Here is a 144,179-nt window from a genome sequence, read left to right as displayed (position 1 = left end):
GAGGCGGGCAATACAATAAAAACGACTCGATAATGTCTCAATTCAATATCGTGCCGTTTGTGCACGAGAAGTTAACTTGGCAAATATGGGTGAAGCGGTTTGCTGGTGCTACGAAAGTGTTCAAGGTGGAGAAAGTGGACATGCAGCAGAGGAGCCTGCTTTACATGGGTACGACCAGATCGTCAGCGCGTTGGACGATCATTTTGACCGATTTTGGAAGTTCCGACAACGTACAAAAAAGGAAGGAGAAAGCATGAAGATGCGGCAGTTCATCGCACTTAGCGAATAAGTGCGAACATAAAATGAAATGTGTGGGTCATGTAAGAATGTCGGTCACTTACAATGTGTGTGTTTCAAAATGAGGAAAGCAGGATGAATAATAAGAAACGAGTGCGCAGGACAGCAAATCTCGTGGAGCTATGTGAGGACAGTGACACTCAGGACACAGAAGATGATGAAATTCATAAAATAAATATTCTCCAACTAGAAAATGTGAAAGATGTTGGATGTTGGATTTTGAGATAGGCAGAACACACCCGCAAGTTAGGCAATGAATTAACAACGCCTATGCATAGGCAACACGCATTACATGTATTTTCCCATTACAAGAATTCCCATTTAAACCAGTTCAAAAAGAAACCAGTTGGAATAGTGCCAACGCAACAAGAATTTAGCAAGAAAGTGTATGTATCGCTAACGGAGCACGTAAGCTCCTGATAAGAACACCTCAGAAATTGTCAATAAATCGAGTTAGAATTCCAATTGTAATTAACTAGTTCTTCCTCCAAGGTTTTGTGAGCATTGCTCTTCTTGGGAAATTTGACTCTCATTAAGAGTGGCAAGATCCCTATGGTAATTTCCGTTGTTCGATAGGCGGAAGTTTGCATCGGGGTGCCAGCCTTTTTCAAGGCTTTTGCCTGGGAGTACTGCTCCCCTTTCTTAATACAGTCCACGAGACGGAGTAGGCCGTAGAAACCAACAATAGCAATTTTTTTTTTTGAGAATGTACAGATTGGAAAGTCACTTATTAAGTTTGAGGTAGACAGTAGTTCGCCAGTTGCGCTAATGAACGAAAATGATAAAGAGACATATCTTATAATATCATATAATATTTAGCTCGTACAAATGGCCAAATCTATAAGCCTACGTAGTCCCTATACCCACTGTGGTACCAGTTTTCGGCAGGGTAGGGTAACTGTACCAGTTTTCGGCAGTGAACCAATTTTCGGCTGGGTAGCTAAAAACATAAAATTCTGAACAAATGCGGTAAAAAACTTCACAAAACAAAATTTTGTAGTGAAAGTGTACTTATTTGTTATTCACGTACGAAGTTTCACACCATTCCATTACGTATTTTTCAAAATTTCAAATAAATTGTGCTTTTTAGGGAGATTTGCTGTCAGCTAATAGTTCGGCAGGTTTTATGATTAAGAGAATCAGAACAGTAAAACACTAAAAAAATGATGTATAATAAATGTTTTAAGCTTATTTAATTTATTTTTACTTGATCGGAATTTGAAAATCACGATAAACAAGTTGTTTTTCACTTTAAATGCTGCCAAAAATATGTACCCAAGTACTGGCATGATTTTTGACAGAGCAAAGATGTGGGATCCTTCCGAAACCCAGAACAATAACACACCTTGGATTTGACTGAGAATTTCCTTTTAAACTTGATCAGAACACTACAATGCGTATGTCGACACATAATGTGACCTTTCTTGTACCAAATACAGTAGAACGTCGATTATCCGGGGACGGATTAACCGGCGGGCGGCTTAACCGTGCGCATAAATCTGACAGCTGTTCATACGTACGGCGAATGTTTGCAGCGATAGTCAATTGGGTAACCAGTTTCTTGGGCAGCTCTTTAGTGTCTAGGGGTATTTTAGAAATTCATTTTTGTTCATGAACAGTTGTAACACCAACAGTTATTGATTAAAATAATATTCTACTAACGATTAATCGATTGATTATGGGTGAATTAATAATAAAACTAGTGAATTTAACATGTTTTATATGCGTTTGACATTTCTTGGACCATTATCCGTGCAAATCGATTAACCGGCAACCGTCCGGTCCCGAGCTGCCCGGATAATCGACGCTCTACTGTATCACCAATTTCAGGACAAACAATGCACTAACTTAAGAGAAAAATAAATATATGTAAGCCAGTTCGCGCCGTATCCTACAACCATCAAACTGTCAAATTTCTTCAATGGCTGCTCTGTTTAAATGTCGTTTCAAAATGGCTGTCAAAACGGGCCAAAATAAGCAACATAAAATAAATAATTAAAGTGCTTTTTAACACCAATCTTAGGAAAGTAAGAGTGTTCAATTGCTTTAAACATTTTTTTGTACATATGTGAAGCTAGCTGAAAATATGGGGAGTAAATAAGGACACCGGAAAATAAATTTCTACACGATTTATTTCCACTCGTTTTGTAGTTCACATTTATCCGCTCCCGTATCGGTCCCCAAACTAACTCCTCGTCCCCAAAGCGCGCACCGCTTTTATAGGTTCTGCCCATCTTCCCTCTCGCTCCGCGTTACCCGCCGTAACCGCGTTCTCCTTCCTTCGCTGACGATCGCCCGTTTTTATTCCTTTCTTCTCGCGCACATACCGTCGCTCGTGCACGCTTCTTTTCTCTTCCCCATTTCACACGGCCTTTCCTCGACAGATCCATCCGCCCCGGAGGATCTCCACTGCAACGCAACCACTGATAAGTTTAGTTTAGTTTAGTTTATTAATCGATGGACTATGAAGCCCTCTCGAGTCAAAATTGGTTTACAATACACATTAGATAACGAACAGAACATTTATATATTGTTATTGTTGAACGCATTCCGAACACTTAAAAGCGAAGTCAGTTCCGTTATCGTCATTTCAGGCTCGTAAATATCGTCAGCTGAATTTAAAAGACGGCACATACAAAGAAGGGGGTTGCGAGAGCCAAATGTTGTTCGGGTTTCAGCGACTGCCAGCATTGGTCGGCGACGAAGTATTCTGGCAGGAACATAGAGGTGGATCCTTGAAAGTAGCTCGGCGCAGTCGATGGTTCCGTTTAAGATTCCCGGCGTGCTCAACACGTTCGGCGAGAGGCGGGATCCCAAGCAGCAAACACCTAGTTCTGTAGTCGAAACGACGCGGCCAATCACGAAGGGCGAAGCGCGTTGCCTTCCGTTGGATGGACTCTAGCCGCGCAAGTGCCCGAGTAGATGCTGGCCACCAAACAATGCTAGCATATTCCAGCAGTGGTCTGATAAGTGCGCAGTACAGTGTCTTGAAACACATAGGATCACGAAGCTCGCGCGTCATGTTTATGACCAAGCCAAGTAGACGATTGGCACTAGCGACTACTTGGTCTATCTGTTCTTCGAAGGAGAGTTTAGCATCTAGGAGGACTCCTAGATCCTTTACACAGTTCACTCTTTCGAGGTTCTGACCATCAAGCGTATAATTAAACAGCGCTGGAGCTCTTGAACGGTTGAATGAGAGTATGGCACATTTATCGATACAGACGCTTAGTGCGTTACGCTTGCACCAGGAGACAAATTCAGTCAAAGTGGCTTGAAGTTGAAGATGGTCCTCGGGCTCACGGATTTCACGATAGATTTTAGAATCATCTGCGTAGAGTAGGCAACTATTATCCGGGAGTGCCGTGCACAAGTCGTTTATGTAGAGCAGAAACAACAGAGGCCCCAGGTTGCTGCCCTGGGGTACGCCGGAAGAGGCACCGATAGATCTAGATTGGTGGGAGCCCATTCTAACTGCATGTGAACGACCACATAAATACGATTTCATCCACTTTACCAGGGGTGGTGATAAACCAAGTCTATCAAGTTTTGCCAGAGGAATGTTGTGGGACACACTGTCAAAAGCCGCCTTAATGTCCGTGTAAATGGCATCAACCTGCATACCATCATCAATGGACTTATAACAGCCGCTAACGAATTGCATCAGATTGGTCGTAGTTGATCTCTTAGGCATGAATCCATGTTGGTTGGTGCTGATGTATTTGCCGGCAGATGCTATTAATGGTTCATAGATGAGGAGCTCGAACACTTTGGCGCAGGCAGCTAAAGAGGTAATACCTCGATAGTTCACTGCTTCGTTTTTGCTGCCCTTTTGTGGATGGGTGTTAGCCATGAGACCTTCCACAGTGATGGAAAGGTTCCTGTGCGCAGAGATTCGTTAAAAATCTTAGTTAAAACAGGAGCTACCGATACGGCACAACGCTTGAGAATTGTCGCTGGGATACCATCTGGCCCCTCGGAGTATGACGACTTGAGACGCTCGATTTTTTGGGTAACCAGGGTCTCGGTGACGATAGGTAGCGTGACATGAATTGCATCTGCCGGAGTGTTCACGAGTGCGGAAGCAACAGCCTCCGGATTTGTGATGTTAGAGATGAAGCTATCCTCGAAACGCGTGGCGAACAGTTCACAAATATCTGATGGCGAGTGTGCACAATTATCCTTATACCGAATAGTCCCGGGGAGGCCAGTTGACTTGCGCATGGTGTCGGCAAAGCTCCAAAAGCGGCGAGGGTACTTTCGCAAGCTTCGTTCAGTGTGGCGTATATATCGACGATAGCAGACTCTATTATAACGTTGATAAAGTGCATGAACACCATTGTAGTAGAGCCGACACGGTGTGGATCGACTAGCACGAAAATAGTCATAAGCGGCTCGCTTTGCTGTTTTTAGGGCATGTAATGTGTGGTCACCCCACGGCGGTCCGCGATGGGGCTTTTTAATAGGAGCACATTCAAGCAATGCGGCCCGCATAAACTCTGAGAAATCGTTCGTGGCATGGTCAATGGACGTATAGTTTGAGCATTCAAAGGATTGGTTGAAGGAGCAGATCAGTCTCTTGAGTTTAGTAAGGTCAGCACGTGCGTAATTGAGCTTTATTTCCGTAACAGTGGTAGCGTGATTCATAGACGATGCTGTGATTTCCAAATCAAATTCGAGCGGTGGGTGATAGCAGTCTATTGGCAGCAGCGGGTGCTCGCTGACGCGTATGAGCGAAGAAGTTGTTGCACTTGACCAATTTCCGTATGCAAGGTCTAAAATGCGCCCCATGGAGTTAGTGTTGTTATTAAGTTGGTAAAGCGCATTCTGGTGCAGTCCATCGACGAATTGGGCGCTACGAACTGAACTAGTATGAGGTTCAAAAAACACAAAAGGGGTTTCATGATTCGATTGCGCAGGCGACCAGGAAAGAGCGGGTTGGTTAAAGTCTCCCACGAGCACGAATCTGTCGTTTGGACCTAGTGTGTCGCTAATGCTGTTGACGGTGTCCAGAAATGCATTTTTTTTTCCTTCGTCCGTGCTATGGTTGGAAGGAAGGTAGGCAGCAGCAATGTATAATCGGTACGTCGAGAGCTGAATGCAGATGCGAGCAAATTCAAGTGTTTGCGCAAGCACTGGAAGCGCATGAGAGCGGAGAGCGGAACTCACCGCAATTAGTACTCCACCGCCTCGAGATAGAGAGCTGTTTGCGGCATTTCTATCGCATCGATAGACACAGTACGCATCGTCAAATAGGAGAACTGTGGGAAGGCTAGGATCGAGCCAAGTCTCAGTGAGTACCACAACATCATAGTTTGCTTCTAATACAGTTAAACGGAATTCATCAGCTTTGGATCGTAAACCTCGCACGTTCTGATAGTATACAGTTATAGACGTGGAACGGACATTGAGTGGTATGCGTGTGTAATTTGGTGCAAGGTCATCGATGAGAGATCGTGTCGTTGACGTGTTGTTATTTCGTGTAAACAAGTGACTAGTCATGTAAACAAATAAGGCTGCACATGCGATGCTGCCGTCGATGTCCCTTTTGGCCCATCGCCATCAATTTTCACTTAGTCGTACCGATCGTGTGGCCGCACCCTCATCACCTTGTTTGGCCCAAGAAATTAAGCCGCATTCTTCCGTTTACGCCCAAACTGCACCTGCTCGATCTTCACCAGTTCTCCTTCCCGGTAAATCGCGTTTGCAGCTTGCTGGATTCTCGTAGCACCGCTTGCGCCCTCTCAGTAGAATCCCCGTCGTCTGCTTGCATTCGTCCACAATGCTCACTCGTCACTAACATAATAGAACTCGCGAAAACACTCTCACTTCCTATTATTACGTTCGCTGCTAACTGTTCATCGATCGTTCTCTCGAACACTTGTTGCTCTACTAGCAAAGCACGCACTGATTTTTCATCGTGTGAGTTGATCTCTTTGCCTACTTGACCCCCACGCGCTTCGTTGTTTTGTTCTCTAAAGCCAACGTCTTTACCTCGCTCGCAAATTGGGAGGGAACATCGAGTTCTTCCTCCTTTTCACACACAATTGTAAGCACTTCGATCGCTGGACCACACGGATTGATTTTGACGCCCGCCGTTGTCATCGTCACTCCGAAATAATTCAAAGAATCCCTGCCCAAAACCACCCCGCCATGCAATTGACAGCGATTTGCGAGGGCGCGCGAGGGCTCGCACGCCATACAAGTTCACCGCCCCAGAGCCCTCGCATTAAAGAGCTTGCGAGCCTTGGTAGTTTTTTCACACCTAGTTTTAGCAGTTATAATTATAGCACCTCGAGAGCAAGTACAACAGTGCGATTTTTAGCATACTAAACACCTGAATTTTGACATTTTAGTTTTCAAAAATCCACAAAAATTTAAATAGTGATCTTTTCGCCAAATACTACCGCACAAAATATAATTCTTGAATAAAAATCAACGATTTTTTAAAATACCACAAGATTTCGAGTACATGAAATCTTTCGCAACCCTCGCATTGTTTGACGGGACCTCATACGACCTCGCTGCGCAAAGTGATTGAAAACTTCTCAAACTCAAACTGCAAAGATATTTCACAGCCCATGGCTGTGAAATATTTCGCATTCAAAATTGCTGCAAATTTATAAATGAAATATTTCGAATGTTTCAGTGCTGAAATTTTAGGATTGATATATTTCTTCGATCGGAATCCAAGCGTTTTCCCTGACATTTCTGCTCGCTTTTTCGATCGCTTTTGGCGGAAAGCGATCGAAAATCCGAGCTACAAAACTGCTTGATTTTGTCGTGTGGGACACGCCGACAAACGCCGACATCCTGCAGTGCAAAGCGATCGAAAAATTCACTGGATCCCGCACGACAAAATCAAGCAGTTTTGTAGCTCGGATTTTCGATCGCTTTCTGCCAAAAGCGATCGAAAAAGCGAGCAGAAATGTCAGAGAAAACGCTTGGATTCCGATCGAAGAAATATATCAATCCAAAAATTTCAGCGCTGAAAATTTCAAAATATTTCATTTATAAATATGCAACGATTTTGAATGCGAAATATTTCACAGCCATGCGCTGTGAAATATGTTTGCAGTTTGAGTTTGAGAAGTTTTCGATCGCTTTGCGCGGCGGCCGCTAGGTGGCCTTTGTTCCCACAAATGTAGCATCGCTGCTCCGCTCTTTTGTCTCCATTGCTAGGCAAACTCGCTCGCTTAACCTCCCCATTGTGCGTCACTCTATTTTTACGAGCCTTTATAACTTTCTCGTAATTCTGCAGCTTGTTTTTCAAATCGCAAATCGTCTGAGCCTCGTACAATAACGATTTGTAAAAATCGTCATCGGTCACACCGTTCACAATATATTCACACAAACTTGGCTCATCGAGATCGATTTGGAAAGCAATTCTTTGCATCTCATAAATGTATTCCCTCATGGTCTCGGCCGTTCCTTTTTTCCGAGTTGCCAGAATACGGTGTACATCGCTCGAACGCACAAATGGTGCAAATTCAGCGATCAATTCTCGCTTTAACTTCGCGTAACTTCCTACATGGCGCAAACAATTTATAAATTTTCGTGCCGTACCCGTCATCTTTTTGCGACACATAATGAGCATTTGCTCATCATCCCACCCTGCGGATCGCGAAACTGATTCTAGATTCGATAGCCAATTCTTCACGTCGTGGCCATCTTCCGCGCCAAACGTTTCGATACTGTCCTCCACGTCTCGAAACGTATATACTCGCTGTGGCCGTTTGGGCGTCGATGCCCTTACAGCCGTTTGAAAAAAATCAGAATCGTCGTGAACGTCCGCATCCACGACTACTTCTTCTTCTTCATCTTCCAAATCGGCTTGCGCCGCTCCGTCCTCGTCTACTTCATCACAAACGCGAACATCATCCGGTGATGTGCCAGCATCCACGCGATTTTGGACACCGTTTACCGTTTCAACACTTTGTCCGCTCCTAGACATTCCGACTATAAGCCTTATTATGAAACGCAAACATCTTTTCAAACGTCAGACAAAGTTGCCTTTGGTATTATGATATTCCGTTTGTCTTTCCGCTTGGCTCAGAAAGACGTTTAAAAATCGATGTAGGCTTGTCGTGAAACGGAATGTCCAAAATTTGCATTACCTAAGCCAAACGGAAGCAAAAATAACTCAAGCGACTTTCCGTCATTTGATTGCTACGGAAATTACTAACACCAGTAGAAAATCGCATAAAATGTAAGTATAGAACGAAATAATTAAATAGGAGTGTGTTCATAACAGACAGAATACCTTTTTAAGCAATATTTAATAATCGATTTTCAGGGAAAATGCTGAAGGACGTACTACTAGAGTACAATATGAAAAAATGGTTGATATGATGGAAACTGCTCCAGACATCGCCAGAGCATTGTTTAAAGGCGATCAAACCAGGACTGACTTGGCGGAAAATCTAAATGCCCTAGGACCGCCAATCAGACCCTCTGCCACATGGAAACGTGTTTGGTTTGATTACAAGTGCGCTGTAAAGAAAAAAATGCGACTTAACAACAATTCAATTCATGCAACTGGTGGTGGGCCGTGCCGCCTTAAGCCTCTGAATGAGTTGGAAGAAAGAGTTTCAAACCTTACCAACTTAAAATTAACAATAGTGGGCAATACGGGCAAATCACATGGCTATCATCCACCGCCAGCAGAGATTAATAATAACCAGAGCACCGCCAATCATAACAACAGCACAACAAGCAATAATGAGCAAACAAATAGCGATGGGGAGAATCAAGAGCCGATTCCCTCACGGATCGGTGAAAGTGCTACTCAGCCAAAAACATTCAGAAGAGGTCGAAAGCGAAAGAATACCGAAGAAGTCCTCAAAACAAACAAAGAAATGCTTCAGATGATGGAAAGAAGCATTCAAGTTCAAGAAAGGGCTATAAAAGCTCAAGAAATGGCTACAAAAGCTCAAGAAGAGTCTAACGAGCAATTGAAAAATGTGTCTATCGTATTAACAGAAATAGCTAAATTGCTAGCTAATAAAAATTAAATTGATGTAAAGAAATTAACTCATATAATAGATTTAAATAGTTGTAGATCATTTAATAAGAACTGAAATAAAGGGTGCTGTGAATTTTTACTAATTTAATGTTCAAATTTATTTTCCATTGATCTATGCATAACCGTGTCGCATTTTCACACACATACATAAGTTCTAAAGTTTTAAATAGGAAATAAATTAGAAAAATAACAAGACGGTTAAGCAGGTACCATTAATTTATATCAACTAACTTAAATTAACTGAAATAACATAGATAATTAATAACAAATTGGCATGTAGTGCACTCGATGTGTGTATTCTCGGGCCGCAGCAGAAGATGGTAGGGAGTTCAAGGCTATTTTCATATACTGCTATAAGTTTACGGTCTAGGCAAAATTGGTCATTGAACTAGACATATCGCAGAAGCTTTCATTCATCTCACAATGAATGCTCAGGTACCATGCGTGATTGTACATGTTACGACAGTGCAGAACTCTTTCACTCTACTATGGTGCAGAACTCACATCCAATGGACATTCTGCTATTTTATATGCAATGCACATATTGTGCAAAGCACAGCACACATTAATGATTTGAGTTGCTTTCTCCGGAGTATAATGTAACTGCCTAGCTCCCAATAGACATCGAAATCGGTTCTTTAGGACACCAAACGTACGTTCAATAATCTCACGACCTTTTGCATGGTTTGTATTAAACGTTGCTTCCGGTGAATCTGGAACAGCGTTACGTTTTGGTGTCACCAACCAGGGTTTTGCTGGATATGCTGAGTCACCTATAAGAAGATAAAAATTAAGTTTTGTTTACACTATACGGCGGGTTAGTAACGACCTAATACTCTGTAGCTAGGCTGCCCAACTTCGTTTTTTTGTGCAAAAAAATTGTCAAGGCCGGTAACGTCCCAAACATGCATCGTGATTTGCCCCGCTGTATTTTGCGTTTACATACCGTATGCGCATCAAATGATCGCATACCTAAAAATATATTTATTTATTTATTTATTTTTATTTTATTAATTGCTCGGCCACGTTGGGTTACAGCAATAGTGCTTACTGACTATAGTATACAATTATTCACGAAGGAGTAGGAAGGAGTTTATGGTACGGTAAAGGAGCGAAGACGGGATCGGTAGACAGGATAGGAGAGGACAGCAGGAAGGGAAGGCGGAAGTGATTACATTAGTAAACGCTGCTACAGCTCACAGTCAGCTTATTTATGTCACAGTCAGCATCAGTAAAGGACCAATCGGTACCGGCTAAAATATGATGAAGCTTTTGGTAGTCCAGTTTCCTAAAATTGAACATACGAGCCGTAGGTATTCGTTGAGAGGATGCAGGGCGAGAGTGCGTAAGGAGCACACTTGTCTCATGAGCAGGATGATGATTGTCTAGCGCGACGAGTGGAACAGGTGAAGCTATGACGGGGGAGCAGCGCTCCAAGAAAGCATAGCATTGGCAGCATTGACCTTCTGTCCAATTGACTTTCGCGTATATTTTTTATGCCAGATAATTGCAGCAAACCGTTTACCGACATTCCATCAAGCAGAGAAACATTTTCACGAGATACACCAGTAGGAATGAAGTGATTAACGCACGATGCCGACGGTTGCCAGGAGAGTGATGGTGAATTAAAATCACCAAGTAACACCATAAGATCATTTGATTTAAGTTTGCCAGCAACGAAACTAACACTCTCATGCAAATCGTCAAGGACTTCTTCGGAAGAACGCAGATCGGGTGGAATGTAAACGGCGCCGATATAGATTGCAAGGTTTTGAAGCTTAACAATTGTCCAAACAGACTCCAGCGAGTCGAACGGCAGTGATAAAGTTGACGTGTTCAGCACGGAAGAGCAGGCAATGAGTACACCACCACCACAGCAACTGTTACTGCTGAGAGAATTTCGGTCGCAGCGATAGATGACATACGCATCCTCCGAGATAAGAGAGGACGAAATTGAGCCATCGAGCCATGTTTCAGTTAACACCAACACATCCATATCAAGTTCAGATAGACAGAGAGGCGTAACTCGTCTAGTTTTGTGCGCAATCCTCATACGTTTTGATAGTAGATGTTTAGTAGATCGATCGAAGGGATGAGAGAGCGAGATGCGCCGGGAGTGCTCTCGCTGCAAGTTATTAACGGCGAAAGAGAGTCGGACGGATTATGTGTATTAGATGCAGGGTTAGCTTCCATCAATTCGGGTAAAGTCGGTAGTTCATGAGAATCTTCAGCCGGATCAGCCGGTTTACGCTTGCTGAAAGTACTGCGTATAAGGCAAGCTCATAGGGCCATGATCTGGCGAAATAGTGAAATCAGCGTTTCGCAGTTGTGTCGTGTGGTTGATAGAAGATGGCGATGAAGGATGATCCGATTCACGAATAATAGGCGCAGAAGGTGCAAGGGATGCTGCAGTAGTGGGTCGCCAAACATTGACGGAGCGGGGATTAAGGTCGATGAACTCCTTAAAAGAGATCCCGCGAGGCCAGGTTGAAGCAGCCAAAGCAATAGCCCGGTGCGAATCCGGTACACCAATTTTAAAAGATACGTAGGAGAGCGTAGAAAGATCCCGGTCGCGCCGTACAAGGCTATATACCAAGATGTCGTCTGTCCCTATGTTAGAACAGGCCATTTCACGGATCGCTTCAATCGGAGTATCAGGAGCAATACGGGAGATAAAGACCCAAGTACGGGGTGGGCGTTCAGGAACGGTCGTAATATTATTGCAGGACAACCCTGTACCCGATGAAAGCATAGCGCGTGTAACGGTATTGGTAGGCGATGGGTCGGGAGAGCGATCCAACAATCGACGTTTAGAAGGATTCTCACCAACAGCTTGATGGGTGAGCTTAGAGGCCGCAACTGGAATCGTGGTCGTTGAGTGCGTAGCAGGAATCGCAGAATGGTGAGCACTCGATGTAGTGGTATGCGTGGCAAGATGAGAGTTGAGCTTGTTCATTAGTGAGTTGAAGGAAGTGAGAAGCTCACGGTGCATGAGATCAAGCTCCTTGATGCCATGCTTAACTTCATCAAGCGTTGTGAGTAGTGGAGCCTGTGAGTAGTTGCGTTCCATTGAGTGAGAAGCAGTAAGTGAGTCGATGAAATCTTTCACGGAACGAATTGACGATGCTGATTCCTGTTTCATCAAAGCTATCTCGTTTCTAAAACAATCCAGTGAAGAGGAAAGTTCAAGTCGCAAGCCAGCTGATGCCGCCTGCACAGAACGTGAGGAATCGCGGAAATCGGACTGCAACGATTCCAACAGGTAGGCAGCGTCACGAGAAAGGCCGTGCGAGAAGCGTAAAGTGTCAACGGCCCGCAAACGCTGAGCACAATCCGCGCAAGCCCAGAATAAATTTTGTGACTTTTTAAAATCACGCAGGAGCGGGGTTGAAAGTCCAATGCACTTATCGTGGTAATAGTGTTCACAAATACCGAAGCACGGAATTGGATCGTTGCTTATAGCACCTTCACATTTCTTACAGATCACAGACGCCATCGCAAAATAGCGCAAAGTTCGACTGAACAGTGAGTGGTCACAACAACCGCAGGCGGATTGCAATGTTTATATGTTGAACCGTACAATTCACAGGTGCCTCACAAATTTTGTGATACGTGAACGCGCGAGTGCAAATGAACCGAACTAAAACAATTCAAGCCTTAATCAACAAGAAAATCGCGGTAAAAAATCAACTTGGAAATAGGAGAGTGAGAGAGCACAACCAGCCGCTTTGAGTGACAAGTGACGACTATTAAACATGAATGGTGTCAGAAAGTGTATGCAATTTGTAATGTTAGCATGTTTGTAATTCATTTTAGTGGTTATCTTACCATTAACGCATTTAAGCTGTAGAAGCCCTTTCTGTTGTAGTGTTGATCCCTATCATGGGTTGGTGCAATTATTTTTATGTGTGTACCATCCACACACATCACTGCTCCGGGAATACCACTTCTGGATAAGAAGTATCTACGCGCCTCCTGCTGCTCCTCATTACTCATTTCTACGCTTATCCATTTATGGCACAAAGTGTCTTCTAATATTTTTAAAGTTTTTGCAAAAACGACTGAAAATGTCGGTTGGGCAATTGCCACGTTGAAGCTCTGTCCTGCACCATGTTTATAGCTTCCTTCGGCTAAGAACCGCAACGTTGCCGCAAACATTTCCCTATGATTCAAGCCTTTTCCTTTTATTAGAGGAAATTTGGGAGCAATCTCAGCAAGATTGTCCTTAAACATCTCCTTAGAAATGCGGAAATCTTTCGTAAAACTAGAATGAAAAAAAAAAGAGTAAGGGTTATCTTATCCCATTCCAATAAACTCATAGTACTTACGCATGGTTCGGAAGTTCCAAGGGATCAGCCATGCTGCGTAGGAATCGTCGCAGCGCGACAAGATTTTCCACTCTTTCGCTATCACTGCTATCACTATCACTATCACTAACGTAATACGTCGAAATCATGATTATGCGCAAAGTCTTTGAAAGAGAACAGGTCGAAGCATTTAGAGTAAATTGACAGAAAGCCATGGGAAAATTTTGACAGTTAAATTGAACATTGTTTATGTTTAGCGAAGGACGTTGCTATGGAGTGAATAAGAGTTTTGTTCAACATTTAGCATTCATTTCATATTAGAATATTACAATAATTAGAATCCAGTTAGCATATTACATGGCTGATACAATCCAAGGATCTCTTCTATCATTCGTCGCCGGGTTATAAGCAGAAGACGGTATGCATATTGTACTTGTGTGTGCCGATTCGATGTTTCATTTTACTCTTAGTGTTTAACGGAAAGTAAATAGGACTTCTTTTAACCCAGTTGCAACATATAAAGTGCTGTTTTATGCCTATTAAACTTTTTGTTCTTCCAGCAGGACCGTTGCAAACGGTAGTGATTCGTGGTCATGGAATGGCAAGCAATGAGATTATCTGTATACAGAGTAGACTGCAATTCTACTTACTTCTGATGCTTTCTGTAGTCAGTTGTTCCATGAGACTGGGTGACTGGCCCTGCGCCCACGTGGCCGTTTTATTTAGCCCGGGATACCCACCCCCCTCCTGGTTCGCCATATGCCACCATCCGCCCAAGGGGTTGGATCTAGCCCGTGTACCCAAGCTAGGATATATGGAGGCACATGTTACCACTCTGCACGACGAGGACGTGTCGGAATAGGAGTTGGATGGGAGAGCCTATGTTATCCCTCGGAGGGCTTCGGATCCCATCCCATTACAGAGCAATGGGAGCAGAGACTGCAATTACTTCTCCTTTATTCTTCAGCAGTGATTGACCGCAAGAAATTTAACCAATATAATCTTCCTAATAGTAAATTCGTCCACTTTTCCACGTTAACTATTAGCCGTTTTTTTGTAAACACTTTTTCATGAAACTGTCAAAAGCGAGCTGAAAATGGCAACCTAGCAACGGGCTTTGCATCGACCTGTTGTCCTTAATAGATCTTGATTATGCGTCTAAATAATGTATTTTGATCAATCCAAATTTGTGACCAAAACTACGCGAACACCAGTGTTTACTTTACAACGGTATAATTTTTTTCATCAGCATGCTTTGATATGTTAAAATAAAATCGATGAAACTTTCGTCGACTCCAACGAGCAACCATAATGCGAATTTGCTTTCCGTTTGAATTGTGACTTTCCGCTTGTGAAAATTCCGTTTGAGTTTCATAATAAGGCTTTATGTTTCCTGACGGATTCATCGCGCGATAGATGACTATTCTAATAGCCATATCTGCCTTTCCTCCCGTAGTGGCCAAACCAAGCCTTTCATACTCGCGTGTAAGGCCAACCTTAGTGAAGATCTCACACAGTTCCTCTATGGTTGCCATACTTTCAGTCACGCACACACTCACAGGTTTGCTACAATTAGCCTCACAATTATCTCACACTAGCTTCGGCAGGAGCCTCACCGTTTCCCCGCTGTTGCTCACACTCACAGGTTTGCTACAATTAGCCTCACAATTATCTCACACTTGCTTCGGAAGAAGCCTCACATTTGCCTCGCTGTTGCTCCTGAAAAGCCTCACAATCTCACTGGTTTGCTTTAGAAAAGCCTCACAAGTTTCTCACAAATTTGCTTACAATAAGCCTCACAGTTTTGCATCACTAACAAGCCTCACAATAATCACAATCGTCACAAATGTCTTTGGGATGCATCCCGGTTGAGCCCCCATGTGAAGTTAGCTGAAAATATGGGGAGTAAATAAGGACACCGGAAAATAGATTTCTACACGATTTATTTCCACTCGTTTTGTAGTTCACATTTATCCGCTCCCGTATCGGTCCCCAAATTAACTCCTCGTCCCCAAAGCGCGCACCGCTTTTATAGGTTCTGCCCATCTTCCCTCTCGCTCCGCGTTACCCGCCGTAACCGCGTTCTCCTTCCTGCGCACATGATCGCTCGTTCTTTTTATTCCTTTCTTCTCGCGCAACATTCTCATACCGTCGCTAGCGCACGCTTCTTTTCTTTTCCCCATTTCACACATATTTACATATATATATGAATTTTACATTTTACATATTTACATATATATATGAATAAAAACATTTTCTCACCCGTATTCGCGCTGCCGCAAATAGGAAAAAACTGCCGAAAATAGGAACAAATTACCGAAAATAGGAGCAAAATCAATGTTAGCATTTTCATGAATATTTGTGAAAAAGGGCTTTGAAACGGCAAATAAAAAATAGCGTAACATACTATGATAAATTATCAGCCAGAATAACATCACTTTCATGAAAAATAGTAAAAATGTTTATGTGTGAGCAGTTTATGTGAAACTGAAAGCATGCCGAAAACTGGTACAGTTACCCTATGAATAAACGATGCGCAATCTCAGAAATAAACTATCTATCCAGGAGCCTCAGAATAGCGGAGAAACGCAGGGAAAATAACAAAAAAACGTGAAATAGTGGTTTGTAATAAAATTTTTGAATGATACGGATTGAAGAGTACGCATGTTTTGTTTTGGACCGGTAGCTTGTGCACAACGAGATGACAATTCTCAAAATGGCACCAGAAAACAACGCTTCACAATGACGTTTCAACTGTTATAATAAGCTTAAACTCTGCAATATCGCTTGCTCTTTAAGTCAATTTAGCCTACTCTTTAAGCTCCCAGCAACTCGAAAAACGCTATTTTTATCGCTTCTGCTTCTGAATGAAGATTGTAAGAGTGTTTTGAGTGTTCGTAAAGCCTCCAGAAAGCTCGTTTGAGCAAAAGTTTTCACTCGTTCTGTTAAAAAGTGATGCTCAAAATCTATCTATCTATATATATATATAAATCTCGTGTCACAGTGTTTGTCGCGAGCAAACTCTGAAACGGCTGGATCATTTTCAACGAAACTTTGCACACACCTTATGGTGGTATGAGAATAGGTTTTCAGACTTAAAAATCGTTCAGATGTTACACTAAACTTAATTTAAATAAGATTTTCTAACTTCCATACAAAGAGAAGGATTGTTGTTGTGTTGTATACAGCACTTTGACACTTGGTGTGAGGTTTCCTGGCGGTTTACACTCGATGATCGGATCCTGAGGGGATACGGGCACGATACAACAATCCCAAGTAACAAAACAATAATGGAATATATGTTTTTTTTTTTTTAGAATAACTAAGTTTGTCGGGCCAGCTAGTTGGTTATAAAAAAATGCTATGAGACCACCTGGACTACATACACTTTGATTCTATATTGCATTACCTGATCTCTTTTTAATGCACCTTGGGATAAATGTAAACAAACCCGTGTTTTCAAGCAGGTACTGGAATCTAATTCTTGCTTTTAGGCTAAAATTTTCTAGATTGAAAATCGCAGGCTAGTTTTTTGTGTGGTTTTGTATGGATTGTTTACATGATTTCAGCCTCCAACTGTCAAACTCCATACAAAAAACTAACTAGAATCGTGAAGGCCCCCAATGGCAGTATGGTTTTTTACCTAAAAATTGTTCCATTATTATTGGGCTGACATAAGTCAAATATGATCAAAATTCTGAAGCCTTCCAATAGCGTAGCACATTCAATCTTCTGAGCTTACGATGGATTTCAAAAGAAAATTGTACTTTTAGAAAAAAAAAATAGATGTGGCCGCTTTATCGGTGAGAGACAGGTTTGGAATTGTCTTTAACTTACCCCCAACTAAACAACAAAGATGTCGTCGAGTCACCCCCAGGTTGTTTACATGCATACGCTCAGTTGGTACGTTATTAACCATATCAAATTTGTTAAAATCCTCCAAAAGCGACCGCCAAAGTTGATGATGGTCAGGACACTCTCTTCGTCGAAATCCTTCATCCGTTCTTAGAGGTGCTCCAACAGCATCAAATGTGATTTTTTTTCCCTGCTCGATGCCATTCTCCAACACAAGTACATCTCATGCAACCATGATATCCATTAAAATTGGCAGTAGCTGAAAATGTAGGTATCTTTTCAGCTATTTTAATATGATTATCTACCTTTTACAAAAGGGCGTGCCGGTAAATCAGCAATTATAGCTTTGACTTTAAACCCCAGTGTTTTATCTCCGATCTGTAATCCTGCACTTATCAATTCATTTGCTTCTTCTACTAACTGCCTCAGATAAGACTCTAGACAGGATGGTTTTGAGGAACCACAGAATACAGCGATCATCATGATCGGAGCTAGAGGTAGTTCTACTACTATCATAAGAATGGGCCAAAGTTGGGTTAGTCCTCATTTATGAAGAGGGATGTCATCCATGAAGAGATGAATTGAAATTTCATCTACTATTTAGTAGGAGTATTTGATAGAAGACATATAGAAGAAAGACTTTGTCGCCTAATATCATATAAGAAACGAAGATGCGAGTTGTTTGGTACAATGGCGTAGGGCCTGGTATTTCCAGTTCGTTTCTTTCAAGCTTTTTGTATAGCATTGAGTTTTTAAAAAAATCCCTCCATCAGATATACGACCTTTTGCGCTAATGTTTGCATACATAAAATTACAGTTGGCATCAACTACACCCAGCATAACGATGCTAAAATGCCTTCTATAATTGAAATAGTCGGTTCCACTATGTGTAGGATACTTTATCATAACGTCAATAAAATATATAAACTAAACCATCTTTTGATTTAGCTTTGTCATTTGAAAATAGAGGTGTTGGGAGAGGTCCTCACGTCTTCTCCCGGACCATCGTGTGTGCCGTCACCGCAACCTGGAACGTTGCGTGTACCTTCTCTGCGACCTGGGCCGTCGCGTGTGCCGTCACCTCGACCTGAACCGTCGCGTGTGCCGTAACTGCAACGTGGGCGGTCACATTATGCCACACTGCCTCGTCCATCTACTCCGCCAAATGTAGCGTCAAAGCGGTATAAAAGGCGTTGGTGAGAGGCTAATCTTTCATACAACAAGGAGGTGGTTGCAGCTTTGCGGACGGTGGGTGATGCCTAATGCGAATACGCATGGTCTAAGAGGAGGAGGAGGAGTATTTCGAGGAAAGTTTCGGATACCCGGAGAGGCGATAGAATAGGTAAGAGTAGAGTAGTTGTGTTTTTTAGATCTTCAATCCCTTCTTTTAGTTAGCAAGTGTTATTTGTACATACAGTGGCCGGCAAAATAAAGTGCCTACTACTTACATGTTTACATTTGTCTCATATTTTTCGTTAAAAATGAAGCTGTCTTGGTGCTATATTTTTTTGAAAAATCTTCATTCTTTGCTCTTAAATGTGCAATGAAAAATTTCTGAAAGAATCAAAGGTTTACCAACACCAACAGGTTAACCAACAAAATATTTTTAAAAAAATTAGTCAAAATTATACTGACAGAAAAAAGTGCCCACATTAATTATTTTCAACAAAATGATTTATTAAACACAAACAACAACTATTTAATATTTTATGTGCCCCCTTTGGATCTTTGGCATGCTCTTCACTAGATTTTCTAAATGATTTGTTTCAAGATTTTCCCAGGCGTTCTCTAGGGCTTCAAAATATTTGTCTTTATTGTTTACGCCACTTTTTTTACTCCATCATCGAGAATGGCCCACAAATTCTCAATGGGATTTAGATCAGGACTTTATGGAGGCCATTCAAGCAGTTTTATGCGACATGAGTTGAAAAAAGTTTTTGTTTTCTTCGCGGTTTGTTTGAGGTCGTCTCCCTACCCCTCCCCAAGTAAAACACCCACAAATCATAACATTGCCCCCTCCATGTTTCACCGTTCGTTGGATGTTGCGCTCTTGAAGCTCCCCACCTGATTTACACCACACATGGGACCGCCGTTTTCGGTTAAACAGTTCAAATCTAGACTCATCTGTCCAAAGAACAGTTTTCCAAAACTCGAGCGACTTATCCGCATGCTCTTGAGCAAATTTGAGCCGTTTTGCTTTATTAGCCTTACTGATGCATTACATTAACTTAGGCGTGGGTCTATGAACATGTTGCGGCAACATTTGTGCAACAATTATGGATTTTCCTATTTATTTCAAAAACTGTGCACAAATCTGTTCACAAAAACATTTTAAAATAAAATTGAAATTATTTTTATCTGTTTTGGTGAGCAAACAAGTCCGAAAATGTTCCTGCAACATATAAACATGAAACAAATCGATTTGTTTCACTTGCAACAAAAATGTTCCCGCAACATGAGTTTGACAATTCGTCCATACGATCTGGCAACAAATGTTCCCGCAACATTTTTATAGACCCGGGCCTTACAAGTAACTCATATACGGAGCTTACACACTCACATACGGAGCAGTTTGCTCATGTACGGAGTTCCCTTTCTTTGCGCTGACCTTGGCTACCGCTTACTGCATCCATCTTTCAAGCCGCCACTATAGCTAGAGGCCAACCAGCATTTTCGTTTGCGTTCCTAGTTCCTAATCAGCGTTCTCCTACACAAACACTTTAACAATTCCAAAATATTAACTTATATTCGTTATAATCACTGTATTCATTATCTTTCTATCGACTCATGGCAACGTCTTCAAGATCTACCCATCTCACTGTTAGTTTCGCTGCAGAAATATACTTGTAAAACAACAGATCAACATGAAGATATTTCTTTGGGTCTTACCTTTACCTGCTCTCGAAAGACTTCCATAAGACAATCACACACTTGCGGTACAAATTGACTGATTGCCTGAGCTGAAATCTAAAACCAATATGAATTAAATAAAAAAACAAAGATAAGTCTATTTAGGAATAAAAAAACTCCGACTTACCTGGAAGGCGTATTCAAGGGTTTTGTACGAGTCTCCTGTAGCCAAATACCGCAAGGTAATTATAAGATTGTCTTTGGCTGACAAACTTAAACATATATTCGTATCCATTCTTTGAATCTTTGGTCCGATTTGCTTAAGAAGGTACTCATAATCGTTTCAATCTTCACGGTTTCAATCTACCGGACAATCTCATAAAATTCATTATGGTATTATCCAATTCTTCTTGTAAAATAGACGCTAGCAACCGACCAGCTTGTTCATTCCTTTCGCGAAGCATGGGGCGCATCCATTATCTAGCTGGCGGAGCTTGCTGAAGCGAAATTGTATCCAAACGAATGAAATTTGCCCACGCACTTGTCCATCATAATGCGGCTGCTCTTTTTACACGAAACGTTGTCAGCTTATAATAATACGGAAGTGAGTTGAGAGTAAATTAGATCCGACTCGAGTAACAAGCGTTTCTCAATGTTTATAAACAAACGTCCTGGTCGGGTCAATTGTCTGTAGGTTATTGATTGTCAAATTGCAGTTATTTACATAACTGTCCTACATGAATTCCGCGGCCGCGAAATTCCGCTCCATGTATTTTTGGCCTTACACTTTGTACATTGAACTGAATACACGTGTTTTTGACTTAAACAAAAATCCCCGTTGTCGTTCATTACTTGTTCGAATCAACTCCACTTTACTCGTCAGGTAATGGGCTCAGGAGCCTTATTTGTCGAAAATGATTGATTGGGTGTATCTGTGATTGTTGATTGTGAAAAGATGACAGAATGGCAGACGGAGCTTGTGCAGATTCCTATGTTCGACGGCACAAACATTCCTTTCCACAAACAGGAAGTTCCTCATGGTGACTGTGCTAGAGGAGGCGTGCCGCAGGAAGCCGATGAGAAGCGGAAAAAGAAAGATCGCCGGTGCAAGTCGATTATCATCTTTCGGATCTGTGACAGCCAATTAGAATATGTACTAGATCATCAAACACCGAAGGCTATGTGGCTAGCTTTGCATAATGTGTTTGAGCGCAAAAAAATCGCTAGTCGATTGCACTTTAAGAAGAAGTTGCTCAGTTTGCGGCATGAAAGTGGAACGAATTTGTAGGATCATTTCCTGATTTGCGATCGGATCCAAATGGAATGTACTGTGGCGTACACACCGGAGCAAAATGAAATCAGAGAGCGCATGAATCGCAAGCTTGTAGAGAAAGCAAGAGCGATGCTATTTAGCACAAAGACGGACAAGCAATACTGGTGTGAAGCTAACAAGACGGTGGCATATCTCGTGAACCGAAATCCAGCATGTGCTCTCCAAGATGGCAAAACTCATGCGGAGCTATGGGAAGGTCGCGTAAATCTGCGCGTATGGGGCAGTCCAGCATACTATCAGATGCCGAAGGAACAGCGCAGGAAGTTGGACAGTAAGGGGTGGAAGGGTATTTTTCTTGGATTCCACTGCAATTAATATCGCATTTGGGATCCAGTTGGTGAAAAGGTGGTAGTGTTGCGTGATGTCATCGTTAATAAGACTGGAACGCGTACCTACAGCTGCTCGTCCTATTTGATGAGAATTAGATGGAATGAAACACATACCAACCCGGTGGACGAGGCGATCAACGAAACCATTAACGAAGCTGATGATGCAGAGAATCATTCAAATGTTCTCTAGGATTCATTAGTACAATATGGAGATTGTGTTGAAGCATCAGAAAGTTCTAATTCAGAAGGGGTTTCGGATGAACAGTCCTATTCTGATCATGTGCTCGAAGCTAACGATGACGATGAAGGTGTACGCAGTGTTCGAAAGCGCGTACGATCAGCTTGGCACATCGACTGCGATATGAGTTGCGCTTACGCTTTCAGTGCAATGAATTTTGTAGAGAGCTTTCCAGACACACTAGACTAGGAGAACATGAATATGTAAATTATGCTGCTTTATTTCAATGCTTTTTTTACAGTATTCAACATAAACAACATACAGGCAGTAAGGCGGGTGCTTTAAGTGACGATTTTTGTATTATTTAATATAAAAAATATGTGTGGTTTTTTGGCAAGATTGTGGTTAGCGATTGTGTCTAAAGTCTTGTAGCGATTGTGTGATTGTGAACTGTGTCTAAAGTTTCAATAAAGTGTTAAAATATCAAACGAGTTTGATGTGTTTAAGTTTTATTTCGATGCATGCGATTTTATTACGCTGCAAATCAAAATGAACGAAAGCGCACAGCGCACAACGCGCAACGAAAGAACCGAGGGGGAGGGGGTGTCCAGCGCAACGCGCAAAGTGCGGCAACAGCGCAGCGCAAACCGAAAAGAACACGCGGGAGGGGGTGTTCAGCGCAACGCGCAAAGTGTGGCAACAGCGCAGCGCAAACCGAAAGAAACGCGAGAGAGGGGGGAACAGCTGATCCGCGCATCCAGCGCAGCGCAAGAGGAAAGAAACGGTAGGGAGGGGGTATCAGCTGATCAGCTGTTTTGTATCGCGAGAGCGCCCCGTGTAATTTGAAGGCATGCGAGAGAGCGCTGCGCTCGCTCACTCTCAATTCGGAAAAAATCGCTTCCGCTCGACTATGGACAATACAAATTCGACCGAACCCCTTTTCCCTGTTTCTACATGCCTTTCGCCTGTAAATTTCGCTCTCTTTGCCTGTCGGGTAGAATTAAGCGGAGAATCGGTGTGAAATACACGGAGGCGAGAGCGCGTTTTGGTTTCGACACAGTTTTGGCACTAACACAGTTACACATGTGGAAATGTGTGCGTTCATTTTCGGCCAGCTCGCTCAGTTTGATCTGCTCGCAGCGGCATGCTCGTTTTCCCGTCTTGCTTTTACAAGTTATAATCAAAGCACCCTGAGCTTTCTCACTCTGGCTACCGTAATAATTTTTCAACGACACTAACAAGTTGACACATGGCGAAGTTTCAGGCGGTTGCGTCTGCGCCTGTAATTTTTAATTTAGTTTATTTTAGTGTTGAAAAGTTCAGTTTTCCTAGTTCTAATGTTTTATGAAATGATAAAAGTGTGTGCTTCAGCAATCCTAGTTCGGGAGGTTTGTGAAATTGATTAAGTGTGTGCTTTTGTTCGTGTGCAGCAGCGTTTTACGAGTCTCCTGTGATGCAATCTGTTTTGTGAACTTACGTAGGTAAGAAATATGAATATCCTAAGTGTTTGTTTATTTTATTGTACAGTCAGTCCAAAAGTATTCGTCTAGCTGAACATTTTGCATAAAAAGGCAATAGGCATGGGGTGGTAAAAGTAATCATGGGGTTTGATAAAGGGACTATCAACACACACTTACTGCTAAAAAAAGCATTAAAATAGTGCAATAACAACTAAATTATTTAAAAAACTAAAAAAAGTCATTTGATTGGTGTGCAAAAAGTATTTATACATCAGACTTGTTCGAGCAGCTACGCGAATCGTGCAGATTTGAACTGCGGATCGGATCACATCCGTGCCCGTTCATGTACACATCTCTATCGATCTTCAATTAATAAATAGAGAGCGAAAAGGCTTTTTCCCTCTCTTCATCACCAGCAATTTCTTACAACGGCTTCGGTAATTATTAGCAGCAAAAACCAAAGAAAGAAAAGGAAACTTTATCCGAAAATTATTCGCGACGAAACATTGGTGCCGTGACCAGGATTGTGCCGATAGCCTGAATATTCGCAATTTTTTCGATAAAGTGCTAAACACCTTTGCCTTTCACTGCCCGACCGTTACACTGCACTTTACACTACACTCGCGTACACGATAATCGCAGTTTTAGTAAGATGCCAGCTCAACCGCTTATTTTGTCGTCGAGACGAACGATTTTGATTGCCATTTTGGCCCGTTACGAAGAGTTTCTTCAAAACTACCAGCCCGATAGGGATTCTATCGAGGTGGAAACTCGTATGGCCAAATTTGACCAAATATGCAAGGATTTGGAGAACCTTCAACAGCAGCTGGAGGACAGTGCAACCACTGCTGAAGAGATGACACACAATGCCGCCCTTAGGGAGGATTTTGAACGGCGCTTGATTCGCGTTCAATCGGCATTGAAAGCGAAATATAGAGAAATTCCGCGCAGCGAAGTGTCGCAGCAAGGAGCCGGTAGGAACCCGCTACAAGGCATAAAACTGCCCACCATCGCTCTGCCGGAGTTTGACGGCGATTATATGCAATGGCTGACCTTTAGGGATACCTTTGAGTGTTTGATTCACGATAATGTTGATTTGCCGCCAATACAAAAATTCCATTATCTACGCGCAGCCCTAAAAGGTGAAGCAGCGCAAGTGATCGAGGCCATTACAATAAGCGCCTCCAGCTATGAATTAGCTTGGAAAACACTCGCTGAGCGATATTCGAATGAATATCTGCTGAAAAAACGCCACTTGCAAGCGATGTTCGGCATCACACCAGCGAAGAGGGAAAGTGCGACAACCCTGCACCAGTTAGTGGACGAGTTCGAGCGTCACAAAAAAACCCTAAATCACTTGGGAGAGAAAACTGACGGCTGGAGCAGCATATTAGAGCATTTACTTTGCACAAAATTGCCCTCTAACACATTGCGCGATTGGGAAGAATTTGCTTCGACCAATGACAATCCGAGCTACGATTCGTTGATTGCCTTTTTACACCGCCGTATGCGCGTACTCGAGACGCTATTAGTAAACAAACCCGAACCATCACCTATAGAAACACCGATACCACCAAGACGCACCATTTTTCCGCGCACTGCTAGTTTTGCTACCACTGACCGCGATGTTAATAAATGCCCGTTGTGCAATATGCCGCACACCATCACAAAATGCCAGCGATTTAATGCCATGAATCCTGCCCAGCGGTACCGTAAGGTACTTGATGCCCGCTTGTGTTTGAATTGTCTGCGAGACAATCACCGTGCCCGCGATTGCTCGTCACAGTACAAGTGTCGTCATTGCAACTTGGCGCATCACACAATGATTCACACTGAAAGCACTCCCAGCACATCTTCCACTACATTTCCAATGCTAGCTGCGCAAGATGAACCTTCACACACAACACACGCCACTGATGATCACACGGCTAGCATACAACGCAGCTACGCAGCTGCAATAAAACAATCACCTTCACAAATATTATTACAAACTGCACTTCTAAATGTAACCGATGCACACGGCATCCTGCATCCTGTGCGTGCACTCTTAGACAGCGCATCACAGCCCAATTTGATGAGCAATCGCCTTGCTCAGAGGTTGGCTTTGAAAGGTAGCACGGTTAACATAACCCTCAAAGGAGCAGGACTATCCACCAGAACGGTGAGGAGGTCGGTTCGAGCTCAAATTGCTTCACGTGTTGAACATTTTGACTTGGATGTCGATTTTCTGGTAGTAGACAGGGTGATCGCTGATCTGCCGACGCATGATGTTTCCACTCGCGGCTGGAACATTCCTTCGGAATTTGTTTTGGCTGACCCGCAGTTCGATAAATCAGCCCCGATTGATCTCATCCTTGGTGCCCGTCATTACGCTTCCTTCTTTACGAGCGTAAAATCGCACGAGCTTGCTCCGAACCTTCCAACTATGCTGAACAGCGTGTTTGGGTGGGTCATGATTGGTCCCACCTCTCCTCAGAATCCTGCATCTCCGACCGATTGCACCGCCGCGTCCACAATCGTCTGCATGGCATCCCTGGAGGAGTCTCTCGAACGCTTTTGGAAGCTGGAAGAGTTAAGCGTCAATGATTCGTACTCACCTGATGAGCGGCGATGCGAAACATTGTATAAAGAAACCACTCAGCGCGACGAGTCGGGTCGCTATATTGTACGATTGCCCAAACAGACCGACTTCACGGAAAAGCTTGGCCTGTCTAAAACTACCGCTTTGAGACGCTTCGAGCTGCTGGAGAGGAGGCTAGAACGCAACCCACAGCTCAAGGAAGACTATCATGCCTTCATGAAGGAGTATTTGGAGCTGGGGCACATGTCGCTCATGAACAAAGATAGTGGGGATGAACGGGCGTACTACCTACCGCACCATCCCGTATTTAAAGCCTCCAGTACCACCACGAAAGTAAGGGTCGTGTTCGACGGATCTGCAAAAACAAGCACCGGTTATTCCTTGAATGACATTCTATGTGTTGGTCCAATCGTGCAGGACGAGCTGCTTGATATTGTGTTGCGATTCCGCACCTACCAAATAGCACTTGTGGGAGATATAGCTAAAATGTACCGACAAATATTGCTGCATTCTGATGATCGTCGATTGGTGCGCATATTCTTTCGATTTTCGCCGCAAGCTCCGATCCAAGTATATGAGCTCAACACCGTTACATACGGACTAGCACCTTCCTCGTTTCTGGCTACACGCACACTTATCCAACTAGCAGATGATGAAGGGACTGAGTATGCGCTTGCACCTGCAGCCCTGAAACGAAACTTTTACGTGGACGACTTCATTGGTGGTGCCAATAACGTTCGTGAAGCTGTTCAGCTGCGTAAGGAGTTATCAGCGTTACTTGCCAAAGGTGGGTTTGAGTTGCGCAAGTGGTCCTCAAACAATCTGAGCGTACTCTCCGGCTTAAGCACCGAGTATATCGGCACACACTCATCGCTGCATTTTATACCCAACGAGACGGTCAAAGCACTCGGCATCTCGTGGAAGCCTGAATCGGATGAGCTGTGTTTTGAATCCAACACTGAGGCTGATGAAGCCACGTCGACCAAGCGATCTATTTTGTCGAGCATTGCCAAAATGTACGATCCGCTCGGATTGATAGCACCGGTGATCGTGCGTGCTAAGATGCTGATGCAGGAGCTATGGCTACTCAAATCCGGCTGGGATGAACCTGTTCCTAATCACATCTGTAAAAAATGGAAGGCAATTCAGAGCGACTGGAAAATGTTATCCGAGTACAGGACTAACCGTTACGCTCTCTTACCAGATGCAACAGTAGAATTCCACACATTTACCGATGCTTCGGAGGCCGCCTACGGAGCATGTGTCTACGCTCGTTGTGAAAACGCGGCGGGAGAAGTCCGCATCAGCCTATTAGCTTCGAAGTCTCGAGTGGCACCACTGAAGCGCGTCACGTTGCCGAGGCTTGAACTAAGCGCAGCTGTCCTGGGCGCCCATCTGCATCATCGCGTCAAGGAGGCAATGCAGATCGTGTGCGCCGAATCGTTTTTCTGGTCCGACTCAACAGTGACGCTAAAATGGATTGCGTCACCTCCCAACTCCTGGAAGACGTTCGTGGCAAATCGAGTAGCTGAGGTGCAACACTACTCTCATCCAAGGCAATGGAGGCACGTTCCTGGCACATCCAATCCTGCTGACTTGGTTTCCCGAGGCATGTCGGCAGCACACTTCACGCAGAATCAGCTTTGGAATAGCGGTCCAGATTGGCTTGTGCAACCTTCGTCCCATTGGCCCAGCTCAGATCCAGAACCAAGCGATGAGGCGGACCTAGAAACACGCCAGGTGAGTGCCGCTTTAGTTTGTACACCAACTCATCCATGGTTTGGCATTTCTTCATCCTTCACCAGAATGGTACGCATCATTGCATACTGCATACGGTTTGTGCGCAACACCAAGCAGAAGGCGCGATCCCAGCGACCGATACCGCACACCAACGCATCCAAGACGATCACGCCCAAGTACGTGGATGCTGCAAAAACTGTGCTTTGCAGACTAGCCCAGCAAGATGCATTTTCCGCGGAAATCAAGCAGCTAAAAAAGGGAGAAGCATTGATGAAACAATCACCTTTACGAAAACTTACCCCATTCCTGGATACAGAAGAAGTAATACGGGTGGGAGGACGATTGAACTTGTCGCAACTACCGTATCAGTCCAAGCATCCAGCTGTTCTACCGAAGAACCACAAATTCACTCGTCTACTTGCGGAAGATTATCATGAAGAGATGAAACATGCTAGTGGAAGGCTATTGCTATCCCGCATTAGAGAGCTGTATTGGCCACTGGACGGACGTCGCTTGGTAAAAAGCATTGCAAGGAACTGCTTCCGCTGTGTTCGGCAAGATCCCGCACTCGCACGGCAGCCGGTTGGCCAGCTTCCACCATCCCGCATCACACCGAGCCGACCGTTTTCTGTAACCGGAGTGGACTACGCCGGTCCATTCTATTTGAAGCCAGCGCACCGGAAGGCAGCAGCTACTAAGAGCTATCTGTGCGTTTTCGTGTGTTTCGCTACGAAAGCTGTGCATTTGGAACTCGTAGGAGACCTCACAACGGCGGGATTCTTAGCAGCGCTACGCCGATTCACATCACGACGCGGATTGCCAGCCCACATCCATTCTGATAATGGGAAAAACTTCGAAGGCGCAGAACGTGAACTGAAGGAGCTTTTTGAGCTGTTCAACGACGAACAACACCGCAACACCGTGGCTACCAGATGCGCTGACCGGGGAATCACTTGGCATTTCAACCCACCAAAGGCTCCACACTTCGGCGGATTATGGGAAGCCGCAGTAAAGACAGCGAAGCGACACCTCTATCGTCACCTGGGCAATACTCGGCTGTCGTACGAAGGCTACTGCACTGTGCTCCACCAAATCGAGGCAGCGATGAATTCCCGTCCGCTGTTGCCTTTGTCCGACGATCCCAACGAGCTAGCTGCACTCACACCGGCACACTTCCTTATTGGCACATCGATGTTCGCCGTGCCTGAACCGGACTACACCCAGCTGAAATCCTGCACGCTAGATGATCTTCAGAAGTGGCAGCTTTTGGTTCAGCGTTTTTGGAAGCATTGGGCCACTGAGTATCTACAAGAAATGCAAAAAAGTTATGCAAGTGGTGGCAGCAACAACAGCAACATACTTCCCGGCAGGTTAGTGATCCTCATGGACGAATCGTTACCCACCACTCGTTGGCCTCTCGCGCGTATTGTTGAAATCCATCCCGGTGAAGACAAGATAGTACGCGTCGTTACGCTCAAGACAGCTAAGGGAATAATTACGCGACCGATCACGAAAATATGCGTTTTACCGCTCAGCACTGATAGCGAAAACCCCGTGTAATGTAGGAAACAACTTTTTGTTGACATTCGTCAAGGTGGGGAGGATGTTCGAGCAGCTACGCGAATCGTGCAGATTTGAACTGCGGATCGGATCACATCCGTGCCCGTTCATGTACACATCTCTATCGATCTTCAATTAATAAATAGAGAGCGAAAAGGCTTTTTCCCTCTCTTCATCACCAGCAATTTCTTACAACGGCTTCGGTAATTATTAGCAGCAAAAACCAAAGAAAGAAAAGGAAACTTTATCCGAAAATTATTCGCGACGAAACAAGACTTTTGGCGTAATATGCGTAAGAAAACAAAAGTTATGGAACCAGAAAATGTCCTGATCTTGTTTCTTATTGCATTTGTGACTATTGATGACTACTTGCACAACGCAAGAACTCATTTTAACCTTTAAAAAGGCGTATTTTTGATCCACTCATCCTACAAGACTTGTTTCAATTATTCTCTGCTAGAATTATTGCATTTCTGGACTACGTGGCCAAGTTCCATTGAAAAAATGGCAACTGATATCATATTGAGAGTCTACTAAATCATTTTCATCAGTTTGGTTTCCGCTGGCTTGGTGTTTTGGGCAAATGACAATGCTCTGTATGTTCTCGAGCTCGACTGTTTTTGAAACATGTGGTACTTCTTAAGTAAAATTTCTCAGAACTGGCACTCAAAGTACTTAAAAACTGCTTGAATATGTTACTCCCTCTCGTCTCCTATCAATTTGAATCATTTTTCTAGCTCACCTTTCCTCTACCTCACCTAGAGTCCTAGTATCATAACATCATGGTGCTACCGTTACACGAGATTTTGCTGCTGCATCTTAGTAGACTGTTTTCGCTATTGTAGACGTCGGCCGTATGACCTTGGCGATTTAAACATGTTTTAATATGTTAGTAGAGTTTAATTTGAAATAAATTCCTGAATTATTTGATGCACCTTAACAGATTTGACCACTTTCTGTGTATCGTATTATTCAAACAAAACATGTTTGTAACAACTCACTCATTCAAGCTATTACATGACCAGCTACGATGAAATATAGCATAACCCATCAAACAAATGTGACCCATTTCTTTTCCTGATCTTATTGGCCATCACAAAATGCACTGATTCCTTGTTAAAATTTGATTTGTTGGAAATTAAACCGCTTCTTTCGTTAGATTAACCGTCAAGGATGGCTGCTTACATGGCAGCTTGTCACACAATTAGTGTCAGAAAAATGGCCAAACTCTGATCAAATGCAGGGACGAGGCCTCCCACAAATTTTGTAGCCTTTAGAAATGGATAGGATTGGTTAAGCACGGGATTAAGATACGATTTTCGGCATCATGCTCCATTCCTTTAAGTCCCCCGCCCTTAGTGCCTCACCGACCGCTCGAAGTGCAATTGAAACAGCAGAAATGCATTAATTAAGAAAGAAGTCACTAGCAGATTTATAGTAATAAAATTAATCTATGTCTACATAGTGTTTGGCCAGCGTAAATGAGTAAAAAGCGGCATAGACGAATACTTTTTGCACATCCTTCAAACGACTTTTTTTAGTTTTTTATGTATTATGGTTGCTATTGCACTATTTAAATGCTTATTTTTTAGCAAAACATGTGTATTGATGGTCCCTTTATCAAACCTCATCATTACTTTTATCGCCCCACACGTATTGCGTCCATAATTCGCCTTTTTCTGTAAAATATTCAGCTAGACGAATACTTTTTGGACTGACTGTATGTGCTTTGAAATTTAAATGTATACCTGTAAGATTTCACTTGTTTATATTATGGTATAGTTAAGAAAGTAATTATTTTTGCTTACTTCTGGTGGTCGTGGTATAATTTCGTGCGTGTGGCATTTTTGTTTAAAATGCGTGCTTGTACCCCGGTGGTATTGTCGTGCATATGTGGTATAAATTTCGTGCGTGTTGTGTTTTTTAAATTGCGAAAATTCTTGTACCCTGTGGTACCTGTTTTAAATTGTGTTTGCTAGCTCTGTTTTGAAAATAATCTACCTATTCTAAAATCATCCTTACCTTGTGAAAAAGTGCATGTTAATTTAACTTTACCTATTGTTCAGATATAAAAAAATACCTGTTACGATGTATCGCAATATCGTTTTGTTTACCGCTTACCGCGCTTTTAAAAGAAAACAAATAAAGTTCGTATGTCAATTACATTCGGGCAGTCACTACATGCGGACTAAAACAGTTTAACTTCACATCTTTAAGGAATATGACTGTGATCAATGTGAAACAAATGATTTGTGGTGCATTAACGAGGATTGTGTGTTGTTACAATGGCAGCAAAAAGGAAGCGTGAAACCCTTGAGGTTAATGGTGACAAGTGCAGTCCTGTGAATGTGTAGCTCCTGTTTGTGAACTGTGAAAACTTGTGAAATAGAGAGCTAAGTTTTATTTTGTTTTGTTCTACTTGTTACTTAATGTTAGTGCTACCTGCGGTATCATTGTTTAGTATTTGTATTATTGTTTTGTGATTGTAAAACACGGGTGAAGTATCTCGGTCGACAGCGTCACTGCGTTGTCGAAAGTGATTAATCTTTGCTCGGTATGTATTTGTGTTCGTGCTAGACATACGTATCCGTATTAATAGACGATGCGCAATCTCAGATTGCGCATATATTTATCTGTCAAAAAGATATATCGTTTCCGCGAAGCCAATCCTGACCTATAAACATCATTTGCATGCGTTGAGTTGTTTTGTTTTGGCTTCCGCCACAATTGAGCGAGTTAATTCGTGAGCAGCTTCATTTTCCAGCCATGAGTGATGATTTATCAAACAACGATCATTATTACAACCGGCGTCTTCGGCGAAACCGTCGGTGGTGGATGCGACCAGTTTTCTTCCGCAGAAGACAGGATGGAAATCGTCTGTTGGACGACATCAAGGCTGTTGCAATCTAGCAATCGTTGTCAATCTTATATGTAGATCACAGTAGTCTATGAACGCATAACGGATTAGTTACTTACTTATCCGGCGCTACAACCGCTTTGCGGTCTTGGCCTGCCTCAGGAGTGTCCGAAACCGCTCACGGTCTCGCGCCTTCGTCTTCCTGTCCGTTATCCCGGCCTTAATGGCGGACGCCTCCACGCCATCTTGCCACCTCAACTTGGGCCTACCACGCCTCCTCTGTCCTTGTGGACGGCCTAAAAAGACTTTACGGGCTGGGTCGTCCGTTTCCATACGCGAGCTTAATACGCTGTACGACAGTGAGGTCGCCGTACATCTCGTATAGCTCGTCATTATAGCGGCTCCTCCATTGTCCTTCCACACATACGGGGCCAAGTATCCTTCTGAGCATCTTCCTCTCGAACTCGGTTAAGAGGGTTTCGTCAGATTTGGACAGTGTCCATGTCTCAGAGGCGTATGTGAGTACTGGGACTATATAGGTACTATATAGTCTCAGCTTCGTCCGTCGCGATAGGTTCTTTGAGGTGAACTGATTTTTCAGGCTGTAGATTGACCGGTTGGCAGCCAGCATCCTTGCGCGCAACTCAGCTTCCATGCTATTGTTGTTGCTGACCTTCGACCCAAGATAGATGAACTGTGGAACGATTACAAAAGTGCGTTCACCTATCTGCACGTCACGCCTACGTAAATTCTGATAATTTACTGGTAGTCCCGCTGATGTTGCCACCATCAGTTTGGTCTTTGCCTCGTTTATCTGCAATCCGAGGTTCTCTGCCGCCTGCTCAATCCCTTGGTAGGCTTCTGCTACATAGGAGAGCCGCAGACCAATGATGTCTATATCATCAGCGTATGCCAGGATCTGGGTTGACTTATAGAAGATGGTTCCCGTAGTCTCCACCCTCGAGTCGCGGATGGCCCTCTCTAGCGCCAAGTTGATTAGGAGACATGCAAGCCCGTCCCCCTGGCGCAGGTGGTAGCAAAAGGTCCTGAAAGTTTTTCATCCACCCTCACCTGGCATGTGACGTTGGTCATAGTCATTCTAACTAGCCTTATCAGTTTGGCCGGGATTCCTAAAGAGCTCATAGCGTCGTACAGTTTAACCTTGGCTATGCTATCGTATGCGGCTTTAAAGTCTATGAAGAGATGGTATGCGTTGTTTCTGTATTCAGCCATCTTCTCCAAGATCTGCCGCATGGTGAAGATCTGATCAATGGTTGATTTTCCGTTTCGAAGTCCTCTTTGATAGTTTCCTACTATCTCTTCGACGTGCGGGACAAGGCGATCCGGATTAGTTAGTTGTAATAAAACCTTTAGTAAGAACAGACGTCTTTAGGTTATGGGCGACAAGCACAAAGAAGTGGCGGTTCACGGAATACCGCAGTTTTCCGGAAAAGGCTATGACACCTGGAAGTTTCGGGTCGAAATGTTTTTGAAAGCGTCGAAGGTATGGGACGCAGTGGTAAAGGACGTTCCATCATTGGCCAATGAAGTGGCCAAGTTTGAGGAAATGGACGCGAAGGCAATGTCTCTACTGGTGAGCTTTATTTCTGACGAATACTTGGGATGTATGCGAGAAAAATCCACTTCGAAAAATCCACTTCCTGCTGGAATTGAAGCTTCCTCAGGAGCTAGTGACCACATGGTAAATTCGAAAAAGTTTTTTACAACAGTGAAAAACTTGAAACAGCCACTTTTCATCGATGTAGCGAAGAATGGGGAATCTCTCGTGGCCAAAGAAAGCGGCGTTATTAACGGAATGAGCAACCATGGCGTTCTGATGAGCGCTGAAAACGTTCTGTATGTGCCGACTTTAAGAGAAAACCTCATGTCTGTGAAAAAGCTAACGAAGGCTGGTGTGGAGGTAATATTTCAAGAAACGCAAGTGATGATGAAAATCAATGGAAAAATAATTGCAACTGGAAAACAGCGAGGAAATCTGTACGCTATCGAATTGAAGTTCAACCGAACTTTTATCGAAAAGGTACGTACTATGTTAATTGGATCGAATGCGCCCAAGTCATTGTGGAGTGAAGCTGTGTTCATCTTAAATCGAAGTCCAACGTCTACGATATCAAAGAACGTCTGCTGAACTATGGTATGAAAGAAAGCAAAGTCTGGAAAAGGCTCGTGTCTTTGGATGTCAAGCATTTGCATGCGTGCCGAATCAACAAAGAAAGCAGCTTGATGCAAAAAGTCGACAGTTATTTATGGTCGGATATGCACCAAACGGCTATCGGCTATGGGACAAGGATTCTAAACAAATCGTTATTGCTCGTGATGTGAAGTTTAACGAAACATATTTTCCATGGACGAATGATACACAAAATAACGGAAAATTAATTGTACCGCTAACCTACGAGCAAGAGAGGGAAGAAGTAATCAAGGAAGAAGTGATCGAGGACGCCGTTAATGTACATCCGGAAGAAGAAGATCCAGACGAACAATATGGGGAAAACTTTTCAACTGAATCACTTGACTGCGATGGTGTCCAATCGTGTAATAATGATGAAGATGCAGCGGAAGCAGACGATAGCGCGCTCCCTTCGCATCTAGATCTGGACTTTTCTTCCGGCCCTAGTGGCGAACAGTCTAGGAGGCGCAGCGAACGGGAGCGCCGATTTCTCGGTAAGTTCCTTGACTATATTACCGGATTCAGTGCTTGTGCTGTTGGCCCTCCGTTCTCTTCAGACGTTCCAGAAATGTATAACGACATTAATGCTCGTGAGGATCGTGACCAATGGTACCAAGCGGTACAAGATGAACTAAACTCCATGAAGGTCAACGATGTGTGGAAGCTGACGGTGTGTCCAGCCGGTGTGAAACCGCTAAAAACAAAGTGGGTGTTCCGGATGAAGGAGGATGAAACCGGACAACAGGTCCGGTACAAGGCGCGACTTGTAGTCAAAGGGTTTCTACAACGGCCCGGGATTGACTTTGAAGACATATTTGCACCCGTTGCTAGGCTGTCGACAGTTAGAGTAGTACTAGCTGTTGCCGTCCATCGTGGCTTACACGTACACCAAATGGACGTCAGAACGGCTTTCTTACACGGAGTGTTAAAGGAGGACCTGTACATGGAAGTGCCCCAAGGCGTGAGGGCTAGAACAGGATCGTGTGCAAACTTAGAAAATCGCTTTATGGTCTAAAACAAGCTCCACGATGCTGGAATGACCGCTTCAACTCGTCATTGTTGAAGTTTGGGTTCCGTAGATCAAACCGAGACTACTGTCTGTACGTTTCAACTGAAAAAGGTGATGAAATTTATCTGGTGCTTTATGCCGACGATCTTCTGATTGTTGGACGAAATATTCGAACGATGGAGAGACTGAAACGGCGGCTCACAGATGAATTTGAAATGACCGATTGTGGGCAAACGAAGTTTTTCCTGGGAATGCGAATGGAGTACAACCGTAATCGTGGCGAACTGAAGCTGTCACAGGAGGCAGCTGCAAACAAAATTTTAGAAAAATTTGGAATGTCGGAATGTAATCCAGCGAAGACCCCGATGGAGAAAGGACTTCAGTTGAGTCGAAAAGGAAATCATACTGCACAGCCATATCGAAAGTCGCTAGGCAGTTTGATGTATCAAATGCTATGTGTGCGACCTGATTTGTGCTATCCCGGCTAGCACATGGCAGTAGCTTACATGGGACGATTTTAACAATCACCAACGGAAGATCATTGGCAAACTCTTAAGCGTATCATGAGATACTTTAAAGGAACCGCTACTATGGGACTTCACTATAAGAAAAATCCGGGAAGTAGATCACTCGAAGGATATGTCGATGCTGACTGAGCGTCCGATGCAGAAGATCGCAAGTCCGTAACTGGTTTCTTGTTTAAGGTATATGGTTCAACAGTATCTTGGGCAAGCCGGAAGCAGTCGACAGTCTCCTTGTCATCAAGTGAGTCTGAATATGTAGCGCTAAGTGCTGCTGTTTCCGAAGGAATCTGGTTGGCTGGTATTTTGGAAGATTTGCAATGCAAAACACCATCGGATCCAGTTATTATATACGAAGACAACCGTGGCTATATTGGTCTGGCTAAGAATGCTGAATCCAAAAGGATAAGCACTTGGATATTAAACATCATTTCATTAAAGACCATGTTGCTGTTGGTAATGTTAAGATTGAACCGACAAGTACTACTGAACAGCAAGCGGATATATTAACGAAAGCTTTGAATGCAAACCTATTTGAATATCTCAGAAGCAAGATTGGAGTCAGCGATTGAGAGGGGGTGTTGTAATCTAGCCATCGCTGTCAAACTTATATGTAGATCACAGTAGTCTATGAACTCATAACGGATTAGTTAGTTGTAATAAAACCTTTAGTAAGAACAGACGTCTTTAAAGGCCGAAATCGTAAACGATACGATAAACAATTTTATGCGGATGAAACACGAAGATTTCGATCGTCTTTATGCCTTGGTCGGTCCAGAAATAAGCCGCATGGATACAAATATGCGAGAAGCGATCACAGCCCAAGAAAGGCTTTTAATAACATTGCGGCATTTGGCAACGGGGGAGACATTTGCAAGTTTGCAATACTTGTTTCGGGTAAGTATGTTTTGTTTTTTTTTCTTGTTTCGGCGGTCCGATTGGAGACGGTAGCTGCGTCGGTCTTTTCCATGGCAGCACCGTGACAGCATCGAATCTCATTCAAACCGTCTCCCCGTACGCAGGACTGATAAAACTTTTTCGGACAAAAGCAAGTGAAGAGAAGTCAGCAATCGAAAACCTTGCAAGAGCCGAATGTTGAACAACTTAAAATGACATGTTCGGATTATAATGAGTATTGTATAATTTTTGGTTTCTAAATCGTCGATTGCCAAAATTGTGAAGGATGTGTGTGCTTGTTTAAATAAACATTTGAGGAGCTATGTAAAGGTATGTTTTTGTAAATATTTTTATTATTTTTTTATTATATTGGAGATCCCACTCCAGCATCGTCTGCCGCAAACGATTTGTGGCATCATTCTGTTCCTCGGGTGGTAAATGGTTTAACCATGCCCCCACCCACTGGCCAAACATGGAGAAATAATTTTTCATCGCTGGGGTGGGTGCTGGGCTTGGTGCTGGGGTAGGTGCTGGGGTCGGTGCTGGGGTTTGTGCTGGCGTTGGCGCTGTGGTTGGTGCTGTGGTTGGTGCTGGATTTGGTGCTGGAGTTGTTGGTTGCGGCGGAATTGAGGAATAGGAACAAGAAGGGATTGGGTGGGCTTGGGTGGAGGTATGTTGTTCTAGGTCGTCATCGAACTGAAAAGAGCGATAAAAAATAATGAGATAACATAATCAAAAAGTTACAAAATAAATAAGGTTGCATTGATATCCAACGACGAGCAATACATATGAGTTAAATTTATGAAATATATAATTAATTTATCTTTGTATGTGTTATTATCATTTCTGATGCCGTCCACAGCACAAGAATGGAAGGAGAAATCAAAAAAGTTTGAACAAAGGTGGAATTTTCCGCATGCAATTGGATCCGTTGATGGCAAACACGTACAAGTGGAAAAGCCTAGTAAAAGTGGATCAGAGTATTACAACTATCAACATTATTTCAGCATTGTATTACTTGCGGTAGTAGATGCCGATTACAACTTTTTACATGCAGATATTGGAGGAAAAGGTGGAATATCTGACGGAGGTGTGTTTAAAAACACACGCTTGTACCAGAGGCTGGAAAACAACAGTTTGAACGTTCCGGAACTTGAACCACTGCGAGTTCCATATGCAATGGGTGAACCTTACTTTGCTTTTACCAGGTACTGCATTCGACCATTTGGAGGCATGCATGCGGAAAGGACAATTGAAAGAGTTTTCAACAAACGTCACTCTCGTGCTCGAATGATCGTTGAAAATGTGTTCGGAATTTTAGCCAACCGTTTCCGCATTTTTAAAAGCCCGATTCTGCTAAGAGCCAAAAGATGCTAAAACGGTTATTATGACAGCAATATATCTCCGTAATTTTCTTCGACAGAGTGCTTCACGCAATACATACATACGCCCTTCATCTTTCGACAGGGTCGTCAATGGGCGTTTTGTAGAAGGCGAGAGAGCTCCAGCTACAATGAGCGGACTACAAGGCATACCCTGTCGCACGCCAAACGACTTGTTGAATATACGTTTACACATTGCGCATGATCTTAAGTATAATAACCAACTTAATCATTAATGCAATACAACTCTTTGTATGTGCCATTTATTAAGCTGATTAGTAGTTATTAAATCATAGAATGTGCGTAGATTATATTATTATTATTATTATTATTATTTATTTCATATTGTCAGCCGCCTAGGGTTTCACAATAATATGTCTTACAAACTAAGGAAGAAGGAAGTGTTAAGGATGGGAGGTTGATGATAGAGACAAGGACTCAGAAAGACGAGAGCGAAAACTGGACAAGGGGACGTGGTAGTCGAACAAATCATGAGCTTCATTAAATGCTGCGCAAGCTCTCAAAAATGGATCTCTCTGACCAAAAACAGAACGGCGGGAGGGGATAAAAATGGGAGGTCTGTCGCGGAGACAACGAGAAGGGACGTAAATAGGAATGGAGCTGAGGAGCGAAGGAGCATCGATATTGGAAGTCAGGAGGCTGGCAATGAAGTAAGACTGCGCGTGTGAATGCCGGGATTTGATTTCCATCAAGCCCAACATACGACAGCGGAGAGAATAAGAGGGCACAGGTGCATTATGTCCGTGCAGAAATCTACGAATAGCGATACGCGTAAACTTCCTCTGCACTCTCTCTAGTCTCTGCATAGCGACACCTTCAGCCGGGGTCCACACAACACTAGCGTAATTCAACATAGATCGAACCCAGCAACAGTAAAGCGCCTTCAGGCATAGCGGATCTCTCAACTCATAGGCGAGACGAATTATTAGTCCCAACGCTTTGTTCGCTTTAGCAACGACATGATTGATCTGATCCTTGAATGTGAGGGAGTCATCGAGCCAAACACCAAGGTCCTTAATAGAAGACTCTCTAAAGATCTGAGTTTGACCAAAAAAGTAATTCCATGTAATTTTCCTGTTAGGACGACCAAAAGAGACAACACAGCATTTAGGGGGACAAAGCACTAACCCATTAGACGAGCACCAAGATGAAAAATTATTTAAAAAACTCTGAAGCGTTTGACAATCAACAATAGAGGACACAGGAAGAAATATCTTCAAGTCGTCAGCAAATAGAAGGTGTCCATCAGCAGGTAGAACATTAATACAATCTTTTATGTATAAGATAAACAGTAAAGGGCTAAGCGCACTTCCCTGGGGTACACCCGACTGGCCTATGAATGTAGAAGAAAGGAAATTCTCTATTTTGACTGTGTAGCTACGGTTTGCTATAAATGAATTTAGCCAAGTTATTAAAGGATAGCCTATTCCTAATTTCTTTAGCTTAGCTATTAGCAGGTCATGTGGTAGACTGTCAAAAGCGGCTTTAAAATCAGTATATATTGCATCCACTTGACGATTACATGCAATATTCGACATTAATGAAGACACAAAGTGCATTAGGTTGCTCGTGGTGGATCGTTTAGGCATAAATCCGTGTTGATGTTGCGTTATATAATTCGTTACGCATGGAAGAATGGCAGTATGAACGAGTGACTCAAACACCTTAGCCATAGCACATAGAATGGACACACCACGATAATTTGAATTTGACTGAACGGTCACCTTTTTTAAAAATAGGACATATCCAAGCAATTTTCCAAACAGCTGGAAAGGTTCCCTCTTGAAAGGATCTCACATACAGGCGTTTAAGTATGGGAACAAACAAAGTGCTGAATTTTTTCAATATGCATGCGGGTATGCCATCTGGACCCGGCGAAAAGCAATTTTTTAATTTTTTCAATGCTGAGTAAATGACCTCATCATCGATAGCCACTGTGTTGCAGGAAATTATATCACTTGGTACATATGCTAAGCCATCAGATAAGGATACTGGACTGGAGTCGGGGTCCACAAATACGCTAGAAAAATGTCTAGCAAATAACTCGCTGCAGCTGGAGGGCGTATCAGCCACTTCATCGCCAAGGGAAATTATGGAAGGGATGCCGATAGAGTTGCGACGATTATTAGCAAATCGCCAGAAAGATCGAGGGTCAGAGATAAATCTTAATTGGAGACACATGATGTATAGTTTATAGCACGCTCTGTTGTAAATACGATATGCTGTGGAAGCATATTTGTATACCCGTTGGGCATGTTGAGAGCGAGTATGCATATATGCACGCTGTTTACGCTTCTTATCCGTTCGTAAAGCTTTTAAGGATCTGTTCGACCACGCAGGCTTAGGAGGAGGATTTAGGATGGGACAGCAAAGAGGGAAGGATGAAAGGATAACATGATTAAGTTGATTCACGGCATCGTCGATAGAAGGGGCTGATTCAATAAAATTAAGGTCCGAATTCAACAGAAATTGCTCAAAAGCACCAAAGTTCATTTTACGAAAATCAAAACGTTTTACTCTAGGGTTAGAACGAGCGAACGGAACAGAAACAGAAGTTTGAATTGATATTGCTAATTCTAATGCTGGATGGTAATTGTCAAGATTAAGAAGCGGTGTGTTGGATTCAGAAATCTCTGAGCTGGCCGATTTAGCATTCTGGTTTACGAAAATAAGGTCCAGTTGGCGATCAAAAGCATTTTTCACTCCCGATATCTGTGACAATCCATTAAGCACCATTCCATCCGTTAGCGATCCATCATTGTCGGTCATCGAAGGGATAAAACAGTTGACGTCACATGGTGAAGCGATCCAGGAGAGAGATGGTTTGTTAAAGTCTCCCAATAGCAGCAACAAATCAGTCGGTTTCATTCTCTCCACAATTACACTGACACTATCATGCAGAGCGTTTAACGTATCGTCACACTTACTCCGGTCCGGTGGAATGTAAACTACTCCGATGTAAATCGACACATGATTAAGCTTGATGCACGACCAGACCAGCTCCAGATTTGCATATGTATGAGTTATCTGTGTACTAGAGAGCTTAGAAGAGCATGCGATCAGCACTCCTCCGCCGCGAGAGCGAGAACTGTTCTCACCATTACGATCACATCGGTAAATTGAATAGGAATCATCAGAGATGAGAGAGGATGGTATTGACTCGTCGAGCCACGTTTCTGTCAGTGCAATTATGTCGTAATCAGATTCTCCCAGAGCTAGACGTAGATTATTAAGTTTGGTACGAATTCCTCTAACGTTCTGATAAAACACGTGCAGATGTAAGTTAGAAGAGACATTCAGGTGAGTATGAGCCGAACTATCATCGAGGCCCACAGCAGTGATTGGTGCTACGCCAAGGTATGGTGAGGAGCGGGGTGCCAGCTGATTATTATTACTGTTATCAACTATTGCTGGATTGTTACTTGCTGTCTGTCTGTTGTTGTTTCGGTGCGTATAGCTTCGGTGGACGGTACTATTGTGCAATGTGTGTTCGGTTGCGGTGATGAGCAATGAGCGGGGCGAGGACCCGGGGTAGGATGTGGCATTGATGCGTGGTGTGTGATGGTATGGTGAGGGGCGAGGTGCCAGGTAATTATTTATACTGTTACTATCTAATGCTGGATTGTTACTTGCTGTCTGTCTGTTGTTTCGGTGCATGTGGCTTCGGTGGACGGCTCTATCGTGCAATGTGCGATCGGTTTCGGTGATGGGCAATGAGCAAGGTGAGGACCCGTGGTGGGATGTGGCATTGATGCGTGGTGTGTTGTTATAGATTTCCGAAGGTTTGTGGGGAAGGTTTCGAGAAGCAGGACACCAAAAATTTTGAACAGGCGATCGACGGTCAGTGAATTCACGGAAAATCAATCCCGCAGGCCAGGTAGTCGGAGCGAGAGCCTTGCTTTTAAGCGAGAGCATTAATCCCACCTTAAACGAAACAAAAGTGAGAGTGCTCGTATCGCGATCCCGTGGCAGCAGCCTAATAACGGTGACGTCATCAGTGCCTTTGGTAATCAGTTGGTGAGTAACCATTGCTTTCACATCTTGGTCTGATACCGAGGGGGCTATTCGCGTCAAATACAGCCAGAACTTTTGTTCCATCGGAACCGTAGCTAAGACCCGAGACGGTGTTGTAATTGCTGTGCCAAAAAGTAGAGGAGCGGCATTATCGGTGGTTTTTGTGATTGGTGGTGAATAATCGACAAGTCTACGTTTAGGCGCATTGCGCTTCGGTGCATTTTGAGAAGTGCGGATGGATTCACTATTGCGTGCACTGAGTGGTGTGAATGTGTTGGTGAGAGATGGTTGCATTTCCAGGCGGTCCACTATGGAGCGAACAGAGTGTGAGGTTGTGTGCGTATTAACGTCTTTCTTAGTAAGTGTCGACAACATCTCATTACGCATGGCGACAAGTGCATGATTAAAACGGCGATCAAACTCCTTCAGAAGCTCCTCCTTGAAACCATCCAGGACGGCCGTAAATTCGTCCAATAATACAGATTTGCAACGCCGGATGTTCTTGCAGCCAGCACAGGACCAGGAAGTAAGCGACTCGGGGATGAGAATCTCATTCAGCACTGCATCAGAGACTCCCAGACAGGCATGGTGAAACGATTCATTACACCATCCAGCACACACATATACATTCTCGTCCGTTACAGGCTTAAGGCATGAAGGGCAGGGAGCAGCCATGTCGACGATCAGCAAAAGTCGTGATCCAGATGAGCAGCACACTTCAGCGCCAAACACTGATGAAAAACTCGCCCGGAATCGACTGATGAATACAGCAACGATGAACTCGATCAGTAATCTCACTCAATCAGGCCCGGAACAACCACAGCACGAAAAACACGTACAAAAAACGGAAAAATAATCAGAGCGCAAACCAGAACACAACCGTTGAGACCAAGTGTCAAGTGTCAAGTGTCAAATTACACATTATATGAATAATATGCTAACCCACATCGTCGCTAATACACTTGTACCTATGCATTGTCCACCCACCATTATTTAGATGAAAGAATGGTTCAATATGAATCACGCTTGGCAAGTTATTCAGATAAAACGATTTATTTGCGATCGTTTTAGAAACACCACATCAACACATGTGTATTGTAGTTTCCTACGCGTATGATTCAGGCTCCTGTATTAAGAATTGTTTGTTTTGAACGCTCGATCAGTGGTTCTATGCTTGTTGGTTTTTTTTCAAAAATGATTTGCTTTGTGAGTATAATGAAACATGAACTAGCAACAGAAGTAATAATACAACTTTTTTGTTATACTCATTCCACAAAAGCTTCACGTGTTGAGCAAAACAAAAAACCGTATGAAATAAAATTTGATAGTAACGCGCTACGGAGCTTATCAAATTTAAAAACATTGGCGTAAATGTCCTACGCGAACATGCCGACAGACTTTCAATGCTTAATTCAGTACAACGCAGCTGGGAGTCCTTGCTATTCGAGAACGGTCCATATGAGGCTTCAACCCATGACGGGCATGTTGTTGCCGTGCCACAGGACCGCCTTTAACTCGCAGTGAAATATAAAATTTACAGATAAATAAAAAAACAACTTACCGTATCGAGATGCGTGCCGTCCTTCATGGTATCATCGAGGAACCTCATCGCGTCGAAGGCAAACCATCTTGGCTGGAAAACGTCCTCAGCCGCTACGAATGATAAAATTATGTCATTTAACACTTTTATATTATTTTAAATTTGATTAGTACCTGCTCCGCTTTGCTGACTTTTACGCAGCTTGGACTTATACGTCCGGTAGCTGGTCAGCAGCTTCCTCCACTGGTAGCTCGCCTCTTCGACGGTGAGGTCCAAGAGTCCACCAATCTCAGTCCACGCATCCCTTCGCCGAATACCGTTTTTATAAAATTCACACCGCTTTTGCTATAAAGCAGGCCGTCTTTCCACCTCGGCAATAAGCCGAAGGCTTTGCTCAACGTTCTGGAAGCAAATCAATAATAAAAAACTATTAATCTCGACTCAATTACTTATCATTCACCATCCCCATGACCCCGTTATTATGTTGATGGCCCGGAAGATGCAGCAGTTTTCTTCCATTATCAGTCCTCTAACTCGAAAGAGCTGTAATATAAAATATCAAAATACACATAAACGTTCCTGTAAAATAAGAAACTTTTTTTTATCGCAGCGGCAACAGCAATAGCTTCCATTGTAGCAGTTGGGGTAGAGGTTGCAGCAAAAATGGTGCAGGAAAACAGGGCCAGAAGGAATAGTTGATTTTCCGGATTAGATGAAATATTTCCTGTTGGAAGAAGACCAAAACCGCATAACCTAGATTCCAGGATTCCAAATCATTATTAGTGTATGCGGACTAATAAGAAACATAACATCCCGTGGTGCAGCCAGGTCAGTTCTCAAAGAGCTGCAATGTACAAATAAAACATTTCAGTTCAATGGTTTATTCCTGTGAAAATAAAGACTAGCTAGGTACATTAAATTAGTATAATTTTTACAATTAACAATTGTTACAATTTACTATTTTTACTTTTAATTTATAATTTATTATGTGTTGTATTTAATTTTTTTACAATTTTTGCAATCTACAATTTTATAATTTGACTTTTTTACAATCCACAATTTTTACAACTTTTTTCAACAAACTGCAAAACAGCTGTCGTTTAAAAAAATCGCCGGTAGCTGGAGAAGCAGCAGAGGTGATGTTTTTTTTTTCCAAGCCGGAAAATAATCGAAATTGAATAATAATTCAGGCGTTGCCCATATTTCTAAATTTTCTGAGTAAAACCGCATACACAAATCACAAACACTGAACATATATCATTTAAGGAAAAATAAAGCTACAAAAAAACCCAAGCATTGCTTCCACTACAAAAACACCGGTATAAAAAACAGAATGATTATATATTTACCAATTTTACATAGTTCCGACCAGTGTTGTTAACTGTTGACATTTTTCATGACAGTCACCGTAAACAGCCGGTCAAAATAATTTTTGGCTGATGACATTCAATGCTTCCACGACACGACTGTCATTAAACGAAATTCATTCGTGTCGCTACCGTCAGGGCTGATCCAATGACATGAAATGTAAACAATGTAGTCTGAATGTCATTTGACATTTTTTGAACAACACAAATCGATACGATCCGAGGATTATGAAGTATATCGTCGCTGAATATGGGGATTCTAGTGAAATAGCAAAAACTAGTGAAACGAAAGCCTTTGCACCGCACGCTCTGTTGTAGTTTGACATGAATACGGCCGTTTGCAATACGACACAGTTCACGATTCATACAGGTTGGCGAATGTCAAATGAATGTATCTTGAAAATGTCTTCATGTCAAATGACATTTTTTGACGGGAATGTCAAATGACAGAGAGAGATGGGAATGGGAAGCTTCAAATCGAATGAATGTTTACAATTTTATGTCGATGAACGTCACCGTTCGCAACACTGGTTCCGACGATTCGGCACGTTCGGCAATTCGTTCTCCATGGCTGAAGATTGCGCTAAGATTGCGCATAAATTTTCGAGATTTATATGTCCGAGATACAGTGGAACGTCGATTATCCGGGCAGCTCGGAACCGGGCGGTTGCCGGTTAATCGATTTGCACGGATAATAGGTCTAGAGAAACTCTACGGCTCGCTCAACCCCGTTCCAGTGCTGGTCGGTCAGACCCTATGTTCCGCATGTCGGCTGTCTTCAACACTGTCTCGGATTGCTTCGACTTCGACATCTCAACTCAGTGCTTCAAGGAACGTCTCCGGCTTTTGCCGTGGCCGCAGTGAATAGCGATGCAAATCTTGTTTTTGCTATGTTTTTTTTTATTGAACTGTTACATCTTAATTAGGCCATACGGCCCGTTGAAGATTAATAAATAATAATAATAATAATAATAATAATGGTCCAAGAAATGTCAAATTCATATAAAAATTAAAAAATCCACTAATTTTATGATTAATTCACCTTGAATCAATCAATAAATCGTTAGTAAAATATTATTTTAATCAATAACTATAGGTTTAACCACTGTTCATGAACCAAAATAAAATTCGAAAACACCACTAGACACTACAGAGCTGCACAAAAAACTGGTTGCCCACTTGACTATCGCAGCAAATGTTCGCTGTACGTTTGAACAGCTGTCACATTTATGCGCACGGTTAAGCCGCCCGCCGCTTAATCCGCCCCCGGATAATCGACGTTCTACTGTATATACATATTTTTTGACAGATAAATATATCAAATCCGTTTGACAGATAAATATATGCACAATCTGAGATTGCGCATCGTCTATTGCTACGGTATCGTTGTCCGTTTGTCTAGACGCGTACACGATTGTAAGTATTTGATATCGCAGACTGTAGTAGAGTAGTGTTTGTGTGCATTTGTTGTTATCTTTTATTCGTGTATGTGTGATAAATTTTTTAATTCTAAAACAGCTCGCCCGAATTTTGTTTTTACGGCATGGAATGCTTAAAATGCTCCGCCGTAGTTTTAATAAACGATGACCCAATTTAGTGTGCGGGGAAATGTGGTGGCAACTTTCATCGTCGCTGCGTTACCCCCTCGCTCTCGAAAACAACGGCCAAAATAATTACAGGCGTCCCCCGAGTTACGACCTCCTCCAGTTACGACGATTCGCAGATACGACGATTTTGATTTTGACAGTTAAAAGTTGTCATTGAGAAGAAATTGATGTATTTTTTGAATTTCTAGGCTGATAACCGTTATACACACATTTCCAAAGATTCCACAACTCCCCGGTCTTGAATATCTATATTATGTAAACGGCTTTTGGAGGAAAATTAATACATTATCGTACATTACTTTAAATAAAGTACACAATTTCATAGATTCCGACTCTTCAATTTCAGTTATAAACTTTATATGCACAGATATTCGACATACGACTATTTCGACTTACGCCTTCCTTTGGGACATATTTTCGGTCCCAAATACAGTCGTGTCTCGGGGGACACCTGTAATGAAAATAAGAATGTGCTGTATATGTGTGATAGATGATTAGAACGCAAATCGGGCTTGGCGGGTATGGATGTAGATGTGAGTGGATCGTACGATTTACTCACACAATCCATAAAAAATTTGGAGTCGAATGTGAGTACTGATGAGTCAAGTACCACTTTTCACTGTGTGGTGTAGTGATGTGCGTTGCGTTCCGAACCTGCCAGGTGCGATCCGTTCCAGCATGCAATCATCCGGACCGCGATCCTTATTTTTAACCCAAGCAGGTTCAAACTGAACCTGTTGCTCCCAACGTTCTTTGCGATCCGACCTGAACCGACTGTTATCAACGATCTTATCGATCCGATTTGAACCGGCTGCTCTCAGCGTTCTCGGCGATCTGTGCTCGGCCGGTTGCTCTCTGTGCTCTTTGCGATCCGGCCTAGAACGCACGACATTCTACTCTCTTTGTATTGATGAGCCGGTTTGCCGGTTCAATTTATACCTGTTTTCTCAGCGTTCTTTTCGATCCAGTCTGGAACGCACGATCATCTGCTCTCTTTCATACGATTTGGTACGTACAAAGGAAGCAGGTAAAATCTGAACCTGTTTCTCTCAGCGTTCTTTTCGTTCCGGTAAAGAACGGCGTTCTCTTCTCTTTTGCTTCTTTCTAGTATGGACACACACACACATTCTGTCTATGTGAGTGATAACAGCGCAAGCCATACTCTCTCAGCCAAAGAGATAACGGTACAACACCTGAGCCGTGAAGCCAGAGAAGGATAGAGATTTGTGGGTGGGAAGCTAATCGCCAAAATTTAAAGAGACAATCCTGCACTAGCGGTAAGCGCAATGAATGAAATGTTTCTCTTCTGCCATATGGATGTTATCAGTATAGGTGCGTTATTTGGACTGCATTGTGGTAGTCAATGAATTGCTGTGTGTTTGGTGTTAAGCTGCTACGTTGCGCATGCATCTCCAATGAATTCGTTTCAATTTTTACCTGAGATCTTCTATTTGCAACTCAATATTGAGGGTCCATGACACGTTTAGCCTTCCGCAATAATTTCTTTAACGCTGTTTATCGCCCCGTGAAACAGCGCTATTCTTATGGACAATTTAAGTGCTCTACCGGACACTTTCACACGGGTAGTTCACCGTACAGTATAATGTCAACTCTACAGAAACAACTTAACAGTCTATGTATTTTATATAAACCAATGTTATTCGATGCTATCTGCTTCTATTAAGAAATATTAATTCAATCAGTGTAGTGTAATTTAGACCATACGAAATTTAAAAAGCCGATGAAACTTGAAAGCTTTTTGATTTTGCATCAAAATTTCATATGCATTGCAACAAATTTCTGATTTACTTCTTTATTTAGAAGTATGAAAAGGGAATAATGATTAATGTAAGTAAAAACAAAAACAACAAAATGCCTTAACCTTTTAATGAAAAAGGAACTGTATAGCGGGCTACTTAAGTTAAGCGTTTCTATTTTAGTAGAAGAATAGTTTTACACATTCAGTAAACTATTATTTAGCTTTGTTTTAATTGAAACTGTGTGATTACTGCACAAAAAAATATAATACACAATATTCAATGAATACTTTCAAGTTAACCATATATAAAGTGAGCAACTGAAAAAAGCGTAACCATGGCAGATCATCCTGCGTTCCCTTGAACCTGCGTTCCGCGTTCCGTTCTTTTTCTCCAGATTGGCAGGTTCGTTCCGTTCCTCAATTTACGGAACTATTCTCATCACTAGTACGTTACTAGTAACGTTCATAAATTGCTACATGTTACAGTAGAGGTTGAGAAATTTGGTCCACTCTATACATTATCTGCTTATATTTTTGAAAATGCCCTTCAATTACTTAAGAACATGTTAAGAAGTGGTTGGAAAAATTTGGAACAAGTTGTTTATCATCAGTGGCTGTCCGAGTTAGATAATTTGATTGTTCCAGAACCATTCAAGTTTTTTTTTTGTCGCGTCGAATACCACGAAATTAACATCACCCTCCGTATGAAGCCATTAAGCAATTATGTGTTGAAGAAAAGTAATGGCTTCTTACCACAGAAAGAGAAGTTATTCAATTTTTGTCGGCATCGATGATATCTTCTACAGTGCGCATTACTGGCTGTTCTAGAAGCAAAGTTCTTTCTTCAACTCAAACTTAAAACGTGATATTTTAACTCGTAGTTTACTGCACTACTTTATTGCTCTAAATCTTACAACGTAGCAAAGTAAATTTCGCGGCGGATCGGAATAAAAATTTCACGTACGCTTTCTTACGCTTTCTGACTTGATCTCATGGCGCTCGCGCGATGGCCGTTTTTCGATTCACGCGGCGATGTTTTTTCTGCTCCCTCTGGTAACGGCAAATCGGCGACGTTTCGGTTCGGCTGTCAACGGCTTATCAATAAACACAAATTGTAAACAACAATTTGTCACTTTTCGCCGACCTCGTTGTTTTCTACAACACTGGCAAAAAGCTGAATTGCAAAAAAAGAGAATCCTACAGGTTTCCACTTTCTTCAACACACCTATTCACGTTCGAGTGTAACGTTAATAACGCATCAACTACCATTGTCGAGTTAAGCCCTTCGAATGTTTTCTGTAAACTTGTGGCGATTCCTCTGGGTGTTACAGAGGAAATGTATTTTACCCCTTTGATACACACTCTCCCTAGTGAAGACAACACGCAATGAAAGTTATATAAAATTAATAACAAAACGGTTGTTGGCGTTTATCAGTAGTTTACATTTATTTGTGTTTATTACTTTTTCCAGCAAAACAGTCTTAAATAGTCTTAAATAAAAAAACCTTTCTTTCCCTTCCTTCTAACCATTCCTTATTTGCTCACCGTCAATTACCACTACATGTTTTTTTCCTATTCTAGAACGGGGTGCAGTCTTTCTAGCTCCGCTCAATGTTTTTCTTCGCTTAGCATGTTGATTTTTTTTTGCTGAAAAAGCTTTGAAGCTCTTCGTCTTCAAGATGCCCTAGTTCTTTAAAAAGCGTTAAAACATTTTCGAATTTCTTAATGGGTTTTTTTTACATCGCCACCCGCTACCGCTCCAAGTACACTTTGCAAACAAATCTCTTGAAAAAATTATGTCGATTACGCGATTATCACCGGCTTTACGCAACACAAAGGTCAAAATATTTTTCCGAAACTCGTCATCGATTCCTAACAGTGCATCAAACTCTTCCAATTCTATACCGGTGTTCAGGGGACTGAAATGGAACAGACGTTCACGATTTTCGGTAGCAGGGCCGATGTTCTTCGATTGGATAGAATTTTCAACAATTTCTCTTAGGTTTTTATTTCACGAAGCAACATTCTATTATGTACAGGAGTACGCGTTTTCGCTGGAGAGGAGGGCTTCACAGATAATGGAAGCTCTGATATTTATCGTTCATTTTCGTCCTGTACATTATCAAAAATATCAGGACTTGTGGTTGGTATTAAATTGGGATCGGCTCTGCTATTTACAGTAGCGTTATGTAATGTTGAAGGCGTTAACGAATCGTTTGTAAACGATGTAGACGAAAGAGTATCTGACGATTTCTTATCCATTTCAGATTTGTCACACACCAACGGAGACATCTCAAAGAATGGTGCAGCTTTTTTCTTACCAACAGAAATTGATGTAAACTGCTTCATATCAAATGGTTGTACATTGTTCATTAAAGGTAAACCGATATCTAAACCCGGAAGCGGATTCAAGGAAGAATACACCTCGGATACAGATAATGGTTTGACGGCGCTTGGCCCTATCTTAGCAGTAATCTTTTTGGATCGTTTATCAACTTTTAACGTGTCTTTCTTTTGTTCTTGTTTTCGCACTAGTTTGTTTGATGCTGATGATGATCGAGAAAGCACGACGGAAGATGATATCTCGAAAGCACCGGGCACATTTTGTTTTATCGGCAGCGCTGCTGCCCCGAACGATAACGGAGCCAGCGGAGGAGGGAGCGATTGTCTGATTGATCCATTCTCGCTTGCTGGTACCTTACGTGCGCGAGAAAACTGCGCGGACGGTTTTGCTGGGAGTCTTCCTGCTCCGGATGATGAAGGTAAGGACAACGATGATGCCGTCGCTGCCGAAACAACATGAGGTGTAGGACGCAATTCAGTATTTGGCACATTTTGCTTTATCATCCGTTGCTGCGCTGCTGCCCCGGATGATAACGGAGCCAGGGGAGGGAGCGCGGTTTGTTTTGCCGGCAATTTCGCCGCTCCGCATGATGAAAAGGTGGACGGAGTACATTTCACTGATTCCACACAAGGCGATTCAATATTTGGCACATTTTATTTTATCATCCGTTGCTGCGCTGCTGCCCCGGATGATAACGGAGCCAGGGGAGAGAGCGCGGTTTGTTTTGCCGGCAATTTCGCCGCTCCGCTTGATAAAAAAGCTGACGGAGAACGCTTTACTGGCCCCAAACTGCTTGCCGGCGATGATGCTGGCATTTGTAGGTTAGTTGTTGTAGACTCCTTCTATCGAAAAAAAACAGTATTTGATATAAGCCCGAAAAAAGCTTTTTTATCACTTACGTTGCAATCGCGAATATTCATTTAGACGTTAAATATTAATTTGTCAAAACACTTGGGATAGCAAAAAATGAAGTACTGCTTTGGAACAAGTGTAACTGCAGCGGTAGAAAAGAAGGCACGATGCATCAATGTGAAAAGAAAGTAAAAGATAACCCTATCTGATGGATAATTGTAATTGATATGATGTATCAACGGATTTTTTTAGCAAGTTTCGCGATGTTTCTATCGTCTCTCTTCGTAGTTTTTCGTTGTCTTCCTCTTGTCTCAGGTTTTGCTTCCCATTTTAAAGCATTACTTATCATTTTTGCTGAACATTGTAACGTATCCTGAATATCTTTATATGTTTTACCATTTGCTCTCATTCTTTTTATCAAATCTCTTTTCTCATCAGAGCAATGTTTACCTCGTCCCATTTCCTGTTGATTATTGAAATTTTTGTTGAACTAAGCGAACCATTGAATGATAATATTGAACTTACTATACGTTTTAAACACGTCTCAGCACGTAACACAGCAAAATAGCTACTTTTCTAGGCAACGAAACGATACTAACCGATCAAATGATAAGCACTGCTATTATAATGATCAACTGCAAACCTGTTTCAATAAGCCAACACGAGCCCCAGCCAATAGAAAGAGACGGGAATATAAATGATAGTACTTCTTTGAAACGTGAGATGACACTACTACATTCTCAGGTGATAAGAGATCAAATCGTAGATCATATATATACAAAAACCGGTGTCAGTATTCTAATGTGTGGCATACTGCTATTTTAATGAACACAATTGTATATATATATATATATATATATATATATATATATATATATATATATATATATATATATATATATATATATATATATATATATATATATATCATTATAGGATCAAACCCACAATCCTAAACAACACGGATAAACCGCCTTCTGCGCATTTATCCTATAATGATAAAGTAGAAGACCGCCAGCGACCTGCAGTAAGAGGATCGTCCTCTTTTATTTCCGGACCTTTGTGACGAATAAACGTAACGAATTCTAATCCACGACTTATAATTGGCGCAGCCGTGCGGAGTTAAACTGTGTGCTAGTAAATGGTGTTAGGTTATAAACAGTGGCAGTAGCTGATTAAAAAAGGCTACGTTCGGAATCCGCTTGCAGCATCCACGACAAGTAGGTTTATCCGTTGTGTGATTCGAGGTTCCCCCGCCTATCGCCTTAGCACCCGCTCCCGTAAACGACGAATCTCCGTAAGTAACGGAAGAGAACGTTTTTGCAATAACGTCTCATCTACTATTGTTTTATTATCATTTCAATTTAAAAAAAGAGAAGCATTATAAGTGGAAAAGTAATTTTGTTGCGTTTTTTTGCTTTAATGTGGCAAATTCGAGCCAACGACTCAAGCACTGAAAGTGATTCTTTCCCTTCCCTCGAATCAAACCACGAGTTAGCCTATATTCCTACCGCTAATACAAGAGAACTGACCCTCAGTGACCTATCAATACAAGGCGACGGTATGGACCAAATTGCCGAGCAGCTATCACGTATAGCAAACGAAATCACGGCACTAACACAAAGGCAGATCTCGCTTGAGACAGCGTTCTCGACGATACACGTGGAGGGGCAACAAAGCGATAGAACACACGATCAGGTGCATGTGAATACGAACACTCCTAGCCAACGGAGCGATTTTTTCGTAATTCCGGATTTAATAAAAGAGCTACCATCATTTGATGGTAATAAAAAACAACTATTGGCTTGGATTTCCAAAGTTGAAACCACTCTGAATATTTTCAGACCTATGGTATCTGTCGATATATTTAAAATGTACGAAATTGTCGTAAGTGGAAAATTAATAGGAAAGGCAAATGATGTCGTCTGCCAAGAGGGTAACCCTCATAAATTCGATGAGATTAAAGCAATATTAATAAATGCTTTCGGCGACCGCCAAGAAATTTCCACTTACAAATGCCAATTATGGCAGTGGAAATTGACTAAAAATATGACAATACACAAGTATTATCATGGTCACAAAGAAATAGTCGAAAAAATAAAAATATTGCTAAACAAAATCCATTATACAGCAACAATTGGGAAGCAATAAGTCATTTTATAGAAGAGGATTCGTTGGCCGCATTTATGGCAGGCCTGCAAGACGATTATTTTGGCTATGTTCATGCTACTCGACCTAAAGACGTAAATGACGCCTACACATTTTTATGTAAGCTTAAAAATAAACGTGATTATGATGCAAATGTGCAGACAGGTTCTAAAACATTTTTCAATGATAAAAAAGATAACCGACCATTAAATTTACAACACAATTCGCGTTATCCAAATGCAAATCGTACACACACTAACACGGTAAACAACCATTACACTCCTATGGAAACGAACACAACTCGCTCAAAGCTAACCCTTAATAGATCAACAAATAATCATGAAATTTTGGAAAACAATAATGAACAAAACAGTGATGAAAATTTTTGCTTTGCTTCAGAACCGAAATTTCCGGAATAGCCCTGAACAAGCATAACTTTCTTCCTTATATTAAAATATTAGATAAATATCATCAAAGAACATTAAATATTCTTATTAATTCTGGCGCGAATAAAAATCTATTGCGACTAGGAATATTAAAAGGATCAAAAGAATGTCATCATACATCCGTAAAGAACATGTATGGTAACTTTACAGTTTCCTCAAAAGGTGAAACATTTTTCCTGGGACCAAAGTTGCCCCCTATCGAACTTTACGAAAAAAAGTTTCACGATTTTTTCGATGGTTTAATTGGTACGGAAACATTATCAACCCTCGAATCTATTCTTAACTATAAAAACGAAACTATAACTTTACTGAATCAAACAATAGAATTTCATAAACACCCTATAGAACCATTATCAAAAGAATTCTTCATGTTGAACTGTTTACCTCACATAGAAGAAAATAAACTAGAAGATCAAATAAAAACAGACCATCTTAATGAATTTGAAAAAATAAAATTGATCCAAACAATTAAAAAATACACACAAATTATTCCCAAAGAAAACGAAAAGCTGTCCGCTGCAATTAAAATAAAACATCATATTAAAACTACAACAGATAAACCTATCTACACAAAGTCATATAGATATCCACACGCTCATAAAAATATAGTTAAAACGCAAATTCAGGAAATGCTCACCAGTGGGGTTATTAAACACTCGAATTCTCCTTGGAACGCACCTATTTGGGTCGTCCCAAAAAAGAGCGACGCTACAGGAGCAGAAAATTTTCGCGTGGTTATTGACTATAGGAAACTTAACGACGTTACAATTGACGACAAGTATCCGATTCCCCAAATCGACGATATTTTCGACAATCTGGGACGGTCAGAATATTTTTCTACCCTCGACCTAAAGAGTGGTTTTCACCAAATAGAACTGGAACCTTCTTCACAAGAAAAAACAGCTTTTAGCACAGAATGTGGCCATTACGAATTTTTGCGAATGCCATTTGGCCTTAAGAACGCTCCATCGACTTTCCAAAGGGCAATGAACAACATTCTAGGAGAACTCATAGGCGAAAAATGCTATGTGTATCTAGACGATGTGATAGTATTCGGAAGAAATTTAGAAATCCATCTTTCAAATCTCAATCTAGTATTAGAAAAGCTACAGAAAGCAAATCTAAAAGTCCAAATAAAGAAATGCGAGTTTTTGAAGAAAAATTGTGAATTTCTCGGCCACATCGTTACAAAAGATGGCATTAAGCCCAACCCAGATAAAATTAAAGAAATAATCAATTGGCAACTGCCATCAAACGAAAAAGAGATTAAACAATATTTGGGTCTTTTAGGATACTACAGAAAGTTCATAAAAGATTTTGCTAAAATAACTAGGCCAATGACCAAATATTTAAAAAAAGACCAGGTACTCAATTTAATGGATCCCGAATACATCGAAGCTTTCGAAAAGACAAAGAAAATGCTAATAATGGATCCCATTTTGGCATACCCGGATTTTTCTAAATCATTTATATTGACCACCGATGCCTCTAACTACGCATTAGGCGCAGTCCTTTCCCAGCTATTCGACTGTAAAGACCACCCAATTGCGTTCGCTTCTAGAACCCTAAACCACGCTGAGGTAAACTATTCTACAACAGAAAAAGAGGCCTTAGCCATCATTTGGGCGGTCGAAAAATTCAAGCCTTATCTTTTTGGTCATAAATTTACCTTAGTAACAGACCACAAACCTCTAATTTTTATTAAAAATTCTTCTAAAAATTCAAAAATCATTCGGTGGAGATTAGAATTAGAAAATTATGATTATGATGTGACCTATAAGGAAGGTAAAGCAAACGTAGTCGCCGATGCCCTTAGTAGGAAACTAGAAATGAACAACAATGAGACCAACTCAGATAATTTATTGCAAACAACACATTCAGATACGAACACACGCCATTCCGCAGAGACTTCAGAAGACTTCTTTGTACACTTTACCGAAAGACCAGTGAATTCTTATAGAAACCAAATATTCTTCAAACTAGCGGAACAAGAACAAATTTACGAAGAATCTCCTTTTCCCAGACACCATAGAACAACCATTTGTAAAAATTCATTTAATTCCGAGGAGATTGAATCGTATCTGATGAAATTCCACGATGGAAAACAAAGCGCAATATACGCCCCTGAAAGCCTGTTACAACTAATCCAAGAAGCATGTAGGACGTATTCTACAGATGTACTTTCTCATTTGGTAATAGCTCCGAATCTTGTCGAGGACGTCGTGTTAGACGACGATAAATACGAAATCGTACAGCAAGCTCATAATCGTGCGCATAGAGGCATCCAAGAGATCGAGCAGCAACTGAAAAGATCGTATTATTTTCCTAAAATGGTTCAGCATATACGAGAATATGTTAATTCCTGTAAAATATGTGCCCAACACAAATACGAACGCCGGCCATATAATATAAAAATTTCGCCAAGACCAATAACAAAAGCTCCGTTAGAAAGAATCCACATGGATATTTTTGGCATAGACAAGAACTATTTCTTATCGTTTGTGTGTGCATTCTCTAAACATTTGCAGCTCATCAAGATTGAATCAAGAAATACGATAGACATACAATCTGGCCTTACACGTTATATCTCTACCTTCGGAACCCCACGAAAGATAGTATGCGACCACGAATGTTCATTCAGAAGCATTCAGCTACGAGGATTCTTAGACAGTCTTCAAATCGAATTAGAATTTGCCTCTAGCTCGGAATCCAACGGCCAGGTAGAGAAAACGCACAGTACAATTATCGAAATTTTCAACTCAAATAAGCAAAAATTTACATCACTCAATACAGCCGATATCATTCAGCTTACTGTATCTTTGTACAACAATAGTGTACATTCGGCAACAAATTTCACACCTAACGAAATTGTGTTTAATCAAACCAACACAATAGACCCTAGGATAATTATGACTCACTCAAAAGAGATATTTGATAAGGTAATATGCAATCTAGAAAAAGCAAAAAAGAAAATGGAAAAGAATAACGAACAGAAAGAAGAACCTCCTACAATAAAGGAAGGAAATGGCGTTTTGATTAAAAAAGGAGTTAGAAAAAAGTTAGACCCACGATTTCAAATGACAACCTGTCTACAAAATAATATTAAAACTATAAAAATCGGCAGAAACGTAAAACGAAATAAGAGTAAACTAAAGAGAATAAGAAAAAACTGCAATCAATCAAATTAAAGCCATTATGGTTGTTTCTCAATATTTTTCTCCTTGGTCACACATCGGTCTTTAGTTTTAAGAATAGGTTATGTTACGATTTTTTGTTAGTAGCTAGGATCTAGGTGCCCAAAATGTATAACCACTAAGTAACGGAAACACCAATGCAATTGCTACTCTCTACCAAGAGCGTCCTTCATTCTACGGACGAATACAATTACGGACGAGGACGTCCTTTTTCTTCCCCCGGAGGAATTATAGGATCAAACCCACAATCCTAAACAACACGGATAAACCGCCTTCTGCGCATTTATCCTATAATGATAAAGTAGAAGACCGCCAGCGACCTGCAGTAAGAGGATCGTCCTCTTTTATTTCCGGACCTTTGTGACGAATAAACGTAACGAATTCTAATCCACGACTTATAATTATATATATATATATAGATTATATATATATATATATATATATATATATATATATATATATATATATATATATATATATATATATATCTATATCTATATATATATATTCACATATTGAATCGCCCTGTGTGGAATCAGTGAAATGTACTCCGTCCACCTTTTCATCATGCGGAGCGGCGAAATTGCCGGCAAAACAAACCGCGCTCTCTCCCCTGGCTCCGTTATCATCCGGGGCAGCAGCGCAGCAACGGATGATAAAACAAAATGTGCCAAATACTGAATTATATATATATATATATATATATATATATATATATATATATATATATATATATATATATATATATATATATATATATATATATATATATATATATATATATATATATATATATATATATATATATATATATATATATATATATATATATATATATATATATATATCATCTTTACGCCATGGAACATCGAATATTTTATTTTTCGGTACAGTGCTGTCCTTCAAAATGAAATCATGGAATGACGGAGACACATAAAAGAAGTAAAGACAAATTGTGTGGAAATTATTAGCGGGACAGTAGACCTTTCTGAAGTTTTTAACGGAGAGGTTTTTTAAATAATAAATAATAAACTGATAAATTAAATAATATCGGTTTATATAACGTTGATGCCAGTTACTTATCAACCGCTATGATTGTTTGGGCTAATGCGTAAGTGTCTAAAAGTATTTACGATATCGCGCCATCGTCCCCAAGTCGTTTTGTTGTCGTTGTACATCAGTAAAATTTTATCAAAGTTAAACAACAATACATATTAAATTTCAAAATTATTCTTTAATTAACTTTTTTTTTTTTTCATTTTTTTAGCTGCTATGTTCTTTTGACCCCTTTCGCTTGGATCTCAATAGCTTTTCATTTGCGGCTTTAAGATTCGTGTGTTTAATTCTTAATTTCACACGTAGCATCATAAAGCATTTAATCATGTCTACGGGTAAACTCGGTATTTTTTTTAATTGTATTTACACCCGTTTTTACTATCCCTGGCTTTTTGTCCAGAGTACCATCGGGATGCAGCTTTTGGAAGATTTTTTCCATTTTGGATCCCAATTTCAAAAAAGAATGAGATGGAACAAACAATCCTCCCGTGGATAATTGCTTCGCAAATGATGGTGGTTTGCTGTAGTTATGATCGCTGGTTATTTTAAATGAATATGTTCCTTGATCAATGTGCGGGTGTTTTTTGTGAATTTTTTTTCCTAAGTACCCCATAATATATTCAAATCTATCACTATCTTGTTCTGGTAGATCTGGAATGGTGGAACTGATGGTACTAAGGATTTCACTTTCATCATCCATTTCATGTGCATTAATGCATTGTCTGGTAAATCTGGAATTACGCCTGCTTCAGTAAATAGAGTTACAGACATAAATTACATTCCATAACCTTTGTTTTCTTACGCTAATTATGCCAAAAGTCTGATGGACGAATACTTCTTGCGCGCCCCTCAAACGACTTTTTTTAGTTTTTTATGTATTTTGGTTGCTATTGCACTATTTAAATACTTTTTTTTAGCAAAACGTGTGTATTGATGGTTGGTGGTGAAATGGGTTTGTTCTCTCTTTATCAAACCTCATCATTACTTTTACCACCCCATGTCTATTGCGGCCATAATTCGCCTTTTTCTGCAAAATATTCAGCTAGACGAATACTTTTTGGACTGACTGTATATTTTATTTTGCGTATGGCTTTGAATGTATTTGGCAAGCTTCAAACTTACGTATTTAACGCGCTTTCAATTCAATTTCATTTATTAACGGCAGTGAAATACATAGAAAAAACACCAGTGACAATAATGATAAATCACACAAACAAAGTAAATAATTATTGCAATTGATAAGATTTTTTATCGGCTTGGTTCACAAAATTTACATTCAAAAGTTCACAAAATAATAGCATTGGCGATATGACCACAGCCTACTTTGAATTTTATTCCTAACAATCCGTAAAGTTTCCATGGATATGTTTTCACCCGTCCTGTCAAAACCAATTTTTTTTCGATTTCGTTTTTAGTTGTAAATTTGTATGGGACGAGACACCCTGATCTTCATACACTTTGGTGTTATCGCACAGTTAGTGTGCTTTGCACACTTTTTGTGCTCCGCACAGCTACCACACAGTGTGCACAGTTTGTGTGCTCTGCACAGTTTGTGTGCTCCGCACAGTTACAGGGTTTTCCATTCCAATTAACAATTGTCCACAGCCTACTAGCAATCCTCGATTTGAAAAACACAATTGTCTACCACTTACAAACAAGCCCGAGCCGCAATGATGGGTGATTTTTGACAGCTCTACGGTGACATCCCCCGAAATGCTATTTCGCGGGGGAACTCAGTGGTACTCAAGTTGAAGCCATCTTGGGCACTCAATTTCCATCATGGCTGCCGCTAGTTCAAAAAACGACAGTTGGTATAAAAAAATGCTCTAGTGCAAAAAAACATAGTCCTACCTACCCCCCATCTTTTTGCACTTTTGCTTTTATACGTTGCATATGTGCTTTATCTCTTTCACACAAGTAGGCACACATAGGCCCCACCGTGACGTCATATTCACCCCATCAAGCATGACCTGTCTATATGTGCCGACTGTTAATTCTGCATTGTTCTGTTCTACCGCATTTGAATTCTGTGAATAGAGGAAATTTTGTTAAGGTATTTTTTTATCAAGAGGCATACTTACGAAAACTCCACTCCGTACCGGCTCTGTGACTGTCCAGAAGCTTATACGCTCAGGTAAGTTGATGAGATGCTTTCAATCATGTTAGAATCTAATATTAATCAAACGCCAACTTAACAATTATCTTTTTAGGAAAATGCAAAACATTTATCATGATCATCGATATGCAACATTCGCATCACAGCCGATTCTGGAAACCGAAATGATGGAAATTAGCACCTCCAATCCATCGGTGATCCATGCTCCACCGTCTGTTCCTTCGGTCGTCCCCGCTGTTATTCTTGATTCGACATTCTTGGCTGTCTCATCGTCACCACCACCTATATTCGTTTCGTCAGATATGTTGACCATCCCATCGTCACCGCCACCCATCACTGATGTTTCCGGTACAGTTCTTTTCGGTGGATCTATGCCCAGTTCGTCAGGTGGATCCATGCCGGGACAGCGATCCTCCTCCGGACCGTCATTGTTGACCATCTCATCGTCACCGCCACCCATCTGTGATGTTTCCGGTAAGTTTCTTTTCGATGGATCTATGCCCGGTTCGTCAGCCATACCGGGACAGAAATCCTCTTCCGGACCGTCATTGTTGACCATCCCATCGTCACCGCCACCCATCACTGATGTTCTCGTTACATTTCTGTTCAAAGGATCTCTGCCCAGTTCGTCAGCCATGCCGGGACAGCGATCCTCTTCCGGACCGTCATCCTCGCCCAGTCTGACGTCTGTACCTGGTTCATCTTCATCATCCGGCGCGTATAATAATTCACTTGATAAAAAAGTGGACATTCTTATAAAACTATCGAAGCAGACTGCGGCTGAGGTCAAAATTATGTTTAATGCAATGAATCCGAGAGCTGGGACAACCTCACGCAATACAGCCATCACAGCCATTGAAACAAAAGAAGAGTTAGAAGCCTTTAATGCTAACTTAGAGGTTAATACGTATATGGCTGAGATGCTATGCTCGCTTTTGTATGCAATTGACCATATAAAATATGTTAAAGAAAGACTTGACAAAATAATAGATCTATTGTTTTCTAGGGAATTTCTTTCAAAATGTAGTTGGTCAGGGATTGGTCGTCCCAATCAAAAAGTCGCATTTGCTGCGTTTGAAAATGTATTCGTTTTAATCAAATTTGCTGGAGGAAACAAATTTCTTCAATTGAATGACGACTACGTGAAGAAGATTTTAGTGAGTAAAATGGATCATGGGAAGGGAAGAAATGAAACAAAAACGTTGCAGGAAATCGTTTCACTTAGAAGCTTAGAATATTATAAGTAAATTTGTAAAGATTCACAGAAATATAAAAAATGTAAACAATTATTAATCAATGAAATCAAGTAATACATTTATTTATGAACCAAATTTAGTAACATATAAAAAGTTCCTCCATCCCTATTAGTTTATAATTGTGAAGCAATACATCTGCATTCTTCAATTATAATCCAGCTAGCACCACGAGGAGGTTGGGATAGGAGTTAAAGATACGCATGAAGTATCTTAGCATTTGCTAGCCAGCTGAAAAAGAAAAATAATACAAACAAAATTTTTAATATTGAAAAAGCTCCTCTTTGCCTATTTTTATTGCACTATCTAACTAGCTAGCTACTCTTGAAACGTGTGCGTTAAAGGACTAAAATGAAAAGATACTCCTCCATCTAACGATATCGCTACAAACTTACATTTAACATCCCTAACATTTATCCTAACTATTTCAGATGATAAATCATCTACGCTAGCTATGTAATTAAATATTACTTCTGAACTACATGGATACGTGAAAGCTGCCCTTTTCTTTAAAATCTGGTGCCCCTCAATAACGAACGTTCCTGATAATTCGGTTGCCCTGATGTAACGAACTATTTCATTATTTCTTGTTAAAAACCATGCGTTTCTATTTCCCTGTCTTAAAACAAAATCTGACCTCACGTGTAAAATTGCCTCTTCCTGTCTTAATTTTATATATGGATAAGTTAATTTTGTTTTCTGTGTACTTGTTTCAATTCTACTAAGTTCGCCTATCCTACCTACGACTTGGCTCAAGCAATTATTCCCTGTCCTGACAAATCTTTTAATTTGCTGATATTTGTTTTCGGCTGGGAACGTTGAAATTGTTGGAAGGGGTCCGATATTTTCTACATCTTCTTGTACATGCAATAGAGTATGAACATTGTAAGTCATAAACTTACGGTCATAAATTGAACTAAATTCTGAAACAAATTGATCTAATAATGACCCTGCGTACTTCCAATAGTCTTGATAAATTTTAGAGGAAAACATTGTAATACCTACAACCAACAGTTTAAAATGGTGATATGCCCTGTCACTTATTCTGCCTTTTAGAAGAGGAACGCTGATGTGATGTAGGAAGGTTCGGTATTCGGACGCCTTCCAAAATTTTAAACATTTAAGGGACCTTACTGCTCTCTGAAATTCTGCCGGTAATTTAATTTGAACTAGAAGCCCTGAAATTTCATCCTGCTCATCTAAATTCCATTTCTCGTTTATAAAACATCCTGTCGTAAAACCTATCACTAATTTCCTCAACACTCCATAATATACTAAATGTAAATCGTCCGAAGTAGGTAGTCTTAATACTATGTTTAAGTGTTTAATATCTAACAACGGCGATGGGCGTATCTGATGTCCTATGGAGTAATCTCCATTTCTAAATTCTTCGTTCGTTCGTGCTTCTGCTGTTCCCTCGAAGATCATCCTTCCCATGTAGCTTCTACCCAAAATTTTGCATTTATGGCATCCTTGTATGCCATTGTGGTTTTTAACACCTAAAATCGATGGAATACAATGTTAATGTGTTAGATATCTTTCCTTTTCATGAAATCGTACAATCGTGAATACTTACATTTGATGAACGCTCTAGCAGGGGCGTCTGCAAGTATCGCTCTTAGTGAGATGGAAATACGTTTTCCATTTATAACTACTCCGTTGTCCTGGACATCATTTATTTCTGTTACCAGACGGCGCAGATAATCCTCTGCATTATCCGGTTTAGAAGTTCCACAAAATATTCCAATAGTCATTATTGGAACGTCAGGAATACCATGCAGCTGCATCAAAATGGGCCAGAACTGGGTAGTTCCGCTATTATGCAGAGGAATACCATCCATAGAAATATTCAATTCAAATGAATCTACAGGAGGCGGAGTAGTGCTGAAATAAACAAATACATTAATGGCTAGTAAAATAAGGTAACAGTTGAATTGATGTTACTACCGAAACTGTTCTTTCAGAGATTTATCTATTCCTTTGTACCACATTTGTCCACCAGCCAAATTTTCAATTTCTTTTCCCACGCCAACAGGAGTCTTCAGAAATGTCCTGGAATCTTTAGGAACATAAAAATCAGTTGTTTTTAGTATTGCTTCTAAGAAATCATTAATAGCGGCATGCGTGATTTGATGTTTCAGAGCCCACAATCGCATCGTTTCAACAAATACTTGATTTTTGTGGGCTCTATCAAATTCACTATACTCATCCTGATCTTCAATGTCGCTTTCGTCCGACATTTGGTGGCAGCTGTGACCGTCCTCTTCTTCTTCCAACCATTCAACAAATTGTTCCTCATCATGGGAGTCATTCAACACATCAGGTTGAGATATGCAAAGGCGGTAGATACGGACGTCCTCATCATCTTCCAACCATTCAATTGATGGATCTTCATCAAAGTATACGTTTGATATATCCGGTTGACCTGTGTAAAGTAAACGCAATAAAATAAATATAATAAAATTTGATATATTAATTAAGTCAAGATTTAAAAAAAATATCCGAAAATTCACCCTTATATTAAGAAATTCTACTTGAATGGCTCTAATCAGACCTTCTAATTATCTGGCGAATTTTAAATTTCAGTCATGTAACAACTAAGTAAGAGAAAAGCAGGGAGGATGCTCATTTTGGTTACTTGTTTGTGCCTCTTTTATGTCAGCGGTGGGGGAAGGGTCTGAGAGGCTAAATTAATTCAAGAGGATATCATCACGCATAGGGTGCCTCTTTGATGACGGCAGCAGCTAACACTAAAATAAATTAACATACTTTCTCCGAGGTCTCCTTATTCTATTTGGCGAAACGTCCTACGCGGACATACCGGGCTTTTCAGGTTCTCGAGACTTACAGGGTTTTCAATGATATTATTGACATGTTCAGCGAGTTGTTGATTCGTTCGGGCATATAATTGACTCTTTCAGCGAGATATTGAATTGTTCGTAAGCAGGCGTTGACAAGTTCGGCGATACTATAGAGCTGTCACTTTCGTACCCCTTGGACTGCAGCTTGGATCATTCTCATACATGTATTCACTACCAAGCAAACGGATTGTCATTCCGTGGGATGGGGGGTCAAATGAGGCTTAAAATCACGACGGGCATGCTGTTAAGTTGTGCAGACTGACGATCGTCCCCGTGACCCCTAAATTCCCCTTGGAAAGCATTGAGCATCGTTCTAATAAAGTAGTTTTCTCTATTGGTTGGTGGATTGCACCGTCCCACACACTACACATTTGTGCAATTAACTATCGTATGATAGCTTGCACAATTCACTACTTTCACTGCACTATATTAAAAACTATAGCACCAAATGTACTCACCATGAACTTCCTGGCTTGAAGTCGATATAGAAGCTGTTGCTAAATTGTTTTCTGCTTCCCATTCCTGTTCCAAACGCGTCCATATTGCTTTGCCGGTTGTATATTTTTTCCGAATGGTATGTACTTGTTGGGCCTTATCCATGATGATAATAACCTAAAAATAAACAAATAAAACAAAATTGTGCCGCAAAATCACGAATTGTGCTTGCAACGCAAGGAAAATTGGGTTGTATTTCTTTATTGGTCAAATAAAGAAGGGTTTTCAATGCGTTTTTGGCAGTAATGCGTGCTGATGCGTTAAGAGTGATTATAAAAATCGGTTTGTTTTGGCGCTTTTCTATTTTGTTTACTTTTTCTCACGTCACATACGAATTTGGCAACCATTCTTCCACCCCGCATCCAGGCGCTTCATACGTTCATCGGCCTGTTGTCTGCCAAAATGACATTCGAAGCAGGCTCATGTGCTATCTCTTTCCCTCATTTCCTTCAGAAGTCGCTCAGCTCTGCGGCTCGGGAGTCAAGCCGTTTTTGGTACACTGTCCATTTCAATTACACAACGTTTTTGGCTGGAACGTGTATCACTTGTCTGTAAGAATTGAACCATATTGTAAACAGGTCTTGATTGAATATCAGAATATGGGAAAGCTGGGCAATTTGGACATGTTAAGCAGTTTTATCATTTGGTTTTAGTTATTATTGGATCGTTACAGTTTTTAGGTTATTTTGGTACGTTGTAATTTTTTTTCACTGGCTACCAGTAAAAGCACCGATAAATGTCAAAATTCCTGCCGTGTATTGAAAGATTAAAGTATACATAAAATGCCTAACATGTCCATGTTGCCCAGCTGTCCCGTCAAACATTGCGAGGGTTGCGAGTAGTATCATCTGCTCGAAACATTATCATATTTTAAGTAATCTTTGTTTTTATTCAAGAAATTATTTTTTTACCGTGTTATTTGTCGAATAAATCACTATTGCTATTTTTGCGGATTTTTTCAAAATAATTTCTAAAAAATCAGGTGTTTAGTATGCTATAAATCGCACTGTTATACCTGATGTCGGGGTGCTATAATTATAATTGCTAAAACTAGGGGCGAAAAAACTGCGTAGGCTCGCAAGCTCTTTAATGCGAGGGATCTGGGACTGTAAACTTGTACGGTGTGCGAGCCCTCGCGCGCCCTCGCAAATCGCTGTCAATTGCATGGCGGGTTTGCAACAAGTTTGAGTGCAAAATATTTCACAGCCATGGGCTGTGAAATATGTTTGCAGTTTGAGTTTGAGAAGTTTTCGATCGCTTTGCGCAGCGGGCTCTAGCTACATTGAGCGAGAGTTTGAGAAGTTTTCGATCGCTTCGCGCAGCGGGTTTGTATGGAACACAGCAATTTGTAAAAAGTACCCCAAGAAATACATTCAGAATTCAGTTAACAGCACAGATTTTGGAGCTTGAATTTATTTCTACATTTTTATATCACCTTGCTAGCAAATCTTACATAGAGTCCTTGACGGGTAGCTTTTGCTTGACACTTGCTAGCACTCTCCGGTGAATATGGTAACTGTGCTGATTTTTGCTCCCATAGAAAACTCGAGTCGCGAGTTTTAATTATCTAGTGTTGGGCGCAATCCTACACAATTACAAATATTCTAAAGTGACCTATGCAGATCGACATCTTTATACTAACATAAGTCTCACGTAATGTCTTTAGTGTGATATAGTTCAATAAGTATAGCATGTTTCTCTGCTTTAGCATTTATGTGAAGTTAGATTTGATATGGGAAGTAAACACGGACATCGGAAAGTAAAGTTCTACACGATTTATTCGCACATCTCGTTTAGTAGTTCACATTTCACAGTTCCCGTATCGGTCCCAAACTAACTCCCCGTCCAATAAGGGGGGAAACCGCTTTTACAGGGTTTTCGAGGATTATATAGACATGTTCATCGAGTTGTAGATTCGTTCAGGCATATAATAGACTCTTTCAGCGAGATATAGAATTGTTCGGAAGTAGGCGTTGACATGTTCAGCGATTCTGTAGAGCTGTCATTTGTTTTGTTTACACACTGTGCCGCAGGGTTCAATTTTTCATTTTTAAAAGTTCTAAAAGTAGCTAATAATCATTCTCCAAGCTGTTTAATACATAAATTAGTTGAAAAAAGCATATTTTTTCGAAAACCGTTTGTTTTCCTTCTGATGAGAGTGATCCAACTTGCAGTCCAAGGGGTACGAAAGTGACAGCTCTACAGTATAACCGAACATGTCTACACCTACATCCGAACAATCTTATATCTCGCTGAAAGAGTCTATTATATGCCTGAACGAATCTACAACTCGCTGAACAAGTGTGAAATATATTCACGAAAAGGGGCTGGCTGTGATATTTGGAGGAAATTTGAATAGGAAAGTGTACACCTTTATCGCTGGTCGGTTTGCAACTGTATATTCGTTTGTCCTTTTTTGTATATAATAATTCATGCAGTTCATAGTTCATGCAGATCGAGCAGTTTCTAACGTCGAGTAGTTTATAACCTAATCTTAGTTTCCTAACGCTTTGTTTTATGCAATTCAAATTTAAGTTCGAAAATAATTATTCAAATTCCAACATTCCCGGCCACCAAAGAAGAACTTCTTTAAATTTCATGCAAAATATAAATCCAAAAATGAGTTCAAAAAAGAATTCAAAAACAGTTCGACTCTTGAACCTGACGCTTATCTCCTATCATACTGCTCGTGTGTGTAGATGTGTGAATGTGTGTTGCGTGTATCTTGTTCTGCCATGAGTGCGAAATGTAAACAATGTCGCGTGGCTTGCAGCTGCGCGTTACTCAGTGCCAGTGGTTTCCTTCTGCTCTAAGTTGCTAATTACGTCCGGATTAGGCAAAACTGCCAGACGATTAGCTGCGCGGACGATTTGCTTCCCTGAAGCAGTGCGCACTGTAACGACGCGAACAACATCGTCCTTTCCAGGGTGTACTGCAACGATGCGCCCCATCGGCCACGAGGTAGGATGTACATTGTCTTCCTTAATAATCACCAGTGTATTTTCTTTCAGAACCGCTGATTTCCCGTTGCAATATTTGGCTCGAGCTTGTAACTGCTGCAGGTACTCCGGATACCATCGAGCCCAAATGGTTTGCAGATGTTTTTGTACCAACTGGTATTCCCTCAAATAGTTGCTCGGTGTCTCGGTGTAATCGATGATTGGTACCGCTTGCAGATTGCCACCGACGAGGAAGTGTCCCGGTGTCAATGGTTCCAAGTCCGACGGCTCATCGGATAGAGGTGTAATCGGTCGCGAATTCAAACATTGCTCTACCTGGGCAAGTAGGGTAAGCATGCTCTCCTGTGTGATGCTTGTTGTTCCTATTGTTCTGACTATATGCTTTTTAGCTGCCTTCACCGCCGCCTCCCATAAACCTCCAAAATGTGGTGCTCTTGGTGGGATAAACTTCCACTTCATATGATTCATCGCGCACCAATCAAATATAGCAGCTCGATCGTGTTCGTCGCTCTTTAGCATCTTGTAGACGCGATTCAGCTCATGTGCCGCTCCCTTAAAGGTGGTTGCATTGTCGGAATGCAGTTCACTGATTTGACCACGACGTGCAATCAAACGACGAAGTGCATTGATAAATGCTGTTGATGTTAAATCGCCAACCAGTTCGATATGTACCGCTCTTGTTGAAAAACATACAAATATGGCGATGTATGCTTTAATCGGACTTCTGTTGCGTATGGTTTGTTTTATATAGATTGGTCCGCAATAGTCTACTCCGCATACTGAGAATGGTCTTGTTGGTGTGACTCGTGATGTTGGCAAATCGGCGATACTTTGCTTAATAAGTGTGGGTTTGGCCTTAAAACATGCGTGGCAACTGTGGTACACAGACTTGCATAAATTGCGACCGCCAATTATCCAAAAGCTTTGGCGTAGTGTTGTTAAAAGCAGTTGTGGTGCAGCATGCAGCTTACTCAAGTGTATCGAAACAGCTAGTAGTGCGGACAGTGGATGTTTCGATGATAATATTACCGGGTGTTTTTCTGATTCCGACAGATGTGCGTTACTGAGCCGGCCACCAATGCGCAGAATACCTTGCGTATCTATGAAAGGGGAAATCCATTTCAGTTTGGAGTTCTTCGGAATCTCTTTGCCCTTCTGCAGGTGTTGTATCTCCTCGGAAAAGGTGTCTTGTTGCGAAAGATAACACAACTTGAGTTCTGCCGCCTTGAGTTCGTCTACAGTGAGCGGTGGGATATCCTTAGCATGGACCTTGTTTCCTACGCGGCGCTTTGCGTTTTGTATAAAGCGCAAACAATGTGCAACAACTCTTTGCAGTTTGTGGTAGATCGAAAATCGTGAGAACAAACTGTTTCGAAATTCGCAGATTAATGCTGTGCTTGCAACCCGTGACGATAGTTTTTCTTCTTCTGCGCTCTCATCTTCGCTTGGTGATGGTGTGTTCTGTGGCCATTCTTCCGAGTTGCGTGCTAACCAATGTGGCCCGTGCCACCAGCGCTCACACACTAGCAACTTTTCCGGCGTTAAACCTCGCGAAATGTCGTCTGCTGGATTGTCCGAGCCTGGAACATGCTTCCAGCATTGTATTCCAGCCGTGTGCTGAATTTTGCAACCCTGTTTGCAACGAAGGGCTTCCATCGATTTGGTGCTGAATTCAGCCAGTGAAGGACAGTCATGGAATCGGTCCAACAGATGGTGGTAGCAGAAATTTTCAGTGATTGCTGGACTTTCTCGTAAAGAAGTGTGGCTAGTCGTGCTGCACATAATTCCAATCGAGCTATGGAATGTGAATTGGATAACGCAACGACCTTTGACTTGGCTGTTAGCAGCTGCACGGTGAATCCTTCCATGCTTTTAGCCCGAATGTAGCAACAAGCACCATATGCTAGTTGTGATGCGTCAGCAAAGATATGAATTTGCAGACTTGTTGCCGTGCATTGCGATATGTACCGTGGGACTGTCAAATTGCGTAGTGAAGATAATGTAGAGTGAAATTTCGACCATTCATGCTGTAAGTGCGATGGTAGCTCGCTGTCCCAGTCATATGCCTTTCCATGAATCTTGAGAGCCCATAGTTGCTGCATGAACATCTTTGCGATGATGATCGTTGGGCCCAGTAGCCCGAGGGGATCAAATATCTTGGCGATATATGACAAAATTAACCTTTTCGTCATGCTGGGTGTTGTAGGTGGTATCTCAATACGAAACCGTAGTGTATCAGTTGCCGGTTCCCAAACGATGCCTAGTGTGGATACTTGTTTCGAGCTCTTCCACTCGTGCGAGAGTTGTACCGCCACATCTTCTGAAGGAACGTTCTTCAATGCTTCGGAGCGGTTCGATGCCCATTTCTTCAGCGTGAAACCAGCTGAATTTAGCATGTCTGAGATTTGCCTTTGTATAACGATTGCTTCGGACAAATCATCGGTACCCGTTAGCAAATCATCTACGTAAAAATCGTTCATGACCGCGTTCATTGCCAAAGGATACTCTTCCTTGTGGTCAAGAGCAATCTGTTTGAGGGTCCTGGTTGCCAAAAATGGAGCAGAGGCTGTGCCGTACGTAACCGTCTGTAGCTCAAAGGTCGATATAGGATCTGCAGGATGTTCTCTGTACCGGATGCGTAGATAGTTACGGTCATGAGGGCTGTGTAAAATTTGCCGATACATCTTCTCTACGTCTGCAGTGAGAGCAATGGCACGAGAACGAAACCGAAGGATAATCGATAAAAGATCTTCTTGAACGACTGGTCCCACTAAGAGTTTATCGTTCAATGAGTAACCACTCGAAGTCTTACAGGATGCATCGAACACGACACGCACCTTCGTGGTTGTGCTTGACTCTTTAACGACAGCGTGATGTGGGAGGTAGTAATGCTCTACCGAATCGTTTGCAGGACTGGTAAGCCGCTTCATATGCCCCAAATGCTCATATTCTTTCATAAATTTCACATACTCTTCTTTCATTTTAGCATTGGTGTTCAACCGCCGTTCGATAGAACGCAGTCTGCGATCGGCTATTTCCTTCGACTCTCCTAAAACGATATTAGGGTTGGAGTTAAATGGCACACTAACGACATACCTTCCACTTGAGTTGCGAACAGTTGTTGCTGCGAAATGCTTCTCGCAAGCATTCTCCTCAACCGATAGCACAGGATCCTCGGCTATGGTTTCACTCTCCCAGAACCGCTGCATGGTCTCCTCCAGTGGGGTGTCGTATGCAGATAGATGGCACAGCCGCGGACCGACTGACGAATGATGAGTGTTGCCGGTGACAACCCAACCAAAGTGGGTTTCGACCAGCCACGGTTTGCCTCTACCGATAGAGCACTTGCGACCGGTGTGGAGCTCCCAGAACGTATCGCCTCCGATGACGATGTCGATTTGCCCCGGACTGTTAAAGGTGCTGTCCGCCAATGCCACGTCCGGCATTTTCCATGAAGAGACGTCCGTTGGTGATGTAGGGATGTTTGCGGATGGCGTGTCCAGAATCAAGAAAGTCATCTCCGTTGCGAAGGGTTGTGTCTTGGACTGAACGGTAGCGACGATGGAACCCTTGATCTGCTGTACTGCATTGCTGATGCCCGATACAGCGACGTTGACCCTTTTGCGACTCGTCAGCAGTTTCCGTGCGAACTCCTCAGCGATGAAATTCGACATGGATCCCGAATCCAACAACGCCCTTGCTTCATGGGTGTTCCCGTAGTCATCCTTGATCTGGATGTTTGCCGTCGCCAGAAACACATTGTCTTCATTCGACTGAGCTGACAATGTTACCGTTGCGGGTGGAGCATAGGGTGGTGAATGATGTAGAAGTGTGTGATGACGCTCACGACACGTGCGACACGAATAATCCGACTTGCACGCTCTAACCTGATGATTGCTGCTCAAACAGTTCCAGCACAGCCACTTCGATGCGACGACGTCCCGTCGCTGTTGGACCTCCTTGGCGATGAACACTGGACAGTTGCGCAGTGTGTGGTCTTCGGAACACTCCAATGGACACTTTGGCTGTTGGGTGTGCGCAGTCGATGCAGCAGGAGCCGAGTGAGATGTAGCTGCATTCGCGATGAATCTCCGTTGCCCTGGTTGACGAATGAGACCGGCCACCTTGATACCACTAGCTGCTTGATCCTTCACGAAGTTGTTGGTCGATTTCAAGATTTGGATACGATCTTGCACGAAGTCTATCACATCCTTATATTTGTCCGTCGTGAAGTGCACGGAATGTTTCTCCCAAGCCAACAATGTCTCTCGATCCAACTTCATCAGCAGCATGTTTGAGAGGGGTGTGTCCCACGAGTCAACCGGTTCGTTCAGCTTTTTCAACCCGTTGACGAAGCGGGTGAATTCATCCACCAGGTGCGTGAGCTTGTCAACGCACACCAATTGCACTCCCGGAAGGTAGTGCAATTTGCGATAGTATTCGCGAATCAAAAGACGAGAATTGTCGTACCGTTTAAGAAGCGCCGCCCAGGTAACCGAATAGTTGTCCGCCGTTAAAGGTGTATGCTCGAAGGGTACCGCCGCGTCCCCCTTCAACGATGACAGTAAGTATTGTAGCTTCGCGATAGATGGAAGCTCGGCTGAAGCGTCGATCATTGCGATGAAGCGATCTCGGAAAGAAAGCCATTTTGTGTGATCTCCGTCAAATGTTGGAAGTTCGATTTTGGGCAAACGTAAATTTGGCGCGTGGGGTCGACCGAATGCAAGCGTTGAGGAAGCCAAGCCCGTTGTATCGTTGAGTAACGTAGTGGATGTAATTTTGCTGCTTCAGATGTTAAGCTCTAATTCTTGCATAGTTTATATTTCCGGTGGATTTTCGAATTGAACGTGTTAGCTTGACTATCGAGCATGAAACTGGCAAAAGAACGGTAATTAAAACAACAAAATAATTAGTTTTATATCGTTTTAAGTATCACAGCACCAAAGCGGGAAAGACGGACACTCTGTTGTGGGGAAAGATGGACACGCAAGTTTTACATTGATTTTGTGTTGCTGTTGCTTATTGATTAACAGATGCCAACAAATTACATTCGTAAGAGTAATCGGAAGTTATGGACCAACCAGCAGCTAGAAAAGGCAATAATATCTGCGAGGAATGGAACTCCGGTGAAAACAGCAGCATTAAATTATTCGGTTCCTCGCACGACTCTGATAAGGCATCTTAAGCAAACCAACATCTTGCCACGGCTGGGACCAATTGATTCTGTGTTTAGTATACAACAAGAAGAAAAACTGGTAGCACACCTTTTAGAACTCGAAAAGAATCTACGTTCTACGGAATCACAAAGATCGATGTTCGAAAACTAGCGTTTGACTTGGCGGAAAAAATAGCTTGCAGCACCCTTTTAACAAGGTCACTAAACTTGCTGGGGTAGCGTGGCTTAGCAATTTTATAAAACGAAACCCTAAGCTGTCCTTCACGATGCCTGAAGCAACCTCTGCTGCTAGAGCTAGGGGATTCAATAAGGTATCGGTTTCTGCATTCTTTAATTTATTGGAAGCAGCGCTGAAATCCTCTAAAATCACGGCAGATCGTATTTTCAACGCAGATGAGACTGGAATATGTACTGTGAGCATTTGGTTATATTTTTTGTGTTGTGAAAAACAAAATATAGAATTCCTTTATTTTACAGGTTCCCCCTAAGAAACGAAAGATAGCAGCAATGAAAGGAAAAAAGCAGGTCGGTGGAATTACCTCCGCTGAGCGCGGGGTATCGACTACAGCAGTAATGTGCATGTCAGCAGCAGGACCGTTACACTCATGTTTTATCATGTTACACTCATGACCGTCCTCCGTTTTTAATTTTTGCTCGTATGCAAATGCATGACGCTTTGAAGAAAGGAGCACCATGTGGAAGCAAATTTGCATGTAATTCTTCCGGTTATGTGACTGTGGAAATCTTCAATGACTGGTTTGATCATTTCTTCGATAATGTGCAGCCATCCGAAGATAAACCGGCCTTGCTCATTATTGACGGACATTCTTCCCATACGAAGAACCTAGCATTTACTGAGAAAGCCAGAGCTAATTTCGTTACTGTCTTAGTATTACCTCCGCATTGCAGTAACAAAATGCAACCACTGGACGTGTCTTTTATGGCACCCTTCAAGTCTTATTATGCTTCTGAAGTGGAGAAATTCTTACAGCAAAAGCCTGGGAAAGTTGAAGGTCAATATGACATTGCAGATTTCATGAAACCTGCTTTTATTAAGGCAGCTACCATGAGTGTAGCCGTCAATGGGTTCAAAAAGGCCGGAATCTGGCCATACAATCCTAACATTTTTGACGACGATGCGTTAGCATCATCAGAGGTAACCGATCAATTAGTTGGTGCTTGCATAGATGAAATACCTTTGCAAGTTGAAGAAGCTTCGATTGCATTAAATCTATTTGAAGATAAAGAGACTCAAGTTTCCTCTGAAGATTTCGTAGGTTGCAGTTCTGCAAATTCAACCCCTGTTACTGAAAAATCGATGTTTCAAGTGTCACCAACAGCAATACTACCATTGCCTAAGATGGTAGCCCCAAGATCCAACAAACGAAAACGTCAAGCAGAGAAAGCAGCTGACATTACCTCTAATCAGTACGTTGTTAGTTTGAAAAAAGCCAAAGCTAACCAAAATATTCAAGCTATGAAAAAAGAACGAAAGCTATCTTGCAAGAAGACGAATCAAAAGCAGTCCAAGACCGACACGATGTGTGACATCCTATGTGAAACATGTGGTTTCCAATTTTCCAATTCAGACCAAGGGACAGGATGGACTGTGTTCGAAATGCTTCTCTTGGTTCCACTCAGAATGCTTTAACATCGTTAAAATATTCTGCAGAAACTGTTCTTATGTCCTTTCTTCTTAAAATATTGTGTTAATTGATTGTTACCTGATTTTTGCAATGAATTAAATGATGTTTGTTAAAAATGTGTTCTTTTTTTCATTAGGTTTTCGTTGATGAAATTTGTTTTTATTGTTATAAATTACTTTTTTTGTAAAAGGAGTGAAGAAAACAACAGATAATGTTAAAGTACTGTAAAACTCTTCAATTTTCAACGTTTTCTATAGGTGTTCATCTTACCCTTCATGGTGTCCATCTTTCCCATATCAGGTGTCCGTCTTACCCGATCATTTCAAAACTGCACGAAAAAAACCATGTTTTTCATTCATGACAATAACGCAAAAATCGATAAAAAACTTAAAACTTTCAACACATTCTCTGATAAAACATGAGTGTAAGATAATGTATGCACATTTTCATGGCCGTTGCACTTATATATCCATAGATTTTAACAATTTTCCTTAACGTGTCCGTCTTGACCTACCTTCCCCTACCAGGTTTACAAGCAACTTGGGTGATACGTTTTGAGATCACACTATATCAATCAGTTTGGACAGTTTGGTGAAGTAATCGGATCCGCCTGGAGCCGCTGGAATCTTAACAGATTGGGACTACCGCAGTTTTTTAGCACATGTAGACGTAGACATGTAATCTTTTAATAAAATATGCTAACAGTTTTTTTCAAATAAAAGTATCAAGAATGATGCATTTCAACATGATAAGTTAATATAACCAATATCAATAAACAGAACTAAGTAACAGAAAACAAAACTAAAATCAAAGTTACCAGAACAAAAAATACAAATTAAGCCACAGTGCGCAATACATACAACGACTAATTCATTATTCTTCTAATTTTTTTAGCCGCTTGTCTTTCCATTGGTGTCTTTCTTTTTTGTTCCTTCGAACTTCCCCTTTTTTAATATTGAAGAATCGCATTCTAATGATTTTCTATTGAGAATTTATATTGGAAAATCAAGGAAATGTGTGTGAAGGAGGTTTATAAATGAACAATTCGTTTAGTTTGAATAAGTTTTCCATCCTTGTCCTTTGAAAAATTTCCTTATTTTTCAATCCTTGGTCAAGGAAGCTAGCGGATGGCTTGTATAATCCTCCAGCCGATATGTGTTTAACATAAGACTGTAGTTGACTGTAGCAATGATCCTCTTTCAAATCAGAGCTATATCTTCCTAAATATGGATTTTTATCCATGAATTTTCGACCAATATAGCCTATAATATATTCGAGGCCATCCTTCTCCTGTTCATGTGAAGTAAACAGAGAGTCGAAATTTGTTGCACTAAACTCATCGTCAGCGTCTATCGCATCAAAATCTGGAAGGGAAAGAACAATGTCTGCTTCATGAAATATTGTAGCCCATACGAAGTGCTCTTGACGCATATTTCATTTAGCTGGCCTCTTTCATTCTCAAAATCGAAATACATCCATACATACATACAGTTGATGTGACAAATACATTACGCTCAATATTTTTGTTGTTGTCTTCATTATCAGTAACCGATTTCTATACGCTTGGCGATTTCCCCAGAATCATTAGACGTATTTTGTATACACAATTTAAAGGAGATGGATGGTTATACGTCATACGGGGCGTTCCCATTGTATAGTCGTCAACTCAAACGACTCAATAACATGCCAGTCATGGGTTCAAGCCTAGAATGGACCGCCCACCGTAGCAAGGATTGACTACCCGGCTGCGTGGTAATGAATTAAGTTTTGAAAGCCTGTAAAGGGCGGCATGTCCGCGTAGGACGTTACGCCAAATATAAGAAGGATGGTCATACGTACCACATTTTTGTTACAATTGCGAAAGAAAAGTTTTCTTACAGGTCTTGATTAAGGTGAAACAAAACGATTAAAACCATTCATCAAATTTTTGTGTATTTTTTTAAATATGTTTTGTATATATCTTACCTTATGCGTGGATAAAAAGTTAATATCGTGCTTTGCCTTCATGTCGACAAACAGCATTTTTTACGAATCAATCTGTATTAATATGCTTTTTTGAAATATTTGCATATTTGTTTTGCCAACAACTACCATTGTTTAAAATAAATTAAACATGTCATCTAAAGCTTTTAACTTGTCTTCACTTGCAGTGTACGATGTTTTGTAATGCAATTTGGCTTTGGGATGGAATGAGTTAGATACATTGAACCATAGATCTACCATTTCTATATGCCAGCTAATTATTTTTCTTTAGGCATATATCGTCTTATTGACACAGCAGTAGTTCGTGACAACAGTCCTGCTGCTCTGCGTACAGTTTAACGTTCTTGACTAGATAGATCCGAATGTCCTGTGTTTAACTTAAAAGGAGGAGTTACTTCCACTAGATAGCGCAAAGGTTGTGCAGTGATAATTGTCCTGTTAAATAAAAACCAATGGTCAATAAACCAATTTCGAAATAATCTTAGCAAATGGGGCGCGTCAGGCGTTACATAATTTTGTTTTTTTTTTTTTGTAATTGGGTGCTCGAAGTATGGTTTGGTATAATCATGAGCATCCAGCTCTCTCCAACAACTAATATTGTTGAAGCTGTTACCGCTCACAATTCAAGTTCCAGCAACGTTAATTTTCTTCTCACCCAATTGAATTTTCATATTCATGAGAAATTCTCTCGTCATTTTTTTTTATCAAAGCTATTAAAGATTTGTTGCTTCCAATTCTTGAATAAGCCTTTGGCCATACTTACTTACTTACTTTTCCGGCGCTACAACCGCTATGCGGTCTTAACCTGCCTCAAGAGTGCCCGAAACCGCTCACGGTCTCGCGCCGTCGTCTACCAGTCCGTTATCCCGGCCTCAATGGCGGATGCCTTCAAGCCATCTTGCCACCTCAGTTTGGGTCTACCACCCCTCCTCTGTCTTTATGGACGGCCTAAAAAGACCTTACGGGCTGGGTCGTCCGTTTCCATGCGTACAACATGGCCAGCCCACCGGAGCCTGGCGAGCTTGATAGGCTGTACGACAGTGAGGTCACCGTACATCTCGTATAGCTCGTAATTATAGCTATACTAAACTATTTTTTTCGCAATGCCAGCTAGTGTCACTAAGCATAGAAGAAACACGAAAGGCTATCCGTCGGCTTAAAAGTAACAAGGCACCCGGAACCGACGGAATTGCAGCTGAACTGGTCAAGGATGGAGGTACAAGACTAGAAAACGAGATTCTTCAAATTGTTATTGAGGTGTGGGATAACGATTTGATAGCTGTGATTTTTGTGTAGGTTCCTACAGCCTACTCCGTCTCGTGGACTGTATTAATTGAGGGAGCAGTACTCCTGAGCAAAAGCCTTGAAAAAGGTTGGCACCCCGATGCAAACTTCCGCCAAGCTAACTACGGAATTTGCCAAGGAGGTCTTGCCACTTTTAATGAGAATCGAACTTCCCAATAACAGCACAATTCACCAAAAAGTTGAAAACAGAACTTAGTTAATTACACTGAAATTCTAACTCGATTTATTTGTAATTTCTGGGGTGTTCTTATCAGGAGCTTACGTGCTCCGTTAGCGATACATACATTTTGTTCTTTGATTCTCGTAGCGTTGACACTATTCCAACTGGATTCTAGTTAAAATGGGATTTCCATCTAAAAGGAAAATACATGTAATGCGTGTTGCCTATGCATGGGCGTTATTAATTAATTGCCTAACTTAAGAGTGTGTTCTGCCTATCGCAAAATCCAACACCTTGTGATTGGAATCTCGGCGTCATCTACCCCATATACAAGAAGGGAGACAGGTTGGACTGCAACAACCACAGGGGTATTACGGTGTTGAATACTGCCTATAAAATATTCTCCCTGATCCTTCAGGATCGCCTTGTCCCGCACGTCGAAGAGATAGTAGGAAACTATCAAAGAGGATTCCGAAACGGAAAATCAACCACTGATCAGATCTTCACCATGCGGCAGATCTTGGAGAAGATGGCTGAATACAGAAACGACACATACCATCTGTTAATTGACTTCAAAACCGTATATGATAGCATAGCTAGGGTAAAACTGTATGACGCTATGAGCTCATTTGGAATCCCGGCCAAACTGATAAGGCTAGTTAGAATGACTATGACCAACGTCACATGCCAGGTGAGGGTGGATGGAAAACTCTCAGGACCTTTTGCTACCACCAAAGGCCTGCACCAGGGGGACGGGCTTGCCTGTTTCCTATTCAACTTCGAGCTAGAGAGTGCCATATGGAACTGGAGAGTCGAGACTTCAGGAGCCATCTTCTATAAGCCAACTCAGATCCTGGCTACGATGATCATTAAAACATCATTGGTCTACGGCTCTCCTATGTAGCAGAATCTAACGTCCATCGCTAAACATAAACAATGTTTTCTTTAAAAGTCAAAATTTTCCCATGGCTTTCTGTCAATTTACTCTAAACGCTTCGACCTGTTCTCTTTCAAAGATTTTGGTGCTAAACCATGAAAACACATTAATAAATACAGAAATGCATACTAGACACACCTCAATTTACACATGTTTCCATCTACGTTCGAATCTCGCGCCGTTAGCATTGAATCGCAAATCGCCTGCATCGAATCGCATGCCACTACGATCGAATGCGTGCAGTCATGGTTGAATCGCGTTCCACTACGGTCGAATCGTGTGCCACTACCAAAGTCCATATAATACAGAGGTCGATGCATAGCTCGATTTTGGTCCACCATTTTGAAAGCTTATTTTTGACAGTTAGATGAAAAAGCGTTCACAAACGATTCCAAACAACCATACACTTTTTAGGGCTAATTGTGCATTTTGTGCTCAAAACTTAGTTTAACTATACATTTCTTTCTCATGAACGTGGCATGGAGTAGTTTTTTCAGTAATTCATCATTTAAAAATGACCACAATCAGAAATCTGGCCTCTTAGCTTTGACCCTCTTTGACTCCACAAGATTTCGTCGTAATTTCGAGCACTGATCTTGTTGTAATTGATAATTTCACTATAATTCTATCTTTTCTTGATATTCGTCAACTTTTTAGGTACAATATTACAAACAAACGATGCAAAAATGGCCGAAAATGCTTTCAGACCACTGCATGCACAACAACTAAAACCTCAATGTATGCTACGATGAAACTATTGAAGCTTTTTCATCCAGCTGTCAAAACTTTCCCACGCTTTTTTATCAAATGTTCTGGACGACTCGACCTCTGTATTATATAGACTTTGGCCACTACGATCGAATTGTGTGCCGCTGTTGGTAGCGGCACACGATTCAATCGTAGTGGCATATTATTCGACCATAGTGAAACGCGATTCAACCGTACTGGCACGCGATTCAACTGTGGATGCACGCATTCGATCGTAGTGGCATGCGATTCGAAGCAGGCGGTTTGCGATTCGAACGTAGCTGGAAATAGGTGTATATCGGCGATAGAGAGACTGAACTCTGTTGCAGTAAAGACGTGACGTGCTGTTTCGTTCTGCCCATTGATCAGAATAGGCTTTTCTTTTTTTTTAGTTAGTTCGTGTGTTAGTTGCAGTTAGTTGTTAGTGTGCGATCACCCCATGGTGGTCCACGACGAGGAGTTTTAACAGGAGTGTGAACCTTTACCGCAGAAACTCTCAAGAGAAGAAGCTCAAGGAGTAGAGAGTGAGCGTGCAGAGATCGGATTCGACTTTGCCTTTCTGCCTACTGGTGACCGCCGATGATTACCACTGGAGGGGTCCAATAGCGGATCAATAAGCTTTCGAAGATTATATCATTCTTTTATCACCATTCTTTCTTCGCTGACTGCATTTCATTTTTAAAATACTAATAAAAGGGAATTCTCTGATAATAGGTAAATTACGAATATTGGTTCAAACCATGGTCCCTTGTTGATGGTAAAATCCTTGTTTTCAACTAATATTCGGTGTTTGTTGTTGATGGTAAAATCCATGGTTTCAACCAATATTCGTCGGGTTTATCTATAATCAGGGAATAATTCCCTTTTATTAGTATTTTCAAAATGAAATACAGTCGGCGAAGAAAGAAGCAGCTTTCAAACGTAAATAAACAGTTTGCTATGCCCTACCTTTCAGAAATCCAATGGTAGCGGCACACGATTCGATCGTAGTGGCATATTATTCGACCAAAGTGGAACGTGTTTCAACCGTACTGGCACGCGATTCAACTATGGTTGCACGCAAAGTGTATAAAGATCAGGTGGTCTCATAGCCTGTTTTTTATAGCAAAAGTTGAACGTCACTTTTTGACAGCACGGGTGAAAACATTTCCCCAAACAAGCTTTCTGACGACTTGCCTAATACACTAACAATGGGGGCCTTCACGATTCTAGTTAGTTTTTTGTACGGAGTTTGACAGTTGGAGGCTGAAATCATGTAAACACTCCATACAAAACCACATAAAAAACTAGCCTGCAATTTTCAGTCTAGATTATTCTAGCCACAAAGCTAGAATTAGACTCGAGTACCTGCTCGAAAACACGGGTTTGTTTACATTTATCCCAAGGTGCATTAAAGAGATCAGGTAATGCAATATAGAATCAAAGTGTATGTAGTCCAGGTGGTCTCATAGCATTTTTTATAACAAATTTGAGCATCACTTTTTGACAGAATGGGTGAAAACTTTTGTTCAAACAAGCTTTCTGGAGGCTTGACGAATACTCAAAATACTCTTAAAATCTCCATTCAGAAGCAGAAGCGATAAAAATCAGTCTTCTAAATTCATACACCTTGGGATAAGCTCACCTGTGTAAAACCTCGAATTTTACTAATTTGAACTAAACGTTGAACTTATAAAAGGCACAAAATCGGAAGGCAGAAGAATTAACAGAAGGCTGAAGGTGTTGTCAGTACAACGATCCGTAAACGAATGATCTTTATTTTGACATTCAGATTATCGCACAGTTGTCACGGTGATGGTCATATTCCGATCCGGCATATTGGGCACTATGGTCTTATCAGGGGTCAAATCTCTAGGATATTACACCTGTATATTATACTCCCTCAGATAGCTGCTCGAAAACTGCTATACAATGCAAACAGCTGACAGGCTGAAATTTCAGCCTACAAGTTTCAAACGGAAAGGGCCCCAATCTTAGAATCTTCGTTATTTGCACTGAACTACTAAAGCACTCAAAATATTTCTTATTGTTAGCTAAACCAAATCTGAACTAATTAAAATTCATTTTTGAATCAAAAAAATGCCGTCGATGAGGACACCAATGTGTACTACGTATGTGTTGCTAAGAACAAAGCGAACCGTTCCTATGGAAATTCATTTCACCCATTCTGTCAAAAGAAGCTTTTTTTGATTCCGAAATTAGTTGTCAATTTGTATGGGACGAGACCACCTGGTCATCATTTGCCGCCAGAAGAAAAAAATGGGTAAGCATGGTATGATTGCTCCGGTTCAAAATAGTCGCTACAGATTCACCTGGGTGGAAGCACACGTTCTGCTGATGCTTTAGATGGATGGGCAACGTAGTGACGGTGTGCGTTTTAGCCTGCAATTCAAATCGCATAATTCGGTAGCAAGCTTCCATTGCAGAAATGTAACGTGCGTCAATGTGAGCCAGTATTTCATCGTGCATTTCTAATGCTGCGTTCAATCGATCGTGGCCTTTATAAATGTACTTATACAGGTATTTAACGCTGCTGATCGACGTACACACCTCCACGTTGATGTGGCAGTTGTATTTATGACTTAGCCACGGATTGTACAGTACAACGTATTGCAACGGTTGCTCAGTTCAACACGTTGTATATTCACAGTACGCCCATTGTTTCGTCGACGATACTGTGGAAACCCATTTTCCGTGCGTGTCCGGTCGCAAAAAGGTTTGGGGAATCCTTTAGTGCTTTTGCTGTCCTTTATGCACCGTTCTGCAGGATTGGCAGCTCCACACGGTCCATACATCATGCAAGTCTGCACCGTTTAGTAGAGCTGCGGACACGTAACTGGATCTGGAAGCTCGGTGGTCATAAACTTATCATAGCCCTCAGGAGTTTGCGGTTTGTCTTCTTCGGCCAAAATCATCAGCAAGTGCGCATGAGGTAAACCACGTTTTGGAATTTGATGGCGTGCATGCGCGCCCCCTCAACGCCTAGAGCTCCCATCGTAAGATCATGCAAAAGTGCTTTTAGCTTTAGCCTAAATACACGGGTGATAATACCGGGTCGATCAGGTGGGGAATACTATTATCGTTTGTTCGGCACCAGCTAGGTCCATGCAACCCGCATAAGCTGCAGTGCGAAGCAGTGCCTGATGATCTTTTAGAAACTTTAGTCGCTGAAATTCTATTTTGCAGTACTGGTCGATACAATATTGCAAGAATAATGGACCTTCACGATGCAGCAGCGATTTGTTGCCCATCCGCCAGCATATACGATAAGCGGCATATTCTCTTGGCGAAATTTGGGATGAACGTTCTGCATTTAATTGTACTTCTTCTTGAGGGTCTAAATCATTTTAATCGTCTTCATCAGCATCATGTGTGTTGCAGTTTGTCTGCGGCTGCCTGTGTTGGGGTGCCTGCTTTGGAATTCCATAGGTCCACCCAGGTTCAGCATACGGATGCAATAGTGGGAATTGCATCGCATCATACTGCTGGTGAGTTTAGAATATTGCCTGCAAGCGCCCTGTGGTACGACACTGCAACACAATAGGCCCGATTATTAAACACAAACGGAAATGACACAAGACAAGTGTGTCAAGACAAACGGAAAATAGGTATGCATTTTGAAACTGTTCTTGTGACAGACAAGTTTCGTTAAGTTTTTTCTTTCGTCAAAACTGTGTCAAAGCATTTGGCGATATGTCAAAAAGTTCAAAATCAAAATAAAAATCGTAAACAAGATACAAACGTTTCTCAAGCTAACAACAATCCGTGATTTAAAAATCGAAATGATTTTCTCCCACTTCGTGAGTGACGATAGCAGCAGTGAAGAAGAACCAACGGTGGATCTGGCAAAACAGCGCCGACTGCTTCGAAGTGTTTTCGACCCGTTACAGCTTTCTAACCAAGCGTGAGTTCATCATTCAGATCATTTGTGCAAACTGTGTTAAACATCTCTCATTTCGTGGTTGTTAATTTCAGATTTAAGAAAAATTTCCGTGTGTCGAAGGAAATTTTTGTTGACATTCTGGCGGAGATCGAGCCCAAGTTCCCACCGGTTAAGGGAAAGGGGCTCAAGCCAAACGAAATGTTGGCTGCTGCTCTGCGGTTTCTAGCTGAAGGCAGCTACCAAAATGGAACAGGAAACGATTATAAAATAGCTATTGCTCAGCCTACTTTCTCGGTAGCCTTTGCAAAGTGCTTAAATATAATCGCAGAAACTTTAGGGAACAAATGGATCTCTTTAGCGATGGAACCAGATGAGCAACAAGATGCACGACGATACTTCTACTCAAAAAGTGGCATCCCTGGTGTTGTGATGTGTGTTGATGGAACACACATAAAAATTATTGCCCCAGTGGACGATTACGATCAGCATTTTAACCGGAAGGGCTATTACAGCTTAAACGCGATGATTGTAAGTAAAGCTTTCAGTGTTTGTCGTATGTTTTGTACTTCAATATTATTTTTCTTCGTACCGGTAGATTTGCGACCATCTCATGAAAATTCGTTATGTGAATGCCAAATTCGGAGGAGCCAATCACGATTCACATATTTGGAATGTAAGTGGAATGAACAACTTTTTCGAAACAAAACATCGAAGCGGAGAAACTGCATTCAAGCTACTAGGTAATACATTAAACCATCCGATGGGTATTTGTTTATGTAAATAATCTTTTGAATTCTCACAGGTGATGCTGGATACCCGTCAAAACCGTGGTTAATAACACCAAAACGTAATCCTGCTCCAAACACACCAGAAGCTGCCTTTAATAAAAACCATTCTTTAGGTAGAGAAATAGTGGAGCGCACGATCGGGTTGCTCAAAAATAGATTCAGATGTTTGTTAGGTGCTCGACAGTTGCACTACACCCCAGTAAAAGCAACTCAAATAACGAACGTATGTTGTATCTTACACAACATGTGCATTGCGTATGGATTGGAAGAGCCAAGCTCAGATGAATAAAAGGCAACTAGAGGCAGGCTAGAGGTCAAGTTCATTTATTTTTTTAAGTTCATCACATAAGTTTGCATCACAAAAAGAGTTCATTTATCACAGTTCAGTTAATAGAAATTCAATTAATAAAAACATTAAACGCTAACTTACAACTAAAATCTTAAAAATTATGAAAAATAAGAATCACTAATTGGTTTTGCGTTCTACAGCCTCTTTTAACATACCTGTGATATTTTCTAATACCACAATTGCCCTATTCAATGCGGCTGTGGACTCTTTTTGAGCTTCAATGTTTTCTTTCATTAGATTAAGAAGCTGTTGGTTTTGCCGCAACACCGCTTCCGTGTTTTGTCGCTTACGACTCCTTTTTTGACGAGCTTTTGCCGTTATAGGATTTTGCTCCTCATTGTTCGGTGTCTCGCTGCCGTTGTTTGGCGCCCCGCTGCCGCTGTTTGGCTCCTCGTTGTTGCCGATTGGCAACAATTGGCTGCTGTTGTTGCTGCTGTTGTTGTTGTTGCTGTTGTTGTTGTTGTTGTTGTTGTTGTTGTTGTTGTTGTCATAGTTGTTGTTTAAATTGCCCCAAGAGCGGCCTGAATTCCCTTCTATGGTGGCCTTCAAGTTCGTCAAATTGGCCACTCTTTCTTCCACGTCGTTTAATGGCCTTTGCTGAAACGGGCCGCCACCAGTGGCCAACAAAGACGCTTTGTTCACACGGAGTTTTTTTTTCACCGCACATTTATAATCAAACCAAACCTGTAAAACAAACAGCGAACATTAAAAGCAAAATATAAATATGTTGTGTCGCTCTTTTAATCTTACCCTCTTCCACGTTGCACCCGTTCTTATCGGCGGTCCCAGGGCGTTAAGGTGCTCAGCCATTTCCTCCCAGAAAGCGGTCTGGTCACCTTTATACATCCCTCTGGCGATGTCAGGGACCTTTTCCAACTCATCTACCATTTGTTGGTACTGTGTTCGCGATGTGCGGGCGTCTTTGTTATTCCTAAAAGTGTATGCAGTATTAGGTTAATAACATTTGCATATGCTGTTGGATCTTGAAGAAGTTGCTAACTGAAGAAGTAGCTGGGATCCATTGCTGTTGAACGCAAACCGTGTGCGCGTGCCCTTCATCTTTCGACTATCATCGAACAACAGCAGAGGAAGTAAATACCAGCAGCTTCTTAAGCCGTAACAACAGATTATCAGTATCTCCAGCATATCGCCATTTGTATGGATATGGCGGTAAACATATTTTTGTTTAAAATGATAAAATTTTATTATTAATGAAATAAAATACTTACATTTTGTCGTGAAAGCAACAGCTACAACTCTGACCGAAACAACACAACAACAAACAATCTGAGATTGGCGCCTTTCCGTGGCAAAAAGCTGACGGAAAGCTGTTTGACAGTTTTGGATTTCCGTTTGTGTTTCATAATACATATCTTGGCAGTGTGCTTGTGAGTTTGTGTTTCGTTAAATTTTATTTTCCAACACACAACACAAACGGATGTCATAATACAAATCTTCCGATTTTGACAACTTGTCTTTACAATTTGTGTTTAATAATCGGGCCTAATATCACGCGTATGCTCGCTCCCTGTATCACACACGAAAATACCACCAACCTCATCTGCGGTCGGTTTATTGTACCGGCATTGATCGATACCGGGCAAACGGGCATGTATATGGAACCGCAGATAATCTCGAAGCGACATTCTTTCAAACGCATGTTTACCAGCCGGCTGTGATCTGTCAGCACGCGCTGTAGAATGACTGCAATGTTGCGGTTAACATTAGTTAAAGATGCCACTAGCGTGTTTAGCATCTCTTCGTACTGCATGTCTGTCGCTGGATCAAAAAAGTAGAGCTGCGTGAATGCCCCGGAAGCGTTGCGAGGGCACCAATTCGCTGACAAAGTGCATCCTGTATGCGGTAGTTGTACAGTAGGTGACCGCTAACTGAATGCTTTTTAACTGGAGTTGTAATAGGTTGGTTCGTACGCGACGGGTAATTCGACAATGCTATACATTTAGGCATCGCACTCTAGGAATACTTTTAAAACACGAGGGGTGAAGTTTTCGGATGTTTCCTGAATATCACCAATGTTTCAGGTAGAGGACAAACATAACTGAATTTAACTACACATTTCACTTTGTTTGCAAATCGAGACTTGACCGACCAAGACTTAGCAGCACCACTTCACAACTGCACGTACTGTGCGTAACTGTGACTTTCACTGTCTCCGAACGTCTGTGTCTGGTCTCATCTTACATCTTTATTTATACGGTACTTTTCTCTTCAATTCGATTTTGCGTTTACTTTCGTTTTCTGTTTTATATCCGTTATGCTGAGGGTTAGGTTTTTCGGTTAACATATGGTTGCAATTATTATGTAAGGTCAGTTCTGGGTTCTGACGCTTACGCGGTGTTTTGTTTCCTACGCTTACGGTTCTGTTTGTACACACGAGGTACGGTGTCTCCTATTTCATTATTTATTAACTGTTGGTTGCTATTATGCAATGATGTGTTTTTACGCTTTACCCACTTGAAGCGTTTTGTGCTGGGTAAGGTTTTTTCGCACCTCCGGGGTTGTGTGTCGCTTGTGTGTTTTTTAAGTGTTTTTGGATAAGGGTTTTTCTGCTGACTTACAATTCCTGACGTAAGGTTATTTATGTGGTTTGGGTTGTGTTGATATCTTGAGTGGTTGGAATTTGGTCTTTTTGTGTGTTGTGTTGTGTTGACAATTTTGTGTTTATTAAGTGTAACAAGAAATGTGTGTGAACTGATTGAAAACAGTATAGCATGTGCATGTGCATGCTACAGAGTGTTTTTTTAACTGAAGGTTCGCTAACTGGAATGTCTCTCAGTTAAAGAACACTCAAACGTCAAAACATAAAACATCACGCAGTGCACATTAACGTAGGTTCATAAAACATATGATGGATTTACAACTTCTATTGATAAAAAAAAACTTGCAGTTTTAGTTTTCTTTTAAATTCGTTATTTATTATGTGTTTTTTACAGCCATGTTGTATTTCTTCATATATTATTAAATTAATATCACATCCAGTTGTGAATCACATTGTAATCAATCACCGACCTGACTTATCTAATCTTATGTCATTGCATCTCACTAAAATATTTACATTTAAATTGACTATAAATTTACTCTAAAAAATTCGCTTATTCCATTCTTGTTCGATAAGCTTTGTCCATAAAGCCTTAAGGCGACCTAATTCTATGGCATCAATATGGAGAAAGTTTTGTTAATAAACTATACATTTTATTGCTTTGGAATATTGCAGGTCGGGTGAAAGATTCTCTTTATCAGTTGTTGATAAGTCCAACGAAGTATCATTGGAACCTTCATCTGAAACAATATCCTGAGCAGATGATGTATTGACAGCCAGCACCGAGTCGATAATTTCATCATCGCTGTATACCGTGCTTATATGCCAATAGGGATTATTATTGTCGTTGTATGCATGTTCTTCTATCCATGATGCTATTTCCTCACTTGATGTCGTGGTGCCTGTCTCACTGTCCATAGCCTTTACAAGAGCTATTAGATCAGCTCGTTGATCGTCCAATTCTTCATCGGGAGTCTTTTCGTTGCCAGGGAAATCACCAATCAGTTTCATCCATGAATTTTCAATCGTTTTTTTTTGTAATATTGTGTGTAACCAGTGCACGAAATTAAAATGAATGTATATTTAATTGAGCGATTACAATAATATTATATATAAAATTTCTCTATTTTATTGCCTACCTTGTTCTATTTCCTACCTTACGCTCAGTCCTTACGCCGCTGCCCGAAATATCAATGCGTCTGCTTTCGGCTCGCCATCCGTCGCTTCACCACTTCGTAGCTTCGACTCTTCGTCGCTTCGTAGCTTCGTGGCTTCGTCACTTTGCCTCTTCGCCGTATCAACACATTCACTGTTAGCTCCGATTCTCTTGCTGAGCTTCTTGCATTCGTTCTACCGTATTCCTAACAGTGTATCATCGTTTATCTTTGTCACAGGCACTGGTGCTAACGATCTGGCTAATCTCTCGTCGTCACGGGTGTGTTGGTTCTCTCACTCTCTGTTGCTTACGACCTCATTGTGAAGTAAAAACATATACCGTCTCCGCTCTTCTCGGGTAACAAATACAACATTTACCGTTGCGATCGCTCTCCTAATAACAGCGCATTCTCTCGTGGTGGTGGTGTACTAATTGCATGTGCAACGGATCTGATCACCGAATTGATTTCATCTCCAGCCAACATCGAGATGGTTTGGGTAAAGATTAGGATGCAGAGAGTATCACTATTTATAGGCGGCATTTATATCCCGCCAGGTATGATAGCAAATAACGCATTGTTAAATAGCCTTAGCGATAGTATTGATGCGGTTCAACACCGCCTAAAAAGAAACGATTCAATGTTATTGTTAGGTGATTTCAATATGCCTTCTATTGTTTGGACGCCCATTGAAAACTATTATGTTTCAAGTAATGCACACTCATCAAGCAACGCTCAACATAATGTATTTTGCGACATAATAACAGAGTGTAGTCTCCGTCAAATCTCAGGGATCAAAAACTGTCTGGGACGTCAATTAGATCTAATTTTTGTTAATGAGAGCGCAGTTGATATAAACTCTCAGGTGCTATCGGCTGTAGTACCTTTACTTAGACCAGATGATTATCATCCAGCTTTAGAATTCTCTCTCTCTGCAAATATTCAAAAGGCTCCGCGCTCAGTATCGTCAAATATTCGTAGATATAACTTAAAAAAATGGATTACTCTAAACTTTCAGCTATGCTTTCGAATATGAACTGGTCGTTCTTAGATACAGATATTTCAATTAATGATGCGGTTACTGCTTTTAATGCTAATATTATCTCGGCTTTCCCCTCCTGCTGTCCTACCTATAAACCTAACAACTCCCCTCCCTGGTCTGACTCTACACTCCGCTCCCTCAAAAGAGATCGCAATCGCACACTACGTAATTATCAAGACATGCGAGATCCTCATCATAAGCGCATATTCAAATACGCCTCTAATGCATATCGCATATATAACAGGGCTTGCTTTAGATCTTACGTCCACCGAGTGCAAGCACAGTTTAAAATTCATCCTAAAGCCTTTTGGGGATATGCTGATAAACGTCGTAAATCTAATGATATCCCTTCTCATCTGAATCTTGGCAATCTCTCTGCATCCGGTACTGACGGCTGCTGCAACCTTCTAGCTGAACATTTTTCAAGTGTGTATGCTGAATCAATCAAAACCAAAGCATCAATCTCTAATAGCACTCATAACACTCCCACCGATGTAATCAATGATAGTAATCTAAACTTACACCTTAGCACAGTTTTACAAGCAATAAAAAATCTGAAACAGTCATATAATCCCGGTCCAGATGGCATTCCAGCAGCAGTATATAAGAAATGCAATACTGTGCTCGGTTCTCTCCTATTAAAACTGTACCATATATCCATTAAATCATGTTCATTCCCGGACACATGGAAATTAGCTCATATTACTCCTATCCCTAAGAAAGGTAATCGTGCAAACGCTACCAATTATCGTGGAATAAGCATCCTCTGTGCAAGCTCCAAAATATTTGAATCTATAGTCCACTCACATATCCTCTTTATTGCAAGAAACTGCATTATACCTCAGCAACACGGTTTCTTTCCTAAACGTTCTACCTTGACAAACCTTATTTCCTTGACTTCCGTTATCACCTCCAGTTTAGACAGCGGTTCTCAGGTTGATATCATTTATACTGATTTTAAAGCAGCCTTTGACCGTATTCCTCACCCTATCCTTCTTGCGAAGCTATCCAAAATGGGTTTCATTGACTCACACATTCGTTGGCTTGATTCGTTTCTCAGCAATCGCTCTTTTCGTGTTAAACTAAACACTGTTTTTCCAAATCCTTTTCATCCAAATCGGGAGTGCCTCAAGGTAGCGTGTTGAGTCCTTTATTGTTCGTTTTATTTATTAATGATGTTAACTCAGTCATTCCACACGATTGTTTTCTTTGTTATGCAGATGACCTAAAGATTTTTAAATCTATATCGTCTGTTGGTGACTGCGTATCGCTCCAAAACATCCTCAACCGATTTGCATCGTGGTGCTCATCGAACCAGCTAGTTCTATGCCCCGAAAAATGTCATGTCATGTCCTTCAGTCGTTCACGTTGTCCCGTTACGACTGCTTATAACTTTGAGGGTATAGCAATAAATCGTGTACTCTCGGTAAAAGATCTTGGTGTAACTTTCGATAGCAGGTTATCATTCCTCGATCACATTGACGTTACCGTTAATAAGGCTCGTAAAACAATCGGTATGATAAAACGTTTTTCAATCCGCATAACCGACCCTCTGTGTTTAAAAGCGTTATATTGTTCGTTAGTAAGACCGATTTTGGAATACTGTGTTGTTGTTTGGTGTCCCACCTCATTTACATCGATTGACCGCATAGAAAGAGTGCAGAGATCATTTACTCGGTATATTGTCAGCAAAATGCCCGGCTTCACGTCAGATACCCTACCGGACTATGAGCAAAGATGCCAGCTGTTGTGTCTGGACTCATTGGAGAAACGCCGTCACATTTCCCAAATAATGTTTGTTGCCTCGCTCATATCTAATGCTGTGGATTCACAAATCATTCTTTCATCCCTGCATTTCTATGTTCCAATTCGTTCCTTACGCCCTCGTGCTCCTTTATTTGTTCCAAATCGACGCACTTCAGTTGGTTTAAATGACCCTTTATTACGTGCTGTGAGATTGTTTAATTCCTGCGCACACCTGTTTGACCATCACCTCTCCTTACCATCCTTCCGATCCATCCTCCGAGCAAATATTTAATAAGTTTAGTTAATAGGTATGTTGTTAAGAATTCAACTCAGACAGCAGTTATGTAAATAAATAAATAAATAAATAAATATATGCAGATGTAGCGAAGTAAAACACTTCAAGTTAAAACAAAGTTCAAGTAAACACATATCAAGCAAAACACGCCTCAAGCACTAGCGAGCGCTTCAGAAACGCAACAAACATAAACAGGTAGTCAACCGTTCTCACGGTTCAAACGAGGAAGTAACTTTACGCAATTCATAAACCATAGGTACATGTCGCATTAAGTATAAATAAAACTTGTTATACAAATAGTCATAGTTACAGTTAGCTGACCTATATACGGTCAGGAACTAAATAGCATATAAGAGATGAAAACCTAAATAAAGTAAGCGCATTCGAACACAAATCTCAGAATTGCTCGTTTCCTAATAGTGGGAGGAACTCTCCGGTCGACGAAACAAGAATATACCCGACTCGGTGCAAAGCACCGGCGTTGGGCGCTGCGACGGAGCAACACATCCGCCAGCAGCATTACTCTCACTCTCCTTCTTATTTACCCGGCGCTCTAGCAGCAATCGAACACGACATCGAACATGAAAAATGTATAGGATTTGGCATGTTCTATTTGTAGGCTATCAAATCAAACATGTCAAATCCCATATATTTTTCTTGTTCGATGTCGTGTTCGATTGCTGCTATAGCGCTGCTTTAGCGTTCTCTTTCACTCGCACAAATTTTGACGACCTGAATAATCTCACGGAGCTACAGATGCATCACTTCGCACAGCACGGTTCAGCCTTTCCTTCTCGCTTGTACAGCTGTTATCGGTCGATTCACTCTTTCGTTCACCTTACTGTCTCTTCCGCTTCTCACACGTTGAACTGAGACTATCAGGCCTATTATTTTACTCGAATGACAGTCGATTCCGTCGGAAGCACTCGAGTCGAACGGGAGAAAAATTGGTATCGTTTTCGCCATTCGAATCGATGAAGGTTTCGTCGACATTTTTGTTCTAGCATCTGTGTGTTTGACAGTTGGTTGAAGCAACCGGCGGTCGGAGTGAGTGTAAACAAACGGATTCAGCACATTTTTAAAATCATTTTTTTCCATAATTTTGTTGGAAATGGGGTAAATATGAGTGATGAGAATGTTGATAAACTTATGTTAAACTTAATTATACACATAGACAGTGGCTTAAATTATTTGTGTGGTTAAATTTGCGCGTTTCCGACAGCTTGAGCTGTCAGCAGAAAATCTCTCGAATGCACCTTCCTGTTCGAGCAATACGGTACCGATTTTTACTTCGTCGACTCGAATCTGCCGATGAGTTACTCGAAGCGGAACGTCGCTAGCAAAACGATACGAAAATGAACATAATGAACGTGCGAGTGAATCTTCTCGAATGCCGAACGCAATATAATAGGCCTGTAGCGACCAGAGCGCCATCTGGTGCGCACACCTAGAACTACAGACAGAAAATGTTTAACGGGCTAGTTAGGCAGGGACTGCACACAAAGCTAGAGCAGGACAAACAGTGGTAGCATGCTGCACCGCAGCTATAAAAACGGTGGCTTGCTCCATACACGCTCTCTCTCGTCCTAAACGTTTCAACACCGACACGCGCATATCCGTCCGGCTTACCCCACACACACTTCTTCTCCGGCAACTCTTGAACGAACAACACTAATTTTCGCGTCTCTCCCGAACTCACCGTTCCGCGGCTTAAAAGAAAAAAATAAATCGAATTCTACCAAAACGTAGTTCGCAAAGCGTGTTGCGTATCTCTTAAAAAATTAGGGACCACTTTTGTGGCGCCCCTAAAACTGGTGACCCCGACGTGATCCGCAACCGACGCCGCGAATTCGTACGTGAGTGGGTGTGTGTACAACGCATCGCAAACTTGTACCGCGTTGAACGTGTTAAAACGTGCCACCGGCATCGGAGATCGACGCAGAGAAGACAACGCGTGTGTGTGTGTGCCTACGACCGGGAGTGCTACCAGCGTTAGAGGTACCGGCAACGCGGCTGGCCTCCTCCCCCCTTTCCCTGCAAAGTGCGCAACGAGCGCCCTTTCGCAGCAACGCCGTGTTAGTGCGCCCGTAGCTACACGGAGCGTTCCTGCATTCAGCGAACAAAAGAACCCCCCGCACACACGCACGCCGCCTCGAAGCGAGACAAGCGCACACACACCATCATCGGCGCAGCAGAAATTTTCCACCGAGCTTTCGACGGCTGACGCAATCGACGCAATTCCTGGAAGCGGATCGACGACAATCTCCGCTGGTGGTCTCCTCGACGCCGGTCACCGCCTCGCAAGCTGTTTCTACACCTCGTGCTACTGGGAATTTTCCGTTTGTGTGTGCTTCCATCTACGGGTGCGATCAAGAAGGAAGACACCAACGTCGAGTTGCGCACGCAAATAATCCAGCCGTAGCAGTAGTGACACATCGCCGCCATCACGATTTTTTCGCTCAAAGGCGAACCCGCTTGGATCCAGCCGACAAGAAAGACGACGCCGCCATTTTGTCTACACAATTCCGCCGTATGTGAGAAGACACCATTTGCTGCTCGCGAAAAAGGACGACGCACACCATCATGCGAACCGACGCACTTCATCGTTCTCACCTCTACCCGTGCATGAACGTGGAGAGAACCAGGAGTGTTTGCATCATCATCACCGTTTAACACCATAGACGAGAGAGCCGCTGCCGCCATCATCGTGTTCGCGTGGATCTACCCGACCGGGAGGGCCGCTGACAGCAGGCCCCGCGAAGACGCCACTACGCATGCCGTCACCACGACAACGATCATACGTCATCATCATCGTGCTATTAAGGTAAGATCCACCCTTTTACGACTAACTGCGAACATTCTGCAGCGATAAAAAAATGATGTGCTACCCCAACGGGAAAACCGCCGCCGACCGCCGACCATGCGGTACCTCGCAATCGACTGATAACCGACCTCGCATCCGGACCGCCGAAGACGACTACCTTCCAGTCCGCGCCAGGCACTCAAGCTTTCCATTAGCTTTCGAACAACCTACCGACCACTACCTATTCGGTCAGGAGGCGTTAACTGCCGGTCTCTTTGGTCGTGCCACCATGGACCGCAACGAGGCAGTACGCAATCGACTTCCTCACCACGAACCATCGAAAACTCTCGACGATTAGTATCAACGGAAAATGATCGCCTTGCCACGTTTCTTCGTCGCTACCGATGCCGACACCTAAGCGATTAATCGAATCGATACCGAATCTGCCGCACAGCGGCCCGACCGAAAACGCTACACGTTACGTATGCCGACCTCGAAGCAAAATCCCCACATCGACCGCTACTCGAACCCTAAAGCGAGATCCTTCGCCCAACCGATGACACTACGATTCGTTTGGCAGGACCGTAAGGGGGAACAGGATTCGTCTGCTTTCCTGCTCATCCACTTGCCCAGACATCATCGGGTACTTTTTCGCTCAGCCAGGGTAACCGCTACCGACCAGCACCAATCTGCTTACCTGCTGACCCGAACGATATCAAACCGAAACGTATCGACACTTGTTTCAACGTTCCTACAGGAAACCGTCTGGCACTTTGACCGATTGGAATAGTTGCTCGCCCATAGCAACATATCATTCGACCGTCGCCGCAACAAACGTATCACGCTTCATACCAAGCACTTACACAAATTTTCGAAGTCGTTTCAGATCTTTGTAACGGACAGCTACGCTAATCTCCGTCAACCGCCTGAAACCAACCCAAGCAACGAACGACCACGACCATGTCGGCCTCGTGACACCGTCACTCGATCGCCCGCCGATGACCGGACGCGCACATAACTCCGATGTCCCAACTGCCATCGCCCGAACAACCGTTGACGAGCCGGCAAAACACGACTTCGATGTCTCCGCCGTCGACACCGACCTGAACGCCGAAAGCCCGAAAGTGCACTTAAACGATTTCGCATGCACCGTCGCTACCTGCAGCTACGTCGACCGCCAGCAGCATCGACCGCCAGCTGCACCAACCGCCAGCTGCACCCCACCACCACCTATCCTACGACATATGGAATCGATCGTATCGACCGGTGTTACCAGGGCTCAACGGAAACTCGCCTTCCTCTACGATACCAGTAACACCGCTCTAGGAGGGGAATCCTGTAGCGACCAGAGCGCCATCTGGTGCGCACACCTAGAACTACAGACAGAAAATGTTTAACGGGCTAGTTAGGCAGGGACTGCACACAAAGCTAGAGCAGGACAAACAGTGGTAGCATGCTGCACCGCAGCTATAAAAACGGTGGCTTGCTCCATACACGCTCTCTCTCGTCCTAAACGTTTCAACACCGACACGCGCATATCCGTCCGGCTTACCCCACACACACTTCTTCTCCGGCAACTCTTGAACGAACAACACTAATTTTCGCGTCTCTCCCGAACTCACCGTTCCGCGGCTTAAAAGAAAAAAATAAATCGAATTCTACCAAAACGTAGTTCGCAAAGCGTGTTGCGTATCTCTTAAAAAATTAGGGACCACTTTTGTGGCGCCCCTAAAGGCCTGATGGTCTGTCAAATTTAGAAAACCGCGTATCTCCGAATCTGCGTAAGTCGAGAACCGCGTAACTCGGGAACAGACTGTAATACAATTTGAGTCCCTCAACCCTTATGTAAACGCATCCTGAAGATGACGTTCATAACCGTATTAATACACGATGCGCAATCTCAGATTGCGCATATATTCGTTTTATCAAAACATATGTCATTTCGCGTAGCCAACCCTGAGCTATAAACGTCATTGCCATACAATTTCAGATTGCGCCAAGATTGCACATAAATTTTCAAGATTATACATAATATAATTATAGTGTTGTAGATTCGTTCAGGCATATAATAGACTCTTTCAGCGCGATATAGAATTGTTCGGATGTAGGTGTAGACATGTTCGGTTATACTGTAGAGCTGTCACTTTCGTACTCCTTGGACTGCCAGATGGATCATTTTCATCAGAAGGTAAACAAACGGTTTTCGAAAAAATATGCTTTTTTCAACTAATTTATGTATTAAACAGCTTGGAGAATGATTATTAGCTACTTTTAGGACTTTTAAGAATGAAAAATTGAGCCCTGCGGCACAGTGTGTAAACAAAACAAATGACAGTTCTACAGAATCGCTGAACATGTCTACACCTACATCCGAACAATTCTATATCTCGCTGAAAGAGTCTATTATATGTGTTGTGTCTCTAGCGGTGGACTGTAACTTGAGGGGGTGGGGTAGTAGGTTTTCTTTCACCATAAATCGGGAGCCCTCACGGACAAGACGTTCTTTCTTCGTTGATGTCGCATGCAAGACTAAAGTTCATTTATTATTACTTCAATGTGTGCGTGTCGCACTCCGAATTCTACTGTCACCAAAATTGCAAACCCAAGCGACAAACCCAATCCCTGACTGACATATGTCAGTTTGCCCAAGCAGCAAACGCAATGCGCAACTCGCACAACAATATGCCTGAACGAATCTACAACTCGCTGAACATGTCTATATAATCCTCGAAAACCCTGTATGTCCGAGATATATAAATATTTTTTGACAGATAGATATATCAAACCGATCCGTTTGACAGATAAATATATGCGCAATCTGAGATTGCGCATCGTGTATTGCTACGGTAACAGATACAATTCAGCCATACCGGTGAACTCGTTCGTCGCGAACCATTCGTCGCTCAATTCAAAATGAACGTATGACAGACAGCACCATTCATGCGTTTATAATCTGGTATTAAGCTCTGTCACTGTCATTTGGATTGTTCTTCTTCTTCTTTGGCTCAACAACCGATGTCGGTCAAGGCCTGCCTGTACCCACTAGTGGCCTTGGCTTTCAGTGACTAATTGATTCCCCCCCCATAGCAGGATAGTCAGTCCTACGTATGGCGGCGCGGTCTATTTGGGGATTGAACCCATGACGGGCATGTTGTTAAGTCGTACGAGTTGACGACTGTACTACGAGACCGGTTTTTGGATTGTTATGTCATTCTTGTTTTTGTTGTTGTAACAGATTGATATGTGTGTTTCTTGTTGTAATTTTTCCTCTTAAAACAAATAAAAAATGAATTACATGCAATTTTATGACGATGATGACGAAGAAGAACAACTGTTGTTGAGGAATACTCGTAGGAAATTGAGAAAAAAAAAACAGATCCTTTGCAACTACCTGATCAAGCGTAAGTAAATGCAATACAATACAATCTTTAGTTAAATTTCTTACCATTTTTTTTTTTACATTTTATGTTTATTAAAAGCTTCCGGATCACCAAAGCAATATTTTCAAGCATTTTAGACAAAATTCGAAACAAGTTGAACACACAAAAAAGTAACGGCGTTGATGCAACAAGCAAGTTGGCATCATGTCTTATTTTTTTCGCAGAGGGCCGCTACCAGCATGGAACTGGTCAAGATTTTTTGGAGGCAATAGCGCAGCAGACCTTTTCGGACACTCTACGTGAGGTCATACCACCGCTTCTAACTTCATTAGGTGACTGGATTCGTTTGGAGATGACACCAGACGAAAAAATAGAAGCAAAGCAGTATTTTTTTCAAAAAACTGGAATAAGAGATGTCGTAATGTGTGTCGATGGAACACACATACGCATCATGAAACCACGCTTTAGACCAATGTCGTATCTTAACCGTAAAAAGTACTATAGTATCAACGCTATGATTGTAAGTATCCTTGGAATACATTAATGTGTATTAACTTTGCTGAACGTGTATGCATTCAAATCATACAGATGTGTGATCATAAATGCCGCATTAGAGCAGTTGATGCGAGATTTTGTGGATCTTCTCATGATTCGTACGTATGGAATTCTAGTCCTGTACGTGATCATTTTGAAAATATGCATGTCACTGATGGAACCGATAAATTACTAGGTAACATTCAAATGAATTAAGGTTTATACAATGGGTTCATTAATGCTTTATTAACAACGTTTTTGTAGGTGATGCAGGATATCCAGCTGAGCCTTGGCTCGTAACGCCATATCGTGATCCTGAAGAAGGATCCGTTGAGTCTAATTTTAACATTAGACATACCAAAGGAAGGAACGTTGTCGAACGTACAATAGGAATATTGAAAACACGCTTTGGATGTTTATTTGGTGGAAAAAAGTGGAGATATTCTTAACATATGTTGTGCATTGCACAACATATGCATTCAGAACAACATTGAATGGCAACACGACATTGAAGAAATGTTAACAGCATTTAACGAATAAAATATCTTCAACTGGGATATTATAAGAAAACCTGTAGAGTATTCTATATATACACCTGTTCTTTATTTCTTCTCGCCAGGTACTGAATCTTAGCCTGCACTCTCCGATCTTTTACCCATATACCATATAAAGTGCTGTAGTTTTAAAATAAAACTTCTCTGGTGTACGTTGATTGTTTGCCACACATTCAATAAAAAAGGATTTATTAAATTCTATTCGTTATTATTCGCTGTGAAATGTTTAATTATTTTGTTTTTGTTTTAAAGGTAACAATGCAAAACTTATTTCTTATTCCTTATTTGCTATAGCTAGTTTAAGCTCATTTTTTTGTTTGGCTATTTCTTGTTGAAATTCGAATTTGCGATTTTCTGATTGTTACATCGCGCCTTAACTCTAAATCTTTTTTTATTAAAATCTAACTCTTCTTTCCTTAATTCTAGTTCCTTTAACTTTCATTCATACGTTTTTTCTTTAATTTTGTTGTATCTTATTTGCTCAAACAATCTAAGTTGATTGAGGGATTTTTTAGTTTTTGTAGGAGTGACATCGTTTGATTCTTCCTCATCAATTATTTGTTCCATCTCTTCAGCATGGACCAAATTCCATGTCCATCATCTCTATTAAATGTTTTTTTCCAAAGCGGAAAAACTGTTCAAATTACAAGGTCCACCTCCTGTGGCCCTGTACTCACGATTGTTATGAGATATTATTTTTTATTAACTAAACACTACCGTTGTCGATTTGCAAATGGCAATCCCGTCTGCGGGGAACATGGGCATTATCGTTTCCAATAGCTCCTTAGATGAGCAGTGTCAAACTTAACCAAATTGAAGTAAACATCTGTCTGTCTGGGTTTGTGAGTTTTGAAGGGTAAAGTGGCGAGGATGGAGAGGGGGGAGAGTGCATTGTCACAATTTACACTGGTGTAGACTCATTTATCCGGAGCGAGCTAGGTTATTTTTAGGTTCGAGGAGAAGCTGCTCCTAAATAGACGGAGCCCCAACACACTAGGAAAATTAATCAATTTTGAACACGTCTTGGGCATTTACTGTTACCTTCTGACAAAAAACATAGCTAGTCTTCCTATTCTGAGGGCTTTAAACCAAAGGAAACCTTGTCGGCACAAAGTGCGCTTATCGTTAAATACGCTACTGGCCCTATGACTGTTAGGAAGTATTAGATAACAGCAGTATTTAGAGCTTTGGGCCAAATAGCTTACAATGATTGCCGAGTATGCATCCTCTCAAATGGAAATTAAATTAAATGGTCCTACATAGCATGGGGTTGCGTGGTACAGTCTTCAAATAGCACGACTTAACAACATGCCCTTACAAGCCCGTATTTTGGCCCAAGCGCTCTCGGATTTTTTTCACGAGTATTTGTGCATCAAGGGCTTCACGTCCTCCTGCCAGTCTCTGAATGTCCTCGCTTACCCTCAGTTTGTCTGGAGATGGTAGGTGAAAGATGACCAGATCCAGTAACGCCTGACACTCTGCAGGAGTACCTGCTACGCGACGCAAACAGCTGGAGCCGATTATGCGAACCTGCTTGTGTAACGACCGAGCTCCAGTGGTGTTGGGCAATGAGGTCGCTAACATGGAGGCGCGACATGCAGCAGTAGCTGTAGCGCGAAACGAACGGCGCAACGCTGCACAAAGGTCGGTGAGAGCGCAACGTAGGGAGGAACGACGTTCGTCCCCCAACTCCAACGGGGCGAGGTATAGACCAGGAGACACAGGACAGTCCACAACGGACCACAGCAGTGAAGACGAGAACGACAACGACCGAGCCATTGCACATACTGTATACGGTTCGTTTGCCGAATCTTCGAAAATCGGGTTAAGCGTGGCAAAAATGGCAGCAGCAATTGAGACAGACCTGCTTATTACTTTAATAAAGCATACGCTGTAAAAGCGTACAAGCATCATACGGACTGTATCCTCGTAGCAAGGACTGCCTATCTGGCTGCGTGGTACTTGCTAAACAAATCTGGAAAGTATGTATAGTCCGGCGGAGCACATAATTTAGAGAGAATGGTCTTAAAAACAAATAAACATAAATGGACCCTAGCACTTCCCTGTGAACGAACGTCCCCGAATATAACCGTTCATTTTCCCTGTAACCGCATCCTTATAACAGAGTTTTGAAAATGAGTGCCAACTGACATGAACATGAACTGTATTGAGCGATAATGAGTGCCGCGGCGAATGGATCGCGACGAACGAGTTCACCGGTATGGCTGATTGTTTCAATAACAATGGCAAGTACACATTTGCGGTTCACCGTTAGCATTTAATTTCGCTTAAACCCTTGTTATTTTGAAGTGATTTATGTTAATACGAAATCATGTAAGCAACTTTTTTTTGTTTCAAAACATGAGTGTTCACAATTATCTTATACTTCACAGGGAGACTTGCACCAACAAAACACAGTTGGATAAAATGGTTGAAACGATGGTAAGTGCTCCTCTAATCGCACGAGCACTTTTCAAAGGAGACCAGACAGCGTTCTGGAAAGATTTAGAAGAGAAGTTAAACAGCCTTAAAAACTGGTGAATTGGTAAATTTTCTAGAAAACTGTTAAAAGCGTTGCAAAACTACTCCTTTGAATCATGTTTGAACACGTTCAGCCAGGCGCTGATTTTAATCAACTTTCCGTTCCGCCGGCTGCTATTGATTTCGGCAGAGTACAGTTGTGCGCAATATTTGTTGTTTCCTTTACATTAGACCAATGCCCCAGGGCCTGCCACCGTTAACGGAAAAGCTTATTGACAGGTCCTGGGGCCTGTCATCGGGCTGAACGTGTTAAACATGCGCTATTGTGAGTGTTGCCTATGGCGAAAGACTTCCTATTCGTACAATAATTCATAGCACATGATATGAAATCAAATAATGATTGAATATTCCCTGTTCGTATTACAATTATAATTTATTATATTTTTAGGTGTGGTTCGATTACAAATGTTCCGTTAAGAAAAAGCTGCGAGAAAACCATGCGCAACTTACAGGAACAGGAGGAGGTCCGTACAGATTAAAAATTCTTTCTGACAATGAGGAAAAAGTAGCTGCTTTAACTAGCTTGAAGATTGGATGGAAACAGGAGAATAGATTGGGGAATCCCACAATCATCACTATCCTCTGCCATCATCAATACAGAAGAAAATTCCTCTTCCTTGGCGACAACCTCACAAACCCAATCACAAACTCGAACGCAAAAAAGAATTTCATCTGCATCATCAACACATCATCAAAGCACATCACAAAATATTGAACCTGCGAAGGAAGACGAGATAGCTATACCTGTTACCTCAATAAAAAAATCGGAATCTGTCTCTGGGGAACGGCCTGCGCGCAAACGCTTAGCTAGTCCAGCTAGTACAGCTTCAATAGAATTGGACCGACAAAATGCCCAGCTACTCGAAGTATTACAACGCGTTGTTTTATCATTGGAGACGCATAACGATCTAATGCGCAAATTAATAGAAAAGTTGGATAAGAAAAAATAATATAATTTGATAAAATCATATCATAACGAAATACTGTAAACTAATATGAGCTTTATATAGATTTAGCACATGATGAGATTAAAATGAAAAAAATAAAAATAAACAAAAATTGTTTCTTGTTGTATTCAAACATTACATCTTTAATCTAATTGTAGCAAAAAAGCACAACATCTTCGTCTAATTGTAGGTTGTTAGCAATACACATGTTATGAAGTGCGCAACATACATTTACTATAAGTCCACACTTCTCTGGATCATAGTGAAGTTGACTTGCGCCTAGTAGACATCTATAGATATGTACATGAGGCACACCTGCCCTTGGCTGGGGAATTGCCTACGTTCTTCACGTCGGTGCACTGTAAGATTGCACGCATACATGTACGCCATCCACACAGTCACAGTTACCATCCTCGTCGAGTGACACATTAGGATTGTGATAGTGGATGTGAACATCATTAGATGCGTGCGCGGCTGATCCTAACACACTAACGGCGGGTCAGTTGCAAATCAGAGGTACTTGTGTTCGGATCATTACAACAATAAAAATTGCTATCGCTTTATCCATAACTGGCGCAGCCGTTCGGGCCATTCTAAGTGCGTTTTTTTCTTCTTCACTTGAAGTGATTAGTGCAGTGTCCTGCCGTTTATTTTGTGGCATCATCCGGTTTTTACCATCTCCCGATACGTGGACGATTTGTGGTGGTACCCAGGTAAATAGAAAAAAAAACAAAACACTTAGCGGATTTTAATCCAGAGAATTGGCACCGTACCTATTTCCCATTTGAGGTAAGCTGTTTTGTTAAACGCTTATGCCTAGATTTAATCCTTTGCCAAAAGTGAAAGCTCTTTCGTGTGATAGAAAAATGAACCAAGTCGATTTGCAAACTCTCATAGGGAATTTTGCAGCCATGGAAGAACGTTTAACCGTGCTTCAAGAACAAAATGACGAACTTTCTCAAATACTGCAGCAGCAGCAACAACAACACAATAGTTTTGTTCCTACCGAACCTTCGGTTAGATTCCAAAATGATATGTTTAGGATACCAGATCCTTTGAAAACCATCCCAACGTTTGATGGTAATAAGAAACATTTAATATCATGGATTGCCACTGCGCAAAAAATATTAAATATGTTTAAACCAATCGTCTCCGTGCAAGTTTACGAAATGTATGTTCAGGCCGTAATAAATAAAATAGAAGGCAAGGCACGCGACACTCTTTGTGTTAACGGCAATCCGACCACATTTGAAGAGATTGTCGAAATTTTGACAAATTCGTTTGGCGACAAGAGAGACATGGCTACTTATCAAACGCAGCTTTGGACCATGAAGATGGATGAATCCATACATGTGTACTATAAGCGAACAAAAGAGATTGCACATAATATGAAAGCGTTAGCGAAACAAAAAAGATTTGTATCGCAACAGTTGGCAAGCGATTAACGATTTTATAGACCAGGAGTGTTTGGCAGCATTCATAAAGGGGCTCAGTAAGCAATACTTTGGATATGTGCAAGCTGCGAAACCAGAAGATTTAGAAACAGCCTACTCGTTTTTGTGCAAGTTCCAGAATTCAGAACAAACGAAAAAAATAACTGAAAATTCTAATGCGTTCAATAAGAGCAAACCTACACCTTTTGTTCCGAAAACGGGTAATTCCAATCATCCTAGCAGTGGTAGTGTAAAGAATACTTTTTCGCACAAGCAAAAACCCATACCAATGGAGATCGATCAGTCAATGCGATCACGCGATAAAATATTCGCACACACTGCTGAGGACGGTGATAGTGATTGCGATAACGAAGAGAACGAGTTAGAGTCGGCAAATTTTCAAATGGCTTCCGTGCAATTAGATCCGAGGTAAATGCTATAAATGGTTTGCCTTACGTTTCATTACAAATAGGAAATAAAATTGCTAAAATTTTAGTTGACAGCGGGTCCAATAAAAATTTCATTTCACCTGAAATGGTGAGTGATTCTACAATCCATAAATGTAACACAGTTACAATAACAAACACCATTGGCAAGCACAAGACGAACAAAAAATTCACTTGTAATATTTTTGATACAGACACAAAATTCTACCTTTATAAATTCCATGATTATTTTGATGGCATATTAGGGTACGAAAGCTTATCAAAATTAGAAGCAATTCTAGATTGCAAAAACAACAAGCTGATCTTCCCCAATACAACGATAGATTTGTGTATCCGAAAAATGGGTCGCGATAAGCAGACAGTTCACGCACACACTGTAAGGCATATTAAAGTTCCTGTTGCCCAATACAATGGAAGCGTATTTTTGCCAAGAGATATTAGGATTAGTGATGTGGTCATACCTTCTGGTTTGTATGAAGCTGAAAATGGATACATCACAGCTCTTGCTAGTAATTTTGGACAAAAAGCTGAATTTTATTGGACCAAACCAGCTACTACTTTAGCAGTGGAAGCAACTGTTGAGGTTAATAACATGGAAATATTTTCAGAAACAATGTCAGATTCGGATCTAGAAAAAATTATTAGAATTGATCATTTAAATTCTGAAGAAAAGACCGATTTATTAAAAATATTGCACAAACATATCTCCGTTATACACACAACGGGTCATAAACTTTCATGTACTAGCAACGTAAAACACAGAATAGATACTACAGATGAAATTCCGGTCCATAGTAAATCGTACAGATACCCTCACATACACAAAGCAGAGGTAGATAAACAAATTAACGAAATGCTTGTGGACGGTATAATTCAGCATTCTTTGTCACCGTGGACATCACCAATTTGGGTTGTGCCAAAAAAACCTGATTGTACTGGTAAAAGAGATGGAGAATCGTAGTTGATTATCGCAAATTGAACGAGAAGACGATCAGCGATAAATTCCCCATCCCGAACATTGAGGAGATTTTAGATAAGCTTGGTCGTAGTGTTTACTTTACTACGTTAGACCTCAAGTCGGGATTTCATCAAATCGAAGTCGAAGAAAAAGATAGACCGAAAACTGCATTCAATACTGATAAAGGTCACTTCGAATTCATTCGCATGCCTTTTGGGCTTAAAAACGCTCCATCTACGTTTCAGAGGGCAATGAACGCCATTCTTAACGAATTAATTGGTACGTGCTGTTTAGTGTACTTAGATGATATCATTGTTTTCGGCAGTTCTCTTCAACAGCACTTAGAAAATTTAAATAAAGTACTTTCTAGATTAACAACTGCTAATTTAAAAATAGAAATTAACAAATGTGAGTTCCTTAGGAAAGAATGTGAGTTTTTGGGTCACATTGTAACTGAAGAAGGAATTAAGCCTAACCCAGTAAAAATAGATAAAATATTGAACTGGCCAATACCTAAAACTACCACGCAAATAAAAGCCTTTCTTGGAATTTTAGGCTACTATCGTAAATTTATTAGAGATTTCGCAAAACTTACTAAACCATTAACTAATTGCTTAAAAAAGGATTCCAAAATAGTAATTGATGAAAATTATCTAAATTGTTTCAATGAATGCAAACAGTTGTTAATAACTGATCCAATACTGAAATACCCAGATTTTACCAAAAAATTTATAGTGGAAACAGATGCAAGCGATTATGCGTTGGTGCTGTTATTTCTCAAAAATTTGAGAACGGAAAAGAACATCCAATTGCGTACGCTTCTCGGACTCTAAATGACACCGAATGCAGATATTCCGCAACAGAAAAAGAGCTTTTAGCCATCATCTTTGCCATCAAACATTTTAGGCCTTACGTATATGGCACTAAATTTGAAATTCGAACGGATCATAAACCGTTGCTTTGGCTTCGACAAAAAAACGATTTAAATCGAAAACTGTTACGTTGGAAACTTGAATTGGAGGAATTTGAATTTGATATTAAATATAAAAAAGGAATATTAAATAACAATGCTGATTCACTATCAAGAATTAATCCAGAATCAAATATAAATTTATCAGAAAGTACAATGACACAGCATTCAGCAGATTCCGATGATAACGATTACATACAAAGTACTGAGAAGCCGTTAAACGAATTCAGAAATCAGATAATCCTAAGAAAAACAAATTCCGAAAGTCAAGAGTTTCTCACATTGTTTCCAAACTATAACAGGACTATTATCGAAAAAACAGATTTCACGCAACCAGTTTTGCTAAATATCCTGAAAGAGTTTACAAGTCCTAAATGCATAAATGGTATTTATTGTAATACAGATATTCTTTGCTCGCTACAAGAACTTTATAAAAAATATTATGCAAGAGCAAAATCGCTTAAAATTTTGTATACACAATCACTACTAATAGATGTTCCTGATGACTCGGAGCAGGATCAAATAATACAATCTTATCACGATTCAAGCCACCGAGGAATTCTCGAGTCAGTAAACCACATAAAAAGAACATATTTTTTCCCAAATTTAAAACAAAAAGTATCTCAGTACATTAAAGTTTGTCGTTTATGTCAGAAATCGAAATACGACAGACACCCGTATAAAATCAAATTTGAATTAACGGACACACCTTCAAAGCCTCTAGAAATCGTGCATACAAATCGTGCATCTTTATCATCAAAGATAAACACTACCTCACCTTCTGTGACCGTTTTTCTAGACTTGCTATAGCAATACCTATCCGAACTCGCAATACTGTACATATTATAAAAGGTATGTCTACATTTATGGCATTAGTAGGAAAACCAGAGTTATTAATATTGGATCAAGAGGCTGCATTTACTTCATCCTTATTAAAATCTTTTCTTGAAGAAAATCACATACAGTACCATCATACCAGCGTAGCTCAGTCTTCATCAAATGGTACAGTTGAGATAGTTCACAGAACATTAAGAGAGCTTCACAATATTTTGCCCAATAAGGAAACCACTAAGGATTTTTCGGAGACCACAAAAATGAATTTAGCTATTTCTATTTACAATGACTCAATACATTCGGAAACAAAATTAACACCAAATGAATTATTTCGAGGGTTTAAGAGTACAAGCCCTGTTCCAACAGACATTACTGAAATGATTCGGTTAAAAGAGCAAATGTATGCAGAATATCGGCAAAACATGATTAGCAGGAAAGAAAAAGAATTAACTAAAAAAACAGCAACAGAGAAGATCCAATAAAATTGGAACAAGGAGAAATTGTATACACTCGAAATAGGAATAATCTTAAGCATCAAGAAAGATATAAAGAATGTAAAATATTAGAAGATAGAAAAGTAACGTTTATAAACGATCAAGGGAAAAAGATTCATAAGGCTAAAGTGAAAAGGAAACATAACTAACTTAACATCTCTATTGAATTCCATTCAATTACTAACAATAGGTTTAAGAATATGAAACATTATAACGTTTACGAAAAAAATTTTTTTTTTTTAATATTTTGTGTTAAAGCGATAAAGCACAACTAAATCTAATTCAATGGTATCCTCCCCATAACGACGATCATAGTGTCGAGGACGACACTCCGCTACCCCCCCGAGAAGATATGTACATGAGGCACACCTGCCCTTGGCTGGGGAATTGCCTACGTTCTTCACGTCGGTGCACTGTAAGATTGCACGCATACATGTACGCCATCCACACAGTCACAGTTACCATCCTCGTCGAGTGACACATTAGGATTGTGATAGTGGATGTGAACATCATTAGATGCGTGCGCGGCTGATCCTAACACACTAACGGCGGGTCAGTTGCAAATCAGAGGTACTTGTGTTCGGATCATTACAACAATAAAAATTGCTATCGCTTTATCCATAACTCTATACCTATTCTTAAGGACACCAATTGTCCTTTCCATAATCCCTCTTCCTTGCACATACTTTGTGTTAAAGTCTGGATCTTGTGTGGGTGTAACTAACCAATGCTTCCTGGGATATGCAGAATCGGCTGTAAGAACAAGTCTTGTTATATTTATGTTCGTAACAGGTTGAAATACGCGACTTACCTAATAATCGAAAAACTCTATTCCCACTTTCATATTTTGATTTAAAAAAATTATCAATACCGCATACGGCCCATATGTGTGCATCATGATTTGAACCACTAAAACGTGCATTAACATATCGTATTTTTTGTTTATCATCACAAATCTAAAATAGAAAGACAGTTCAACTTGAGCAATACAGGGTTTCGAATCGTATAATGGACTACTTGATTTTTTTAAATGCATCCCGTGATGATTTACGTGTTTTTGGTGATTGAACATATGTTTAAGGATCATTCTAAGGGAAACAATATTTGGGAACAATTATATATTTTTTTAAATATGTATTTAAAAATTCAAAAATTTTACATCCTATTCAACAATTTCTTCTCCGCAACAGCATTTTCTCACATATTTCAGCATGTTTCGAAAGTACCAATCACAATCTTGGTTTGTGATTAAGTTCCCTCCTTCTTTAATTATTCTCATTAAATCTGTTTCATCCTGGGGACTAGCACGTCTTACAATCTCTTTCCATTTTGAAAACATGTTTTCTATTGGATTCAAAAATGGCGAGTAAGGTGGAATGTACTCAAGCCTGATATTATTGTTTTGTGCAAATGTTTTCACTAAATTGGTCTTATGGAAGGCCACGTTGTCCATAAAAATGATCGGCTCGGTTATGCCATGAGTATTTAGAGCAGCTTTCAGTTTATCCAAATAGGTTAAAAATAAATTTTGGTTGAAACCACCGTCCGCAGAATCGTATGCTACAATTCCATTTCATGTCATTGTACAACAAATTGTTATGGTACGACTTCTAATACTTGGTACAACTTGATTTGCAGGTTTTCTAGAAGCAGGCCATCCTCTTTTGCTTCTCAGGGAATCGTTGAATCCAACTTCGTCGAGGAACATAAAATTCACATCGTTTAACTGCTCCTGCCATTCCAAAAAACGAATTGCGCAGGGGAACTGGGGGTAGTTTCGACACCTTAAGGTTTTCCCCTGATTGCAATACTTTTGCCAATGTATACTTACTAGTAGACATCGAAAAAGCTTTTTTGATGTATTATGTACCATCTTACGAGAAACTACGGTTCCTGGATTGATTTTAATAACATTTTGATACAAATAAAAAAAGTCTGTTTTTTGTTGCGTCACGACTGCAGTGCGGGTAAGATCGACACCATGATGGGGTAAAATCAACACCTTGGGGGTGATTTCGACACATTGGTTTTAGCTTTTAAAATAACAAACTTTGATGGCCTGTAGTTTTCATTGAAGTTCAACAAAGTATTTCGTACCAATTTAATGAAAAATAAACACAAAACATTATTAAAATATGCCAAAGAAATGAAGTTACAAGCAAGAACAAAAATTTAATTACAACTAGCATCGGGCCAGACTCCATATAGTTGAAGCTGCGGTGATAGCATCTGGTTTATGGAATGATTGGTTAAGATTCCTTTAAAAAATAACCTGGACCTTCCAGTAATTTTCTTCTTTTTTTGTATAAAATCGAAAAGTGTTCAATTTAATTGTTCTCTTTTTATTCAAAAGTCAGCCTAAAATACGGTCAAAGCCATAACAATATTAATTTTCATAAGCCTAAACCATATAACAGGTTGGCTGATAAGTCCCCGGTCTGACACATAGCCGCTAGTATTAAATGCATTTTTTTTATATAGTACCAACCTTCAAATGATTCGTGTCAAAATTTGACGCCTGTATGTCAATTAGTTTGTGAGACAGAGCGTCTTTTGTCAAGCAACTTTTGTGTTGTGTTGTTCCACCAAGACAACGCACCGTGCCACAAGTCATTGAGAACGATGGCAAAAATTCATGAATTGGGCATCCTTTTGAGGTCTGAGAACAAGAAAAAGTCGCTGGGGCCAGATCTGGAGAATACGGTGGGTGGGGATGCAATTCGAAGCCCGAGTTTGGCAAACGTTCTGTGAGAGAATAATAGCTAAATTCCATAATTATAACTTCCTTGGTTTGTTAGCATCTTGAGTTTTAAAGCTTCTACGGTATTTTTAATTGTGTGTTTGTTCAGCTTGATTATTACGTTTGTCGTACATCGTTAAGGAACATCTGTATAAAATACAGGCACTTTCAAATTACGATATAAAAAAGGTTAACATGCTACAAATAAGCATTACACTACTACCATGTGGGGTGACGATTTTACCCCCATTGGCCGCACAAGTTTTAGTGACATTTTATATTATAAAGTTTGATATAAAAATTACGCCCTGTGATACAGAACTAATCAATAGTGTTTATAAAATAATACTATTAACACGGAAACTATAATTTTTAGAAATAACGCCACAACTCCTTAAGTCCCAGAAGTAAAAACTTACATCGGCTGTCAATCAAAACCACCATGTGTTTATTTTGTTGTTTTTTGACAATTGACGGGTTTCTGATCAGTGAAATTTGACTCAAATATTCGAAACAGTTGACATAAATAATATGTACTAGTTTTGTTTCTTCAAACAGTTCTATAAATACAAAAACGGCAAGGTGTCGAACTTACCCGCAGTGTCGAACCAACCCTGACTTCCCCTACTCTTTCCTTACCTCAATATTTTGAGGCTTATTTCTACGCAATGGAATCAGTTGAATTCTTTTTAAAGTATAATTAAAATTTGATAAATAGTTCCGAATAGTGGATAAGAAAACTTTCACTCCAAATTCACGCTCACACTTCTCTGCCATTTTTTTTTTTAGACTAATGGAACAATCTTCAACCACCCATTTTTTCCAAAATATTCATCTGTTCTACACTTAGTCTTTTTTCATGAGCCCCTCCTTTACTTTTTGAATTATCTCGTAATTCACCATCCTTCAAATACTGGTGAACGATTCTAGAAACAGTTTGAATGTTCAAATCCATAATTTTTCCTATTTTTGTCATGCCATATTGTTCTACCTACAGTTTTACAATTTTCTTCTTGTCTTCCAGCGAAATCGTTTTACTTCTTGGCATTTTTTATGAACAATGTATTCAAGTATCTGTTTCAAAAAAACAGAAATGGCCCCCACATGTGTTACTAAAATAATTATTTTAAATGTTTGTACGATAAATTAATACCTTTCTTTATTTATTCTCCTCGGAAGCGCTCCATATCTTATTGCAATGCTCCATAGCTGTTTTGAACACTTCTCCTAAGCATTTGACATATTCCCCTATATGCTTGCAAACCTCCATAGCAACGTTGCATACATCCCCTAACCATTTGAAACATTCCACCGAGTGGATCAAGTAGTCCATTATATGATTCGAAACCCTGTAAGTCACTGAAAGCCAAGCCCACTTTCACTAATGGATACAGGCAGGTCTTGACCGGCAGCAGTTGTTGTGCCAAAAGAAGAAGAAGACAGGACGAAAATGAACGATAAATATCAGAGCTTCCATTTTCTGTGAAGTCCTCCTCTCCAGCGAAAACGCGTACTCCTGTACATAATAGAATGTGGTTTCGTGAAATTAAAAACTTAAGGGAATTTTTTGAACATTCCATCTAATCGAGGATCATCGGCCCTAATACCGAAAATCGGGAACGACTGTTCCATTTCAGTTCACTGAACACCGGCACAGAATTGGAGGAATTTGATATTCTGTTAGGAATCGATGACGAGTTTAGGAGTAATATGTTAACCTTTGTTTTGCGTAAAACCGGTGATAATTGCGTACATTACATTGTCCATCGCGCAATCGGTATATTTTTTTCAAATGATTTGTTTGCTAATGTACTTGGAGCGGCAGCGGGTGGCGAAGTAAAAAAATTCCAATTAAGAAATTCGAAAATTTTTTAACGCTTTATAAACAGCTAGGAAATCTTGAAGACGAAGAGCTTCAAAACTTTTTCAGCAAAAAAAAATCAACATGCTAAGCGAAGGAAAACATTAAACGAAGCTAAAAAGACTGCTCCCCGTTCTAAAATAGGAAAAACATGTAGGGGAAGGTAGGTAAAGACGGACACTGCGGGTAAGATGGACACTTCTCATAAATACATGAAAAAGGTAATTTTCGAGTAATTCAAATATGTAGAATCCAAACTGAAGGTAAAACAACACATTTGAGAACATTTTTGGCATAATATATATAAAATTGGTTAAATCCACGAACAAAACAAATTTTCAATCATGTGCACCCTTGTGGATCTAATTTGACTACTGCCGATCTTAAGCTCTACAACTTGTATTGTTTATATTTCCGGGAGTTTTATTTCATGAATAGGTTGTCGTGATCATTAATGAAAAAACTGGCGAAAGAACGAGAATGGAAGCAATACAAAATATTGTTTTCTGCTGGTTTAAACATCCTGACACCAAAGCGGGAAAGACGGACACTTTGTTGTAGGGAAAGATGGACACCGAATTTATTGATTTATTTTACTTCTCATATCAATTGGTGATGAATAGATTTCTTCAAATACCTTAAATAAGGGCATTCGCAGGCTATAAACCAATCAGCAACTAGAGAAAGTATTGAAATAAGTGAGAAATGAAACGCCGGTCAAAAAAGTAGCCCTTCGTTTTGCTATTGCTCGCTCGACGCTGATGAGACGCTTCACGAAATCCAATATCTTCTCACGACTTGGACAACTTTAAGCAATAAAAAGATGAGGCATTTATACGACATTGTTCAGGAATGGATGTGAAATTCTATGGGATTACAAAAATCAAATGTTGAATTTTACCATGGTGGAAAATGGATTGAACTATTGACAAGTTCCTCATAAATACTGAGGTCGTGGACTTTTTGCGGAGTAATTTCCTAAAAGGAAGTTCTAGACTGTTGTTCTGTAAGCTGGAGCAACGTTAGCTGCGCGATATGTCAATAATGCTTTAGATGCTGCATTCTACGATGTATTACAAGCGCCGTTTACAATTCCTAAACTCATGGCTGAATGAATCGCCGTTGCAATAGGCCAAGAATTGGTTTATAAACGTACCAAGACGTGGAAAGCGATAGAATTTGTTAAAATACTGTAAAACTCTTCACTTTCTAACCTTTTCTACAGGTGTCCATCTTACCCTTCATGGTGTCCATCTTTCCCATATCAGGTGTCCGTCTTACCCGAACATTTCAAAACTGCACGAAAAAAACATGTTTTTCATTCATGAAAAAACGCAAAAATCGATGGAAACTTAAAAGTTTTAACACATTTTCTGATAAAACATGAGTGTAAGATAATGTATGCACATTTTCATGGTCGTTGCACTTATATATCCCTAGATTTTTACCATTTCCCTTAACGTGTCCGTCTTTACCTACCTTCCCCTAGCGGTAATTGACTGTGAGCAAATAAGGAATGGTTATTTTATACTTACTTTTTACAAAGAAGGCTATTTTATTTCAGACTATTTCGGCCATTTTGAGTGTTATTAGTCCAGCCAGTAAATTAATGTTAGCTTCATTTAGAGTCAAAGGATAAAAATGAAATATTTTGAGTGCTCTGTTTTGCTGGAAAACGAAATTAAAACAGATAAAAGCAATCCAGTGATAAACGACAAGAACCGTTTAGTTATTATTTTTTATACCTTTCATTGCGTGTTGTCTTCATTAGGGAGAGTGTGTATCAAAGGGGTAAAATACATTCCTCCCGTAGCACCCAGAGGAATCGCCACAAATTTACAGAAAACATTGGAAAGGCTTAACTCGACAATGGTAGTTGATGCGTTATTAACGTTACACTCGAACGTGAATAGGTGTGTTGAAGAGAGTGGAAACCTGTAGGATTCTCTTTTTTTGCAATTCAGCTTTTTGCCAGTAATGCGCACTGTAGAAGATATCATCGATGCCGACAAAAATTGAATAACTTCTCTTTTTGTGGTAAGAAGCCATTACTTTTCTTCAACACATAATTGCTTAATGGCTCCATATGGAGGGTGATGTTAATTTCGTGGTATTCGACGCGACAAAAAAAAACTTGAATGGTTCTGGAATAATCAAATTATCTAACTCGGACAGCCGGTTTATCACTTGTTCCAAATTTTTTCAACCACTTCTTAACATGTTCTTCAGTAATTGAAGGGCATTTTCAAAAATATAAGCAGATAATGTATAGAGTGGACCAAATTTCTCAACCTCTACTGTAACATGTAGCAAATTATGAACGTTACTAGTAACGTACCCTTCCCCGTAAATTTTGTCATAGTCGACAACAATTCGTTCAAGTAATTGACCCGCATTTTTTCAATAACTTTTGTATTTGTAAGAGGAAAGAAATTTAACTGCGCATATAAAAAGCATGTGGTGGTTATATTCATCTTGACTTATCCTGCCTCTTAAAACGACAGGAGCAGCATAATGAAGGAAATAACTGTTCTCAGAAGCTTTCCAAAATTTTAAATCATCCAACTTGCGTAGCTTGCGATGGATCTCCGATGGCAATTCTATGCTTACCAAACCCAATGATATAGCCTCTATAGTCGATGGACCACTTAATCGCTCCCCACAAACCGTAGGTCTCTCAATTATATTTTTTTTTTGTATCCAGCAATGGTTTTTTTTTTCATTTTGGTGTTCTTTATACACATCATTACGAAAATCTTTGTCAGTACGCAATGGAGAATTGGTTCCCGGAAAGCAAGTCGTTTGTGATATTGGATAATGGTATCCAACAACGGTACATTTCAGATAGCCATGCTTTCCTGTGTGTGATACCACACCTAAAAAAAAGTACATTAACATCATTGGATAAATCATAGACTGTTTGTAATTTATTTATTTATTTATTATAGAGTATCGAGCCTCCATGGCCTACATACACAATTAAAACTAATGTCTTATAAACTATGTGTTCCTAAAATTAGACGTAATGCAATCTCGAATGACGCTAGTACATTTCGGTACACTAAAGGACAGGTCTACAAAATTTGAAAATAAATTAAAATTCTTGGACATTAATAACAACGGATCCCTAGCACAGAAAAGACGATAACGAAAGTCAGTTATTAAAAATTGTCGAGTTCTTAAAGATCTAGTAGGGACATACAAATTTACATGACTTAGCAATAGAGGTGCATCGATTCTTCCAGTTAATAGTTTGAACATAAAAATTCCTTGGGCAACCATTCTTCTCTTTTCCAAAGTTTCAAGCCCTAACAACTGACACCTCGTATGATAAGCTGGTAGCACGTCGTTATGTCTCCACGGAAGCCGCTTAATAGCTACCCGGGTAAATTTTCGCTGCATCCTCTCAAGCCTCTCAATTCTAGTGACTTGCTCCGGAAACCAAGCAACTGAAGCGTACTCAATCAAAGGACGAACAAGGCAACAGTAAAGTGATTTTAAACAGAGAGGGTCATGAAACATTTTGCTACTTCTAATTATGTGTTCAAGAGTCCTGTTAGCCCTAGCAATTACGTCGTCAAATTGTTTGTCTAAAACAAGTTTCGTGTCTAATATAATGCCTAAGTCCCTAACAGTTTCAGATCGAGGCAATAAAGTGTCAGAAAGAATATAATTAAAACATAATGGAGTTCTCGCACGAGTAAACGAAATGACCGAGCACTTACTAACATTGAGTGACAAACAGTTTAAGGAACACCAAAGGTTAAAAACAGAAAGAAAGCCTTGTAATCGGAGACAGTCAATAGAACTACGCACAGGAAAGTACATTTTAAGGTCATCTGCGTACAGTAGCACCGGGCAGTCAGGTATAGCGTAAACAATGTCATTAATAAAGAGATTAAATAATAGAGGCCCTAAAATGCTGCCTTGAGGAACACCAGAGACCCTGCTAAATTCACTAGAGATGCAATCTCCAATCTTAATACGTACTGAACGACGCGACAGATACGAATTCAGCCACCTAACTATGCTGATATGAAAACCAAGTTTTAAAAGTTTGCTAGTCAAGGTATGGATATTGACGCTATCGAAAGCAGAGTGAAAATCAGTGTAAACAGTATCTACTTGGAACCCTTTGTCTAGCTGCTTGTAAGTAAAATGCAAGAACTGCACTAGGTTTGTGACGGTGGAGCGTCCAGGTAGGAAGCCATGTTGCAAAGGTGTAAATATGTTAATAGCACCATGCATTATATGTTTATGGACTAATAATTCGAACAGCTTACTGGGAGCACATAGCATCGAAATAGCTCGATAATTTGAGATGGAAGTTCTGTCGCCTTTTTGTAAACGGGAAATATCCATGACTTTTTCCATAGGTCAGGGAAGACACCAGTGCGAAGTGAATTATTAAAAATGGATGCTAGTGGTGAAGCCAATTCATCGATGCATGATACGATAACTATTCCCGGAATGTTATCGGGTCCAGAGGCTAAGGAGGGTTTCAGCTTTGAAGCCATTGAACGAACATCATCGATAGTAAAAGAAGGCAATAAAATGTCAACGGAGTCTTGTGCCACGAAACGTAACGCTTCCTCTACCTTCTGGTTTTGTTCGGGAAAGCTCGTGCAGCTACGCGCAAACAGCTCAGCAAAACCATTACATATTTCTCGCGTGTCAGTAAACAATCGACCATCAAGTGTCATGCATGATGGGAGGGAAGTACGTTTCATCTTACGGTCCATAAAGTTCCAAAATGATTTTGGACATGCCCGAATGGATATCTGGACACGGCGAATGTAATTAGCATACAATTTTCGGTTATGAAACTTGAAGATTCTTGCAGCCTCCAGGAAATTGCTTCTATCGGCTTCATTGCGTGTACGACTGAATATACGATACGCAGAACGACGCATTCTTTCTAACCTTTTAAGGTATCTAGTGCACCATGGTTGAGAATTTGTAAATATTCGTTTAGGTACGAATTGCTCAATAATGTCTGACACTGCTGACGTAAGGTATTCAGAAGCAGCTTCTACATCCATGTTTCGAAGTCCAGTCCAATCAGTGTCCCTCAACGCTTGCTTTATGCTAACAAAATCAGCTCTGGCAAAATTATAAGCAGATACAGCACCAGGCAAGACTATGCCGGAATTATCGTCTGAACTAGTGTGGGAAAACTGCAGCTTGATTTCCAATGGTGGATGGTGGTTATCAACCGGAACAATCGCGACAAGGGAGACATAGACTGACTGCACAGGCACGCTATCTTCAAGATCATTTGAAACAAACACAAGATCCAATTGCCTTCCTAGGTCATTTACTATGCCACTGATTTGTTTTAAGCAATGATAATTTATCAAATCCAAAAAGCGATTTTGACCAGGCATGGATGACGCGGGTTCATAGTGCCTATCGATAGCACGCCAGGAGATCATTGGTTGGTTGAAGTCACCCAACAGACACATCGTATCGTTGTCGTTCATAGAAACACTCACACTATCAAGAGCCTCGTCGAGAGCAGTCATAGTTGCAGTATTTGTACTAAGGTCAGGAGGGATGTAACTTACACCGACAAATATTTTACTTGAAGGCAACAGGATTTTAACCCAGCAGTGTTCGATACTCGTTATATTGGTGTGCACAGGAAGGCATTTGAGACGTTTGGAAACAGCAATCAGGACACCACCACCTATCTGTCTGGCACTGTTATTAGCATTTCTATCGCTTCTATAGATAGCGTATTTGTCACAGATTACTTGCTGCGAAAGTATGGTATCATCAAGCCATGTTTCTGTGAGAACAATAATATCATGATCAAGCTCACTAGAAGCAATGTACACATCCTCAAGTTTAGTGCGTAGTCCATGAACGTTTTGGTAATAAATGCTAAGGTCATTATTCGTCATTGTTCGTCCTTGATTATTACGGCAGGCGACCCCTGTAGGATTGACATGATAGTCATGCGATTGTGTGAGTGTAGTGTCCGTTCTATGGCGATGGTTTGTTTTGGTCTCACGATCATCAAGCTGCGTGCGCCCTTCGTCAAGCACTGCCTCAGCAGAAAGAATATCGTTTGTTGCTGGAAGAACATTCGTCAGGTAAGTGCAATTAACATTCACTAAAGTTGTTTCAGCGCCAGTGTTCCTCGATTCATGAGTCATGTCAGGATTATTTGTGTGACTGTGAGTGTGTGCAATGCGCGTGAAATGAATACCGGAAAATATTAGTGGGTCTACGGTGTTGGTGAAGTGCGTGGAGTGTGTGCCGATAAAATTGTGTGGTCCAGCAGTGGCGGTGACCGAATATTTAGCACCGTAGGCAAAGTTGTAGGGGTGGAGAGACCCATTGGCGGTTGTAGACAAAAATTTGCACCCGGTTGTTGATTTCGGTAGTCAATGAATTCACGTACTGACAGGCCAAGGGGCCAGGTGTCGGGGGAAAGAGCCTTGTCACGTAGTGATAAAGGCACTAACACTTTAAATGACAGGAATTACCTTTAATAAATTAACGTGCTGGGGAATCAGCCACAAAAGCACGCACTTTGAGGCACACCTTAGTCGGAAGACACCCTAACATAATGCCATTATCGATAAGACCATTTAGTTCATTCACCAATGGTCGAAGGTATTGTTCGAGCGATTCTGGTTTTTTTGGCCCGCAAAATATAGCCACAATCATTGGCCTTAAAAGTGGCATGTGAAACACTTAACACTAAATGGCCGAGAAAAAAAAACTATTTGAGCTACTAAATAAAACCAGCTTTTCATTTCTTAAAGACTACAACTAATTTATTTTACTTTTGTATTCCCGCTACTTAACACCTTATTCCGCGATCACCGACACCAGAATGGCCTTTTTTTATTATTATTATTATTATTTATTAATCTTCAACGGGCCGTATGGCCTAATTAAGATGTAACAGTTCAATAAAAATAAAAAAATACATAGCAAAAACAAGATTTGCATCGCAATTCACTGCGGCCACGGCAAAAGCCGGAGACGTTCCTTGAAGCACTGAGTTGAGATGTCGAAGTCGAAGCAATCCGAGACAGTGTTGAAGACAGCCGACATGCGGAACATAGGGTCTGACCGAGCAGCACTGGAACGGGGTTGAGCGAGCCGTAGAGTTTCTCTAGACCTAAGTGTTCGGGATGGTGCATAGATATCGACTCGATGCAACAATGGCGATGAGTCGATAGAGCCATTTAGCAATCCAGCGATGAAAGAACACTGTGCATTGCGTCTTCTAACCGAAAGAGGTTCAAGGCCTAGAAGGCGGCACCGCGCAGCATACGGAGGAAGATTATTGCGATCCTGCCACGGAAGTAGGCGTAGGGCATATCTCGTGAGCTTACGTTGAATCGCCTCAAGTCGAGCAATTGAAGAAGCGGTAGTTGGGCTCCAGACTACGCACGAATATTCCAGAACCGAACGAACGATACAGTTGTACACAGCTTTGATGCACATGGGGTTGCGGAATTCATTAGTTGTCCGGATAACCACGCCAAGTAATTGATTTCCTCTGGCTACAACGTCATCGATATGCTGTTTAAAGTTCAAACTAGAGTCAAGCAGAACGCCCAGGTCTTTGGCATGATTCTGTCGATTAACTGCAGTGCCGTCCATGAAGTAGGTCCCAGTCACTGGGCTCCTGCATCGACTAAAAGACACACAGTAGCATTTCTCGTTGCAGATAGTCAGTCCATTACGCTTGCACCACGAACAGAAAATTTCGATGCAGTCTTGCAGCAATGTACAATCACCTGTGTTGTGAATAGGCGCAAAAATTTTTGCGTCGTCGGCAAACAGACTGATACTGTCGGGAGGTAAAGCGGAGGTAAAGGGTAACATCGTTGATAAACAATATGAAGAGAAGCGGGCCAATATTGCTTCCTTGTGGCACACCCGAGTTGCTGACTATTTCTTTGGACATGTGCTTATCAATTTTCACGATGTATGTGCGATTAATTAGGTACGACTTAAGCCACTGTACGAGCGGGCTGGGAACTCCTAGCTTATCGAGTTTAGCGAGAAGAATTGCGTGCGGAAGAGAGTCGAATGCTGCTTTTAGATCTATATAAATTGCATCGACTTGAGCTCCGGCATCAATTTGACTAGTGCAATAGGTTACAAATTCAACCAGGTTCGTGCTAGTCGATTTTTTTGGCACGAATCCATGTTGATACGGACTTAGGTAGCTGCGGCATGCATGTAGCAGATTTTTGTATATCACTAGTTCGAACACCTTGGCAATGGCACACAAGGATGTAATACCCCGGTAGTTGATGGCATCTGTCCTGTCGCCCTTTTTGTAAATAGGAACCATCCAAGATTTCCTCCATGCTTTGGGAAAGTAGCCATTGGCTAGCGATGCATTGAACAATTTTGCAAGGATAGGTGCTACTGTCGTTTGACAGCGTTTCAGCACGGTAGAAGGAATTCCGTCGGGTCCAGGAGCGAAGGAAGGCTTTAGTTGCGCTAGGGCAGATAAAACTGATAAAGTGATAACTGATAAATAACAGATAAAGTGCTCATGTTAATTGCTCCAGCCGGAGTGTTGACGAGAGCAGCATCAATGGTATCGGTATCATTCATGGCCGGTGAAAAGCAATCTGCGAAGCGATCCGCGAAGAGATTGCACATTTCATTAGTGTTGGCACTTGTTGCTCCTTTGTACGTAATGGATTTCAGTGTATGCGTGGTTTTTGTTTTGCTGTTGTAGAAGCGCCAAAACGAGTCAGGCCACCTGCAGAGGTTACGTTGAATTTTACTCAAATATCTGCGATATCGAAACCTGTTATAGCTACCCGAAACCCGGATGGTAGGAGTCAAGAGGTAGAAGCGCAACAACACTTGGAAAGACAGGCGAACACAATTTAGCTGCAGCATTGTTAGCGTAGAGCAGGTCAAGCATGCGTCCGTGCGAATTATTGATGTGATTAAGTTGCACTAATCCGTTAAATTTAAATCCATCCACAAAGGTGTTGTTGGCCAGTGAGCGCGCAGTTGGTTCATAGTGCGTGATTGATGAGTATGCTGGCGAGGACGAAGGATCAGCTGTGGACCAGCTTATGCTAGGCTGATTGAAATCGCCAATAACAAACAGCAGATCCGAAGGCTTCAGTATGAGAGTGAAGCCGCTGATACAATCATGTAGAGAGCGAAGAGTCGATATCTCGGAGCTAAGCTGCGTGGAATGTATACTACCATGACGTAGAGATGTGCGTTATTACAGGCGACGCGCACACAAATATACTCGAGAGAACGATCACGGGAAGGTAATTCTATCGACTCGTATGCGTTAGTAACGGCTAGCAAAACACCACCACCGCGAGAGCTAGAGCCGCTGAGAGAGCGATCACAGCGGTAAACAGAGAAGTTGTTGTTGAAGAGAAGAGCAGATGGAATGTTGTCAACAAGCCAAGTTTCCGTGAGGGCGATGAGATCGAAGTCAGCCTCCGAAACAGCTAAGTGAAATTCTTTTGTTTTAGTACGCAAACCTCTAACGTTTTGATAATAGCAGCTTAAATACTCAGCGGTAGCGTTGTCATTGTGGCGGTTGGATAAAGCGGGTATACGATAAGTCAATTGAGCTGCGTTGTCAGAGCATGAGGCTTGGCGTGTTTGTTGCGTGCAATGAGCGGAACTTCGTCTAGTTGAGAAAAAAGCGATCGATTGTAGACTGGTGTAGGTGCGGAGATGAAGCACGGTGGTTTTGGGGCGGTCCAGAAACAAGTGTTGAGTTGGGTGCTTCCAAGGTATCATTCACCGGGGGGTGATACTGTTGTGATGATGTTGTTTCAGGACCAGGTGGAGTAGACGTGCGTGCGGCTAAACGGTGAGTCGTTGTTGGTGTGCGTGTGGTGTAGCGGTGATCAGTACTAGTTGCTGGTGTGCGTGTTGTAAAGCGGTTTTGGGTGGCTATAGGAGATGAGGTTTGGTGGTCGTGTTGACGGGATTGAAAAAACTCACGTACACCGATACCGACGGGCCAGGTAGATGGTGTGAGTGCCGCATCTCGAAGGATAGCCGGGACCCTCACTTTGAATGAAAGCCAATTCATGCTGTCCACACTAACCCCTCTTCTCAGCAGGCAATACGCTATAACGTCATCGGTGGCTAAGCGACGCTTTACAGAAGCGACCACTTGTTCCACAGTGACGGCCGTTGATAAGCGGGATAGGCGGATCCAGATCCTATCTGTGAATGGCTCACGAGGTGCAGCTTGAAGCGGTGATGATAACGGATCGGTTCCCACCAGTTCATGCGGTTGTGTAGGTGCCGGCTGGACGGCAATCGTGGTGTTGGTGTATGCGTTTGGCGATGACGCGGCACATAGGATGTTGCCGCGACTGTTTACAATTTTGTTTACACCAGGAGATGCCGAATCCTCGATTATACGCCTCCGCTTTCTACCAGTAGCTGGTCGAGGATCAGAGTTCCGATTGTGAGGCGTGGATGCAGTTTGAAGGAGGGTAAAAACACTGCGAACTTCGGCGACAATAGGCTCAACGAGCTTGCCAATAGCTGCTACAGCTGAGTTGAGGGCGGCTTGGAAACCGACCTGGGCGCCTATTTGCGCTGCAAATGCGTCAATCAGCTCGGGGAGCAATTTGCAACAGCCCCGGTGGAACGTAGCGTCACAATATGCACAACTGATGATGCAGCCGGTGGCCTCTAGCGGTTCAGCACACGAGAAGCAAATAGCCGCCATCGCTAAATCACGCGTAATCGCAGCACAACACTGCTAAGCCGAGCAGGAAAAAACAACAGAAAACCACAGTTGCGGTGCAACTAAACAATTCGCCAAGACGAAGCGATGATGTTAAACAGTTTAATAGTCCGTAGAAAAGGCAACAATGCGATGCGACGCAGAAAACACAAGATGATTATTGAAAAATCACGGAGCGCGACGGAAATGCGGCCGAACAATTAAACGTCAAACGTCATTAAACTTTTTTTCGCCATCGCTTCACTCATCTCGATCGCTTCTCGCTCTCTTCTCATAATTTATTCTCGCTGAACCGCCCGAACCATGTATGCCGCCGTCAGCTCGATCTACACACAGCCGCTATCCATAGCGTGGACAGCGTCCACAGTGTGGAGAAATTGTTGCGGCTAAGGTCGCTACACATGGTATGTATATTAGCCAAACTTGGCCAAAATGATGTTCGCCCGCTTTTTTACAATGCTGTTTGAGTTATTGTTTTTTTTACAATACACAATTCAATTATAATTACAGAGATTTACACTGTGAATTAAGCTAAAATATTTCCTACAAAGTACATATTGAATCACTAAAAATACCGGGACGCCGCACTCTTATTACATGTGAAGTAGGGAAAAAAGATAGCGATATCGTGGCGAGCGCCGAGTGAGTGAAGAGAATTTAAGCGGCTCGCGCTGCTGGATCGGGAGGTCACTTGAACGCGAAATGTCGAAGGTGAAGGACGTGCGAATTGGAGAAAAATAAAGTAAACTGAACGAAAGCCACCCATCTTCTTCTTTTGGTGTTGAACTGAATCTCACATACATACACACATAGTCTCTGACATAAACGTAAACATTGAAATCAGCCATTTGCATTATAAATACGTTGTAATACTGATTAAAAATCAAGAAACACGGCACATTGTAAACAAGTAATGTAATTATGTTGCTATGAACAAACATTATCTACTACAAAACAAATAACGCTGGTTCGCAAATATAGTCTTACCATCTTCCACACCGCTCATACTGAATTCTTCTTCCTGCAGCACTTCTTGAGCAGTGCGCATCTGAAGCCGGCGGTAGAACTTCCCGCAGCTTTTTAATGTTTCCAGAGAACTGATACACGATGCTTCCATTTAATGCTGCCAATACCGATAAAAGCTAATTCATTTCGTAATATTAACATATGCCAAAGGCCAGAATATGCCACTTATGCCAGAAGAACAAGTCTGTGTGAGAGCATCAAGCGAGCAGCGATGGCCTCGTCGATGCACAGAGAGAGAAATTCACAAGTCCTAGATGAGCGCGATGAGAGAAGAATCATGACAGATCGAGAGAGATGGATATTCCTCGCTTTGGCACACAGGAAAGTTTTCCAATAGCTTCGGATTTGCAGGTTTTGTAATCGTATGCTATATGTTCTACATTCGGGCTTGGCCAGGTCCGTGGGCTTCGTGTGTACACGGGCATAACGCCACGGAGTGACGAAGCAATACTATATAAAAAGAGCACAGGATAAGATTTGCGTTATTTTCAATCCAAGACAATTTTTAGGCACACTTAAATACTTAAAATCGTTATGGCTAGAACTTAATCCGCTTTGGTTAAACGTATCGTGTTGTCGTTTCGCTTTTCCAAAATAAGTAATTCGCGCGTTCGATTAAAAAGTGTCCATGCCTGGTTAAATGAAGAACACAACCCCCGACCCGTACACGGAACGTACGCGAGCTGTCAGTTTGTAATGCAAACAAAGTGTTGAAGTGGATCTAGTAGTTGATGTGTTTCTAAATCATTCAAATAACAGAAATATATTAGATACGGTAAGTGTAACAATGTCCGCTTTGTTTTGTTTGTTCTCAACAATTTGGCTGATATGTTTTTGCGTTGGATATAGATTCCGAAAATGAACCAAAACAACGTGGCGCAGTACGGAAGAGGTAAGAAGATTCCTGCATCTGGAAAAAGATCCCGCAATATTTTGGAGAAGGAAAATGAAGAACCTGGAACTAAAAAAAAAGGTAAGATTGCATTGCATTGTTTACATGTGCGATTGTTAAATGTATGCAATTATTTTCAGCGTGCAATATAGTCCAACCGAAGTCAAGCCGACCAATTGCAGATTTTAAAACCGTCATCAAACCGTCAAAGACAAAAACGGAAACCATTGGTAAGACAATATTTGTAGGAGTGATTTCATTAATTAACGTGTAGCATTTTCAGTGAAAGAAGAAGTTATTTCCGATAACAGCACAACGAAGGATACGATCCAAGCAGCAAGCACCTCGTCATCGTCATATCCGAAAACGGAAAACAAAAAACAGGCACCCACTACTGAAAATGGTAAGGAACAAGGAAATAAATCTGAGGAAATTGTTGGCGGAGGACCAAAATGCAACGAATAGTTGTTATCGGCACCGTATATAGAACAAACTATGACGAACATGATTGTAACCCGACAACAATGATTAGGGTCGACACCAACTCGATACATCCACGGGTCAGATTTGATTCCAACTCAAAATAAGAGCACCCGCTGCACTTCACGGGTTGGAATCGATTCCGTTTGGATCACATCCACGGATTGTGAAATGAAACATATGACTCACCACTAGCATATAATCATTGCAAACATGTTCGTAAGATCTCCAAAAAAATAGCCATGAACAATTTCAAACAGTATTGGTAGAAACACAATTTGAAGAACAATACCAACAAGATCCAACAACAAATGTTTCCACATCAAATGGTATGAAGTGCCTGAACAATCTTGAAAATATCCCATTTTTAAATATTAACCTATTTGCAGTCTCCATGACAGGGTCACATCTTTAGTATTTGCCACGTTCTAGATGCAATTCATTAGATGGTGAGTGAGATGATAATAAAATTAAATGTACTTGAATAAGTTTATTAATTTGCTTTGTTACAGATTATCTTTACAACCATTCATTCGATGAAACCCTATCCATACCGATATCGACACCCGCACCAAATGACAATAGTAAGGCAATACCTACAACAACCTCAACTACGACTGCAACTACATCAGCCAATCAGAAAAGCAAAAAAAAACAAATTCAACATTAGAGCGCAAATTGGACATTTCAAATACCAAATTAGATTACATAATAGATGTATTACACGAAAAATCAGGACATAGTGAGCCAGTAAATGAATTTGATTTCAAAGGACAGGACCAAAAACAATTAGAGGATTTTGAAAGCCAGCTAGGAGAATCAAACGGTACTTTTAAACAAAAAAATTTAACGGAACTGCGAAGTTCATTAAAGTTAGGGAACTCTAAATACCAAATACACCAAGCATTGGATTTACTATTTTCCCGGCAATTTTTAGCTAAAATGACTTGGTCCGGACGCAGTAAAACAGAGCAAAAGATTCCTTTCTCGTCCTACACTAACATAGAAAAATTATTCTTGGAAATTGCGGAGACAAAATTTGTGAAACCGGCGGAAAGATTTGTTTTTGATTATATAGGACAGAAATTACGACATGCCAGCTCTAGACTTAATCTGTCCGGAGCTCGTGCTTCTACTTCTCATAATTTTAAGCCTAAACACTAAATAAGGTAATGCTAGAGAAAATAGAATTAATAACAAAGCATGTTCCTTTATATATTACATTATATTATGTTAATTATGTTCGATATGCTTACACATGATCTTATACTTGTGATAACATATGTTAAGTATATAATGAAACAAAGTTTGAATTTATGAAATGAATTAAAATTAAAAGAATTTAAAATTCTAAGCAATGTGAACTATTATTAAATAAATGAACTGTCAGGATTGTTCTTTATGAATATGTTTATTTATTTATGTTTCTAAAGTATGAAGCAATGGAATGTACACATACTCTTCTGACATTGTTTTTATAGCTACTAACTTACACTTTATACTTTGAGGGAAAAACTCATCTGAAAATGATGATAACTCATTCATATTACCCTTCGATATGTTCAAAAGGAATGAACTTATAGGCTTGTAAAAATATTCCTCGCTGGTCAGAAGCTTTTTTACTTTTATAACCACTGTTGATGCGCGTTCAACTGCTGATTCAAATTTAACCACATGATTATCCTTCGTTAAAAACCATCCGTTTCTATCTCCTTGCTGTAACATTAATCCTTGACGTATATGTGCTGTCCTCTTATCGCAGTGGTGTTTAACGCATGGATATTTAATATTCTCCTCTGTATTTTTGTGTCGGTTGTCAAGTTGATCTAATTCTGCCAAATAGTTTATCACTTGTTGTAAACAGTTCACTCCACTCCTTAACAGCAGCTTCAAAAGACGTAGTTCATTTTCAAACGGATATGTTGATATTAATGGAAGTGGGCCGTAGTTTTTGACATCTTCTAGAACGTGCTGAAGATTGTGTACGTTGCTGGTTAAACCGTTTGGTCCGTAATTTGTTTCGTAGTCCATTACAAAACGATTTAACATTTTTCCTGCTTTTGGCCAATGCTCTTCGTACGCTTTTGATGATAGTAGAGTAATTGAACAAAATAGCAACATAAAATGGGAATATTGCTCGTCTGATATATTATCACGCAAAACAACTATGCTCCCGTAGTGAAGGAATGATCTGAACTCGGTCGCTTTCCATTTATCCAAATACTTTAAATGTCGTAGCCTTCTATGAATTTCGGATGGAAGCTGAATGTCGGCTAATTTTGATGAAATTGTCTCACATTGTTGATCAGACCATCTAGGTAAAAAGCCACGCTCTCCATCCCTCCATCTCTTAATTAGTTTCTTGAATACTCCATGGTGAATTAGATGCAATTCATCAGCCACAATAAATTGTTTTATCATATCTAAACATTCTAGCTCCAATAGAGGAGTTAGTTCTCTTTGATGCTCTGGCATATAATCGCCATCTCGAAATGCTTTGTTAGTTCGTTGCTCGGCAGAAACTCCTCTAAAAATAGTTCTATTGTTTTCCTTTGTTCCTTGACATGTGCATTTAATGCATCCTTGCAATCCGTTAAAATTCACAACTCCTGTTAATAAACGGAAAAGAAAAATATAGCTTGTTAGCTTTACTTTTAGCTGGTAGAGGTAATAGTGTAAATAAATATTTACCTTTTAGCAGAGCTCTAGCAGGAGAATCAGCGATGAAGTAAAGCAGGTTGATTTTGATGAAACGGTTGTGTATAACAATACCACTGGTAGTCAATTCTTTCAACTCATCTACAAGTTGCCGTAAATATTCCTCTATGTTTTGTGGATGCTTCAATCCACAATAAATACCCACTTTCAACGGCGCTTCGTTTGGGAGTTCGTCGATGCTCGCCAAGATTGGCCAAAACTCCAGATTGGTGCTCCTATGAAGTGGTAATCCATCAAAAAACACTTTCAGGCTTAGTGTTGAAATATTGTCATCAAGGTTGGCGGTGCTGTTAAAGAAAAAAGACAAAAATAAATTAATATTTGAAATTGCGATTCCATTTGTATTGAACTTACCGAAACTTTTTCATGAGGCATGTCTTTATTCCTTGGTACCACAGCTGCCCTCCAGTGATGTTTGTAATTCCTGCAGGTTTCTTTGGAGTTTTTAGTAATGTACGAGGATCTTTAGGAAGAGAAGCAAAATTCTCAGCAGAAACCGAAGCGATTTATGGTCTATATTGGAAACCAATGACCAGATTTTTAAGCATTCTTTAAGATCCAGATTTTCTATTTCGATTTCATCTGTTTCGCCATCCTCTTGCTCTTCGTTGATGTTAATGATTTCATTTTCATCAGGCTCGTTGATGTCCAAATTTTCAATATCCTCATCCTCGTTAATGTCGATGTTTTCATTGTCTCCTTCAGAATCACAATCGCTTATGATTGTTAAATTGATACTTGCGTCTATGTTTGCTTGATTTGGTAATATATCAGCTGCAGTAAAAGGTAATGCAGAGGATGTTGAAGGCTGATTCCTCAGATCAATTTGCGTTTCACTATGCATTGCACTAGACTGGGTATCCAATCTTGATACTTTTGCCTTAGCATCAGCATCTTTATAAAGTTTTCCGGTTCTTTTAAGTTGTTGCGAATATGGAATATCTTCCATCACTAATGGAGCTTACACTTTTCAAGAAATACACGAGACACAATGGCAGAGCTCCGAATTAGAACAGAGATGTCACACAAACAACAACGTATTTGCGAATAAGGGGCATGCTGTATTTGGAGCAAAATTTATACAACCCGAAGTATGAAAAGGTATGTAAATTTACCTTTGCACAACATACGAACCATTTAATTGCCTGGGGTTTTTATGCACAGGTGCGTGTTCTAGCTGTTGTAAAAGTTACCTGCGTTTTTTTATGGTTTCGTATGCCTGTACAATTTTCTTAGTTTTCTAGGTATTAATAAGCCTTTTTTGTAAGTTAAGAGTAAGTTTTATTAGTTTAGCAGGTATGTTTATGAGTTATGTTTATGGGTATTATTTATATTTAAGAAATGGTAGACTTTGTACAAATCTACCAGGTTAACAGTATAATTGTTTAGTTTTGACAGGTTTCGACAGGGTAACAAAATACGCGAATGTGTGCAAAAATGCGATGCATAACATCAACGTATTTAACATAAAATCTAAATACATTTTAAGAGCTTTACATTATCCGGGTGTTCGACAGGACCCGTGGTGTATTGAACCATAATATATTTATGGAATTGCTGTTATTTGGCGTAACGACCTAAGGGCAGGGCTGTACCGGGCTTCTAGGCTTATTAGTACCATGCAGACGGATATTCAATCCTTGACACAAAGGACCGGTCCATAGAAGGCTTGAACTCACGACGAGTTTTTTTTTTTAAGTTTTACCACGTGAGGACGTTTTGCTTATATATAAAAAAAGCATTTGTAACTTGACATACTGGGGGTACAGTAGTATTACAGTAGTTTATAAAGCAAAATAAGAACATTTTCATCAAACAATATTGAAATTGTAAGTTTATGAGCAGTTTTAGTTAAACTGCTGCCAGCCCAATACTGGTACAATTACCCTACCTTTATAGTAAATCAAACAATGTTCAGATATGTACACAGGTGCTAGACAAAGTGCTTGGTGCGCTCGCCATCACGCGGTGTCGTGTACCAACTGGAACCATACCGGAAGCGGGTTCCTACGACAATCGGCGCAGATCACGAACGTAAGCTCCATGTGCGGTGCCGTATTGATCGAGTGGACCGTCCGGTATGCAGATGACACCATGCAGGCGGGATGAACATGATCACGGCATGTGGTTGGTAACGTGACCGGTAGGCGAAGAACACCAACCAGCGCCGAAACATAAAACCTAGCAAATTAGTCTGTGTTTCGCTGCCGAAAAATAAACATATCTTTTAAAAACTCACGAGGGAGTTTCTCAAACGTATTTGTACATTTTGTAAAACTAAAGAAAGTCCTTTCTCATAAAGAAAGTTCTTTCTCATAAAGAAAGGGAAGTATCTTTTAATGTTCAACAGCCTGAATAATAATTTTAAAAATAAATATGAACTGTACAGGGCATTCATTCGAACTCTTTTTCACATACATAGTTTAAACAACTCTGTTAACGAATATTCAACTACATAATTCGTATACATAGTTACAATTTAATTTCATGTACTTTTTCACACTAATGCCCTGTGCTCCTATCCCCGAGGTCCGACCACGGGATGACAAAGTTTGAGATGCAAGGGCTCGATGAAAATCAGGTGCGTGCGCAACAGCCCCAGTCGTATCGATCACGGCATAATTCACATGACAGTCGACAGCGCGACCGATGCGTTAGCAGCAGGTGGAAAACGACCCTTTGTAACTTGGACTCGTTCCATATTGGAATTCGCAGCATTGATATCCGAGAGAGGGAGAGAGCTACAGCTGAGAACGATATTTGAGGTGCTTGCCGATGCTTGTAGTGAAATACTTCAACGCACAACGAACTAGGTGTCTGCTGCTTGGAATCCCGCCTCTCGCCGAACGTGTTGAGCACACCAGACTAGCATTTATCACGGGAATCTTAAACGAAACCATCGACTGTCCCGAGCTGCTTTCAAGGATTCACCTCTATGTTCCTGCCAGAATACTCCGTCGCCGACCAATGCTGGCAGTCGCTGAAACCCGAACAACATTTGGCTCTCGCAACCCCCTTCTTTGTATGTGCCGTCTATTAAATTCAGCTAACGATATTTATGAGCCTGGAATGACGATAACGGAACTGACTTCACTTTTAAGTGTTCGGAATGCGTTCAACAATAACAATATATAAATGTTCTGTTCGTTATCTAATGTAATGTATTGTAAACAAATTTTGACTCGAGAGGGCTTCATAGTCCATCGATTAATAAACTAAACTAAACTAAAAAAAACATGCTATAACGTGCGCACCAGAAATCCCTGTGCGCCATTACCTGGGTAAAAGGAGGCAGCGGAACATCATTTTAAAGAAAACCGCGTGATCGAGAATGTCATTAAAGTTAGCATGTGCTAACAGTTTCATGTTTCCAATTCATCAAAATAGGTGAGGGCAAAGGTGGAGAAAGCTCTCGACGGCGAGCAATTATATGATGCCTGTAACGGTTGGCACTGAGCTGCCTGCTGAGATGGCAACGTAAAAAGCCCCAGAACATTAAAAATAATTCAACATGCTACGACGATAGTATCGAAACAGGAATACCTGGTAAACTCGTCTTTCGAGCGGTCATTTGCACCGTATTAAAACCGACAACAAAAGATATTGCTCCCCAAGCCTAGAAAACCTTTCGAAAATATTAGCTTTGGTGCTGTGAATGCACTCGGAAAAATACTTCAGCGACGTATATTCATTCACATGTACCAAGAGGAATAGGATTCACAACAATATCAATGTCCAATGACCGGTACGCCCTACGCGGCGTGTGGTTTTCCTATCACTTAATCTTGTGTATTGTCAACACGGGCATAACGGCCATATCGTTCGACAGCATTAACGCTCGGGATAAACACTGCCTGATGGCTGTGGCGTTACACATCCGCCATCCGCATGGACACTGTCAGCTGAAATGCCATCGTGCAAAGTAAGGGTTATGGTTTGGTTCTGTTGTTCAAGTTTAAAGCTATCTCCGGAAGTAGTCGCTATCACCGTCAGTAGAATGATCGTGTCGTTCACATGAATCGTTCTCACCTGCTGGCAGCAGCCACCGATTCGGCGTTATGCTACGCACCACCTGTGCGGTACGGGGACTGCCAGGAGTGCTTCTGGAGTGCTGCAGATTGCTCAGACTGGTACAGCGTAAGTCAGCAATTGGCGTGGGAAATTGGTATGAACGCATTGCAGTTTGTGGAACTCATACCAATCTACCCAGCAAGCAAGGACACCCGTATCCACATCCATCGTGGAGCGAAGCAGCAACGAAGAGCAGCGACATACAGATATCAGATGCCGCCAACTATGGAAAAAGCAGTCAACTCAAGTGAGCACAACACATAATTCCGGACGTGGGATCCTAGCAGCCATGGAAACACGGACAAGTTACATTCCATATTCAGTCACGAATATTTCCGCGTGTACCTATTTGGTATTTTGGATCACTGCCGGACTCTCGGACTGAACGCAGTTCCCTGGCGTAGACTCGCAAATCCCTGGTGGGGCAAGTTGGGTGGGATTGGGCATGGACAATAGAATATCTTGAAGTCACTTGTTTACCTAAAAAAACATGAACACACCCAGTAACTTTATCGTTTTACATTATAAACACATTAACCATTCCAAATTAAGCCTGTTACTTACCGAATTCAAATTTACAGCAAGCGTATTGCTCAAACAGCAAGTATAACACAATAACGTAAATACAGTTTATTTAAATTATTAAATACTCGTTAGATCACAACACTGAGGTACTGGCGGTATTATGTTGCTCATGAAATGATAAATCTATACTATTTGATGATCTAAATTGCAAATCAAAGGTTCCTTAGATAACAAAAATATCAACACTAATACGAATCACAACAAAGTTTTCAACTGGATGACAGCGGTAATGCACACATGTGTAGAAGCGAGACAGATATAAGAATTCAGCATGCACATGCACAGCGCGCGTCATAATTTTTTGCGCGAAAATCTTAAAATTTAAGTTATTCTCGACAAATTGTAACGACGTTTTCATACTCTGACAATTTTTTACGAGAGATATGTAAAAACTTCATGTAGTGCAATTAAATCTAGTGCAATATCATTAGCAGAACATAATATTTTGATATTTGTTTGTTAAGTCAGATCCTAGAAGCTACTACTTTTTTGAACAATAAGTGTAGAAACACAAATTTTGTCTGAGTCCAGAACAGCAACAGGGAAGATGTCGTACCCTGAGTGTGGAGATGTGTGTGTGTATGTGGTGAACGTTGCCGCGTCAAGCGTGCTTTAGGATACAACGCGTGTAGGAGGGGGTAAAATCGCTTGGCTCATTGAAAATACAGGCAAAGTTGGCGCGAAGAAAACGCAACACTGCGGATTGTATGGAAAATGTTGCGCGTTCAATCCGATTGCCATGCGATTGTCCTGGGGGAGGGTACGGCACAGAGAACACGATACGAGATAGCGAAAAGACGCTGGTCGCGTCGGAAGGAGTCATCGAACGCGTCGCAGAGGCCGCGTCAGAAGGTCGCCTTATTCTTGAACACGAGATTTTGATTATCCGTCGACCAGTCCCTGAGAAAAAGTGTACTTGTCCGGCGGGAACGCGAGTTTAAAGAGTGGGTCCGCGATATGGAAAATACCATGCAGCTGACTGACCGCCAAAAATATTGCCTTGTATATCAACACACACACACACACACACACACACACACACACACACACACACACACACACACACACACACACACACACACACACACACACACACACACACACACACACACACACACACACACACACACACACACACACACACACACACACACACACACACACACACACACACACACACACACACACACACACACACACACACACACACACACACACACACACACACACACACACACACACACACACACACACACACACACACACACACACACACACACACACACACACACACACACACACACACACACACACACACACACACACACACACACACACACACACACACACACACACACACACACACACACACACACACACACACGCACACACACACACACACACACACACACACACACACACACACACACACACACACACACACACACACACACACACACACACACACACACACACTAAAACACCCCGCAACACAACATGGCCATGCAACGTACCAGGCACCCGTACAACAATAAGGATACGCGACACAATCCAAGTACGTTGCACCGTACAATTGCACAACCGACATTATCGCGCGACATTTAACAATTTTGTATAAGAAAAAACGGGCTCAAAACGATCTCAAATCGTGCACATTAGCAGCACTAAAGAGCACGTTTCTGCAACGGTGCACATTCTGTATGCTACATTTTCAACACCCCTACAAACAAGAGCGGGTATCGTGGCTCCACGGTTCTCCCGCTCCCATACGAAACACACGGTGCGCTCTCTCGGTTTCCGAGGATCTTTGAAAAGAACCGGTGCGCTCTCTCTGTTTCCGAGGTTCTTTTCAAAGATCCTCGGAAACCGAGAGAGCGGACCGTGTGTTTCGTATGGGAGCGGGAGAGAACCGTGGTACCGATTTTCTCCCCTTTTTTAAGCCTACGAAATCTTCCATCGGCTTGATTCTAGGTTTTTACGCACACCATGATAAAAATTACCCGCTCTTTGTTTGTAGGGGTGTTTGTTTTGGGAGAGAGGAGAGAATGAAAGAAATTGAAAAATAATGTAGCATACAGAAACTACGTGTACGATACACGCTGTCGCACCGTTGCAGAAACGTGCTCATTAGTGCTGCTAATTTGAGAACGTTTTGAGCCCGTTTTTTCTTATACAAAATTGTTAAATGTCGCGCGATAATGTCGGTTGGGACGCTGTACCGCCGATGTAACGGTGGCACTCAGCTGCACCGCCGCTGTAGCGGTAGCACTACGCTGCACTGTCGATGTAACGGTGGCACTCCGCCAGTGTTGTAAACTGTTTACATTTTTTTGACTTTCGCAGTAGGCCGCTGGTCAAAATCATTCCTAGCTCATGATTTTCCTTGTTGCCATGACACGACTGTCGAAAACCGACATTCATTTGTGTAGTTACCTTCAGTGTTTTTGCGATGACATAACTGTAAAAAAATGTAATTTGAAGGTCAATTGATTTTTTTTTCTTAACGAATTGCTTACATCTGTCTTGCATTATTTTGTAAAGTTATTCTAATGAAAAGAAGTATTACTAGTTCCTATTGTTTGACTTTTTGGTTGATTGTTTGACAAAATTATAAAATATTATTTACATTTTTTTATTCAGGAATGATGATATACAGTTATTTTATATAATTTTTGTTCTCAAGTTACTGGGCTTATTTCAACAGATTGTAATCTTAAACGGAAGTTGTCTACAATCTGCCACCTTCGGTTATATTTTTGCAGACCTCTACATCATGGAAGGTGACTTTTTAACAGGTCTGTTTTTTGTCTGTTAAATTAACATAAAATAGGGTAAGTGTACCAATTATGGCTATAATATGTCGTCGATATACCGATTTTACTCATAAATTATAGCTGCTTTGCAAAATCTTATCATTTACTGGAAGCCTTAAATGTGTAGAACATGTGGATATTTTTTATTTTGACTGTTCCTAGAAATCGGGAAAAAATTAAATAACAATTGCATCTTTAGGTACCCACTATGGCTATAGTGTTCCTAGCAATTCGCCATAAAGGTTTCTATGATGGATATAAACTATAAATCTTAAATCTTAGTAGGAAAAATCGTTTTCATTATATTTTCCAACCATGACAAAATTAGAAACTTAGCACAATTTCAGTTGAATTTGATCGCAAATAAGAAATAATGTTTTTTTTTCCATTTTTTAACCCATTAGATTTTTTTTATTCAAAAGTAAAAGATTTTTTTTAGTGGTAAGTAGGTAGTCTTAATTCTATACACAAGAACAAAATAATCATAATCTATAATCTATGTAGAAGTCAAATTAATTAATTGCTAATCATAACTAGTTCCGGTTTTCGTTTTGCATTGATTTTTTTTGGTTCTCCTCCTTTCTTATGTTTTTCGCGTTCCTCTAATCTTGTCCGTTTTGCTTCTTTTCGTTTTTCTTTGGTTTCTCGGCGTTCTTCAGCCTTTCTTTTTCTTAGTTGCTCCTCTTTTTGTACTTTTTTCTGTTGGTTTGCCTCCGTACGCTCTCCAGCCGTTAGTACGGGGTGAAAATTTGTTTTGTAGTTTCGATGTTTAATACTACAACGCGCCGTTGGCGGTAGAGTGAATACCTCGGGCAGGCTAAGTGTAGTATTATGACCGTCCAAGATGTCTATCTCCACTGTAATTACAAAATTAATATCAGTTGGGAAAATGTTCTATGGTTCGTTTGGCAAAATTTCGTTTACAAATATCAGTTTTTTTTTACTTACCATGCTCGAAATTCGTAGGCTGCTCTAACATAATATTTTAAATTCGTGGTTCATCGGAAAGATATTTATCCAAAGGCAATATATTCGGCAACATTTCAGTGTCTTGAATGTGAACAATTTCACATTTGCTTACATCGATGGCCGTAGAATTGGTCTCAGAGCTAATCATTGGAGATCTTTGTTGATCGAATACAACATGAGGACGAACAAATTCTCTGTAAAAAATCGAATGACACGTTCTTCACGAGACAGGAGGTTCACCTCTCCTTCGATTTTAGTTCTCATATCAACACCAATCAGGTCGTATGCCTCAATTATACGTTCCAAGCTTATTGTGAAGTTTTCCTCACCACTATCTTCCTGTCTAGCTGTGCTATTTGGCTCCATAATTGATGTACGAAGAGCTTCGCAAGAGTCATCAACTTCAGACTGTTCAACTTTAAAAGCAGCTGCTGTCTTGGCGATGCACTTGGAATAGTCTACCGCATTAGCATCAAACGGATGCAATCCGCATGCCCAAAAACCATTGATAATCGATGGCTTTTTAATTCCTTTTTCAATAATCTCACATAAAACTGGCCCAAAGTGCAAGATGTTAAGAGCACAACCTTGATTTTTCGATCTCCAAGCTTCTACTGCAACCTTCAATCTCCAAGCTTCTTTGTACTTCAATCTGCACGCTTCCATTCGTTTTTTAATGGCTTAAATATAGCGACGTCTACGGGCTGTGTAATATGTGTGGTATTAGGATATAGGCATATCAATATTATGCCCAGTGATTTGCAGAGATCGGCTACTTCTAGTGCATTGTGCGATGCATGGCCATCAACAAATAATATTATAGGCAATTTCACCCCTTGTTTGATGACAAAAGGGTGAAATATCTTATGAATAAATCCTTTAAAATTAGGAGACCCCATTCGGAACTTTGCACAACCTCTTGCCGCAAACGTTTAACTGGCAGTATCACATGTGGATGTACAATAATGCCATTTGCTCCGAATGCAAACATAACTGTTACGTTATGTTTGGCGGCAGCTTGCTCTGCTTCGTAAACATTGCGGGAACCCGTACGAGCAATAACCTCTTTTGATTTTGGATGATGGAAAAATTAGGTTTCGTCTGCGTTAAAAATTCTAGCTGGATCATTCAATATTTCTCGCATTCCATTCTCAGTTAGCCAACCATCTATCAAATTAAACCATCCGCGGATATCTTTCTCACTAACTCGGCTACTAGCACTAGACAAAGCTTCGGGCATGCGGAAGGAAAAACTGTTGTTGCGCCGCATAATGCCGCGTAACCATTTGCGACCTGAAGTTAGGAGATATTGTGAATTATTGGTATTTAAACACAGACTCATACGCTTCCTACCCGGTTTGTTGTTACGAAAAGGAGTCACTCGATCTAGATTAGCTTCTAGAAATTATTTTAATTTAAATAGCAAAACTCTTCGGGTGACTGAAAATTCACGATCCTGAATTTCGCTCAACCAGTCAGCAATGTGTTGTTCCTCATCTGCTGATAGTACAGACTGTGGACCCGGTTTAAACTTATGTATCCAATTACTACTTATTCTATAACGGATGGTGGACATTGGGAAACCAAATTCCTTACAGGCAGCGTACAATGTTTTACCGGTATGAATAGACTTAATACAGTCGCTAATCGCATATTCGGTGTACGTTTTCAAATTATGTGACGGAGCCATTCTAAAAAAACAACACATTAATTTAACACTCTACATACCTAGTGATTGTTTAGCAAATTATACAAATTTTTACGGAAAACCAACACGAACAAAGAAATAGCAACACTCGTTAGCTAGCAATCTGACCAAACTGACAATATTGAAAAATGCATTCATAGCATGCTGCGATAATTGGTACTCCGATGTTTAATTGTACCAATTGTGGACTATGGAAAATTACGCCCTTTTTCGATGAAATGTGAAAGTGATTAAATAACTAATATTTTGTAGGGGAAGGTAGGTAAAGACGGACACGTTAAGGGAAATGTTAAAAATCTAGGGATATATAAGTGCAACGACCATGAAAATGTGCATACATTATCTTGCACTCATGATTTATCAGAAAATGTGTTGAAATTTTTAAGTTTCCATCGATTTTTGCGTTTTTTTCATGAATGAAAAACATGGTTTTTTTCGTGCAGTTTTGAAATGTTCAGGTAAGACGGACACCAGATATGGGAAAGATGGACACCATGAAGGGTAAGATGGACACCTGTAGAAAAGGTTAGAAAGTGAAGAGTTTTACAGTATTTTAACAAATTCTATCGCTTTCCACGTCCTGGTACGTTTATAAACCAATTCTTGGCCTATTGCAACGGCGATTCATTCTGCCATGAATTTAGGAATTGTAAACGGCGCTTGTAATATATCGTAGAATGCAGAATCTAAAATGTATTGAAATATCGCGCACTTACAGCTGACGTTGCTCCAGCTTACAGAACAACAGTCTCGAACTTCCTTTTAGGAAATTACTCCGCAAAAAGCCCACGACCCCAGTATTTATGAGGGACTTTTTAATAGTTTAATCCATTTTCCACCATGTCAAAATTCAACATTTGATTTTGGTAATCCATAGAATTTTTCATCTATTCCTGAACAATGTCATATCAATGCTTCATCTTTTTATTCCTTAAAGTTGTCCAAGTCGTGACAAGATATTGGATTTTGTGAAGCTCATCAGCGTCGAGCAAGTAATAGCATAACGAATGACTACTATTTAGACCGGTGTTTCATGTATCGCTTATTTCAATACTTTCTCTAGTTGCTGATTGGTTTATAGCACCGGAATAGCCTTATTTAAGGTATTTGAAGAAATATATTCATCACCAATTTATATATAAGAAGTAAAAAAATCAATAAATTCGGTGTCCATCTTTCCCTACAACAAGGTGTCCGTCTTTCCCGCTTTGGTGTCAGAATGTTTAAACCACCAACAAACAATATTTTGTATTGCTTTTATCCTCGTTCTTTCGCCAGTTTTTTCATCAATGATCATGACAACCCATTCATGAAATAAAATTTCCGGAAATATAAACAATACAAGTTGTAGAGCTTAAGATCGGCAGTAGTCAAATTAGATCCACAAGGGTGCACATGATTTTTAAATTTGTTTTGCTCGTGGATTTAACCAATTTTGCACATATATTGCCAAAAATTTTCTCAAATGTGTTGTTTTACCTTCAGTTTGGATTCTACATTGTTGAATTACTCGAAAATTACCTTTTTCATGCATTTATGAGAAGTGTCCATCTTACCCGCAGTGTCCGTCTTTACCTACCTTCCCCTACCATGATGTTGTTTTTTCGAAGAAATACTGGTCTCTAATACTAAATATTTCTTATTACTCAACGGTATTCCCCTTAGCAAAATGGTAAGAGATGACAAACATATTGGCAACACATTTTGAAAGGGTGATATTTAACAAACGGAAGTGGCCAGCATGGAATTAATGAAGCACAAATGTTTTAAAATGATCATGTTTGAAATAAAAAAATACTACCGTGTTTTCAAAACGCAAATTGACTGTTTTAGAGCCAAAATATTGTTCATTATAGCCATAATTGGTGACATAGCCACAATTGGTACACTTACCCTATACGTACCATGGTATCCATGGTATGATGCTAAGTAAGTAAACAAATGCTAGAATAACCTCGCATTCATAAGCAGATTTTCCTTCTTTTTTTGCTCTCAGTTAATTCTTGGCTGATAAATAATAATTCATATTAAGCAATACGACAGTTACTCCTGAATAAAAAAATGATGCATTTTTCTGATAATTTGATGTACTGTCAATAGTTCTCAGCCATGATACGGATATATATGTACAATTATGTTTAAAGCTATCTTAAACCTAACTACAGATCTCCCTCGTTCCATTTGTAAAGATTTGGGAGAATCTTTTCAAACAACTTCTTATTTAACTTAATTAGTAAAATATTTTCTAGATTTTCATCATTAATCTTGGTTTTTAAGGGCTTGTGTTAGTGCCTGGGAGAAACGATTCTCTTTAATAGCACTTGTACTTGTACTTATCCGGCGCTTCAACCGCTTTGCGGTCTTTGCCTGCCTCAGGAGTGTCCGAAACCGCTCACGGTCTCGCGCCTTCGTCTGCTAGTCCGTTATCCCGGCCTTATTGGCGGACGCCTCCACGCCATCTTGCCACCTCAATTTGGGCCTACCACGCCTCCTCTGTCCTTGTGGACGGCCTAAAAAGACTTTACGGGCTGGGTCGTCCGTTTCCATGCGTATAACATGGCCAGCCCACCGGAGCCTGGCGAGCTTTATACGCTGTACGACAGTGAGGTCGCCGTACATCTCGTATAGCTCGTCATTATAGCGGCTCCTCCATTGTCCTTCCACACATACGGGGCCAAGTATCCTTCCGAGCATCTTCCTCTCGAACGCGGCTAAGAGGGTTTCGTCAGATTTGGACAGTGTCCATGTCTCAGAGGCGTATGTGAGCACTGGTACTATATAGGTACTATATAGTCCCAGCTTCGTCCGTCGCGACAGGTTCTTTGAGGTGAACTGCTTTTTCAGGCTGTAGAATGACCGGTTGGCAGCCAGCATCTGCACCTTCACCTATCTGCACGTCACGCCTACGTAGATTCTGATTATTTGTTGGTAGGCCCGCTGATGTTGCCACCATCAGTTTGGTCTTTGCCTCGTTTATCTGCAATTCGAGGTTCTCTGCCGCCTGCTCGATCCCTTGGTAGGCTTCTGCTACATAGTAGAGCCGCAGACCAATGATGTCTATATCATCAGCGTATGCCAGGATCTGGGTTGACTTATAGAAGATGGTTCCCGTAGTCTCCACCCTCGAGTCGCGAATGGCCCTCTCTAGCGCCAGGTTGAACAAGAGACAAGCAAGCCCGTCCCCCTGGCGCAGACCTTTGATGGTAGCAAAAGGTCCTGAGAGTTTTTCATCCACCCTCACCTGGCATGTGACGTTGGTCATAGTCATTCTAACTAACCTTATCAGTTTGGCCGGGAAAAGCTCATAGTGTCATACAGTTTTACCCTGGCTATGCTATCATATGCGGCTTTGAAGTCAATGAAGAGATAGTATGTGTCGTTTCTGTATTCAGCCATCTTCTCCAAGATCTGCCGCATGTTGAAGATCTGATCAGTGGTTGATTTTCCGTTTCGGAATCCTCTTTGATAGTTTCCTACTATCTCTTCGACGTGCGGGACAAGGCGATCCTGAAGGATCAGGGAGAATATTTTATAGGCAGTATTCAACACCGTAATACCCCTGTAGTTGTTGCAGTCCAACCTGTCTCCCTTCTTGTATACGGGGTAGATGATGCCGAGATTCCAATCACAAGGCATCGATTCGCTATCCCACACCTCAGTAACAATTTGATGAATCTCGTTTTCTAGTCGTGCACCTCCATTCTTGACCAGTTCAGCTGCAATTCCGTCGGTTCCGGGGGCCTTGTTATTTTTCAGCCGACGGATAGCCTTTCGTGTTTCTTCTATGCTAGGTGGCAGTAGCATGACATTATCTGCTAGTGGCGCTTCTAGCTGTTCGTTTAACTGGTCGTTGAGTAATTCATCAAAGTACTGAGCCCACCGCGAGAGGACCTCTGGCTGGTTACTAACCAGATCTCCATCCTTGTTGCGACAGCAGGTTACCTTAGGTACAACGTTGTTTCGGTGACCTGCTATCGCTTGGTAAAACTTTCGTGTCGGTCCGTACACCTCTCTGGTTTGCTCGAGTTCCCGCATGTTTTGCTCTTCCAAAGCATGCTTCTTGGAGCGGTGAACTCGTTTCTCTTCGCGTCTAAGCCGTGAATATTCCTCTGCGCATGCCCGCGTTCTATGCCGTTGCTGCATTGCTCGGTATGCAGTATTCTTACGTTCGGTCACTTGTCTGCAGTCATCGTCGAACCAGCCAGATTTGGTGTTGCCACGACGTGGTGGGAGTATATTTCTTGCACAGTTTATTATTTTTGTTTTTAGAGCATTCCACCTCTCGCTCGTAGTTTCGTATCTGTCTTCTGGTAGTAGAGACTCTTCTCAAGCGGTTTTGAATTCCTGTTGGACAGCAATGTCCCTTAGAGAGTCCGTGTTGAGCCGAGGCTGCGTGTTTTCTCCGCCCCCATTGGCGCGGGGGCGGGCGATTCTACAACGTATCACTAAGCCAACCAAGTAGTGATCGGAATCGATATTGGCTCCTCGATATGTTCTGACATTTAACAGACTCGACTGTCGTCGGCGGCTTATTAACACGTGGTCGATCTGGTTGAAGGATTCTCCACCCGGGTGCGCCCATGTAATCTTGTGGATTTTTTGCGCGCAAATTTGGTACTTCCTACAACCAGATTGTTCGCTGCGGCGAACTGGACCAATCTACTACCATTATCATTACTGTGCTCATGCAGACTGTGACAGCCAGTGTATTGGCGGTACATTGGCTCCCTACCGACTTTTGCGTTGAAGTCCCACAGGATGATTATGAGGTCATGCCTGGGGCACGCATCTACAATTCTAGCGAGGCGGTCGTAAAAAAGGTCCTTCTCCTCTTCCTCTTTATCTTCGGTAGGGGCGTGAACGTTTATGAGGCTTATATTAAAGAATTTGCCTCGCATGCGCAGGGTGCATAGCCTATCGTTTATAGCCTTGAAACCCATGATTGCGGGTTTCAACCGGGGACCTACGGCGAAACCCGTTCCGAGCACGCGGTGGCGGTCGTGGCAGCTGTAATATATGTCGTAGCAATGCTTACCACGCCTGTTGTGCACACCGTTCCCTAGCAACCGAATCTCTTGTAGAGCTACGAGGTCCATGCTCAGTGTGGCTAGGGCGTCATCAAGTTGTTTCAAGGCTCCGGCTTTGCTAAGAGTGCGTACGTTCCATGAGCCCATTTTCAGAGTAGTCCGGGGGCATTGCGTATGGTCGGTATCGGGATGTTCGTTTCGAAAATTTCTGTGGCTTTCCGTAGTCGTTGATTCATGGGACTGGGTGACTGGCCCCGCGCCCACGTGACCGTTTTGTTTAGCGTCGGGTTGCCCCCCGACGTTCAGGCACCAGTTTCCCGGGATACCCACCCCCCTCCTGGTTCGCCATATGCCACCATCCGCCCAAGGGGTTGGATCTAGCCCGTGTACCCAAGCTAGGATATATGGAGGCACATGTTACCACTCTGCACGACGAGGACGTGTCGGGATAGGAGTTGGATGGGAGAGCCTGTATTATCCCTCAATG

General features: G+C 41.2%; 7 protein-coding genes, 2 long non-coding RNA genes and 1 pseudogene across 10 annotated transcripts; 4 read left to right on the top strand and 6 right to left on the bottom strand.

Moving 5' to 3' along the window:
* Positions 1-37,290: 37,290 nt before the first annotated feature.
* On the bottom strand, positions 37,291-44,137 carry LOC120893864 (classical arabinogalactan protein 10-like). The gene is made up of 2 exons (XM_040296014.1): positions 43,969-44,137; positions 37,291-37,686 (listed from the first exon to the last, which is right to left on the bottom strand). The coding sequence occupies exons 1-2, from the start codon at positions 44,014-44,016 to the stop codon at positions 37,291-37,293; spliced, it is 444 nt and encodes a 147-aa protein (XP_040151948.1). The 5' UTR covers positions 44,017-44,137.
* Positions 41,290-43,374, top strand: LOC120895826. Of its 2 annotated transcripts, none has more exons than XR_005738382.1 (2): positions 41,290-42,765; positions 42,840-43,374. It is a non-coding gene; the product is annotated as an uncharacterized LOC120895826 (long non-coding RNA). The 2 variants fall into 2 exon arrangements; XR_005738381.1 differs by having other exon boundaries at positions 42,837-43,374.
* A 4,623-nt stretch (positions 44,138-48,760) lies between the features above and the next one.
* On the top strand, positions 48,761-62,125 carry LOC120893857. The gene is made up of 5 exons (XM_040296000.1): positions 48,761-48,769; positions 50,683-51,442; positions 60,758-60,854; positions 60,931-61,310; positions 61,462-62,125. The coding sequence occupies exons 1-5, from the start codon at positions 48,761-48,763 to the stop codon at positions 61,518-61,520; spliced, it is 1,305 nt and encodes a 434-aa protein (XP_040151934.1). The 3' UTR covers positions 61,521-62,125.
* A 269-nt stretch (positions 62,126-62,394) lies between these two features.
* Positions 62,395-64,497, bottom strand: LOC120894262. The gene is made up of 3 exons (XM_040296747.1): positions 64,037-64,497; positions 63,666-63,973; positions 62,395-63,588 (listed from the first exon to the last, which is right to left on the bottom strand). Exons 1-3 carry the CDS (start codon positions 64,327-64,329, stop codon positions 62,408-62,410), a joined length of 1,782 nt encoding a protein of 593 aa, XP_040152681.1. The 5' UTR covers positions 64,330-64,497; the 3' UTR covers positions 62,395-62,407.
* A 3,728-nt stretch (positions 64,498-68,225) lies between these two features.
* On the bottom strand, positions 68,226-73,021 carry LOC120893847. Its single transcript, XM_040295989.1, has 3 exons — positions 70,232-73,021; positions 69,377-69,692; positions 68,226-69,040 (listed from the first exon to the last, which is right to left on the bottom strand). Exons 1-3 carry the CDS (start codon positions 73,019-73,021, stop codon positions 68,226-68,228), a joined length of 3,921 nt encoding a protein of 1,306 aa, XP_040151923.1.
* Positions 73,022-84,045: 11,024 nt separating this feature from the next.
* On the top strand, positions 84,046-84,600 carry LOC120893838. Its single transcript, XM_040295977.1, has 3 exons — positions 84,046-84,263; positions 84,335-84,536; positions 84,580-84,600. Exons 1-3 carry the CDS (start codon positions 84,142-84,144, stop codon positions 84,598-84,600), a joined length of 345 nt encoding a protein of 114 aa, XP_040151911.1. The 5' UTR covers positions 84,046-84,141.
* Positions 84,584-85,469, top strand: LOC120895147 (putative nuclease HARBI1). The gene is made up of 3 exons (XM_040298225.1): positions 84,584-84,770; positions 84,838-84,982; positions 85,045-85,469. The coding sequence occupies exons 1-3, from the start codon at positions 84,603-84,605 to the stop codon at positions 85,317-85,319; spliced, it is 588 nt and encodes a 195-aa protein (XP_040154159.1). The 5' UTR covers positions 84,584-84,602; the 3' UTR covers positions 85,320-85,469.
* Positions 85,470-85,485: 16 nt separating this feature from the next.
* On the bottom strand, positions 85,486-86,756 carry LOC120895146 (uncharacterized ENTR1 family protein-like). Its single transcript, XM_040298224.1, has 3 exons — positions 86,609-86,756; positions 86,130-86,310; positions 85,486-86,063 (listed from the first exon to the last, which is right to left on the bottom strand). Coding segments are annotated over exons 1-3 (750 nt in total). The 5' UTR covers positions 86,611-86,756; the 3' UTR covers positions 85,486-85,496.
* Positions 86,757-122,166: 35,410 nt separating this feature from the next.
* On the bottom strand, positions 122,167-123,806 carry LOC120893832 (annotated as a pseudogene).
* Positions 123,807-132,854: 9,048 nt separating this feature from the next.
* LOC120895069 lies at positions 132,855-133,265 on the bottom strand. The gene is made up of 2 exons (XR_005738280.1): positions 133,155-133,265; positions 132,855-133,070 (listed from the first exon to the last, which is right to left on the bottom strand). It is a non-coding gene; the product is annotated as an uncharacterized LOC120895069 (long non-coding RNA).
* Positions 133,266-144,179: the final 10,914 nt, after the last annotated feature.

This window comes from Anopheles arabiensis, chromosome 2 (assembly GCF_016920715.1).
Source record: "Anopheles arabiensis isolate DONGOLA chromosome 2, AaraD3, whole genome shotgun sequence".
NCBI classification, from domain to species: domain Eukaryota; kingdom Metazoa; phylum Arthropoda; class Insecta; order Diptera; family Culicidae; genus Anopheles; species Anopheles arabiensis.
The sequence above is the reverse complement of the archived record's forward strand: the minus strand, read 5'-3'. Positions and strand labels throughout refer to the sequence as shown.

Coding starts and splice junctions, on each gene's coding strand:
- LOC120895146 (XM_040298224.1), bottom strand. Junction 86,064..86,129: donor CGGGTGCAACGTGGAAGAGG/GTAAGATTAAAA, acceptor TTTGTTTTACAG/GTTTGGTTTGATTATAAATG.
- LOC120893838 (XM_040295977.1), top strand. CDS start 84,142: ATGATTTTCTCCCACTTCGTGAGTGACGATAGCAGCAGTGAAGAAGAA. Junction 84,264..84,334: donor TTACAGCTTTCTAACCAAGC/GTGAGTTCATCA, acceptor TGTTAATTTCAG/ATTTAAGAAAAATTTCCGTG. Junction 84,537..84,579: donor TTGCTCAGCCTACTTTCTCG/GTAGCCTTTGCA, acceptor CAGAAACTTTAG/GGAACAAATGGATCTCTTTA.
- LOC120893857 (XM_040296000.1), top strand. Junction 51,443..60,757: donor TCCTGCTCCGGATGATGAAG/GTAAGGACAACG, acceptor TTCTGTGAATAG/AGGAAATTTTGTTAAGGTAT. Junction 61,311..61,461: donor ACCCATCTGTGATGTTTCCG/GTAAGTTTCTTT, acceptor ATCTCTGCCCAG/TTCGTCAGCCATGCCGGGAC.
- LOC120895147 (XM_040298225.1), top strand. CDS start 84,603: ATGGAACCAGATGAGCAACAAGATGCACGACGATACTTCTACTCAAAA. Junction 84,771..84,837: donor ACAGCTTAAACGCGATGATT/GTAAGTAAAGCT, acceptor TCGTACCGGTAG/ATTTGCGACCATCTCATGAA. Junction 84,983..85,044: donor AACTGCATTCAAGCTACTAG/GTAATACATTAA, acceptor GAATTCTCACAG/GTGATGCTGGATACCCGTCA.
- LOC120893847 (XM_040295989.1), bottom strand. CDS start 73,021: ATGATCGACGCTTCAGCCGAGCTTCCATCTATCGCGAAGCTACAATAC. Junction 69,693..70,231: donor TGCTAACAGCCAAGTCAAAG/GTCGTTGCGTTA, acceptor CAAAACGCAAAG/CGCCGCGTAGGAAACAAGGT. Junction 69,041..69,376: donor AGCTGTTTCGATACACTTGA/GTAAGCTGCATG, acceptor TAACATCAACAG/CATTTATCAATGCACTTCGT.
- LOC120893864 (XM_040296014.1), bottom strand. CDS start 44,016: ATGAGGTTCCTCGATGATACCATGAAGGACGGCACGCATCTCGATACG. Junction 37,687..43,968: donor ACGGCACGCATCTCGATACG/GTAAGTTGTTTT, acceptor CGCTCTTTTCAG/TTCGATGACGACCTAGAACA.
- LOC120894262 (XM_040296747.1), bottom strand. CDS start 64,329: ATGTCGGACGAAAGCGACATTGAAGATCAGGATGAGTATAGTGAATTT. Junction 63,974..64,036: donor TCTCTGAAAGAACAGTTTCG/GTAGTAACATCA, acceptor TGTTTATTTCAG/CACTACTCCGCCTCCTGTAG. Junction 63,589..63,665: donor TGCTAGAGCGTTCATCAAAT/GTAAGTATTCAC, acceptor CATCGATTTTAG/GTGTTAAAAACCACAATGGC.